Source organism: Polypterus senegalus, chromosome 9, assembly GCF_016835505.1.
Source record: "Polypterus senegalus isolate Bchr_013 chromosome 9, ASM1683550v1, whole genome shotgun sequence".
NCBI lineage: Eukaryota > Metazoa > Chordata > Cladistia > Polypteriformes > Polypteridae > Polypterus > Polypterus senegalus.
The window spans coordinates 32,054,849-32,199,027 of record NC_053162.1 but is presented as its reverse complement, the minus strand read 5'-3'; the positions used below and the strand labels follow the sequence as shown (position 1 = coordinate 32,199,027).

Genomic DNA, 144,179 nt, shown 5'->3' with positions numbered 1-144,179 from the left:
TATTGTAAACATGGAGCTGGACATTTCGACATCCGTGGCAGAGCGACAGGCACTGAGCAGGCTTCTGTCAATAACTCAAAAAATCCACTGCATCCACTGAAAAGGATCATCTCCAGACAGAGGAGCAGCTTCATCGACAGACTGCTGTCACTGTCCTGCTCCACTGACAGATTGAGGAGATCGTTCCTCCCCCCACACTATGTGACTCTTCAATTTCACCCAGGGGAGGGGGGGGGTAAACAATATTATACAAAATTGTCTGTTTGTTATACCTTCATTGTTATGACTCTTTAATATTGTTCTTTATCAGTATGCTGCTGCTGGAGTATGTGAATTTCCCTTTGGGATTAATAAAGTATCTATCGATCTATCTATCTACTGGGAAAGCAGTTTTGAACATTGTCAGTTGTTGCTGTAGGCCCAGGTAAAGTTAAAGAAAATCTGTAAATCCATAAGGTTGTGTTTCAGTCCCCACCTTTGACTCTGTGTTCCCCTGAACAGTTCACTTCAAATTAAAGTTCTCAAATGGTGATTTGCACCATGGTAATTTAAAGTGTCTTTGAATTAAGGCATCAGTTGAATGAATAAATAATAATAATGTAACCCTGCCTTGAACAGCAGCAGATTTTCCATAAATTTTATATAACAGGGTGTTGATAATATGAGGGGTGTTGTTTAAACAATAGAAAAAATATTAAAATGAGTAGAACGTATGTGGAAGTTGTTAAATAACAAGGTGTGGATATTTGAAACTATTCTTTTCGTTCTCTGTAATTTGCTTTTGACATTCCTTGGTGCACACCCACCTTCATTTTTCATTTTCCCTAAATTGATTTTTTTTTTTGGATAACATTTTCATTCCAATCCCTTTTGTATCTTTGTTTTCTCCAGGAATATGTCAAAGGTCTGTGCCATCCTGAATTAGAGGAGACTGAGACGTATCCGAAAGACATGCACTGCATCTTCGATGGTGCAGACAAATTCTTCCTTCATGCAATTCTGCAGGCTAGTAGCGCTGATGTTCTTGTAGTGCAAACAGGCCTGCTACACATTCGTGGAACTGCTGAAGCTGTCATCATGGCAAAGAGCCAAGTTCAGCAAATGGTCAAGCTTTTTCAAGATAGACCATGCCTACCACCAGAGTTGGACATATTGGTTAAAAAAGATTTTAGAAACTTTGTAGAATCTCACTCTGATAAATATGCTATGGAGCTTATGTTGCTGCCCAGCAGCTTGAAGCAGGAACTCCTAACTCTAAGCCAAGGGACCATGCCAACAGAAGCAGTCACACTTGTGGCTGCTCAAGCGGACAGGAGTAAGGCTGGCACCCCTGTAACAGAGCTAACCAACCAAATATTGGACACTGTACTAAGTGACCCTACCCGAGAACGTCCACCATGCAAAAGAAGGTCATCTTCCTGTGAGGAGAGAAGCACTAAGCGTCAGTTTTCTTCAGAGGTATCCAGCCCTTGTACCTCTTTACAGACAGATGGAGATGCCTCAGAGTCTGATGATTCTGTTATGTTTGTGAATAGCAGTGTAACAAAGGAAGTTAGTCCTGAAACAAATTATAAGTGCCTAGTGAACTTTTTCAAAACAATGGGGTACCAGCAGGATATTGTTGTCAAGGTAATTGATGAGATGGGCCAAATGGCAGAACCTCTTGTACTGCTGGACCGTATAGCCCAAGAGAGTCTGAGACAGACTGAATCATGCAGCAAAGCAAAAGAAAGTCTTAATCAAGCTGGGTCAAGTAGGGCTTTCAAAACAAGGGACTCCCCATCCCTGGTAGTGCAAACACAGAGCCCAGAGGATGTGGAGACAGATGGTCCTTTTATTGACTTAACCCAAACAGAACATAACTTTATTGCAAGGGGAAACTCAAAGCAGCACATCACCCAGAATTCTGTGACAGCAACACACCAATTAAGGGGATCGTGCCTAGAACATCCTATAGTTTCCCCTCCACTGCAGGGTGCCCCCACAACTGTAACACATAAGTCTTTCCGCTCATCAATAGAGACAAATGCTTCCCCTGTGACTGGGGACAAACGCTTTAAAGAGTCGCTGAAAACACCTTACAAGCTCATCCTAGAGAACAAACCAGGTAGAGAGGAGCTGAAGCACATCATCATTGATGGGAGCAATGTAGCCATGACGTGAGTACCAAAGTCAATAGCTCTTAAATCTTCTTGCAGTCACAGTATCTGTGTTTCCTCCCTCTGTTTCTTATTAGATGCAGTCTTTTTTGTTAAGGGGATTTCATTAATAGGTAATTGTCTAGAAACAAAATGCTAGAAGTTACTTTTCTGACATTTATGTGTCTCCATGTGTATAGCTGGTGTTCCATGTGTTCTTACCTCTATAATAAAGCTGACAAGGACTTTGAACACACTGTAAAATTTGTTCAAATGATTACTTTTCTACTTTACAGGTATAGTATGAATGACTGCATGATTGTTGAATGCCCACTTTTAAAAAATTTCAGTTTTTAAGCTGTTTTGCAGTTTTGTACAATAGGAACTAGTAATGAGATCTCTTGAAGCCAATCATGTTTCATTTATTTAGCTTAATGGACCATGCAAATAGTATTTAACTTTTGTTTTGTGAAGTGGTTGTAATTGTTTTTCTCTAGTTTTAATTCCTTTGTATCTTTATATAATAACCATCACTGTGGAATAATACTAATGGCTGAAATTTGCCAGAAATATAAGTGTGAGCAGAAAATCACTTGTGTGTATACCATCATGTGAAAAAGTAAGTATGGAAATTGTTGACTTTTTCACCATATTTGAACAGGCAGACAGTGCCTACAGATAAAAATGATACATAGTACTTGAATGTAAACACATCTGATAAATTTTTAATCATTTATTCAACAAAAATATCAGTAGATATAATGGTCTACTGGGGAGAAAGTAAGTACATCCTTGGCCTCAGAAGCAGGTATTGCCCCCATTAGCAGAAATTACTTTTGGTAGGTGATTTGCATAACTACCCACCAGTCTCTGATATCGGCTTGGTGAATTATTTACTACTCCTCCATACAGAATTCCTTCAGTTGCAAAATGTTTGTCAGTTTTCTTGCACATACTCCCTGTTTCAAATCACACCCCACCCATCTTTCCTCCTGGTCCCCACTTCTAATGCAATTTAAATCAGAGCTTTGACTTACATTCCATAACTCTCTGTGTCTTCTTTTTGTATCATTCCTGGGTGGATTTGTTAGTGTGCGTTAAATCATTATGTTGAAAGGTCCTTTTTTGGTTCAACTTCAAATTTCGAACAGAATGCCTAACATTTTCCTCCAGTACACTTTGATATGATGCAGAATTCCTAATTGATGACGACTGCAAGGTGCCTAGGCCCCTAAGGCCACAAATTGACCCCAAACAATAACATTTCAACTACCATTCTTCAGTTAATTCTTTTTCTGAAGTGTTGTCTTTGGTTTGTGCCAAACATGCCCGCTGTTACTGTAGCCAAACAATTCTATCTTTGACTTTATCTGTACAGAGCACATTGTTCCAGAAGGCCTAGGGCCTCATGCATAACGGCGTGCGTAGAATTCACACTATAACATGGGATACAGACAAAAACGGAAATGTGCGTACACACAAAAAAATCCAGTTGCATAAATCTGTGTGAATGCCAACGTCTATTTTCTTCCACTACATAAATCCCGGTCAGAGTGAAAGTAACGCATGTGCACGCGCCTGCTGTCCCACCCCATCTCCTCCTAGAATAAAGCATCTTTGAATATGCAAATCAGTGCAAATAGCCCTTAAGCTCAGCGTTCTGTGAGAAAGCAATGGCAAAAGCAAGGGGGGGAAATAGAAGAATTTCAGCAAATGCCAAGTGGAGGCAAGGAAAAACTTACTATTTATTGGTTTAAACAATGGTATAAACAACAAAAGGAAGTTGATCGAGTGACATTGAACGTCGGAGAAACTGAAGCTGAAGTTCACAAAATCGTACAGTGCCGAAATAAAAAAAAAAAGTTGCCATGAAAAGGCGAGTTATAGCCCACCGTCTGAATGTCATATGAAAGCTTATTAGAGTACAGAGAAAAAAAAATAGGCACACAGTGGGGGGGGAAAGCACAAAATGTTAAATTTAATCTTGAAATTTCCACTTTAATCACGTAGTTTATTTTGTCATTAAAGTAAAACATCATAAACTTCATCTTACAATCGTTTTATTTACTAGTTTCTCAAACCACATCGTAACTAAAGTAGCACCTTAAATGCTTTGTTTTGTATTTGATCTTCTGTGTACACTGCGTGCTTCTTAAACGGGCTTTCTCTTCCTCCAACAGGACACAGAATCCATTAAAAATAATGAGATGTATACATGATATGATTTTTATGATGATAGAAGTTAAAGCATGTTATTAAACGTGGGAACATGGTAGCGTAATGATTGTTCATGCCTCACGCAAAATGCTTGCTGCACCGTGCGCAACCTTCGATGTAATACTTTATTGCAGCAGTACTGTTTTTTTCAAATGTACTAACCCCCAATTCCTATCCTTGCTTTTCTTTCTCCAAATACCCAATTGCCACACAATCAGCTCTGTGATAGGCGTTAAGCCATCTGTAAGATTAGAACACAGATTCTTCAAAACTTTTAAGAAACATTGAAATATGTTCATAGTACATGTTTAATTATTCAATCCATCTATCCTTCCCTTGTTGCACCAGCCCCAGCAAGAGTACAGTGCGAGGCAGGAATAATCTGTGAACGGAGCGCCAGCTTCTCGCTAGCGCTGCAGCACTGTGTTCTCATATGTCTATTAACAATATACTGTAGATTATTTAAATGAAGTTAAAGTTTTATCTGTATAATATAATAAACATATTACTGCATTTCATCTTAAAAATGATATTGTCATCATATGTAAATACGCATTTTATAAAGTGCCGCAGGTTGTGCAATATTATAACTATTGCAAGTTTACAGTGAGGTAATTGTAGTTATAAGTACAAACAGTTTTACAAGGAGCACTTGATGGACTGATTGAGTGCGTTTATAGTTCTTGGGATGAAACGGTTTCTGAACCGCGAGGTCAGTACAGGAAAGGCTCTGATGCATTTGCCGTTTGAGTGCAGTTCAAATAGGCAGAATGGCTGCCGATAATTCTCTTTCCGATCAGTTGCTGTAGATCTGTGATTCCACACTCCGATACAGTGATTTTAATACTCCGAGTGGTGCAGTTAGAGTAATATGGAAAAAGATGATCCAATATGGCAACCCCTAATGGGAGCAGCTGAAAGAAAAAGAAGAAGGTGCAGTGAGAGTAACAACGCTAAAGCAGCTATGGTATTTGTAATACTTTGGCTATTCCGTGGACCATTATATTGTTACAGGTTAATTACAATCAGATGCCTTAAACTATAAAACAATATGCTGTTAGTTTCAGTGTATATGTATATCAAGGATGTGGATCTAAAAAAGAAAGGGAAAACCACACTGAAACAGTAGCACTGCTTTGACGCTGGGTGCCGCCAGTTTGAAAAACCGAGTGGAGAACTTGCATATGTCAGGGTTGGAGCTACCGTGAAAATGTGCGTGGCTTTACACCAAGTTTAGGTTTTATACATCACAATTTGAGCGTGGAAACGTTCATACGGAACAGTTTTGTGCGTACGAACAGTTTAAACTGTTAAACTGGCCCCTGGTCTTTGCCTATATGTTCAATGGCAAACTGTAGTAGAATAATTAATTTCAAATAATTTGGCAACCTTCTTAGATCCCTTGCCAAATTCATAGGCAACCACAATCTTTTTTTCTGAGGACTGTAGAGAGCTCTTTTGATCTTGGCATTGTGACACCACTCAGATTAATTGCAGAGAGAACACCAGACTCTTGATATTTGCAGGTTCCTCCTGCATACTTCCTATGAGAGTCTAATCATTGGCACCTAATGTGGAACAACTTTTATTTAATGTAATGAATTTGTAGTGGTGACAAATCTGCATTTTTTTTTGTTAATGTAGAATATAAGAATACATACATCAGGACAATTTTATGTGCCATTTGTTCAAGTATATCACATTTATCTGCAAGCAATGTTTGCATTAAAGTGTACCATTTGCCTGTTCAGATATGTTATAAAAGTCAAAATTTTCTATGGGAGGTGCTTAATATTTCACATGACTATATCTACAAGGTCATCATTAATCAGCATGTAGGAAGCAGTCAATTATTACTTGTTTATGTTATGTAAAATATGATTGCATAACTAACTGCTTATGAAATGTTTTTAAAACACAGCTTATTCTTATTTTTAAATTTGTGCATTTCATGTATATGATGGAACAGGTCATAATTTAGTTGTTTCAGGATAGTGCAGTTCAGCTGGCCCAGTTGCTTCATAATTAAGCTAAGCCCATTGTTTCATAATTTAAGTTGCTTTTGCCTCTTTATTGCTAGCCTTGAAGTGAAAGAGGACTGCTTGTTCAAACTTGTATATGTTAGTTTGGGCAAAATGAGAGCACAGTGTAAATCATCTAAAATAGATCCAAACTGTTTTTTGATTCCACTTAATGAGATCACATTTCATTTTGTATAAAAATATTCTATATTTGTTGCACCATTATAGGAAAACTAGCAACAAATGTTGAGTTACTACTAAAAACAATTAAAGGTAAATTTGTTGTGTTTTTAATTTTAATAACTTTTTTTTAACAATTTCTTGTCTTCTACTCACGAGTGTTTCCTGAGTGATTAGTTGTGCCAAGATTACCCTACCATGATTGGTAAAGTGTGCTCATTGCTTAAATATTTTGAAAATTATGCTCTTCCATTTTGTCTGTTGTTTTATTTGTACAGTACATCTTAGCTTATTATTCTATTCATTTGAGTTTAGAAAAAGTTAGATTAATACATATCGTTAGTACAATACAATTTAATGTACAGTAATTTTATGCAAAGCTCAGCACTATTAATTGGCTGGCCTTTTCTGTGTTTCATATAAGTATTTTTATTTTTACATCTGAGATTTTCATTTCTACTCAAGTGGCCATATATGGATGCTGTTTGTATTTTATGCAGTCTAGGTATCAGACACAAACCAATTTTCACCATAGTTCATTACAGTCTGGGTTATTCAGCATCTTATGCTTGCCTTCAGACTTTCAATAATGTACATCTCTAATAATCTCATGTGTATGTACTGTTGAGTTGTGTATATATATTTTTTATCGCCATATGACACCCTTCCATTGATGAAGGTTGTTTATGACTTTCTAATCGCCATTTTTGTTCCACTCTACCTCACCACTTTTTATACTTCAGGATTGAATAAAAGTCTTTCCCTATCTACCACAATGAAGTGGCATTTGTTGTTTTCATATATTGAAGGATTCAAATCTAATACACATACACTACCAGTGAAAGGTTTTTCCAGTTTTTATTGAAATGTAACCAGTTCATATCCAGCAAATAACCTTAAGTTGTGCAAAGGTAAGCAGTAAATTGACAGGTTAAAAAAAAAGAAGTTTAGAACTGAAAAGTAATGTCATTTTTAGATTTATATAAAAGTCTTTTTAAGGGAATAATGTGTTAACAAATTACATCTTTTCTACAGCAATGGAAGTCATTTAAGTCTTGAACATTGATGCAAACAATTGAGAGGTGTCCTAACTTTTGTTGATTATATATAAATCAGTGTGGAAAACAAACTGTTGCTACACCATCTGAAGCATTATTTGGACAATATAGCACTGCAGAAAGTAGTATATGACTATTATATTTCTGAGAAATAGGCAATTAACAAAGAAAGGAGCACAGACAGACCATTGTAATCCTTAAAAGTATAGGTCTTTTTTAGCAAAGGTATTACTTCGAGCTTGGAAATTGGAGAAACTTATGAGAGGAACCTATCTGTTAGACCCAGAGACACAACAGAATCAAGTGTTTTGGACTCAACAGCTTACACTATACGCACCTTAAAGAACAATAGTCAAAATAAAGTCTCACTTTTAGTAGAAGAGAGGATTTCAAGCTGCAGGTTTAACAGGTCAAGTGGAAGTAAGAAAACTATTTCTAAAATTGCAAAATACGAAATTGAGACTTGCCTGGGACAGAATTCACCACCCTTCTCAATGTACTGTAACATTTTAAGTATAGTATAAACAAACAATTGTAGATATGGCTACTGCACAGCTGTTAAGCTTAGCTTAAACCAGTTGTCCTGTGGGGCAACTATCACAAAGGCTGATGACTCTAAGAAAGAAAATTTCTCTTCTAATTGTGTGGCTTTGGGTCAGCCAGAGCTGTTCCTCTTAGAATTTCCTCCAGCTTCCATGTTCCTTTTGATTGTTTAGGAAACTGTACTCTTTGAAAGCTTGGCTTTATTTTAATTTCTTTAATGGCAAGACCTCATTTTTAAGGGCAATGACTGTCTGTCTGTCTTCCTTTGTTAGTTGCCTTTTTCTCACCATTATGATAGGAATATCTAGTACAAATAATGCTACAAAGGGTTTAGCAACAAGGTGTGTTTTTATTCAGACACCATGTTTGTAAGTAATCAGCCAAAGTCGGGACATCTGTATTAATTGTTTTCTTCAACTTTCAATGGTTAATTCAGTCACATTGCTTTTGTACAGTTTACGGCCATACCACTCTGAATACGCCCGAACTCGTCTGATCTCGGAAGCTAAGCAGAGTCGGGCTCGGTTAGTACTTGGATGGGAGACCGCCTGTAAATACCGAGTGCTGTAAGCTTGAGGGCGGCACGGTGGCGCAGTGGTAGCGCTGCTGCCTCGCAGTTAGGAGACCTGCGTGGAGTTTGCATGTTCTCCCCGTGTCTGCGTGGGTGTCCTCCGGGCGCTCCGGTTTCCTCCCACAATCCAAAGACATGCAGGTTAGGCGGATTGGCGATTCTGAATTGGCCCTAGTGTGCGCTTGGTGTGTGGGTGTGTTTGTGTGTGTCCTGTGGTGGGTTGGCACCCTGCCCAGGATTGGTTCCTGCCTTGTGCCCTGTGTTGGCTGGGATTGGCTCCAGCAGACCCCCGTGACCCTGTATTCGGATTCAGCGGGTTAGACAATGGATGGATGGATGGATGCTTTTGTACATAACTCTGAAAATTGCAGTTACATCGTTGTCATACAGTCCATCCGAAAAGTATTCATAGTGCATCACTTTTTCCACATGCAGTGTTTCCCAAACTCGGTCCTGGTAAACCCCTGTGGCTGCAGGTTTTTGTTCCAGCCAGATTCTGTTTTTAATTGTGCTCCTGGGCTAATTAAGTTAACTGATATTTCCCAAGTTCTGTGTTTAAGGAACAATATAGAAAGAAAGCTAAGTTTCCTAAAAATATATATATATATATATATATGTTAAAATGTACCAAGTAGTTATATAGGAATAATGTATTTTTTTCTTTTTAACGGTATTTTCATCTTGATTTTCATTCTACTTTTCTAGGTCTTCTAATTGTTTAATTAATCCAATTTTTACTAATTAGTGGATCTGGCTCTAAAGTAGTTGCAGCCTTTGATTATTCAGTGTTGTTTGCCTGGGTGTCTGATCTGCTCGTTTTAAATTGTTATTAATAAGATACAACGAAGGGAGAAAAACTGCACAGAGAAAGGGCAAAGTACTGTATAATGAAATCAACAAAAGAGAGTTAAGCATTATAGCAAAAGCAGAAATATTTCTAAATATCTTATAAATGTAAAAATCATGCTGCTAAGCTTTTCTGAATGTTGAATAAAAGAAAAAAAAAACCCAGCTAATTAAATGAGATCAGTGCTATCAGGTGTTGTCACTGATTAGGAATCTGGTTGGAACAAAAACCTGCAGCCACAGGGGTCCACCAGGACCGAGTTTGGGAAACACTGTGTTACAGCCTTATTCCAAAATAGATTAAATTCATTTTTTCCTCAGAATTCTACACACAACACCCTGTAATGATAACGTGAAAAAAGTTTACTTGAGATTTTTGCAGATTTATTAAAAATAAAAAAACTAAGAAAGCACATGTACATAAGTATTCACAGCCTTTGCCATGAAGCTCAAAATTGAGCTCAGGTGTATCCTGGTTCCCCTGATCAACCTTGAGATGTTTCTGCAGCTTAATTGAAGTCCACCTGTGGTAAATTCAGTTGATTGGGCATGATTTGGAAAGGCACACACCTGTCTATATAAGGTCCCACAGTTGACAGTTCATGTCAGAGCACAAACCAAGCATGAAGTCAAAGGAATTGTCTGTAGACCACCGAGACAGGATTGTCTCGAGGCACAAATCTGGGGAAGGTTACAGAAAAATTCCTGCTGCTTTGAAGGTCCCAATGAGCACAGTGGCCTCCATCATCCGTAAGTGAAAGAAGTTCGAAACCACCAGGACTCTTCCTAGAGCTGGCTGGCCGTCTAAACTGAGCGATCAGGGGAGAAGGGCCTTAGTCAGGGAGGTGACCAAGAACCCGGCGGTCACTCTGTCAGAGCTCCAGAGGTCCTCGGTGAAGAGAGGAGAACCTTCCAGAAGGACAACCATCTCTGCAGCAATCCACCAATCAGGCCTGTATGGTAGAGTGGCCAGACAGAAGCCACTCCTTAATAAAAGGCACATGGCAGCCCGTCTGGAGTTTCCCAAAAGGCACCTGAAGGACTCTCAGACCATGAGAAACAAAATTCTTTGGTCTGATGAGACAAAGATTAAACTCTTTGGTGTGAATGCCAGGCATCACGTTTGGAGGAAACCAGGCACCGCTCATCACCAGGCCAATACCATCCCTACAGTGAAGCATGGTGGTGGCAGCATCATTCTGTGAGGATGTTTTTCAGCGGCAGGAACTGGGAAACTAGTCAGGATAATGGGAAAGATGACTGCAGAAATGTACAGAGACATCCTGGATGAAAACCTGCTCCAGAGCGCTCTTGACCTCAAATTGTCTTTCAGCAGGACAACGACCCTAAGCACACAGCCAAGATATCAAAGGAGAGGCTTCAGGACAACTCTGTGAATGTCCTTGAGTGGCCCAGCCAGAGCCCAGACTTGAATCTGATTGAACATCTCTGGAGAGATCTTAAAATGACTGTGCACCGACGCTTCCCATCCAGTCTGATGGAGCTTGAGAGGTGCTGCAAAGAGGAATGGGCGAAACTGGCCAAGGATAGGTGTGCCAAGCTTGTGGCATCATATTCAAAAAGACTTGAGGCTGTAATTGCTGCCAAAGGTACATCGACAAAGTATTGAGCAAAGGCTGTGAATACTTATGTACATGTGATTTCTCAGTTATTTTATTTTTAATAAATTTGGAAAAAACCTCAAGTAAACTTTTTTCACGTTGTCATTATGGGGTGTTGTGTGTAGAATTCTGAGGAAAAAAATGAATTTAATCCATTTTGGAATAAGACTGTAGCATAACAAAATGTGGAAAAAGTGATGCACTGTGAATACTTTACGAATGTACTGTACATTCCTGCGCGGTGTACCAAATGCACCATATGGAACTTGCAACTGTACATCCACTCATAAAACAGGCTAAGGGCACACTGTACAGAAACCATTGCGACACTGTACTTGTAGTGAATCAAGCTGAGGATAGACTGTGGGTGCTGCCGGTAGGTTCAAGTAAAAGGATATTAGACAAAAATAACCGAGATTGGTGTACAAAATACACCAGCGCTAGTAGATAAGGGTTAACATTGTTTAATTTCTTGAAGGAAAGTATTTTAACTCTTTACACAATTTTATGGTCTGACTGCAGTAATCAATAAATATCAATTTAACAGTTATGGCATTAATTTGTTAATATTATACCATTTCTACTGTGATTGGGAGTGGTATTAATTTCACATTTGTTGGTGCTGTCTCCTTATCAATTCAACACCCTTTGTTTCAATCCCCAACCTATTTTGTGCTTGTTTAGTCTTCATGTTCTGTCTAGTTGTGTATGATAGGTTAATTGGTGACTCTACATTAGCCTTGCGTGCGTGCGTGCGTGCGTGCGTGAATGGGCCCATGTGGTGGACTGACACATTCAGGGCTGGTGCACCTGCATTGGTACCTGCCTTTACCCTGAGTTGGATTAAATGGGTGTGAGAATGGTATGGTCATGTTAGGTAATTAGTTTGTGAATATATCCATCTTAATAAAAGGAGAAGTGTCTGTGTGTTTGTTTGGTTGCTATGATTCAGTTATCCTAAAAAGACAGCACATCATAAACAATTTTAGTAAAAAAAAAAAATGAACTGCATTTGTTTTTCCAAAAGTATGGCATATCACAAACATTAGAATTGCTTTTATGAATCCTATACCAAATGGCATTAATAGAGACGTGCATTGCATGGTGCAGCGCAAATGTTAACGCTGTGGACTGCGCTGATTACTTAGGTTTCAATCCATCTTTGATGGACAGCACAGCTAGTAGTGTATTAACAGTAATAATAGTCTTTAATCATATTGTTTGGAGATAAAATGACTTTAAAATAAAATGAATATTAGATTGTTTCTCAACAGTAACCTTTGACAGTAAGACATGATATTTATTTGCATCATTGCTTGCATACGAGTCGAAGATGGTTTGTGTTGTTCCTCTTTGCATGATTGAGGTATCTTCATGCACTGTGTCGTAAATGCATATAAATGCAACCAAGCTCCTACTAAGATCCAAAGCAACACAGGACTGATGATTGTACATTGTTTATTGTAGTATTTTACATCTGTCTGGTGATTTCTTCCTTTTGCAGACATGGGTTGCACAAATACTTCTCATGCCGTGGTATTGCCATTGCTGTCCAGTATTTTTGGAGATATGGACACAGACATATCACAGTTTTTGTTCCACAATGGAGACTTCGATATGATCCTCTGACTACAGGTAAGCATAGCATTGTATTAGCCAAGGTTGTAAACTTGGTTATTGTCTCACAATTGTAAATAACTGATTGAAGCTGTCTGCCTTTAATAGAGAAGCACTTCCTGCATGAACTGCAAGAAATGGGGGTGCTATCACTCACACCAGCGAGAATGGTCTGTGGAAAGCGAATTGCATCCCATGATGACAGGTAGGATGTATGGGTTTGAGTAACCACTCTTTTAAACGTCATTGACTGCAAGCTATGTGTGTATTTCTTTTTTATTTTGTTTATATTTTTTTAAACAACGTCAGAAAAAAAGCATCTAGCTAATTCATTCCTTTTATGTTGCTATGATTTGGAGTCTGTATTTGCATTTTAAAAAAGTGAAACAAACAAAGAACAGTATTGAGAAATTTTAATTATACTGAACTGCTTCCAAGGGGCTCCCCCTTGTTAAAAAAGTATTATGAAAATGGTGTAAACTTAAAAAATAAACATAGGAAAAACTGGACATGTTTCCTGTCAAGGTGCTTCCTGGTCCTTTTAATAATTGTGCCTGTTAATGTTAACAAGCTAATTAGAAAGTAAATTCCACATAATTCCAATGCACAGTTCAGGTAACTTTTTGCAGTTTAGCCTCATGTTTCATTTGCTATGTAAACCCAGATAACCAGATTCAATTATATTTAAGTAAGTTGCTTACATAATAGTTCTTGTTTATCATTGGTTTAGATTGGTTCCTATGAAAACTCCAATCTTTGCAGGTTTTAATGCAAAGGTATTTATTCTCAGATTCCTACATGATAGTAGTGAGAAGATCCTTCATATAAGGTGCTAGAGACCTCAGGTTTCATGTTCTCTTTCATTCTGTTATGTTGAGCCTTGCTTCCTCCTTAGTTATAGGATGATGTAAAGCTGTTCGTTCTCTTGGGGATGGGAACAAGAATTAAAGGTTCTCCTTTAATTTTATCTACAACATAGAACTATGATGTGATTGTGTATTTTTTCCCACTTATCTATATATATAATTCACTAAGGCAAGACAACCATGGAAAGCGGCGTGGATTCACTAAGCCGGCGACAAGTAAGAAACCTATGGCGCACGCAGGAAGGAGCCATGCCCACCATCTCCAAGACCATTGGATACAACAACAACTCGCAGAGCCACGCCCACCAACTCGGACGCGACAACACAGAAAAACCGCCGTCATTTATATTCACCACTTTGAATTTTCATTCAGCCACTTTGACTGTTCATAGAGGCATGTTTTTCGCGGAGGTGAATCGCAATATGCAGCATGTAAAACGGTTTGCGATTGGTATCCCATGGGATCCTTAAAACGATCCTTTACAACTGAGGTTAAAACACAATGAAGTAAGCAGTCTTTAAAAACCGAGTTTCGGTTACGAAGCACGACCGTGTGCACCATAGCAAACTGTTTTACATGCTACATACAGCAATTCGCATCCGCGACAAACATGCGTCTTCTTAGATGCTCCTGCAGGAACATGAAAGATGTTTCCCTGCCCACCAACACTCCTTTTTCACCGGCCTGCGTCTACCCTCGCTCTCAAGGCATTCACACTGCCTGCCCATGTGCCCGGACGCAAAAACTCACCGACCACCCAGTTAGTCCCTTTCGTCTGTGCTAGGAGTCCACATGCACGTCTGAGCCACGTTGACTTTTCATTATTCTTTTCGGTTTCGACACCCGACCGCGTCCACCATGAAAAACCATGTGAAGGGAACAACAAAGCCCCCCTCGCTACTACCGTGGTCGGGTGTCTTGGTGGATTATATATAGAAAAGCAGCCACAACCGCACAGAGCAATGAAAAGTCTACATGAGTCACAGGTGCATCTGGACTGTGCAAAGACGACAACGACTCAAATGCCGAGTTGGAGGTGGGCACATGAGCAGGCAGTGCATACTGAACGCGAAATTCAGTCACGGACGATTGTGTGTTGGTTCGTTCCGTGTATTGTTACAATGTTGCTTTTCTTGCTGATTTATTACATTACCGATTTTTCAAATGTTAATTTTCTCCCTGTGCTTAAAAATCATTAAAAAATCGGCCTGATTATGCGGCGTATGTTACGCCGCGGGTTGGCTAGTAGTCAATATTTATGTATCCCTCTGAAGAGTTTATTACACATTTTCTGTCTTTACCTGCACAAAACAACGGTAATGGCAATTTTTACAAAACTTGTATGCAGCCAAAGTCTAAACATGCTTTTTTTTCTCTTTCATTACAGGTTTCTGCTACATTTGGCTGAAAAAACTGATGGGATCATAGTAACAAATGACAATCTGCAAGAATTTCAGCATGAGTCTGAATCTTGGAAGAATATTATCAAAAACAGGTGAATTTTTTGTACCAGTACACTGTGGCATCTCTCACTCTATATTTGGAATGACTGCAAAGCTTGAAAGCTGTGTGCTTTGCTCATCTTTTTCTTGGCTCCTATAGCAAGAAGGTGTTAATTTGTACGGAGTGGCACCTTATATATAGACTTTAGTCTGCATTTGCTACTTGAAAAGCAAATGGGTGTTAATTTCTTGTGATCTCTAACTCTCTTTAGACTTTTGCAATACACATTTGTGGAGGACATATTCATGGTACCAGATGACCCTTTGGGAAAGCATGGGCCAAGGCTAGACACATTTCTGTGTAAAGACTCCAGGTATGTCTGTCATGCCTCTGCTCCCTCTTTGGTCATCAAAGGATGCAAAAGCAACTGTATTTGACATCCATAACCTTTTTACCTGCAGCAGTTGCAGAATGGTTTGAAAAATTTGTAAACTCGTGAAAAAACACAGTCTATTAGCTGAATAATTAAAACATTTTTACAGGAAATAATTGCATCAAAGACTTTTCCAGGAGTGCATGGTTCATCAGTGGCTCTCATTGCTCCGAGAAAGTTTTTGTTCACCCATACAGGTAGAATGAATGTTGTTGCTGTTAAAAAATATGTAGTTTTCTCAAATAGTAAAATACCAGGTGATTTGCATATTGATTATAGTAGTTCCTTATTTGTCCATCACAATTTTAGAAAAAATGTAAAGAATGGAACATGTAGAATATTTGGTATAGTCCAATATCACACTGCAGCCTTATAGTCATTACTGCCTAAGTGTGCTCTGGCTTCTAAGTGACACCAAATGGAACAATGTAGTTCCAGAAAATAAATTATCATTTATACAGTATGTATGCTGAAACATACTCTGCCAATAATGAAATGCAGTCACTGCATAAAAAAACAGTTCTTATTCAGTTTGTACAGTCTGTATTTAACTAAGTAAACAGAGTTCTGAGAACTACAAATAAGTTTAAAAGTCTACTTGTGTAATACATTTCTAAAATATATGTTATATAAATAAGGATTCTTAATATTTGTGTGTTTGTTTTTTAGAACTACACAAATGCGTTTAATTCAAGCTAATGTAGATAATTTTGAAAACTTCAGTTTATGAATAAATGAGACAATATATGTAGAGCAGCAAGGTGGCATAGTGGATAGCACTTCTGTGAACATGGCTGTAAGTAAAGGGGCAACCCTGACTTGGACTAAGTGGGATTGAAATTAGTTAGATGTGCAATGCTCACTGTATGGTGTATCCCTGCCCAGTAAGTTTGCTACAGTTGAACACAGAACTGTCTGCTTATATCCTAAATCATAATTCATACTACATCTCCTTATTAAAATTAAAATAACACCCAATTACAATTTGTTTGATATTTTTGCCTTGTAAAACTGTAAATCAATAGTTTCTTTTTGTCAAGCCTTAGCGAAAAAAATTGTATATCCTATCTCATAAAATGCTTATGTAGATTATAAACCAAACAAATAAAAACAAATAAGCATTAGTGTATTTACTTTACTAACAAATCTGTTTAATAAGCATTTTTTAACTTGAAATTTGAATATTAAACATGCATTTTGTTTCGAAGAAAAGTATCTAAACACTGTGCAGTTAGTTAAGATTCCAATCTTTAATTAAACTATCTCCTGCACTCATTCACCTGCTGCTGTGGCAAAGAAAAGCCCCCAAAATAAAGCATGGAATTCGGGGGGCCTTTCAACTTATTTGGACAGGTGGTGGCTGTTGCCTGAGCTGAAAAAGCCTTTTATTTTATTCATTTTATTTAATATAGAGTTTTATCATATAAGTTTCTAATCTGCATGATGTTGTGTTTACTTCTGCATTCCTGGAAGATTTGTCAGTTGTGTAGATACTTAATTTTGAAGACAGCTTGAAATCCTTATTCTAGTATTGTGTTGTGTTGCCAAAATGTTATTCTGTCTTAAAATCTAAAGCACTGAATACCATAAAATAAATAAAGACCATTATTATTAATGCAAATATAAAAATCTACATGTAAAACTGACCTAGTGCTCATTTTAGAACCTGTTGATTCAATATTTATGTCCTTAGAAAATATTTTCAGTACACAAAGACACAATTCAAATGAGACAACGGAGTTGAATGTGGTTAAAGCTGTTTTTTTTTTTTTTTTTACTGCTACTGAAATGAGCATTTTAGTTCATAGGTTTACTCGTGTATATGTTGATGACTTATTTGTTTTGAATTACTCCAGTTACTCTAGTTTTTTTTTTTTCCAAAAAAAAAAAATACATGTATGTAGGAGATTGTCTGGCCGCTGTAGAACATTAGTAAGTCTAGGTATATGCATTATTGTGCCCTAAATGAACTGGTATCCAATGAAGGGCTTATTTCTGTCTTGTACATAGTGCCACCAGGATAGGTTTTGACTTTCCACAGCATTATAATCAAACAAGCATCCTCACTAGTGCATGGATGACTAATTCCAACTTGGAATGAAATCATTGACTTTTTTTTTTTTTTTCAATTTGTAATATCACAAAAATGTTCCAAGCCTCCTTGTATTGATAAAATTGATTCATTATACATTTGAGCAAATTCTTTATGAAAGTTTACTTTTGTACACTAATATATTTAATGTACCTATTCCTTATGCAAGTTTAACTTGCATACAGTGGACAAATAATGTGGATTCCTAAGGTTGACTTAAACAGGGCATTTAGTTCTCTGAGAAACATCAAAACACCTTTTCATATATTCTGCAAATATCTGGAACCGTGCAGGATGAATAGAACTCCATTCTTTTATACACAATCCCATGCCCTTATTCAGGCCCAGCTCCAGAATATCCAAAAACTGAATGGTGGCATTGTTTTCCTTAAAAGATTCCACCGTAGTTAGGATAGAAATGCTTTACTATAGCATGAATCTGATCACTCAGAGTTGTTTTGTATTTATTAACATTGGTCTTGCCCTCTAAGAGAATAAACTTTGCCATTAAAATCCTCTTCATATTATTAAGTAATCCTTCCCTGTAGAAAACAATTATCTGGTAATTTATTTTTGTTTGTTTGCCTATAATGTGGATGTTACACATGTACTTCCCTGCTCCTTAAGAACAAGGTAGAGCACCATATTTCTCCTTTGAGAAAATAAATTTGTAGCTTTAACAAGAGCTTTTTGCACCACAACTTGACCATCAAAATGCTCTTTGTGAACCTGACAAGATTTTTTAATGAAAGTTTCTGTTCCTGCCTTAGATTTTTGTTTTATTTCTTGCATCTTAAATGAATGCACGATCATCACAGTCAAGGACTTTTATTCATTGCTAATATGTGAACTAAGTCGTGGTTTCTTATGAAGACCATATAGTTTAGTTGTATTATCATAACTGAAATGTCTGCTAAATGTGCCAAAATGAATATCACTGACATCACTTCTTCAGTACATGGTTGCAAAATTAAAGAAAAATGATGTATGTGCAGAATTTCTGTACACGGCCTTAACATGGTGGATTGTTAATTGATTGATTACACTAAATTACCCACCTGTCTAAAAGCACATGATTTCCTTCTAATGTGCATCACAGGTTTCTTTCAGCTTCCTTTTCAGTTAAGCATATGTTTCTGTTTAGTAGTTGAAGCAAGAGTCCTGAAAATCATTATGAACTGAACTGAATTTATACATTTTAAGAATAATGCATTCCCAAACTGGACTGGAAAAAATTTGGAATAAACATAGCAAAGGGTCAGTGCCAAAAAGCTGTAATTAAATGTGAGACACTTTTGGGTTGTTTAATTATTAACTGATGTGTGCATGTGTGTGATTAAAAAAGCAACACTATATAGGAATCTTGTGGAGTATCACTTTGCATGTGTTGTTTACCCAAGTTCTTTTTAAAACAAATGGAAATCATATTTGTTCAAAGTTGAAGTGAATGGAAAAAATCATTATTCAAATTTCCCTTTAATTTGCAGTACTTGACATGTTATGAAAAATACTTGTCTGTGTGTATAATACAACTCCTTTAGTCATGCAGTTGTAGTTGCCCATTTGGTAGTCTTTTCAGCACTTAGATAAATTTACTATGTTTTAGAAAGTGACTAGAAACACATCTCTCCTGTGAAAAGTTCACATAGAGAGAAGCAGACATTTTTCAAGAGCGTGTGTAGCAAACTTTTGAAACTTTGCAGTAAGTGATATAATACCACCAAGGACACAAATCCTGGTCTTTTTGTTTTAAGTTTGGAGCTGTACTATTTTCCTGCCATGCCAATGTTTAGGTAAAATTTTTCATTATAATGGTTTATAAAACCATCAAGAAAGAGTGTTAGAAAATGAACTATTTCAAATTAAAAAGCTCATAAACCATAGTGAGGTTTTATTCCCATAAAAATATATTATATAAGCATTTTAAAAAGCTTGCATTACTTTGATCTTTTTCCTTTTGCATCCAAGATGTGCATGTTAGGCTGATTGGCACCTGTAATGCAGCCCTGTCTGGTTCCTGTCTTAATAATAAATGTGGCTGGGTAGACTCTCTGTTCAATTGTAACCCTTAAATGTGATTAACAGCTTTAAAAACCTGATGGGCCTTTTAAAAATTAAAATAATATTATACAGGAGAAGTAAAAAATTGGCTGTTGGTATGTTTCAATGAAAGCAGTTTGAAATATCCACAGAACTGCATTTTGCCATTGACCATGAAATGCACATGAGGACTTTACAAAAACCACCCAATAATCACTGGGTATATGCAGAAAGCATAGCAACAAATTCATGTTTGCATTATACCTTGAACATAAACTAAGTTCTGCTAATCTCTAACTTGGAAGATTTTGAATTGATATTTTTTTTGATACCTTTCCAAAGACATTTTTACAACATTTTATAAAGCACAAATGATTCTTAATGGAGCAGAGAAAATAGAGCACTTGAACAACTCCACATGGGTCATGCTACTAGTCCTATAGTATAGAAAGATGGTGAACTAACATTAATCAGAGAAAAAAAACATACATCAGGCCGTTTACTAGCAAACTGATATTTGACAACTGCCAAAAAAGTTTCTGGTGGATTATGTACTGTTTGCATCCTGTCTTATAAAAAATGTGTCTTAACATTTGGTTGTGTATACAGTGTGTGTGTGTGTGTGTGTATATATATCTATATCTATATATATAAGTTCACGAACATCTTGGTACACGTACAAATTGGTTTACGACCAAAAAGTTTGCCAAACTTTTGCCTTGGTTCACAGCCACACACTCGGTATACAAACAAGCCAGCTTCCCTTTCTGTTTGTACATGTTCAGTCACTCCCTGTGCACTTCCTGTGCAGCGAGCGAGCAAGAGAGAGAGAGAGCGACACACACTCAGGCACGTGAGAGACACACACACACACACAGACGCGAGAGACACACACACACAGGCGCGGGAGAGAGACACACACACACACACACGCACACAGGCAGGCGAGAGAGAAACACACACATTCACGAGAGAGAGGCGCACACACACACACACACACAGTCACGCGCTAGAGAGAGGCACACACACACAGGTGCACGTGCTAGAGAGAGACACACACACACAGACGCTCCAGGCTCGTGAAAGAGAGACACATACACACACAAAAGAAAGAGCAACCGAGCCAGCGAGCGAGAGAGGGAGGGCTGGACGCATAAGGTAGAAAAGGCTTGTTTTTGTTTTCAGTTCTGTTTACATAGCGTGCATTGTGGCAATGTTACTTTTCTTGTTGGTTTATTAAATTATGGATTTTTCAAATGTTCATTTTTTTCCTCTGTGCTTAAAACTCATTTTTAAAAAAAAAAAAGTGTTTTTAGCGGGCGGTTCCTAGCACTATAGTGCGAACTATTGCAGTGTTAGAGTTCTCTGTTGTTCAAGGTTTTCTCAGTGTTACTCAATGTTTTTACATTTAGTTTACTATTACACTGTGCATTCTATGGTGTAGTTAACTATATTTGTGCTTAAAAACTAAAAAATATATATTTACATACAGTTTGTACGGTCTGGAATGGTTTAATTGTATTTACATACAATCCTATGGTGGAAATTGCTCTGGTTCACGACCAAATCAGTTTACGACCAGAGTTTTGGAACGAATTATGGTTGTGAACCGAGGTTCCACTGTGTGTGTGTGTGTGTGTATGTATTCAAAAAATGACATTTTTATTTTGAATGTGCTAGTGACATTTTTTCCCAAATCAGATAAAAGATGGGGGTTCCCCACATAAGACTTTTTGTAGGTGATATCGTAACTATGTGACTCGAGTAATAATGAGATGTATACAAGTTCAGTTTACAAATAAAATGCACAAGGTGTGGCCCATAAAGGGTATCTGAGATTACAGGTTATTAGAAAACAAATGTGTCTTTAGGCTGCTTAAATACAGTTTTCATTAAATATTTTACTAAATGCTTTGTGCCATCTTAAAAACAGCAGTCTGACCACTAAAATGTTCCCCTTTTTGTAAACTTTTTCTCATTACCCTTCTCCAGGTGTAATACCCAGCTGGAGCCTCGAGGCCAGTTTCCATTTCTACCCAGGCAAATTCAGACTCCAGTTCCTTCACAGCACCATGCCAGTTCTGCCTCTGCTCATTACCCCATCCAGAAGTTTCCCCCGGAGAATCCTGGTCCACCAACACGATCTGCCCTTGAGACAAAAGGACTCCGGCAGCAGTTGTATGACATTTTTCCTGAACAAAAGCAGAAGATTGACAGTGTTCTTTCCGCACACCCCTATATGCGGGACTTAAACGCACTTTCTGCTATGGTGCTGGACTAGCAGAATCCCATTTGTTAGTGAACATCTGGAGTGGCCTTGTTTTCTTTAAGGAAGACACTCTGTCATGTTGTTGTTAATCTTGATCACTTGTTAATTTGGATTTACCTAAAGTAATATTTTTTTTTATTTTAATTTATTATTGAAATATTTGCTTATTTGCACCACTGGCTAACTTGCTGTCTGCGGACAGTAGTTCTGTTACTCTAATTTAAGCCCTTAAGGTGGCGAATGTTCCTGCATACCCACTTAAGTTCATCATTGCAGGTGTAAAGTAAAGTGATAAGTAATTACATTAATTGCTCACTGTTTATCTTCTGCTTCACATGGGAAGCAATGTGCCAAACTAAGTGGCATTTTTGGTGACTCTGGGGACAAAACGCAGGTGGTTATCCACCTCTTTGGAAACTAACATCACGTTTGCAGCATAACCAATGTATATTATTCAGAGAAAATTACACACAAGGGTCAATGTTTCTATTTGATTCTTTGATGAGGAGAATAAAACTTTCAGGCTAACATGAACCAAATAACTAGATCTGGCATAGTGCCCTTATATGTTACAGTACATCAGTCATTCCTAAGGTCACTTCCTGGAGACCACTGTGGCCACATTCATCGTCCGTGAGTTATTTGACCACTAATGGATTTCATTGCTTAATAAGCTGGTCTTTCTTCTTCTTTGTCTGCATTGAGAAAAGCACAGCAGTGTGAGATTTACAATTATAATACATTTTTATGTATTGGTGTTTTTGCTATAGCACCTGCCACTTTTTTGTTATTTTTCTATCAATACACCTTTTCTTTTTCCTTAATTACAAAGTACTAATGACAATTAATGACAAGCAGAGCAGACACCAGTGCAACCAACACTGAATGCCGAAAGGCTGCAGCTGCGTCAGTGCAAGACTGCTAGTGTGTTCATTAGTACTGTATATAATGGCCCTCATAAGCAAAACACCTGGAAAAGCACAATGAAGATTATCATGATGATGCTGCAAGTCTTAAAAATGAAGACAAAAAGAAAACCTAAAACTATCTTCATATACTAAACAAAAATGCTTGACATATTCCAATAAAAAATTTAAAAAGCCAGGTTTATAATGTACTGCTTTGAAACCAAATCCTATAAACTGGGAAGTAACTGGGGACAAAAGCCACAGGGGTCCCACTGAATGTTCAAGCAGCCCCCTTTACACCTTTTTTCGGCTCACTGATAACGTCGGCAAACCTGTTATCTTACATGTGATGAACTGCCGTCCTTCCAAGTTGTTACGATGAATGAAATGCAAAGGAAAAGCTGACTACAGTGATTGTGTCACACTTGCTCACCTCAGAGCCATTCTGTCAGAGTGCTGCACTACAGCAGGTATCCTTAACCTCACGGCTCTGTGATTTCACTTTCTTGGTGGCCACTTCTTGGAATGCTGTCACTGCAATTTCCAGCTTCATGTTCAGGTATGTGATTCTTCTTCTTCTTCTGCTGCTGCTGTCGGCTGCTCCAGTTTGTATTTTCAGGACCGTTTATGTAGTCTTTTATTGCTTTCAGGAATTATAAATCACCTTATATTTTTACCCTTTTTATTTATGAGGCTAATCAGTTATGGGTGGATAATAAAAGCTGCCCCTCTCATTTTCTCAATCTTCATTTACTAAAATGCATACACAAAGGGTAAGAGCCTATCCTGTCATCATCTGAAGCTAAGCAGGAAATATCTTAAATGTTATCTGGTAACAAAAGTTCTACGATAAGTCACAAAAACAATTGATATTGAGTATCCATATAGGGCTATGTGTGTGAGATGGTGAGTTAGCATTAGTGTTCAGCTACTCTAATCCACTTTATTTTACTTTAAACAAGTAAAATTGCCTTTTAACCATTCAGACTTATGTTGTAACAGTTCTAATTAAAAATTGACATCTCTTTCTTAGACCTCTTCTAATTGATATTGGAGGGCTTCTATGGGTGTGCAGCCCACTTCGAGACCTGCAATTGCATTTAATTAGAATTAGTACCAAATTCCAGCTACACCATTTTAATTAAGTGAATTTAAGATCTATATGATTGTATTCTTATGGTCACAGTTTTGTGGTAATACCCACTTTCATTTAATCATAAATAATTTATTTTTCGTAATGAATAACAAAACAAACTAAAAATTTTAATAGGCCACAATTGCTTCTACTCTAAAATAATACTGAAAAACCCAGCTTTCAAAAAGGCTTTTTCTTCAACAACACAAGACATGTACATCTTCAAACATTTGTAGAGTAACTCTGTCTACAACATGGTGCTCTTCAAAGTGGTCTCCACCATTGGTGTTGCATTTGCTTTACCATTGAACCCACTTTGGAAAAACTCTTTTCGGCACTCCCCAGTAAAGCATCTGATGGCTTCTTCCACTTCGCCTGTATCATGGAAATGCCATCTCTGAAGGCTTCCCTTCATCTGACTGTGCAAGTGAAAGTCTAAGGGTGCCAGATTGGGCCTGTAAGGCCGATGTGGCACCAATGATCATCCTATGCATTCACGAACCTGTGATGTTGCCGAAGAAGTGTAGAGTTGTGCCAGCAGTTCCAAACACACCCGTTTCTCCCCTTTTCATTGGTCAAGGGTCCTGTCTTGATCTCAAAAAGTGACTCTCATGTGGCTTTACTTTTCCTTTTTATAATGTGCTCCAATGATTCTGGAAGTAAACATTTAGCAATAGTTTTGAAAAAAATAAAGTGTTTTTGCATGTTTTGAGCATACAATTGGATAACTGGAATGTGGATTAAGCATCACAAGTAATGTAAGATTTTTCTTTTATCAATTGTCATTTCCCAGTGACGTTTTTCAGATTCTTTGCCATTGCACAGTATTAGTCACTATTAGCTTTTATTATATCATATTACATAACCTTTTTCTCTTTGTTCTGCATTTCTTGAGCCAACACAACGAAGTTCATGGAGTAAGTAACAGGCAAAAATATTTTTGGGTGGAGTGTGTATATTCTGTTTCAAGTATTTTGGTCCATTGTTCCATCAATATACTGTAGTATTGCAATATTCTTTTAGTGTGACACATTATTATATAAGTGCTGCACTTTTTAATTGTTCCAACCATGGAAATTAGAACATTGGAACAATCTAGATGAGAACAGACCATCCAGCCCAACAAAGCACACCAGTCCTATCCAATTAAGTCCTCCAAAATAACATCAAGTTGAGTTTTGAAGGTCTCTAAAAGGCCTACTGTCTACCACACTACTTGGTAGCTTATTCAAAGTTCTCTGCGTAAAGACAACCTGCCAACATTTATGTGAAATTTACCCTTTATGAGTTTCCAACTGTGTTCTTGATGAACTCATTTTAATATCAGTCTCGATGCACTGGACTAATTCCCTTCATAATTTTAAACACTTCAGTCCCGTCTCCTCTTTTTTTGCTGAATCTGAAAAGTCTAAAATCTTTTAATCTAGAAATAATACCTTTAATTATAAATGTATAATTATATGAAGTCTCCGCTCAGCACTAAAGATGATGTACTGAGATGCATGTTACATACTATAAGTGAACATTCACACATTCTTGCAGTGCAAAGTTCTGAGATTCTTGCAATCCATTTCCACAATTACAAAAAAAAATGTAAGTGATGTATGCATGTAACTTTCATTTAATTTAAGTTAAAATATATTACAATATAATGCAGAATTGAAAATAAAATATATTGTTAAACATAAACAAATGAAATATTGTAACCCAAGCATATTGATTATATTGTACTGTTAGGTCCCTGGCAGTTCTCACCCCTAGTAAACTTTCTCAATTTATATGCTGCTTGTCTATTTGTTCATGGATTTTTTTTTTAAATCTATACTAATAAAAGGCAAAGCCCTCACTCACTCACTCACTCACTCACTCACTCATCACTAAGTCTCCAACTTCCCGTGTAGGTAGAAGGCTGAAATTTGGCAGGCTCATTCCTTACAGCTTACTTACAAAAGTTGGGCAGGTTTCATTTCGAAATTCTACACGTAACGGTCATAACTGGAACATTTTTTGAACAAATACATGTATGGTCATTATAACCAGGAGTATTACGGAAAACAAACTTTGATAATATAATGGCTATGATGTGTGACTGTGTGGCTGAGATGTCTGGGCTTATGGTTGCAGCCAACTCTGAACAGGTTAACCTTAACAAATCATTTTAATCTCCCAGTAATGTTAAAAAATACAATAATTGCTTTTTATTCTTGCCTTTTAACGTTTTTTTTTCCTGAGTGTTGAAGAGGGTGAACCAGTCGAAAGCAGGAGTGTAAGCAGAAAAAAAACAACAGGATTTAAGGAAAGCAGCCAAATAAGCCATGAGATGGAAATGTACTTCTGGGCCAGCATTTACTCAAGCCGCCATGCTAGTGTAGGGAATATGATACCAGCAGGGGGTGGTGTGACACATTTGTTGAAAGGGGTATGGACCTTAGAAAGTGGCAAGGGCAGATGGGCAGTTGACTACAACAAGTCCCTCATGACAGCAAGATGATCCAGTGAAGAATATGTGGAGTCCTATTGCATATAACAAAGAGCAGGCTGTAATGTATGTATGTGTTGACCCCCAAAGGTTACAGAACTACCTAACCTCAAGAGGGACCCCTAGACCTCTATAGGTGTTCCTGCTCACAGAAATAGATCCAAGGATTACCATGAAAGTGACAATAATGTAGGGTTTAATGGCTTCTCTCTGGCAATAGCCCATAGAGTGTAAAGACTATGTGTGAATTGGGGGTAAGCACTTACTGGAAGGACTGGGAGAAGTCAGACCTAAGAGAGAAGGTGAAGGAGTGTTTGGCACTTTGAGTAGGAGAAATGGGTGGGCCATTTCTGGAGGTAGACATGATGTGAGACCAGCAAAGGTAGGCCCAAAGTTCTTCTGTTTTCTTTCTATTTTTTTATTCTTCCTTTTCTTAGTAAATAAATGCATGATGTTTACATATTTTAAGCAGTTTACCATTAGGTCACTCTTTCCTTATTCTGGGTCAAAGAAGGAGCTTTTGAATGGAACAACCCCCTTCTGTTACAGTGTCATGCAAATGAATATACATGTAATTGTTCCATGTCACTGGAAACGTGGTGGAGGGGCACTCTGTGAATGGTGTCCCACGCAGGAATTTGAGAGCAACCAATAGGAAAGCAGAGAAATGAAACGACATGCCAGTAGGAGCAGTGGCAGCCTGAATTCAAGCTGTACTGCAGGGACAAGCAACTCCTGTGACATGAGCCTTTATCTTTTTGTATATTTTAACACTTTCCTCAAGATCTTTATAAAGTTGTCATAATTCTTCCTCCAAAACTAAATAAAGACATGCATTTCCTTTGTATTAAACTCATAGTCATAATCATTAATATGATGTGCTAAAACTTGCCTCCCCAGACTCCAGGAAACCTCATCTCTTAGCAGTTAAAAGCTATTAAGTGACTTGTATGATTGTGATCTGCTCTGTAACTGGAGATCCTCGTTAGGTGAGCTACTAATGTTTCAGCACTGTTAAGTGTTCTCACATCACCATGAAATAGATACAAAGGAAACGGGGACCAGGGCATCAAGATGGGAGGCCTGCATCCATTGAGTAAAGTGGCAGAACCCAACGGTCACAGTGGGACACATCCTGGAATATGCTAGATGAGTAGTCCCCTCTTGCCTCAAATAATTGTGCTGTGTTCTAATGTTAAGGCTTAGTGAGCTTCTACTTCCTTTAATAATGAACTCAACCATTATCCACACATCTCCCCTGTGGCAGTTTTTTTTTTTTTTCTCAAATTTAAATTATCTTAAAAAATTAACTCCATTACATATACAGACGAAAAGTTCTGAATTTCATCTATTTTTTGCGTATTAATGTTTCTGATCAAGTAAACTTAGTGAAATACAAAAGGACAACCTGCGTAAGCACAATGCACCATATTTAAATGAAAGAAAAAAGTTCAACAACATCAACATCCCTCGTGTGAAAAAGTAATTGCCCCCATAAAGTTAATACTTGGTTGTGCCACCTTTAGCAGCAACAACTACAATCAAATGCTTCTGGTAACATGAGATCAGTCTTTGGCATCACCACAGAGAGGCTTCAGGCAAAATGACATCTTTCATTGGCTAACTAAAAAGATTACACTATGCAAGCTTCCATGGCAAATCAGGCCCCTTCTATCTTGCCTGAAGAAGGACCCTGAGTTGCCTTGAAAGCTTGCATATTGCAATCTTTTTAGTTAGTTAGCCAATTAAAGGTGTCATTTTGTTTGATTTGTCACTACATACATAATGGCTAACACTGTACAACACCCTAGTACTGCATCACCGTAGAGAAAGTTTGTCCCACTTTTCTAAGTAATTGTTATAATTCAGCCACATTGGAGGGTTTTTGACTCTAGACATTTCCATTTAAGATCCTGCCACAATATATCAATGGAGCTCAAGTCGGGACTTGCTGTTGTGCTTCAGATTGTTGTCCTGCTGCTTAACCCAATAGCACTTGAGCATCAGAACACAGACTGATGACCAGATATTCTTCTTCAATACTTTCTGATAGAGAGCTAAATTCATAATTTCCTCAGTTATAGCAAGTCATCCCCACACCCTCACATTACCACCACCATGTTTGAATATGGACATGATATTGCCATTCTAGAAAGCTGTGTAAGGGTGAATACTTTTTCATGGTACTGTCAAAGTATTTCTTTTTCATATGGCTTAGAGATGAAAGCAAAGTTTTACAATTTCTTCTCAGTGATTAAAAAACTGAAAAATACTGATTTTACGCAAATGTGTCTTCCTTGATCCAATATCCGATAGATCATGCAGCATCTAGTATTTTATGATAAACTTCTACTTCTGTCATTTTGTTTTACATTCTTCTTTGCAAAACCAATCAAGCTGACTCAGGCTGGATGGTAAATTTAATGAATAGAAATTATCAGTTCATTCCATTCTCCTTTTGATTTAAGTCTGTGGCTTAACTGGGCCACTAAACAAAATATCGGGAGTCATTGCTAGAATCATTGCTTTACTAGAAGATCTTCTCCCAAGTCCCCAATGCTCTCATATATTCCAACAGGTTTTCTCTCTACGTAGCAGAATCTGTTTTGTCTTTTGTCTTCTTCAGTCTCCCAGGCTCTGAAGAAACTATATAGGAAGAGTGATGTTCCCACCAGTATGATTACTGGTAAAGATGGCAATTTCAAGATAATGCGTTCTTACACTTGTACCAAAATGGTTCTTAGAACTGCTGGGAACAAGATCATGGTCTTGATACTTCTACTGCTTGGTCTTAAGAGTCTCCCATATTCCTTCTGGCAGAAAGCTGAGATCAGATATAAGCATTTTCAAACACTTGGTTTGGATTTGCAAATCTAACAAGCAATTTGGAGTTATTAAGCATTGATATAAATGCTGCTGCGCAGTTTCTCCATTCACATGCACTACCAATCCAAAGTTTGGAAACACCCAGAAATGTTAATGGTTTTGATAGATATTGTTACACTATTTTATCAAGATACCGGTAAATTGATATAAAAATATAGCTAAGACGTTACAAGTGAAACTAATAAATATCACTGCTTAAAATGAGTTGTATGACTACAAAACTCCATTTTCAGCAGCCATTTCTTTACTGTCCGAATGGTCAACTCCCTTAGCTTGTCCTTAATTAGTCCGGTATAAATGCTAATTGCTTATTAGAAAAACCTTTGTTAAATGTATTGGCACTGCTGAAACCTGTTGGTTGCAAAGCATCTGCATTCCTAAAGTTCCGTTTTTGTTCATCTCTCTTGAATACTAAGTTTTAAAAGAAACAAAGTTTACATAAGTTCACAGGTATGCCAAATTTCTATGATGGAATTTGTTGTGCTTTGGAGAATTTTAAATTTGAGAATATTTTCTCCTACCCTTCTCATGATTGAGCTTTTTCAGTACCTTACTTGGGACTTGCTCTGAATGCTCCTTTATCTTCCTGATATAGTTCTTTGATAGGAGTTACAATAAACAATACAGATATCAGTGCATTTAAACTGAACATACCCACAAACTTCATTCAAGTATTTCTAAAAACAATTAAATGTCCAAAATAACAATGCAAAAAAATTGACATTTTGAATTGTATGAGAATTTATTAAAAATTTTAAAAACTGGTATCTCACATTGAGGAAGTTTTCCGATTCTTTACTTAGTACTTTGAGCCTTTGGCAATGATTCCAGTTTGGAGTCTTCCTGGCTGTGATGTGATAAGCTTTGCACACCTGGATTTCTGGATTTGCTGGCATTCTTTTCTGGAGATCCCTGTAAGCTCTATCAGGTTGGGCAGAGATATTCGATGGGATTCAACTTTGGGCTTCAGTCTGGCAACTCAAGGATATTTTCAGCACTCATGTGTTGTATTTATTTTGTGCTTTGGGTCATCAGCGTGTTGGAAGGTAAACCTATGACCCAGTCTGAAGTCCAGAGCATTCTGGAGAAGGTTTTCATTAAGGATATCTCTGCATTTTACTTTGCTCAGCTTTCCCTCAACCCTGATTAGTCTCCCAGTCCCCATCCCCATAGCATAATACTGCCACCACTTATGCTTTGCTGTTGTAATGGTATTGAGCGGAGTCTGAGAGTCCAAGCTGGATTCCATGTGTCTTTTATTGATGAGAATCTTCTTTCTGGTCACTCTGTCATAAACTACAGATCAGTGGAGTGTTGCAGTGATGGTTGTCCTTCTGGAAGTTCCCCCCTCTACACTCATGTTCTCCAGAGCTCAGCCAGAGTGACCAGTGGGATCTTGTCCACCTCTATTTCAAAGGTTATTCTCCCACGATTGCTTAGTTTGGCCACGTGGCCAGCTCAAGGAACAGTCATAGTTGTTCCAAACCTCTTCATTTTAAGAATTATGGAGGCCACTGTGATCATGAGAACCTTCAATGCTGTGGTACACAATCCAGTTTCTAAACTCTGCAGCCAATCCTTTCAACCTCAGGGCATTATCTTTGCTCTAATACACATTGTCAACTGTGGGACCACTGATGTGTGTTTTTACTAGTCATCTCCAACCAACTGAATTTAGCACAAATGGACTCCAAACAAGATGTAGAAACATCCATCTATCCATCCATTTTCTAACCCGCTGAATCCGAATACAGGGTCACGGGGGTCTCGCTCATAATAATAGAATAGGATGCACCGGAAACAATTTTCAAGTGTTATAGCATTGGGCCTGAATACTTGTTTCAATGTGATATTTAAGTTTTTTATTCTTAATAAATTAAGAAAAATGTCTAAAGTCCTGTTTTTGCTTTGTTATTATCTGTTATGAAGCTTGATGTGGGGAAAATTAATTTAAATAATTTTAGCATAAGGCTGCACATCAAAAGGGGAAAAAGGTGAAGTGGTCTGAATACTTTCTGAAGGCACTGTAGATATCGGTCAAAGCAAAGGGGATGAATACTGTTGGAAAAAGCCATATATTTTGTATATTAAATTCAGAAAAATTTCTAGAATTTTAGTACCATAATCATATTATAGTTTGTGTAGATTAATGGCAAAAGTTACCAATCTGAGTTACGATTTCACAATGAAGATCAGCAAAATAAGGAAAACGTTGAAGGTTTTTATTTAGTCAAGTTTACACAAGAAATCACAAAATCTGCCTTCTCAGATGTATCCAATAACAGATAGGAATAAAAAAATAAAAACAAATACAGAGAAGACAGGTTCAAACTTACATAGAAATTTTGTAATATTTACATAATTTACATTTTCATCATATGAAAACAGATTTTACGTAAAATGGTAACCTAAACTCTATACTTTCAGAGTGTATTTTTATTAGTTATGATATTGCTATTGGAAAAAGGTGTAAGGCACTGGGAAGAAAGAATTTCTGGAGTGATTTGTGTGCGTTTTTAAATCCTTTCTGATTTACTGAAGATCTATGTGAAATGCATGTCCATCATTAGATAAGATGTTTTCCATTTTTATCAACACTGCTTTCTGTGACACAGTTACCTGTGATAGCACCAATAACTTAACTGTATGTTTGGTAATATGTTGCAGCCTTTTTTTTTTATTCTGATTAGTCAGACCACCAAACCATACAATGAAACTGAAAGCGATGACAGTCTGGATCACACTGGGATAGAAGGACAAAATTAAGTTCTTGTTCACTTTAAATAGTCTGAGTTGATAGAGAAGAAATAAGTGCTGTGTACTTTTAAAGTGTAAGTTTTTTGTTATTAATTTTCCGATTATCTAGGATAGTACCTAAGTATTCGTTTCTTGCTACAATTTTTTACATCTTAACCCAGAACAGTGATACGTAACCATGCAGATTTCTCCCTCTTAAAGTCAAATATTATTTGTTTGACCAAACTTTTTTGACCCAGGTGGGTGATTTATATAGACGTCTCTAAACTAGCCCCATTCAGGTGACCCTCAACTGCATAACACGGTTATAAAATGGACAGATGGAATGCGTTTGAATTTCTATTAAGAAAGGGTCCATAGCAAGTCACATACAATTGTTTCGTAGTACAAAAATTGGCGGAGGACCTTCCAAACAACACAGGGAGCACGCTAAAATAATAAGACTCCCCCTCACGCTTTTGTGCCTCTTATGAGAACACTGGCAAAAAATGAACATCGTGCTTCTTTATGTCTTGTGAGAGAAATACGCCGGGGCGGAGTCGGCGCCGGAGGGGAGGCGCCATCGGGAACAAAGGGGCGGGGCACATCCTGTGAGCAGCTGCCCTTAATCGTTTGTCTGAAAGGTTGCCTGTGCGCGCGAGCGGGAGTGAGCCGGCGCGCGACCAGGTGGATGTGGAGAAGAGCTGCCAAACAAATCCAACAATAGGCCGTCGACGGTGGGGACGCGTGTCCACGGAGGTGAGTCCCGCAGTGAGGAGCGGTTTTAAAGGCGCGGTACGGCGTCGTGTTTTCGTATGGGGCCTCCTCAACGGAGGGCGTCGCGCAACGCCGAAAGGCCTGCACACTGGATGGCCACATCTCTGTCCTGATGGGCTGTGGCCTTTGGCTGGCGCCGCTTCGGCGATTCGGAAGGTTGTGTGTAGTTTTCTTCGTTCTGGATAACATGGCGCATAGCTGGTAGGGCTCTGTGTATTGTTCCGTTTGTACAACGGTTTTGTAAAGGTGGGTTTTCAGACGCAGCCACCTCGTTTTGGTTCCTGTGTGTTTCTGACAACTCAGCCATCTCCCCCTCTTCTCCTTTACGTGGTCATGTAAAGCTCATCCACTTCGTCCTTGCTGGCAGACCTCTCCTCCCCCATCTAAATTGTGTTAGGAGCTTAATCACATTTTTCCAGAAAACTCGCATTGCACTTGCCTTGCCGGTGTCATGTCAAGATCGTTGCCTTTTTTTAAAATTACAGAGTAGTACATAGTGTATTTATTTGACGAGACCACCACTGCAATAGGGAGTATTCAAGCCAAGCAGACATTTCCAGACAAGTTTTATTGCGAACTGCAACTAGTGAAAGTCTGGATAGGCCGCCGGCGACGGGCATCCCGAGTTTGGTTTGAAATGCACAAGCGTCCCCTCACTTACACACTTCTGAGAGGACTTCATGTTCAGGATTTCGAAGCCACCACGATATTGCACATGTCAGCAAAAAAATAAATCCTAAGTGATGAGCGTGTCTTTACTGGCCTTCACGACCGTCTCGATAGGGGAGCTGTCCGTACAAGGCGCAAACGGTGATTTTTTTATTTTATTTTTTGGACGTATACTCACCTTTTAAATTGATGTACATCTTTTCTTGGTATTACAGGCGATCAAGTTGTGTATTTTGCCTTATTACGTTTTATTATAATTATGAGACAAGTTGTTTTTATGGGCCTTGAATATAATGGTATACGAAGTTGTGTTTTCAGGGTTTACTGCAAAGTTTATTTGTGTTGGTTTTATGGGGGTTGGTGTCATAACAATTACTTATGAATGCCTTAAAATTTTTAGTGGGTTTTTATGGTCATTTTTTGGACCATTTTTTGTGTAGGAAATTACACTCTCATGGTAAAGAGTAAACCAATGTGTCTTTAGCAGAAATGATCAGAATGACTTGGGAGTTGTTAGTACCACATTAACTGACCCTGGGGGGTTCACCCCCTAATGGGAGACGTGGGTGTTAAACTGGCACCTTTTCACAAAACTTTGAAACAATGGGGATAGGTAAAAAAAAAAGGCATTTGTAGTTTTTTTTTTTTGCTGTTTCAAGGTCTGCTACTACAAATATTTGATATTCGATTCTAGACCAGTGTTTCCACCCCTCTAAGACCAACTCCCAAAGGGTTAAAGATGACAAATGTGATGCAGCTTTAATCCATCCAAAGACACTCAAGAGGAGAGAGAAGCACTGTTTAGCTTCTGCATCTCTTCAATGAAATTGGAAGTACATTAATTTAATTACCAGATCAAACGTATAAGTAGACTATGAAGTAAGAATATCGCTGTACTCTGTACACGTGACAGCAATGACCCTGTACACCATCTTAAACTAATTTAAGTGTTGTAGATTGAAATGTTATGGGAGAGCTCTGTTCATATTTAAATTAATATTCTTCCTAACTATATTTATATGTACTATTTACCATAGCATATGAAGTTTGAGCGAGAAATGTTTTTAATCTTATGTTCTAGCGAATAAAGTATGTGAAACATTCTGACTGAATGAATGGGACCCAACAGCAATCAATGCTAAATAATGTGGAAAAACATCCATGGGAGGGAAAAAAGAAAAATCTTGCATAAATTGTGTCGCATACCTTGCATGTCCTTTATCCATTCTTATGCTGAAAATGTACAAAATGCATTTATTTTTTGCTAAAATATTAGTAATACGTACTTTTAAACTCGGAGTACAAGTTAAACAGGAAAGGTGCTTTCCAATAAATGTTTTTCACATTTGCCACTGTCCAGCATTAGTTACTATTGTGTCCTGTTCAATCAGAATGTCTGTCATGTACTTTCTCCACTAAAATCTCTTTTCAAGAGATCAATAAATCTTTCTCGGTAGTCAGTACAAGTTATATGAAGTAAATAGCATATAAAACATTACTATTTTATGGGTGGAGTATAACACAAGTGGTTTACAAAATACTTCAGAATGCATCTGTGGAGTTTAGCATGAGGGATATCTGGTATAAAGTGAACTCCACATATTAGCCCTATTAGTGAATTGTTTCCTTTATCCATATGAGTGTATTTGTATGATTCTAGTCTAAAGCAGAAGAGTAGTGTGTATTTCTTTACCAACTCAATCAGCAAGCATGTTCTGATAAGACCGGGGGTCTCCAGCTCACTTGACATTTCCAAGTCTGGAGCTGAAAACCCTTGTGATGCCATATCCACTAGTAGCACCTCTTCTCATGTTTGCATAAACATGTTTGCTTTGCTGCAAGCAGCTTTCCACTGCTGCTGATCGCCACATATCTTGTTGGAAGTGCTGCATAGACTGATGTTGAATTTTATGCAAACAAGTTGCTACCTGTAACACTGTTTTGGTTTGCAAATTAACATTTGACCATGGTGCCTACTAGAAAAAGATGCACATAAGCTGCAAGCTATAAAAGTCAACACTTTATATATTAATCTGTCAATAGTTGGCCTTTTTGGTGTTCTTCACTTGTTCTGACATGTTACGCACAAATCAAGTGTAGTTATTGTATGAAAGATGATGTATCTAACTGATGATGTTGGGATTTTGTTTTTCTGTGAAATCCAGTGTTGCATTTTTTTCTGTAGTACCTTTTATCTTTTAAGTTGTTTCCCTGTAAAATGTCTGATTCAGGAGCATCACTGTAAAGTGAAATGGATTGCCATTAAAGTCCTCTTTGTAGCCATATGGAGAGACCGTGTTTGCAGTCATGTGATTTCCACAATACCCCCACCCCCATCCATCCGTGTTCTGTGTCTGTTATAGCCAAGTTAGCTCTGGAGCCTTAGAAGATGGAGATGTGCTTGCAGAGAGTTAAGGATTAATCAATATTGCATGACAGCAGGTGACAAGTAAGGCTGTAGTCTTGGCCAGTATAAATATTGTGCTGATGCTTGTTTTTATAGGTAGCTTTTTCAGTTTAAGAGCTTTCACATTTAGAATTTGAATGATCATTGCATCATTTTACCAAATAAAGGCACTGGTCTTTGGGAATGTGTGTCGTGATCAAAGTAATTTCAAAGATAATAAAAGCACAAGTTAAAGTCATGGCCTGACCTTTTATAATAGACAGAGTGAAGAGCCATTTGGATTGATGTAATTCTTCTCAATGCAAGGATGCAGGTGGTTACCTTAAGACAGTTCAGACTGAATCTCTAACCTTGTATATTAAGTGTCTTTGTTCTGTGTAAAATATCTTCAGCTAAGTTATAGTCGTATAAATAACCTTTCATTTTCATCTTGCCCATTCATATATTGTAATACTGTTGTTGATCAGTATTGCAGCTGGTTTTCTGGAATTTATTTTGTGACCTATTCAGTTGGTTTTAGGATCACTTTCTCTTCTTTAGTGTTTAATCTTAAATGGATTTGAGAAAGTTGATTATCCATTTTGCAATTGGAGATTGAGTCCGTATGCATCTGTGTACATCATGCAATTATTTCCAAAGGATTCAGTAGCAGTTGTTTACATCTTTTGGAAAAATGTTACCTTTTCTTTAGAAAGTCATTTGCACATTCATGTAAAGAGAATGAAATGTGGCTGCTGAGGTAAGTTTTTTTGTTGAGCTTTGCATTTACTCTGTTTGCTTGACCATGTGACTTCATTAATTCAAGTCATTTGTTGTTCAGCAGGCTGCTTATTCAGTAGTACGATCTGTATGTCCAAATAAAAATAAGCATTCCATTGTCAAACCCTCCTATTCCAATTAAGGTTTGCAGAAGTACAGAGCATGTCCTAATGGCCTTGGATGCAAGGCAGAAATCGGCCCTGAACAGGGCATTAGCCCATCACAGGCTCCTACCACACCAATCAAGTTTGTAGTCTTTGGTGAGTATCAAAAGAGAGTGTGCAAAATCAACACAGACAGTGACTAGGTCTTGGAATTGAGCACATGATGCTGCATCCATTAAGGAGTTGTTCTAACCACTGCACTACCATGGCACTCTATCCGAATAAAAATCTTTATCACCCCATAAAAGTCATAGTGCAGTGGTTAGCTCTTTTGTCTCACAGCTACACTTGTTTTTTGGCTACCTCCTCCACTTCCTATTCTGATTACTGTCTGTGTGAGCTATGTATGTTCTCTTTGGTTTTTCTTATTACACTGAGGCATTGCATCCAGGCTTGCTTTTTGCTGTAGGTCGTCTTATCTGTAAAGGCTGTAACTCGCTGTGACCCTGTATTAATATATACAATATATTTTTATGCTCCTGTTTTAAAGAGTCTAAATCATATTAGCTGTTTTTAGAATAAACTTTTTTTTAGTGCATTTGTGACATCCTTGCAGTTAATATAGTTTAAAGCCGGGGTGCCCAATGCGTCGGTAGTGCAGGTAGATCGCGTTGCATTCAAAAAAAAATTTTTTTTAAACGTTGGTCTATCATATATCCTCCCTATGGCATGTGCCACTTGATTGACATACAGGGTGGCCAGTCTGAGATCTCTTCTAACACACTGGTCATTCTGCACTCACGATCAAATGCGCAAGTTACTGCAAAACACTGGCTGTGATCTAGTTAGCTTTCCAATTTATATCGACTAAAGAAGGGATTTAAAAAAAATTGTTTGGGGAGGCTATGAGCTGGATGTGGAATTGGAATAGGATTTTTTTCTCACAATGTCACAATCGAAGTGCGCTTGTCTGACGTTTGTCTGATCTGTCAATCTATCATTGCTATTCCAAAGAAGGAAAATGTGGAAAGGCACTTTCAAACTGTTCATAAAAACTACAAAACTGACGTCCTTCCAAAAAGCGATCTGAGAGAGAAAAATGGAACTAAAATCGTAGTTAATCGGACAGCCGTCATTTTTCACTCAGCTGAATTCAAAACCTCCTTCACTGCATTATTCGGCTGTACTTATTTATGCCAGTCAGCCTTTTCCCACATGACGATTATTAAATCCAAATACTGTAGTGACCATAAATGTATTGAATTATTGTGCCATACAGGTTATACATAAAATGTATGTTGTCGTACCTTGCTTAAAGTGTACGCGATATGTATAATTAATATATATATATATATATATATATATATATATATATATATATATATATATATATATATATATATATATATATATATATATATATATATATATATATATATATATATATATATATATATTTTTTTTTTTTTTAATGTAGGCAGATCATTTCGACCTGGTCATATTAAAAGTAGCTTGCAAGCCGAAAAAGTGTGGACACCCCTGGTTTAAAGCAAGACTGAAAATGCAAGTGGGTGCCAGTGCACAGTTAGCATTCTCTTTTTGGTTCAGATTTTTATAATTTCATTTTGGATAAAGAGCCATTTTAATTTACTTCTCTGAGACTATTATGTTTAATTTAGGCATTTGTTGTAGTAAAAAAAGTGAATTGGATCCTCAATGTTTTTACTTTGGAAAATCTCTCAATGTCTGATGCTCTATATTGAATGTAATTGGTGGTGAGTAGGAGATAGTATGTTGGATTTACCTGTTACAGTGAAATGCAGGAGGATATATTGTAACTCTGGTGCTCAGGAATTTTGCAGTGTTTGTGCCTTTTACCCTTGGAGGCATGAGAAAAAGGACAGTTTGATGTGGGCTGTAATAGACATGTATTGATGCATCATCCTTTCTTCATAGTACATGTGTGTGTTAAAATAACGCTTAATGCTTTTCTACCCTTGAAGTCTCGTCTGGAGGTCACCCCTCTGAATAAGCACTGACTGCTTCTTTGTTGCTAAATTTTTTCACCTTTGTTATTTGATAATGTGCATTTTTACCCAAGATTTTAGTCAATGTATCTATTCTATAACCAGTAAATGTATGGAATTTATGATGTTGGTAGTAGTCAAGTGCACATGGTCATCGTAACGAAGTTGCAGCATATAGCATAAAGCTGTGCAACAAGCAGATAATAGATGTGGACATCCTCCATAACTACTTTATATTTTAAGATTGATACAGATTTATGGGCTTATAACCATATTGCTACTGTACATTTTGACATGCAAGCATGTGTGCCATTTCCACTATCTCCATCACTTAGCAGACTTTAGATATTTTGGTATTTATCATCACTAGTTTTTACACATGGTTAAGCGTATGTTACTTAGTCTAGAAAAATCTTGAAATGATCTTGGTAAAGAAAAGCAAGGAAGATGGAGTGTTTACCCAAGATATTGACTAAGTAATTTTCTGCTGAAATTTGGTTTAATTCAATAAGAGGCAGACATACATACATGCATGTATATGTGCGCATATACTGTGTGTGTGTGTTTTATATATATATATATATATATATATATATATATATATATAAAACACACACACAAAGCATCAGCATAGATGTATACATAGAAGCATGTCGGCGTGCAAGTTACTTATTCATTTTTGTATTGTTCTTTTGCATTAGAAGTGTATACCTGTCCAGTATTACAGCCTTCTTTCCACAGCTGCTGCTACAGCTAGTTTACTTTTATGCTTGTGTTGAAGTGCTTCTAATATTGAGCCACACTCAATGCTGCACCCTGTTTTAACTTCAGTCAAAATCCTTGGTGTTCATTGTTTGTTTAAAATTTTTTAGTACAGTACATACAAACTATTGACTGGTGGTCTCTGAGTGGTTTTTGCGAATGTCACACATTTTAGTATTGTGACTAATTCTAAAATTAAGGCTGCATGTGCAAAATTAAAAAAAAAAAAAACACTGTCCTACAGGTCCAACCTAGCAGACCTCTGTGAACACCAATAGGATTTTAGCTGCAGTGCTAGTTAATGTTGTTTTCAGTGCAGGTTGTCAGCTCATGACGGCAATGAGGAGAAATGGATAAACAAAAAAAAAATCACAGCTAGCAAGAACCCAGGAAAAAAGATGTTGAGAAAGTTTTGAAGTAAAATTTCAAAATATTTGGGGGACACTTGATTACTAAATGTAATGTCTGCCTGTAGGATTGTCTCAAAAATGTGCACAGGAAGCATCAGAAGGCATTTAGCAATTAAGTTGTTTTCCCTGGGAGTGGTCACCTGAAATGATTTCTTTCTGTTGATGTGTTATTGGTAGCATAATTACCTTAATTTTTAATACAGCGAAATGGCAAAGACGGAATAAATATTAACAAAATTAGTTGGGAACTTAAAATTTTTTTTTACACCATTCTGATTCAGGTGTTCAGATGCAGTTCATGTTCAAGTTACAAAGTTCTGTACTGTATTACATTTAGTACCACAAATTAAAGTGCTCTAAATCTGGTCTGAAAATACTGATTGCATGCAGGGCTTGAAATCCATTTTTGAAATTTAGGGTGGTTTTGGTGGTTGCGATTCCCCCTTAAATTTTGCACAAGATGGGATGTCAGACTCCGTCAGTAAATGAAAGTAAGGAGAAGAGGGTGGAGTGTCAAAACCCACTATTTTAAAAACTCGTTTGATAGTAATATATAAGGCATTTTTTAATGCCACAAAGTGTTTTGTGATGTGTGTTAGTTTATGAAGTTGAGTGGGTACAATTATCAGCCACTATTTCAAGTATTTTATTTCTACATTTTTAACTTTGCATAACTTGTTCAATTTTGCATACAGAAATTCCCATTTATATTTACCCAAAAAGTCAGACATGCAGAAATGTCCAAAGAAATTAAAATATACTGAGAAAAATAAGTAATTGTTTATTTTTGACCCATACTGCACTGTTCTCCTGTCAGACTATACTTTTTCTGCAGCTTTAAGCTGTCTGCAAATGGCTATAAGTATGATTGGTATCAATGTAAGAAATTGGAGATACTTGCTTGAAATATTCTTAGCAGGTGGCATAGTACCACACACTGATTAGTATCACCACTTTACAGATCCAGCATACTCCGTTCAAATCCAGTACTTGATTGTCTGTGTGGAGTTTGCATGATCACCACTTGTCTGTTTTTGTTTTTCTGTGTACACCAGTTTTCCTCTGACATTCTCAAAGTCTTGCAGGTTTGGTTAAACAGTCCCTGAATGTGTGTGAGTGGACCCTGCAATGGGCTGGTTTCCTGTCCAGGCCTTTTTCCTGTATTGTGTTCTGTGCTGCCTGTATAGGTTTTTAACTCTCTATTGTTTCTCTGATTTGGAGTAAGCTGTTTTGAGAATGGCTGACTTTTTAAAGCTAGTTTGACAGTGAACATCTTTGCTCTGAGATTAACCATGAACTGCAGCCAATACCAAAGAACATTTGTAAAGGACCATAAAAGAATGTAAACGTGAATTGTGGTATATCACAGTGAAAGGCATCCTACAAAGTCCTCATTTTTGTTCAGAGATGTTCTTTTCAGAGTTGGAGAGGTGGCAGACTTTGACATACTACTCTTTTCCTTGAACGTTATCCTTGAGCATTGTTTCTTTTGTGTGTGTGTGTCACTGATTTTACTTTTCAGATTTAAAGGCAGTCAGTCCCACATAACTTTTAAAGGAATGATGATTACAAGTATGTGTCATGATGCGGCCACACATTTCAGTTTGTCCAAATAAAAAACCAAAAGGATGAAACATTGCAAATTAATTCGCTAAACAATAAGTCCACTTCTTGTGCTTTTTATTGATTTGAACACAAGACTATACTTTGGCTTGTTTTTAGCCTTCAATTTAACAAAGTTTAGTTAAGTTTCTTTTAAGGCGCGTCTTTAAAAAAAAAAAATACATCCTGTGCTGGCCATGTTGTCTTCTCCTGTGGAGCACTTGCGCAGCTCTAAGCAGATTGTCAAATTCCACAGCTGCACACTCTGTGTATGCAACACATACACCCTGTGCATGTGAACTTAACAAAACAAACAATGAAAAAAATACTTCTAAGTAACAAATAAGGCACAATTAAATGTGATTTTAAAAAAAGTTATATTCTTGCCACAAGCAACATAATTTGCTTACCAAATATTTGTACATAAAATCAATTTTGGGGATTAATATATTTGTGTGGAAAATGCACAATTCTGCTTTGAATTTCAAGCCCTGCTCTAAAACCGTGAGTTAGTTCTGTGTCGCATAAGTGAAGAAATCACAGTTGAGCTGCCCTACAAATGTAGCCTTAGACTGGTATGAGTTCTTTGGACTATATAGTTGACAGATGGTCTCAAGTGTGGCATGTGTCACATAGTTGTTGCAGTTTAGCTAGTGAATTTCTTTGAAAAGTTACTTCCATTTCATCCTTTGAATGCTTGATTGGACTGAGTTCTGGTGACTGACGAGACCTCTTAGTTAAGCTAAATTTACTTGTGTTCATTGGATACTTCCAGGGCTTTCCTGGCATTTTGATATGATGGAGTATTCTACTAAGACATATTTCAGATGACTGTACTACAACCATGAAAATATTCACCTTATTTCAAATATTGTTAAAAGACTTAACTGCATGCCCTGCCCATAGCAAAATATTAAATGTGTCTTGAAAACATGTCCCAAACCATTGCAGTGCCTCAGACTGTCTGAATTGATGACGCCTACTAGAATGAGTAGATGTTTACTCATATCTGGATCCTAGGAGGGGGATCTGGAATTCATCAGACCATGCAGTGTTTTACTTTCGGTGTTGCAGTACTGTCTGTGTTCTCTGGCACACTCTTAACTGTGCTTCTTGCTAGCAGCTTTGAATCTCATTTGGGTTGTTGACTGCCACACCTCAGTATATAACAAAACAAGGTGTACATTCAGCATCACTGTTATACTTGGCTGTTAGTTATATGACTGAACTTGTTTTGGGTGGACCCATATGTGATCCTTCTTCAATATAGGATCTGAAAATACTTGCAGGGTTTCTTTTTCACATATACTCGTAGGTGGGTTTGGAACACTACCATGTCCAAATTAAATCTTTTAGCATTACCTGCATTAACCCCCTAACGCACCCACATCCCACACTCATTCGTATGGTGTGTACCTGTAGGCTTTAAGTAACATTTTAAATAGAAGGCAGTTTAATGCAGTTGTAAGAAAAAGGATTAACATTTAACCAAAAAGGGAAAAAAAATGTAAAATGGGTAACGATTAACACTGTTGACATCCTGTATTTTTGAAAGAACATCAACATTTCTAATTCTTTGCACCTAGCATTATTATGGCAAAGTTTGTTTTTCTGAGCTCATATGCTTGGAAATAACACCAAAGAAGTAATTTTGCGCTTGATACTTGTATAATGTTTTTGGAGTAAAGGTGATTGGTGATGCTTGTGTATTTCCTTCTTTCTCAGAACATTGAGGATTCCATTCCTTTTAAGGCATTAATGTTTTATATACTTTGGGTTATAGACTGTTTATAGTTTACACCATTAAACTGAATATGAAGAGTAATGTTCAAATTGTGCTTGTGATGTCAAAAGAATATGCAGTATTATTTCCCAAACAAGAAAGTGTAACTTTGTTTAGCTGTTGTCCTTGTCAATCTAGGTATCCACCCTGTTTTTACAAAAAAGAAAACCTGAAATATCATAAAGCCACACTTTTAATTCTGCCTATTGTTTTGTTTTCCTTTTACTGTTTTTTAGGATATAGGTGTAGCATAAAGGCTCCTGGTATGAAAATGTTTCTTTAAATATAGCCAGTGCAAAACAATCCAGACTATATAGTAAACTGCATTCAAATTGCACTCCGCTTGAAAAGATTAATATAGATTTATTTCTTTGTCAGTTCCAACTGAACTTGCACATATCACTTTGTATATCTTGTATCTTAGGTATTTAACACTTGCCCAGTTAAGCATTTGCTGGCTTCCTTTTTGCAATTGTGTACATGTGTATATCATGCTTGCTGTGAGACTGGTATACTTGTATCATTTTTGCTTATGCGCATGTTTGTAGACTTGTGTGTTAAGTGCTGGCTTAGAAATGTAAACATTCACCAAGCAGAGTGATATGCTGTTAAGTTTGTAGGCTGCAGAACAACTAACAACTTGCTTACCCCTGATGTGAAGTATTCTTTTACATGAAACACATATCTTGGATTTTGCCCAGCCACCTTTGATATTTTTATTTAGTCATTCACAAGAGCTTTTATAGCTGACTAAAGTCATTAAATAATTTGCTTTACCACCATTTTCCCATATGGCCTGTCTGCCATAGATCCTCGGATGCAGCCTGAAACGCCATATTCAGTTAAACATGTGATGTGCCCCTGCCATTCCAAACTCCTTTGTCTGGTTTCAAACAAGGAGAGGGGGCTTTGCTGAGGGCTGGAGGTGGGACTGTAACCCGACTCTTCTGCAGAGAGTGCCACTCCATTTTGTGGCTTGTACTTTTTCCCCAGTAATTCTGACACCAGTGTGCTTTCTGCTTGCTTGTTTGCTCTATTCATTCATAAGTTAAATTTGTGAGTAAAGTAGTTTTGAGAATGCATTGGAGTGTAGTTGTAAACAACTGTGGTTGATTGAACTGTTGGTCATTACTCTTGAATGAAAATAGAAAAATGCTGTGCTTTCAAGAAACACTTAACAAACTTTTATGGTTTTATTTAATGTGCAAAGTATCAGCTTTTTTTAAAGTTAATTCCCCACATAGGTAAAGTACAGCAAAAGCAGTGTTCTGTTTGTTTATATAAAATCGCCAACTCTCTTGAAATACTTTAAATCTTTGGGATGAGTTTATTTATGGACCAGTAGAGGATATCTTGAATTAAGTGTTTGTAGTAGTGTTGCCTTTCCTCATCTTCATACTCAGCAGAGAGAAAAATGTGTTTGCTTAGTGTGTGTCTCTGTGTGTGAGCTTGTTAATGGGCTATTGCCCCTTCAGAGTTGTCTTGCCTAGCAGCCTATGCTGAGATTGAAGAAAGTTCATCTTGTATGGCACCTTCGAGGTCATGGCCTGCTAGAGGTCATTTTGTAGGGCTCTGGCAGTACTCATCCTGTTCCTCGTTGCCCAAAGGAGCAGATACCGGTACTGCTGATGGGTTATAGACCACCTACGGCCCAGTCCAGCTCTTTTAGAGTAACAGCCTATCTCCTGGAATCTCCTCCATGCCCTTGAGACTGTGCTGGGAGACAGACACCGCAAACATTCTGGCAATGGCATGTATTGACATTCCACCTTGGAGAAGTTGGACAACCTTGTGCAACTTCTGTAGGGTCCAGGTATCTCCTCATGGTACCAGTAGGAACACTGACCGTAGCCAAATGCAAAACTACTGAAAAAACAGATAAGGAGGGAAAAATGTCAGTAGCCTCCACCTGTTAAACCATTCCTGTTTTGGGGGTCGTCTTATTGTTGCCCCTCTAGCGCACCTGTTCTTAATTTCATTAACACTAAAGCAGCTGAAACTGATTAACAACCCTTTCTGGGATGTTGATCTGGTCAGTTAAGTAGAAGTTTCATTGACTTGATGCTATACTTGGATTAAAAAGGGTTCCTTTAAATTTTTTTGAGCAGTATATTTCTGAACATCTGAATCTGGACATCATATTATCAGAATATGAAATTTACTGGTATTTGATACATTAACATTATCCTTAAAACCAACAATGACAGAGATCTTGGACTTGGTTATGTTTGTGGTTCTGAAAAAAAATAGGCAAATGCTTGAAAAAAATTAAACTTTATCACGTGGTGCACACTCAGTAAAAACATTTTGCAAATGGTCATACAGTACAATAACCAGGGGCTATTCTGTCAAGATTGTCTCAAATATAAATTAAGTTTATTGGTATAGTTGTGCTAAATTGAGGTGATACTCTTTTTGAACACTGGGCTAGTGCATAATCAAGATTCAGTAGACTTCTGTAATGTAGCTGTGTTTTATATATGTGACAAGAATCACTATTTTACACATTTGCAAAAGTCAAAATCCTTTTGTTAAAGTGACAATTGTTAATGTTTTCCATATGCCTTATGTTAGCATCATACGTTGGCCACTGTAACTAGTTGATCTACAGGGTGGTCCAGTTCTAATTATGCAGATCCAGATCGTCTGGATGACTTTGATTTATGCGGGGACGATTCCAGTTCGACGTAAAGACGATTCTTCATGTTGTCAGTTCGCACGCTTCTTGATGGTCCGGGATTTTTTGGGTGATTTTCTATGTAATAAACTTAAGTTATAGCATGATGAAAATTGCATAATTAGATCTGGACCACCCTATATATGCACAGTTACAAAAAAAAGAGAGCAGTATAGCATTCAAGGTTGGACAGTGAGAGGAATGCAGATATTGTCAAGACTCGGCTGCCATCTGAACATTTCAGATCCCCCTGGCTTAAGTGGCCTGATATTAATCGCATGGGTGTCATCTGTTCTGTTATCACATCTCTTGCACTTTAAAAATTGGTTTTACCTTGTATCAAGTTGGTAGTGGTTTAGTGAATTTGTATGTACTAGCTATGACAGCTGTCTGAAGTTTATATCCTGACCTGTGTGGGTTTTTTTTTTTTTTTTTAATATAATCAATCACCTTGTGGAAAGAAACTTGAATAGTGTGTAGATCTAGCACATATGAAAGGTGTAAAAAGTACTAATTTAAACCAAATTAATCATCCTAACTCTATAATCTGCAATCATTTATAAACAGTACTATTGAATATTTCTTGCAGTGTTTGTTTTGGTTTTCTTAATTTTTCAACATAATTGAGTTCAGCTAGTCGTCTTCAACACCTCTATCCTGAAATATAATACCTTGGCACAGTAAATGTCTAGTTTTGGTCAGTTATCCCTAAGTTAATATCTTTAAATACTATGTTGGCATTACCTTCCCATCTACCTGATTATCCTTTCCTTCAGATTTAAGATTTCATAAATATTACCTGTAAATGTCAATTTATTAATCCAAGTTGTTATGCCTAAGGTGGTAAATGTTTTTTATCACAATAGTACTTTGAGCGAGAATTTTTTTTTTATTATCTTCAAGTTTAAACAGACATTAAAAGATCAGATGTAACATTCGTGTTTTAAAGCAAAAGAAAACTTGTCATCTCTTTTTTTCTTGCTTAAGAGGATCTGGATCAAAAATGCCAACCTGTGACAACTCTTGATTAATGGAAATAGACTTGTTAAATAATCTAACAGATACTTGACAAATATGTTTGCATCAGAATTAGCCATGTAATTTTTCCTTATTATAATATTTGCACTTTGCTTCATAGTAAACTGCTAAAAGGTGTATTTATTCATGTATTTTCTGTTAAATTAGTTTTTGCTGTATTCTTTCCTTCAAAGTTATTCATTTTGATTTATTTTGTTGCTTTATTAGTGTTTGCATGCTGTATACTGGGGGCTTTTAAGTTCTCAAGTGTATTCCTGAGAAGCTGCAGGTTTTTGTCCCAACAGAGTTCAGTCAGCCAGTCATTTTTAGTTTTAAATTGATCATATTTAATTTGGTGATGTTCTGCTCGTATTTTGCATTTAGAAAAGTGTAGTGTGAGCTTCACATAAGAAATGAAGCCTTTTTTGCCAAAGCTCTAATTGTTAAGTAATGTTATTTTCTTTTTCTTCTCCCCCAACCCCCGGCAAATGGCAGTGAACACTGATAGGCAGCAGTGACTTTGTGTTCTTATTAGCAGATAATGACTTAAAGAACCGATCACTGAACAGCAAGCTATAAAGAGAGAATGAATCCCTAACACAAACTTCTGTTAGTCGTTTAGCATAACCATTTTGGAACTTCTGGAGTAACACAACAAAAAATAGAAATTGGGAAATGGCATCTTAATGATGGAAGAGTCAAATCAAGAAATTTGATTATTAGGATGAAAACCTGTAGCCACAGCAAGGCCCCGAGACTAAAGTTCAAAACCCTGCTATAAACAAATGAAAGTATCAGAAAGGTCTGCCTGCATTGCCAATAAATTCATTAATAATTGTTTATTTTACTTAGAATATTGCAGGTTAGGTGGATTGGCGATTCTAAATTGGCCCTAGTGTGTGCTTGGTGTGTGGGTGTTTGTGTGTGTCCTGCGGTGGGTTGGCACCTTGCCTGGGATTGTTTCCTGCCTTGTGCCCTGTGTTGGCTGAGATTGGCTCCAGCAGACCCCCATGACCCCGTGTTCGGATTCAGCGGGTTGGGAAATGTATGGATGGATATTGCCTGTATAGCCCTGAACTGTACACTGGAATTAATTCCCTAGGCTCTTTCATGCAGTGCTGATGCTGCTATTGTGTCTACATAGTTTAATCTCTGGTTTCATTACAAGTTACAATAGCTAGGTGGAGGTATAAAATATTCCCCGGGCAATTAATTTTTTTTTTTTTTTTAAGGTCAGTCAACATATTGAATTAAGTAGGCTTGGGGAGGCAGACAGGGAGGAAGCTATGCTTTTGTTCACTCCATGTCTTCTCTGCCAGAGTTATGAAAAATCATGTGTGCCATTAGTGCACACCCCTTATTCATAAAATTGAAATTCTAGGTGGTGTTCTGTGGATGGATGAGCTAATAAGTAAATTACAAATCTGTTGGGTGAAAAAGTTTTAGAAATTCTCCATTAGCCTATCCTCCTACGTTGTACCTTATTGGTTTTCCAGTCTGGGTTCATGCATACTTTCATATTCTCACTAGGAGCATGAGAACATAATAGAGTTATGAATCTTTCACGGTACAACGAATATTTGGCAATACGTTTTAAAAATCACTAATGTCTGCAGTAGTACGAAGCAACTGAAAAACTGGTCTAGAGGAAAAACATAATCAACAGAGACATGTTAATGGTGCTACTAATTGACTGGTCTAGCAAGTATGGAATAGCTTGTGAAAAAGTGACATTTTTACTGTTTCCATTATGTCAGCTTTTCAGTTTCCAACCAGTTTCTATACCTGAATCACCAGAGGCAGAAATTATGCAGCAGAAACCATCTGTAGGTACAATATCAGTGACTGGGCAAATAAATTTCTGTCACCTGGGCTGCACTTTACAGTGGACAGTCTGCCTCTGAGTGTGTCTTTCAACCTGAAAGAAACACTAAGAGGAAACCTATGAGAAGACAGTGAAAACATGCAAATTGAACACGCACTGCACCCCATCCACAAATCGACCCAGAAGCCAGTCGCTATGAGTTGGCAGTGCTACTTGCTGTGCCACTATGCTGACCGAATCAGTTAGCTACACTTGTTTTTGAGAAGTATCTGTTCAGTTCTTCAGTATCATAACCTTTTTCACTTTAAGAAGCACTTTGCTCGTCATCACTTTGTGTTATCATTTTTGAATTGTTGAGGTACTTTTCACTCCCTCATTGTAAAGCAGAATGAATACATTTTGGTGTGAATTTTCATTCTTTTTTTTTTTTTCTTTTCATTCCTTCTCTTCTACAGAAATGAATCGCCAGACTGCCACAGCCCTCCCTTCGGGCACGTCAAAGTGTGCACCATCTCAGAAAGTGCCTGCCCTCACTGGCACCACTGCTTGCAACAATGACTTGGCCAGCTTATTTGAATGCCCCGTTTGTTTTGACTACGTGCTTCCACCAATTCTCCAGTGTCAGAGCGGCCACCTGGTTTGCAGCAACTGCCGCCCAAAACTCACATGCTGCCCAACGTGTCGTGGTCCACTTGGCTCCATTCGGAACTTGGCAATGGAGAAGGTTGCAAATTCTGTACTGTTTCCTTGCAAATATGCCTCATCTGGTTGTGAGATCACGTTGCCACACACTGAAAAAGCGGACCATGAGGAGCTCTGTGAGTTCAGGCCCTACTCTTGCCCTTGTCCTGGTGCCTCATGCAAATGGCAGGGCTCCCTGGACGCTGTCATGCCACATTTGATGCATCAACACAAGTCCATCACTACGCTTCAAGGTGAAGACATAGTCTTCCTCGCCACAGACATTAATCTTCCAGGAGCAGTTGACTGGGTTATGATGCAGTCGTGCTTTGGATTCCATTTCATGCTGGTTTTGGAGAAACAAGAGAAGTATGATGGTCACCAGCAGTTCTTTGCTATTGTACAGCTCATAGGAACACGTAAGCAGGCTGAAAACTTTGCCTATCGGTTAGAGCTGAATGGTCACCGTCGGCGCCTCACTTGGGAGGCAACTCCAAGGTCAATCCATGAGGGTATTTCCACCGCAATCATGAACAGTGACTGCCTAGTCTTCGATACAAGCATTGCACAACTTTTTGCGGAGAATGGCAATTTGGGGATCAATGTGACCATCTCCATGTGCTGAAGGAGGTGCCCTTGTGGTCTGGCTTAACTCCAAGGTTTGACCTGCATGTGGAAACTCGGATGTATAGAAACCACTGAAAACCTTTAGCTGCAACACAATACTTGTACTAATATCTAGAGACATTTAGGAAAAAAAATGACCGCGTGTTTGTAGGATTGTGTGACTGTCTGTCCTTTTTGATGAGTGAATGTCAGCAGTTCTGTTCCCCTACATTCAGATGTTCATTTGTCACCACGTGCTGCTGTTTTTGTTCGTTTTTTTTGTATTTTTCTGTCTGTTACTATTTTTATTTTTATGTTTATTTTCCATTAAATAAATTTGACTGAATCTTTATTTTCTTCCTCTGTGTAGTTTTGCTTATTTGTTTGCAAATATGTTTAATAACTGGGAAAGAGAGCTTCTCAGAACCCTGGATAATGTAGATACATGGCATTGTAGAAAGTATTTGGTTGTGACCGAGTGTACAATTTGAAACCTAAAATTATTCCAAGAAATACGGCACTGGTCACACTTTTTACTTTGCATTGGGCATGATAAGGGCTTTGTGACAGGAAAAAAGTAAAAAATTTGTCGGATTGGAGTAATTCATTAAACACAAGTTCAGTTTTAGCAGCAAAGTGGCTTTTAAGCAAATCTTCTGCTTAAAGGAATACTACACACACAAAAAAAAAGCATGTTTTTATATGCTACCTAGTCCATATAGTTTACAGAGATGGCCAAGAAAAAAATGTAATCTCTTGCTTTCTTGGAACAAAGGACTTCAGAATGAAGAATAAGATAAAATAAAGAATTGAAGATTTAATTTTTGACCAATGAATGAGGGGAAGGTGTAGGGGTAGGTCTTTTATTTTTCTATTCATTATGTAAAGCACTTTGAGCTACATTTTTTGTATGAAAATGTGCTATATAAATAAATGTTGTTGTTCGCTTCAAAAAGTGGCTCTCATGTTTCTGAGTTTGTCATTTGCTTTGTTTAATCCAGAAGTAACTTTTAAAATTATTTTGGCAAAAGAGCATGCATTTTATGTTTTGAACATAGACTGCTTAAGAAACATGGATTGTGTAACATGAGTAGCGTGAGATTTTTTTTTTCCTTCTTTCCATGGACATTTTCACACTGTTGGATATTGTCAATGTAAATTTATTTATATAACGCATTTAAACAACATAGGAATGCTGTGGCCAAAGTGCTTTACAATATTAGAATAAAAAACATACAAATGACATAACATAAATAGAAATAAAATATATGAACTTCAATAAAATTAATATTAATATAATGTTATAATCATAATGAGGAAGACTGAAGGTCACGGAATGCCAGTAAATAGAAATGAGTCTTTAATCTCGTTATGAACAGTTCAATTGTAGATGGCTCCTTTATGTGACGAGGTAGAATTCCACAGGCAAGGAGTAGCAGCTGCAAAAGCCCTGTCTGCCCCCCTTAGTTTTACACTTGGGTACGAGAAGAGACAACTGACCAGAAGATCTAAGCACTCTGGATGGTTGGTGTAAAACACACAATTTGGATAAATAGGCAGGAGCAAGCCCATGTAAAGATTTAAAAACAAGCAACAAGATTTTAAAATCGACTCAAACACTGACAGCCAGCCAGTGTAAAGAAGCTAAAACTGGAGAAACGGAGTCAGACTTTCTTACCCCAACCAGAAAGTGAGTAGCAGCATTCTGGACCAACTGTAACCTGCGTATCAGGGATTTGCTAATCCCAGAATACAGCGAGTTGCAGTAATCAAGGCAAGAAAAGATAAAAGCATGAGTAGCTTTCTCAAGATCACTAGAGGATAAAGGCTTGATCTTACCTAATAGACAAAGCTGGAAAAAGCAACTCTTGACTACAGAATTAACTTGTTTCTCAAAAGAGAGGTTACTGTCACCTAGATTGTGGACTTGAGGTTTGCAAAAGACAGAGGAAGAGCCGAGAAGTCCAAGACCAAATAGGGCTTCAGCTGATGGACCCACTATAAGCACCTCTGTTTTTGTTTTGATTCAGATCAAGAAAATTATTAGCCATCCAGGATCTTCGTTCAGAAGGACAGTTGTGCAGTTGATTTATTACAGAGTTGCAGACGGGAATATAAACCTACGTATCGTCAGCATAGCAGTGAAAACAAATGTTAAATTTCCTAAAAATAGCTCCAATATGGTGAAGGTATATAGAGAATAAAATAGGACCCTAAATGGATCCCTGAGGAAACACCATATTTAAGAGGAGCAGTAGACAAAAAAGAGGAATTTAAAGTCACTGAAAAGTGTCTACCAGTTAAAAGCAGCCCCTTTAAGCCCAACAAGATGTTCAAGCCGCAACAGCAATATCTCATGGTCAGTTGTCCAGCACTGGCCACCATAGAGTCCTGTACTTTGAGAAATGTTATGATGTCTTTTTGCCATGAAAACACGAGACATCAAAATAAAAAAGAAAACAGTCATTTTTGGGCCCGTGTATTATTCCTTTAGGCTGATGTCACATTTATGCAAGTTCTAGTCATTGGGTTTGTGAGTTGCCAACTACAGATTTTGATGTTGTTGCCAGACCACATAAGTTTACGCCACAGAATATCACTGCATGTGTCATATTTAGCAACCACATGCCAACCTTCCAGTACATTGACCACATCGCTGTTTTGTGACAGCCAATAGCATTCTGCCTGATTGAGCCAGTGTTATGTGGAGGGTTGACCGGTATGGGGAATTTAGCCACAATCTCTGCCATTTTTTTCCCTCCAATTCAATTGTGGTATGTTAATTTCTTATTTTTTTTAATAGAGACATCAGACAGACCAGCTTCTTTTCCATTTGTGAAGTCCAAACTTCCTGCATTCCTTAATTTTCATTGTTGCATTGCATCTGTTGTACTTCCAGATTAGCATTCATTTCTTGCCCTTCTCATGCACACAGTCTGCCCCATGACTAAAGACAGAATGAAACCTGAGTGAGTTGAAGGCCATTTGGACTGTGTCACCTACATGTCACACTAGATGACTGCCTCCAGTGCATCATGATTACACAAGTGAAGGTTATGATTGAAAATCATTGGAAAAGTTGCATAATGTGACATGGCCTCATGTTACTGTATGTAGTCCTATAAAATTCTTGGGGTAGTTCAAAAATTAACTGCTCCTCGATCTAATGTACAAGTGACTGCTGTCTTAAATCTCTGGAGGAGACCACTCCTTGGCCTGTTTTATTTTTATATGTGATAATCAGAGTATACATTTCTGTATTATACCCCGTGGGGCCTGTAGGGGTCTTAGTATGGTTTTGCTGTAACTCGTTTCCCAAGTACGTAGATAACACAGAGGAGCTGATACTTGGCATTCATTATGTGCCTAGCTTTTCCTAATAACTGAATTAATCCAACAGCCACTGAAGTAAATGAAATACGTAGTCAGACGTGGGACAGCACAAACCTCACAGTAGAGCACAGATGCTGCGTAAGACGTTATGAGATGTCTCCAATCAGATCTGGAACTCGCACTCACAAAGAAACACCCCCAAAACCCTGAAGAAACTGGCATCTTTCAGTTTGCACTTTCTGAACCAATGGCTGAGTGATTTCTTAATTATGGAAACTGATTCTGCATCCTTTTAGTAAAGATTAAAGGGTAAATGTATGTTGATCTCTATTTTTCTATTTCTTATATTACACACTGTAAATGTTCCCATGCATTGCTGGTCTTTCTGTGGCTTTGAGTTAAATATATTTGATTCTGTTATTCTGTCATGCTTCAGTCCATTTATGAATATAAAATAAGGTTTTGAAAGTTTTTAATGGCATATATGTGCTTTTTCATGTCTGTCTAATATGTGCAAAATTCATTTTGTAGCATTACTCAATATACTAAATCTATTAGACCTGTTCATGAGGGAGTCTAAGTTAGAATGCTCTTCCCCGTCTCTTCATCTTAGTTTTGATCTGCTTTTAGCCTGCAGCTCTGAGGGACACTGACGCTGTGCCAAATCTGAAAGTTAGTCTTGTTGTTATAAATATGTACTAAAACCAGATCAGCGCAGGCTCACCCCAAGCTCGTAGCACACTGCAAGTGACCCACATAGTGTGAGAAATACTGAGGCAAGTCTGAAGAGGGAAGGTGGCCTCTGTTCTGTATCCATTATTGAAAGGCCTAGTAAGTTCTTGAACACTATGAACAAAGTACAGAAAGAAACAGATTTGCACTTCATGGTCTTCCTCTTCTGACTCTCTCTCATTTATTTCTAAAACATTTTATTAACACAGACACTTCATGATGTACACTTGTCATTGTAAATGGGAGCAGGTTTGGTAGAAAGCAGTTGGCTTCTTTATTTGGATTTCAATATTAACTGGTGGCAGGTTAAGAAAACGGGACACCATTAAATTCTGAACACAGTTGTTTAAATCTAAAATGGGAAACTGAGAGTTCTGAACTGAAACAAATGAGGTAACTAGAATTAAGTCAAAAAACCTACTGCTTTAGAAGCAAACAAATTGGTTCAAATTAAGAAACTGGTTGAATGAAAACCTGCATCCACTGTGGCCGGTTTTCATCAAATACATCATTGGGACCAGGGACATTATGGGGCACTTGTTTTTAAGGTTCTATGGGCATGGATTGAATGTTCTTGTTTTCCAACCTGCAGCCTCCTTGGCATTGTTTACCCCCAGAATACTTAACATTTTCTTGTTAAAAAAAGTAATGTTTAACAGAATCATGTAGGTACCAAAATGTTTAGGAAAAGCATGTGGAGTGTCCATGGCTGTACTGATGCAGATTCAGTACCCATCCTTTGTGTAATATTTTGTGAGTTGCCACCAATGCAGTCAGGGCAGTAAAAATGTTTGTTTTTGTGCACCTTTCTTACATTTTTTGTAGCTTGGATGATCAATGTGCCTCCATGTGGTGTTTGTAGGCTGCCACAGCACAAGACTTAGTGACTTCCACATTTCCCTTGACACAAACACTTAGAGTACGAACGTCGTGCTTGTCCTTGTGCCTAATAACAATTATTTTGCCTTTTTGTTGGGCAGCTGCTGTTGTATCACGGTGAAACTTCACACAACTGAATTCATTGGACATATCATGACCGTTTGGTTGTACAATGCTGTATTATGCATCAGTTTCTGTTTTCATGTCAAAGTCTGATGACCAGTTCACACTGTCATCACTAACACTCAATTTGAGCAATGGTTCAGTTTGTTTGTTTTAAAACTGCCTTTACAACTTTGTGATTGTGTTTTTTGTTGGACGCCACACCCCATTCATGAATAATGATGAGTTACCATAGAAATGAATCTTGAATGGTTGACAACACAGTGTTACTTTATTCATTAGATGGTGGTTGAATGCTGTCCTGAGAATTACTCAGGCATAATGTTGTAAAGCGGATCATTACACGTCACTCTGACTCAGGCTTGACCGTATTTACATAGCATTCAGACTCGGGGTTAATGGCAAGAAGGTTAATACAAGAGTCATGGGACACATTGAGGAAATCAAACCACCAGAAGATGGCACTTGAAGTCCTAACTTGCGCAGACTGTACAGAGATTGTTTTGGCAGGCTGCTGGGCATTATAAAAAGAGGATAATTTCTGCTTTGAACTCTTAATCACAGAATTTCTTGACAGTGTACAATTAGCAGTAGGTGCATTACTGTCTTTTTTTTTTTTTTTTTTAAATACACTTCCTTTCACTGTCTAGCCAGAGTCTGTAATGCCCTTTTCATCTTCACTTTTTCATTGTCATATCTTAGTTGCTCCACTTAAAAAAACAAAACAAAAAGTGTATTTTATTTATATACACAGTGGAACCTCGGTTTCCAAGCATAATTTGTTCCGGAAACGTGCTTGCAGTCCAAAGCACTCATATATCAAAGTGAATTTCCTCATAAGAAATAATGGAAACTCAGATTATTCGTTCCACAACCCAAAACTATTCATATAAAAATGATTAATACAAAATATAATGTAAAAATACTTAAAACAAATTAACTTGCATTTTACCTTTGAAAAGAATCATGGCTGGTGTGAGTGAGTTTCTAAACTCTTGTGGGATTCCACCCAACGGGACAACACACGGAAGAGAGTCCCAAAGCAATCGCAGTCTCCCAGCGCCATAGCAGAGACACACACACACCCGCGCACGCAAGAACCATCAGCTCAGTTGTGATCACATGACGCTCAGCAGACAAAGCATATCCATACTATTCGTATTGGAAGACGTCGCTCGTTTATCAAGTCAAAATTTATTACAAATTTTAGCTCGTCTTGCAAAACACTCGTAAACCAAGTCACTCGCAAACCGAGGTTCCACTATATATATATATACACACATACACACACACATTATACAGTATATATAAAAATACTAGCTCTGTTAGCCCGTGCTGCAAAAAGCCTGGGATCCTAGAAATTGCTAAAACCGTCAGAAAAAAAAATGAAATGTAGAGATGTCAGGTAATTGAAAGAAACTCTTAAAATTGTATATCCAGTTAACCAAACCCGGGGGTGGGTGAACAGGGGGCAGAGCAACCCAGTATAAATATATAAATAAAAAAATAATACACTGGCACCAAAGGACTGGGCTCTGCCTGCTCCCATTGGCAGTATGATTGGTGTGCAAGACATTTTGTGTACGATTACCAGTCAATCAGAGTAAGCCAAGTACCTTGTCAGGCTCATCGCTTCTGATCAGACAATAGTTTGGGACTGTAAATTCAGTTGTAAATGTTACATTCCAAAAAAGAACATCTAGGAGTTGAGACAGTAGACATTTGATCTGAGATAACCTAAACTGAGGATATGTTCATCTGGTAGCTACTAGAGAGCAAATATGCAGCATCATCCAGTGAAATTAAACTCCACCAGACGCATCTACCATCCCAAAACTGAAGCACCTGACCAGAGTGGGCCTTCTTTTGTGCATTTGCCTGTATCAAACATGTAGTAGTGCATCATGTTCAAGTATTCTTCTCCTTGTTTGATGATGGGAGTTTTTTCATAGAGCTGTGTTTGGTAAATAAGCCAAGTAACTGTTAAAAATGCACTGATCCACAAATACAACTGTTGACCCTCCATGCTCTCCCCAAACCGGAAAAGATGATTTTGCTTGGAAGTTTGCAGAGTGAAATGCAACCAAACAAACAGGAAATTGAAACAAAGTAACAACTCATCCTCTGATTTGGAACAAAGCAAATGAGTGAGAAAACGCCTTATTGAGTGCCTGGTGGAGACCAACGTCTTTTAAGGTGTCCCAATAGCCTGTTGCTTTCCACGCGGGAGAAATGAGGAGGACTCACTGGAACTTAGCACACCTAATAGATTTCTATTTCAGTCTGCTTCATAAAATTAGCCAAAAATGGACCAAACCATTCAGTAAGAAACGGAAGAAGCAAAGCTCCAATGTATCTGTGAACTTTATTACATAATTACAAGTCAACAAAATCATCTCCATCAAAAGTGAGGTTTTCCATTTGTAATGGACAAACCTGAGCCTGTGCCTCTAATCAAGTTAGAATGATTACTTCTGATATTTCACATGAAACTTGCTGCTAAAAATGCTTGACTGAATATTCCTAGAGCAGCCGCTCTTTCTCGTTTCCTACTTTCCAGCATCCATGCAAGAAGGATTTTCCTTTTTCTGGATACTCACTGCTATGCAGCATGTGTAACGGCAGCCGTTACTGATGGATCACACCAGAACAAAGAGCTACATTTAGAAAAGTAGCTTGCAAAATGGCAGTTATTAACCCAGTTGGTGGCCACTGCATCCTAAGAATGTTCACAGCTTGCTGTTCACGAGGTCATGGCTCCTTATCCTTGGAAATCCGCCATCGAACGCAGCATTGAGCACATCATCCAGGCAGCTGGAGGTGACAAATTTCAAATCTGCCCGCACATGGGCTGGGATCTCCTCCAAGTCCTTCTCGTTTCTTTTAGGGATGATAACTTGTTTTATTCCTGCTCTGTGGGCTGCAAGCACCTTGTCTTTAATTCCTCCCACCTTTGAGGGGTGAAAAAAAAAAAAAAAAAGAAATATATTGAATTTACTATTATTGCTTATTTTATCCAAGGTGACTTACAACATTTTAGATACAATTGCTTGCAAATTTTTTGTTTTTCCAACTGGAGCACAAGCAGGCAACATGATTTGCTCAGGGTCACACAGAGCCAGTAGAGGGATTTGAACACACAATCTATGGCCTTGACATCCAAAGCCTCAAGCAGTACAACACACTGCCCACAAGTTACTACAAGTAAATGTGAAATCCACCACCAAACAACGTCCCACTACTTCACTGCAAGGGCACCAAATGAGGGACTTGCTGTCACCTCATATCTTTATAGATGATAGAAAGCCTCAATCCAATCTTTGGTTCAAATCTCTTAAGTGGCTACATGTAACTTAAAATAAGACCAACAACGTATGGGCTTCATGGAGTATTTATTTATTTATTTATTTATTTTTACGTTTTTTAGGGGGCACAAAGGTGCAGTGGTTAGTATGTGTGCCTCACAGATCCAGCACCCTGGCTGTTATTTGTGTGCATGTTCTCCCCATGTCTGCTGTTACTTTTCCTCCAACAACCCAAAGATATGCCTGTTAAGATTTAACGCCGGTCCCACACTAATTCCACATGGGTGGGTTTTTGTGTGTTGCATATCATGGACTGGTGCCCCATAGTTGCTTTTGCAATTAGCTTTGACTTCCCATGACCAGGAATTGGATTAAGAAAGCCTGGGAATATTTTTCTCCCTATAAAAATTCAAATCGGCTTAAAGTAGACAAATAACACCAAGTACTGTGCCTTAAACTCCTTATACTCATGTAGTAATGCCCACCTACCACCAGATGTCATGCATTCTCCAATCATCTTAAAATATGCAAATATAACAAGAAGTTTGGAAGAGGATTTGTGCCAAAATTCAATGCAATCCGACACGTTAAGTAAAGTGCAGTGCAACACGGGTGCACGTGGTGCATTTCATTTGGGCCAGGATTTTTCAAGTCATAATTAAAAACATATCAACCAAAGAAGGTTAAAACTGACAAATTTCAAACATAAGCATGTGGGATATTCCATCCATCCATTTTCCAACCCACTGAATCCAAACACTGGGTCACGGGGGTCTGCTGGAGCCAATCCCAGCCAACACAGGGCACAAGGCAGGAACCAATCCTGGGCAGGGGGTGCCAACCCACCACAGGACACACACAAACACACCCACACACCAAGCACACACTAGGGCCAATTTAGAATCGCCAATCCACCTAACCAGCATGTCTTTGGACTGTGGGAGGAAACATGTGGGATATTGTTTTAGAGTATTTCATGGTCACTGATTATTTTGGACTGCGGTGGGCTGGCGCCCTGCCCGGGGTTTATTCCTGCCTTGTTCCCTGTGTTGGCTGGGATTGGCTCCAGCAGACCCCTGTGACCCTGTAGTTAGGATATAGCAGGTTGGATAATGGATGGATGGATGATTATTTTGGATTTTTGATCCTTTATTAGCCCTCGATAGACTTCTATAAGCAACTGAAAAACAGCACATTTATATTACAATCGAGAATATTTAGACTTTAAACTTTTAAATTGGAACACAAATTACAATATTTCAAATAAATGACACAACATTCTTGGTTATTATGTACTTCTACCTCATTCCATAAATCATTACATTTCTTATGAACATCGGGCGGTAAGGTGGCTTACACTAATTCAGACTGTTTTTAATGTTAAATAGGCAACAGATGCCAACTGATGCATCTCAGTTTGGTGTTCCATTACAAAAATATACAAAGACTACCGAGACTAGGGTATCCATATATGTTTTACATTGAGGCTTTTCAAAAGAATAAGGGATTGAAGTTGAAAAGATAACAAATGTAGAGTGACCCTAAAATGATGATGTCACATCCCAGACGGACAGGGAGGTTAGTGAATGAATTATCCAGGAGCAAAGGCTAATTAAATAATTGTGCCCTGTAAACATGACGGCTGGAGGAAAAAGTCCCCCAAATTATTTATAAGTAGTAATTTCAGATAATATTATTGTCACTATGATACTAAAACTCCACTTTAACCATCCCATACTATCCAGTGTTTTTTTGTTTTTAATTTTAACACTTCTCCTTCCTTTCCCACACTCACATTCTCATTACTTTAGCACTCGCATCATATAATGGCCCACTTCTACTATCCATGGGGCCTACTGTCTCAAGAAGCTACGCTATTACTTCATGTAATAAGCGTTCACACCCCTTGTACCCTCTGGCTCCTCTGCGATACCAATCTCCTGCAGAACCTCCGTTATGTTGCTGCGTCTGTAATTCCGTCAACTCCTCCTTCATCAGTTCCTCGAAATGTGCGGCGACAAGCTCTTTGATGGCTTGTATTTTGAAATTTGGCTCATAACTCAGGGCAAAAAAAATCGACCTAGTGACGGCTCGTATCCCAAAAAACTCGTACGTTGGGGCACTTGCATCTCAAGGTACAACTAGGGAATCCATTCCCGGACGGGTTTATCCATTCCCGGGAATTCGGCAATCCCAGGTGCCCGGGGATGACACAGAGCATGGGCATCTCACATGTGAACGATTTTAGAACGACCAACACTTATTTTTTAATAAAACTACTGCAATATGTGGATACCAATAAAAGACTAACCTTATCTACAAGCAGTTCATGCTGCCATATAAGTGCATGTATCTAGTTAGTTGCGGTAAGAAGAGCGTAGAAAGCACAACGTGTCGAGCGTGCGGTCGTCCAGACGAGAGAGTACATTCGTGCAGAGTAAGCCAGCTGCTGAGAAAGCACGCTCTGCCTCCACTGAAGTAGGCGGCACAGTCATCAGATACTGGTACACTTGTTCTAAACAACGCCCGCGCTTGCCGTTGCTCTGAAACACCGCCATTTCAGCTGTTACTGATGCATCCAGTTTCTTGTCATCATTCTGTGATGGCAAGTTTCTTGGCACAGATAAAGCGGATGCAACAGACTGACGCATTGCAATTTCAAGTTGCTGTTCAAAGCTGTTGTCTGACAGACGTCCCGGCATTCGTGAGCTGCAGAGTGCGGACTCCTCCCAGTCCACTGAGCCAGGAGACTGACTGCTGCTGGTCTGTTGTTGACTGAATTAATGAGCAACACACTACACCGTGGGCCAAAAAACCATGCCACTTAATTATTTTCAACTATAACTCTGTTATTTCTTGATTGATTTTTACACGCTATATATGCGAGCTTGGCCATTCCCGGTTTCCCGGGAATTACAGCAGTTTCATTCCCGGGAATGAAAAATGTCCGGGAATCCCGGGCTCCCAATTACCAGGATTCCCAAGGTACCACTGTATTTTTAAAAATGTCTGTTTAAACAAATAACCTAATTTCTGTCAAGGAGGGCAAAAAACAAATCAATTCCTAAACTTACTGATGTCTTCCCACTGTGACCCACAAGTCAAAATGTACAGAAAAAAAAGAATCCACCAAGTTTATATTTACTTCTGGCCGTCTCACTGAGGGAGGGAGCATCAGATCACTTTGCTTGAGAACTTGAGAACTGAGGAAACACTCAGGTGGACTTCCGGTTTTGTCCTCCTGTCTTTAGCACAGGTCATTCCAAAACAACTCAGTCCAGAAGATGTTACTAACCAGTGTGCCGTTAAGTGTTCAATGAAGCCATAAAACCCTACAGTGTGTCTTCATTGTGATCTTCAAGCAGCTTGGTCAGAAAAAGGTTATTCAAATATTGCTGTGTTTCGTCATTGCCCCGTTTTCTTTTTGTGAATCATACCGCTCACCCAAAGCTACCCCAACATACACAGGGCATACGGTTTCAAGAAGCTACACTACTACTACATGTAGTAAGCGTTCGCACCCCTTGTGCCCCCAAAAAGATGTACTTACAGGAAGTACCAGGCCACGTAGAGTTATCTCCCCAGTCATTGCTACATCTGATCTCACCAAACGACCGCTGAACAGTGAAGCCAGGCATGTCACAATTGTGACCCCTGCTGAAGGGCCATCTTTGGTTACTGCACCAGCAGGAAAGTGGAGATGGATATCAGTGTTGTCAAGGAGGTCAAAACCACCTGAAGCTGCAAGAGAAGTTGAGTCGGTCATTTCTTCACTTCAACTTTGTGATCATTACCCTTAATTAAGGGTCATAACCAGTGGTAGACTAGATCATCATCTAGACAATTAAAAAGCATACCTTGACCTGAAAAATCTCAATCCTGATTGGCAAAGACAACATCAATACAGAACATGTTTGAGGTAGTGCCTGCCATCAGAGGTGCATTTAGAAAAAACTTCTTAACTAATTGTTGCTTCTTACCGTTGGTCAGTTGGTAAGCTTTAGCATTGCTCCGCAACCAGCTAATGGCCAAATGGGCTGACTCCTTCATAACATCACCCAGCTGTCCTGTCAGTGTTAACTGACCTTCTCCTTCCATTCGACTTGCTTCTACAAACATTATTTCCCCACCAAGAGGTGTCCAGGCTAGTCCAACAGCAACACCAGGCTGGTTCAGTCGCTCAGACATCTGTAGAATTTTCCCAGTGAACGGGCATTAAAACAATGAAGTGAAAAGGAGTCCCCATAATCACAAAAATGTAGACATGTCTGTGACCTGCTTTACTTTTATACACATGTAAATAATACCAGTATACGTTCCTAAACCGCCGATCCCCGTGACGGCTCCACACTCCCTTGACACTTATGGGAGCTGAAACCATCAGTAGTCATAGACCAAGATGAGCCAGGCAAATGAGGACACACATATTCAGCATGGGGTTGGTGCAAAAGTGGCGAAAAAACAAAACAGTGTTCAAAAAGTGCAGTGAGTTAGTCCTTCCATATAAATAAATACATAAAACCAGTAATAAATATGTGAATGTTAAAAAGTCCTAATAAATAAATCCAGTAAAACAAGGTTAAAATCCAGAGACAGTTCTTTCAGAAATACAAGCCCCAATGCTTCCTTCTATAACCTGGCATCAGCTTGCTTATCTTATCCAGACCTTCAAGCCAGAGCAGCCACCCACCAACAAATGCAGTCAACCAGAAATTCCTGGCTCGGGTCCCCTTTGCCAGTCCTTTGGCCTCATTGAGGCAGGAGGCCGAGACACTCACAACGTATTCTGCCCCCTGTCCCTTGGCGTCTGAGGGAGACACCACTTAAGAGGCCGCTCCTACTCCCCAGCATTGCTCAACAGGAGTGCCCAAGGCTTCTCTCCAGGAGAATCACATCCAACCACTTGCCTCCATTCCTCTTTAGTGCTGGCTCTCCCAATCCTCTCTTTTATGTTCTCTTTCTTTTTCAATCTGTCTGTCTTTCAGTTCTGTCTCGTTCCCTTGTTCTCCTTCCTCTCTGCCGTGCAGGCTCCTTTATTTGGCCTGATTGTGTGCAGATGTGACCGTCTGCCCACTCCAAAGTGTGAATGAGGCGCCTGACTGATCAACTCACATTTTGGATGCGCGATCAGCCAAGCAAGGCAATCAACCCCAGAGTGGTGCCATCAAGCACACACCTGCATGATCATGCAGAACATGATTATTTATTTAAAAACCTGCACTGTCCCACAGACCTCTTATCACAACCCTCCCCAAACAAACCAGTATGAACTCAAACTTTTCACAATCTGTCATCTCATGGTGGGTCAACTCACCTCCATTTCAAAAATTGGCGGGCCCAGAATGTCCCGAACAGCTTGTTTGTCTATCACAAAGGGCATCTCAGGTGGTAGTACTAGGTCATGATCTGTTGAAACACATCAATTGTGGTTAAAGAAGTCCTTAACAGCCTCCATCACTCAGTCAGGTCTCCATGAGCTCAATGAGCCCCACATACAGATGAAAGGAGGTAATCCTGACAAGCTGCCTTAATAATCCACACTAAGAACCAAAATGAAGCTGCACTAGCAGGACCAAGGGCAAGAACTCAAACACAGCTGCAGTGCCACAATGGCCAAACAAAATGCCCCATCCAGTTTTCACATCTACTCTCCGAGACATTCACACATTCTTCAGGTACTGACACAAACTTTCACATTATATTGATAATGCCCTGAGGTGTGTGTGTGTATATTATATATATATATATATTCACACACACAGTGATCCCTCACTATATCACGCTTCGACTTTAGCGGCTTCACTCTATCGCGATTTTTTTCTCATACACGTTTACGTCACTACGCATGTGCTTTCTGAGAACTTTTACCTAAGCCCTACGATGGCTCCTAAACGTGCTGCTTTTTCTAAGCCTTATGACAATAAAACGAAGTGCCGGAGGAAGATCCTTACTATCCAGGAGAAGGTGAAACTCTTGGATATGATTAAAGATGGCAATACCCTACAAAAGCCTCCTCACGCATATGAAAAGACAGCGCCAGCAACTGCCTGTCAAGATGTTCTTCAGCCGCACACCCAGACACACACTGCCTACTCCTAGTACTTCTTCACTGAAGACAACAACACACCTGCTGAAGATACTGCACCACGTGAAGACTCTCCTACTGAGGTCGTGCCTTCATAGGTTAGTGGTTGTGTGCAATTAAATGTACAGTACAATAATCTACTATAGAAAAGCGTTCGGGATTGTCCTTCCATCCCGTGAGTGCAAAGTGTAGCGGTATTCCGCTTATCACAGACTTACTACTTGCGGCTTGAGGTACGAAGCGACGCGATGTGAGCAGAGTTCTGGTGCTCCCATCATTCCCTTGCTTTTGTGCGATCGCTGGAAAAATAGACAAAATTATGTCTCTGGAAATAATTAATGTTGATGGAGTACAAATGCCTCACCGTGTAGTAAATATCAGGGGAGATGGTGCTTGCTTATTTTCATCTATAGCTTATTTAGTGCATGAAACTCTGTCTTTAGCGGTACAGATTCGGGCTGACATTGTACGACTTTGGACAGGCACTTGAGGGGATAAAAAACTTAGGTTTTCGGGAGATGTTATGAATGGGCACTTTGATGTTCTCATTCTCTACACTTACATGCCTGATGTACACATGGAGCGCACAAAAATTGAGGATAAAAGTAGGTCGCCTTAAAAGGCGAGTGCGTCTAGTAATATGATATTTGTAACGTCTAATATGTCTTATTTTCTCTTATTTTGTCTAATATATTGGGTAATACGAGTGTAATGGTGACTAAAGGGTGTTATTTCATGTCTAGAGGGTTCTAATAATGTTAAAAAACGTATTTAGAAGGTCGTAAACAGGTTTTCTATACTCTAACTGCGAAAATATTCGATTTATAAATAAAGAATCCTACTTCGCGAAAATTCATTTATCACGGTAGAGTCTGGAACCGATTAACCGTGATAAACGAGGGTTCACTGTATATGTATATATATATATATATATATGTATATATATATATATATATATATATATATATATATATATATATATATATATATATATATATATATATATATATATATATATATATATATATATATATATATATATATATATATATATATACACATATACATACACGCATACATACACACCCACATACAAACACATACATTCTGCAAAAATGAAATCTAAGCAAGTGAAAAGTATTTTTATCATGACATTAAATTTTGTTTTCCTTATTGTAAGAATTATTGACTTATCAAAAAAATGTGTATTTACGATTATTTAGCTTACTTTTAAGAAATCTTGTCAAGTAAATTTTGCTTACTCCTTTGGCAGATTTTTTTTTTGCTAAATAAAACCAAAACAACTCCCATTTAAAGTTTTGTGTCTACTTTATGCATATGCATTTTTTGCAGTACATATGAATGTACACAATCACATTGCAAGGGCACCTAGAGAACAGACACACATATGCAGACACAAAGTCAAGTATAGACAAACAACAAAAAAGGGTAAAACTGCTATACACAGAATGAAAATGTGCAGAGTGGCACGGTGGCACAGTAGTAGCGCTGCTGCCTCGCAGTAAGGACACCAGGGTTCGCTGCCCGGGTCCTCTTTGCGTGGAGTTTGCATGTTCTCCCCGTGTCTGCGTGGGTTTCCTCCCACAGTCCAAAGACATGCAGGTTAGGTGCACTGGCGAGTCTAAATTATCCCTAGTGTGCGCTTGTTGTGTAGGTGTGTGTGTGCCCTGCCCGGGATTTGTTCCTGCCTTGTGCCCTGTGTTGGCTGGGATTGGCTCTGTGTCCCTGTGTTAGGATATAGCGGGTTGGACAATGACTGAAATGTGCATCTATATGCTGTCAGACACCTTGTGATTATATGATATATACAGTTTATTGTGGAGTGATACACACACATACTCGCTGCCAGGACCAATTGTTTACTTGGCCTACACATCAAACATGTACACACTTCCCCTTCTATAAAGGTACACCCTGGTAGATTATATGCAGGTACTCTGTGTGTGTGTGTGTGTGTGTGTGTGTATATATATATATATATACACATACACACACATACAGTGGGTACGGAAAGTATTCAGACCCCTTTAAATTTTTCACTCTTTGTTATATTGCAGCCATTTGCTAAAATCATTTAATCTCATCAGACCAGAGAATCTTATTTCTCACCATCTCAGAGTCCTTTAGGTGTCTTTTAGCAAACTCCATGCAGGCTGTCATGTGTCTTGCCTCTCCTCAGTGTGTGGAGACAACACTGCTCATCACTTGTCCAATACAGTCCCCACAGTGAAGCATGGCGGTGGCAGCATCATGCTGTGGGGGTGTTTTTCAGCTGCAGGGACAGGACGACTGGTTGCAATCAAGGGAAAGATGAATTCGGCCAAGTACAGAGATATCCTGGACAAAAACCTTCTCCAGAGTGCTAAGGACCTCAGACTGGGCCGAAGGTTTACCTTCCAACAAGACAATGACCCTAATCACACAGCTAAAATAACGAAGGAGTGGCTTCACAACAACTCTGTGACTGTTCTTGAATGGCCCAGCCACATCCCTGACTTAAACTCAATTGAGCATCTCTGGAGAGACCTAAAAATGGCTGTCCACCAACGTTTACCATCCAACCTGACAGAACTGGAGAGGATCTGCAAGCAGGAATGGCAGAGGATCCCCAAATCCAGGTGTGAAAAACTTGTTGCATCTTTCCCAAGACGACTCTGGCTGTATTAGCTCAAAAGGGTGCTTCTACTAAATACTGAGCAAAGGGTCTGTATTTCAAAAAATCTTTTTTTTTGTCTGTCAATATGGGGTGCTGTGTGTACATTAATGAGGGAAAAAATTAATTGAAATGATTTTAGCAAATGGCTGCAATATAACAAAGACTGAAAAATTGAAGGGGGTCTGAATATTTTCCGTACCCACTGTGTGTGTGTGTGTATGTATATATATATGTATATATGTATATATATATATATATATATATATATATATATATATATATATATATATATATATATATATATATATATATATATATATATATATATATATATATATATATATATATATATATATATATATATATATATATATATATATATATATATATATATATATATATATATATATATATGTATATATATATATGTATATGTATATATATATATATATGTATATATATATGTATATATATATATATGTATATATATATATATATATATATATATATATATATATATATATATATATATATATATATATATATATATATATATATATATATATATATATATATGTATATTATATAAATATATACACACACACACACACACACAGTACAGCCAGCTGACAATCTCCATTGGAGCTGCATTTGCTAAAGTAAAATGCTTCAATGTAAAACAGTTGAACCCAGAAGCAGCAGTTTGATTAAAAACTGGAAAAGGAAATCAGCTCGATGAGTTCTGCATCCCCATTACATCGACTGAATACCATTAGGGAGCCACTAACAGGGTTCACTATGGAAAAGGTGAATAACTCAGCGTGGTTCATACTGTACATGGTGACCTTAAGAGGCTTGTACTGCCCCAACCTACTTCTAATCTACTGCTCTGCTTTCCACCTTATACCTACAAGTAGCACCCTGCAAGGGTTTCTGGGTAGTGCCTCAGATTATGGGCCAAAGACTCAGAGGTTGGACTTCATTTACAATATCAGTTACAAAATATGTTTCAGTGTCTACAAACCACTAACAACTGTAAGTGAATTAAGTGTAGCAGGAAAAAAGTAATGTCATGTAGCAGAATCATTAGGGTTAGCACCAGGTCATGAAAGGAGCCGGTGCTGATCATGGAAGAGGGGGTGTCAAGCAGACGGCACTGACCTGCAAGCACTTCAGAGATGATTCTCTGCTCCTCAAGCCAAACATTCTGAGTGTGTGGCTAACAGGAATTCTCCCTAAGGATCCTGGCTTGGGCCGTACCACAGAGTTGGGGAAAGTAAGGCCAGATGGTATTGCCTCTGAGCGCCAAGTAAGGCGTGAGGTGGAGCTGGTGGTGTGAATGTCTAGGCAGTGAACAAGGCAGATGACAGAGTGAAAAGCCACATGGGAGGAGCTGCCAGTGGTGACGCATGTCAGGAATGTTGTCGGGCAGCCAAGGAAGAAAACAGCAGATGACATTAGCACGACACCCATCCGACTAGCAGCTCTCCTGGGATTGTTACAATACTTATCCATATTCCTTCTACAACCCAGTTTCTAAAAATTCTTTGTAAAATGTAAATAAAAACTAGAGTGCGACGATTTGTAAATAATGTAAGCCCATATTTCACTGAAAACAGAACAAACGCAATATCAAATATTAAAACTGATAAATTTTACTGTTTTATGAGAAATATATGCTCGTTTTGGATTTGATGCCAGCAACACATCTCAAAAATGTTGGGATGGGACAACAAGAACTGGAAAAGTTGTGAAATGCTTTAGAAAAAAAAAAAAAAAAGACATCTGGTGGAACACCTTAGAACAGATGAGGATAATTGGCAGCGCGTCACATGATTGGGTATAAAAAGAGCGTCCCGGGGACTAAAGATGGGAAGAGTTCACCACTCTGTGAAAGACAAATAGTGCAGCAATTTAAGAATTATGTTCAATGTAAAATTGCAAAGAAATTGGACATTTCATCATCTACGGTACATAATATCATTAAAAGATTCATAGATCCGGAAGAATCTGTACGCATGGGACGAGGCAGAAAACCAGTACTGGATGGCCATGATTTTCTGACTTTCTTGGGGCTCTACATTAACAACCGACACAATTCTGTAGTGGAAATCATCACATGAGCTCAGGAACACATCCAAAAAACATTGTCTGTAAGCACAGTTTGTGGCTGCATCCACAAATCCAAGTCAAAACTCTGCCATGCAAAGAAGAAACCATCAATAGACGAGGCCTGAGCTCATTTAAGGTCAACTGAGAAGTGCAAACCTGAATCAAAAGTGAAATCCTTTTTTGGACACCGCATTCTCTGGGCTAAACAGGAGCGGGACCGTCCGGCTTGCTATCAGCACTCAGTTTATAATCCAGCATCCATGGTGGTATGCGGTTGACTTAGTACACGTGGCATGGGTAGCTTGAACACTTGGGAAAGCACCATTATACGAGGGGTTTTGGAGCATCGCATGCTGCCATTCAGACGACGTCTTTTTCAAGGGGTGCCTTACCTGTTTCAGCAGGACAGTACCAAACCACATTCTGCACATATTACCACAGCATGGCTCTATACTAAAAGTGACCTGGTTACTAAATAGCTTGTCTGCAGTCCAGACCTGCAACCCATTGAAAACATTTGGTGCATTAGGAAATGAAAAATAAGAGAAAGGAGACCCCGAACTGAGCATCTGTAATCCTACGTCAGTCAAGAATGGGACAACATTTCAATCTGATCGCTACAGCAATTGGGTCTCCTCCGTTCCCACATGTTGACAGAGTGTTGTTAAAAACACAGCGTTAAACATGCCATGGTCTCAGCTTTTTGAAACATGTTACTGGCATCAAATTCAAAATGAGCATTCAAACAGACAGACACATTCCACCACACACACAATGCACGTATGAACATTGCAACACACCACCTGGCACATACCTGACGAATCATCAGCCGGTGTCTTTGCTGCCTTCTGTCCCTCAGCCACTTTCACTGCAACAGCCCGGCAGATTGCACCAAACTTCCTTTCTAGTGTGCGTACCCCTGCCTCACGTGTGTACCTGTTGAGAGCAATGTTGCACTGCCGTCACTCTCCACTACTCAGTGGCAGCAGGTGCCACGTCAAGCACAAAGGAAGGGTCACCTACCTACTGATGATCTCAGTGGTGGCTTCTTGGGGAATTTGGACCTGCAGTGGGCTCAGGCCATGCTGTTCTAGCTGCTTAGGTATTAAGTGTCGATGGGCAATCTCCATCTTCTCTTCTGGAGTGTAGCCTTTGGATGAGGTGGAAGAGACACAAAGTGAACCAGACTGTAGGCAAATTTCAAATTCAGCAGGTGACACAAATACACACACACACACACAGCCTGACTACATTGTGTCACATGTTTCACCTGGCACTTGGATGACCTCCATTCTGTCCAATAAAGCTGGTGGGATTGTAGCTGTAGTATTTGCTGTAGCAATAAACAGCACTTGGGATAGGTCAAATGCCACATTCAGGTAGTGGTCAGTAAAACTGTGGTTTTGTTCTGGGTCCAGAACCTCAAAAAAAAAAAAAGAAACTTTAACACCAGTACCCACCTTGGTTTTAAGTGAACATTTCAGTATTGAAAAACTGGGTTCAAGTGGGATGTGGCCTCATTACAGACCAGGGCCTGAGCCCTTACCCACATTGTAGTCATCTCCATCACTAGCCCACCTCCAGCAAAGCTGCAGAAGGGTCCCCTTGAAGACTTTTCCCAAGTTTGTCCACCTCATCCAGAAGAAAAACTGGGTTGTTGACTCCCACAGTCTTCAAACCATTTATAATCCGGCCAGGCATGCTGCCCACATAGGTGCGCCTGCAAACACATGACCAACAAATGTAGTCAAAGAGCTCAACTTTGGCGATTAACAAACTAGTCCACTTACAGTATGAAGTCTAAATGAACCGAATCTATGACCACCTGCCATCGTGAAACGGAGCAATTACTACCACCAGACTACAGTATGTTTAGTAAAGAAAGGCAGTCATTCAGGGGCAAATAAAATCTATTTAAATATTATTTAACACGTTTCAGTCGTAAAGGGGCATATGGATACATTCTGGATAAGTAAAATAAAATTATTAAAACATACTTTCTATTGCTCCCTTTGTGCAAAATCTAACAAATAATTTATTTTATAAGGTTTCTTCCTGTAGTATTCACCATCCCATGGTGCTATGCCAGTACAGATATTTACTACAAACACTGACAAGTACTTCCAACAATAGGAATTCAGGCAGATTAAGTGATTTGCTCCGGGACACACAGTTAGCAGTGCCAACCTTGAGATTTGAAGCGGTTTGTTTGAATGGACTGACGGCAGGCAATAAGCTAAATTCACTGTCCCATGGCGTAATGAGGGGTGGTCCATCCCAGGCGGCATTACTGGCCAAAGGGCTCAGTGCAATTTGTGTATAAGCAGCACGGTTCGGAAAAATAACACTCATGAATGAGAAAAGTAAAATTCTCTGATTTTTATCTACAAATGCTTCAAAAATAAATTTTCAGACTGTCCTTCTGTGACGGCATCAGACACAGCAGTTGAAATTTATGAGGCAAAAACAAACAAACAAATATACCGATAATAATTTCTAGGAAGATAACTAATTTACAATTTATAATTTCATTTTTTTATCAATCTGAAAGTGTTCTTGTTCTGCGCAGAAAACATCCCCACCTATCACTTGTGCGCTACACTGGTTCTGGTTGTTATATTAAACTAATAATCAGAACACGGCTTATCAGTGCGTCCATACTATATTCTTGTCTAGTTGATGCTTATAATTATTGCTGTTTCTCTATATATGAATAAACCCAATCAAAATGTACCTTAATTTTTCTCTATACGTCATTTTAGTTTTCCATTAAAATAGGGTAACATATTGAGATATGCTGGAGGGCGGCAGATTGAAGTACCACCCCACCCCAAGCCTCACGAACTCCAGCTACCCCACTGTCACCGTCACTGTCCTTAAACCACTGTGGGGCTTTCCTAGCTTTGTAGCCTGCCCATTTAAAGATGGCTTCACTGCTGCTGTGCATTCATGTGCAGATATCCAGTGGCACTGAAAAGGTGCGCTAATATCAAAGAACACAAGACACATGCATACATTCTACTATCTGCTTAATCCAATGCAGGGATGTGGAGGGTCAGAGTCTATCACAGCACTTGGCACAAAATGAGAAGCATCCATGGGCAGGGCACCATTCTCATATGAATTCAATGACAAATCATCAATTAACCTAACATGCCTGTGCTTGGGCATGTCATAGAAAATTTACAGTACTATATAGTAGGTCTGGGCGGTATACTGGTACTGAAAAAGTAGCGAAAACCCAACTTTTAAAACAGTACCATACCAGCATTAATCCAATTTCCATACTGAAGGTAAATGGAGTTGTCGTGATGAACAACAGAGCGTGATGCAACCAAGAGGTCCCCTCGCAACTCCCATTACTTCCAGTGTCTGCTGTTTGTATTTCTTAACCACTGCAGCAACATCTTCTTATTTTCTCCTTAAGAGAAATGACGAGTGGTCCCGGGCCTGGTCATTTAGTATCATCTCTTACTAACGTTACAAACACACAATGAAGGACGCCTTCTTGTACGTCTTTTTTTATCATCACTGCTGTAGCCAAGCTGTTAGCCGTAGCCGTAGCTGTAGCCAAGCTGGATGTACTCATGTGATGTTCCTCTGCTCAAGTTCTATCAGCCTCCTTCTGTCCCTTAGAAAAGTGGAGTGCTAAAGGCAGAATGTTCTCCAAGTTCACAGTACAGCTAGGGTGTACCTAATGGATGCCTGTAGGCACTGACCCCTGAAACCACCCTTAGCCTGAAGGCTACCACTGTATTAAAACAGCCAAGATGTAAAGCTCTGCCTGCCCTGCTCGACTTTTTTGCATGCATAACCGTTCATCTGCGGTGGGCTGGCGCCCTTCCCGGAGTTTGTTTCCTGCCTTGCGCCCTGTGTTGGCTGGGATTTGCTCCAGCAGACCCCGTGATCCTATAGTTAGGATATAATGGATGGATGGAAAACCGTTCATTAAGCACTGAATCCTGATGAAGTGCCTACAAACATTAGATAAACCAGTTTATCAGCCACCAAATATGCAGCAACAAACTGTTTCCCGTCATGGTGCCAAACATTTGGAGTTACACATTGTAAAATTCGGCAGCATCATTTAGCAGCCTTTCTGGAACACATGCCAGCTAACTCTGGTGCTGCTGTTTTTGATAAGAGACACCATAAAATACCACCAGATTCATAGCTAGAAGACCACAGCACAGTCTGAAATAACCACTGAGAACATTTAACCTTACGATCTGAGCAAGTTACAACTTTATACTAAGCATTTCTGTGCCTTTAAAGACAACTAAAAACGTTGTCAAATAACGTGCAGCTTAACTCCCGTAATAAACTGCAGTCACACGCCAACTCACAGCTCCATTTGGTTGTGTGTTGGTCACAAAGTGTACAGGTCATTGCGATTGAGGCTGTGTAGGCCTTGTGTGGCTCACCGGTACGCATACTTTAACTGTATTACAGACCAAAACGTACAAAGCGATCTTCAAACCTCGGTGGCTGCATGCTAGGTCTGTCTAAGGGAAGGCAGAGCTGGCTGAATGAATAAGAATTGGTCACGTGGAGCTTTGCCAATCTAAACAAACTTTACAGGGCCCTCCGAGAGTCAGAATGCATTATTATTATTCCAGAAGGTCAAGTAATAACAAAAAAAGTGTTACTACGTACAAAGTGTTTCAGTCTCCTTGACCGAATTAAAAACTGTGTACTGTCTGCACAGATTGAAAATTGAAAAAGATAAGCCAGATAAATGAGCTGTGACTTCAAAAACCTGCTGCATGGCACAACCAATCAGTGCCCCGAAGTCTGTAACTCCGTGTGTGCAATGAGATATTTATTATATACAGTATAGTCATGGACATCAGGCAGGGCTGGCATTCCAGCCAGGACGGTTCAAGGTTCCTTACTTAAGGCTGGGAGACCAGTTTAACAGAAGGACAGGGGGAGACTAATCACAGGTGACGATACAACAGGGTGGCAGTCTCCCTGGGCTATGGGCAGGGTGGGAATTGCAGTCCCGTAAGACAGCCCTATTGTGGTCCATGGGTGCTGCCAGGGGGAGCCGCAGGAACAGACCATCCCCACTTTAAAGAACTTCCACCTGACCCGGAAACGCTTCAATGTGGAGTCTCGGAAGTATTCCCGTGGTCCGGCATAAAAGAAGCCGAGTCTCCTGTATGGGCAGTCAGAGTCGGGAGGAGAGCGGATGAGACAAGAAAATTTGCATTAAATCGAAGAAGATATGAAGATTGTGTATTATTCTATTGTGGAAAAGATTTGGAGGTACTGTAAAATAAAAAATGACCTTCAGTTTAAACACAGGACTGTGTTGTGTGGTAGAGTTTGGGGTACTGCTACGCCCCCTACTGGTCACAATATATTTCACTTATTGCTAGTTTATGACCATTTGTTGGTGGCAATCTCAGTACAGGAAGGAAGACAACCAAGAGACTGCTACTTCTGGAGCTCCACCATTGCTTCTCTCACTACAGAGTGTTTCATTCAATGGCTGCCAGTGCTGCACAAGTATATGATAAACTAAGACTGTGCCTTTGTGGCCTGTAGTGGCTGGTTCTGGCAATTTCTAGAACATTATTGCGCTATTGCTTTCCAAAGGCCCTCAACCCCCAAGTATGAATGGCCTCAACAAGGTCTACCATAAATCATTAAATGACCGTACTTCCATCGTTTTTGGACACAAGCAGAAAAGTCCTGTGATTTTTGACCAAAAGAATAAGTTGTCACCTGTTTAGCCAACAGAGAAATTAGTCCAGCAAATTAAATCCAATCAATTGCAGTAACTGCTGCAGATTCAGTAAAACAGAGGGTGGAAGAAAGAGGACATACCTATGACCTCGAATGTCAGATTGGTCACAAACTCCACCAAGAGCAATTCTGTGGAACTCTCTGCCAAGGGTCTTGGCAATGGACCGTCCAACACTGGTCTTTCCCACTCCTGGTGGGCCCACAAAGCACAAGATTGGCCCTTTCAGCTTGTTTTTCAGCTGCCGTACCGCCAGGTACTCAAGAACGCGCTTCTTCAGCTTATCTAAGGCATAGTGGTCATTGTCCAGCAAGACGCGAGCCGAACTGATGTCCAGGCAATCTGAGAAACAGAGAAGATAAGAGTGGACTGAAGGTAGGCATACACTTCTCCATTTTGAATGGCTTAAAATTAATCACATTGTACTGTATATACTATTGAATAGTAAAAGAGAGCTGTTAGATTCTGAAGACTTCATCTAAAAGCTCTCTTTGTTTTTTAAGTTGTAGCATAATAAAGATATCCACTTCAGGGGATTAACCCTAAAAGCCACCCCCTAGTGACATATCCTGCCTTGTTTGTTCTCAGCCCTCCTAAACTGTAATATACACATTGATTCGGAGTGTACAGGTTCATGGCTATCTGCCCATAAGGGAATGCTGGGAAATACCTAGATAGGAAGAAGAACAGAGTAACCCCCCCCCCTTTCCCAAGAAGTGAATATGCGTTACAGAGACCGTCAACCTGCTTCACTTTACATCATCCAACCTTTGCTGCTTCTGTCCCAAGGTAACTCAACCATCAGCTCCAGGTAGTTTCTGGTCAGAGCAAACTCTGGCATGGACTGGGGCATCTTCCTCAGTCTGCAAAAATACCATAAGAACATTTTTTGTGAGTAAGGCACTTCTTGTTTAACCGTCACATTGTCAGCTCCACCATAAACGCAGGATCCCACCCCATCCATTCATACACTAACGTGTTTAGTACCACTGAGTGTGTTCGTGTGTGCACAATGTAAAAGCTACTGTATGGAATAAAAGATGTTATATTGATGACAGCCAGTAAGACTGTTCTTTGACATCAGTTAATTTTGCCAGCGCACAGCAGAAGTGACCACCTATCTAGTACCAGACGGAACATTTCTTCTCCAAATTTTTCAAGGCATAAATTCATCAAAGTTGGAAAGATTCCTTGGAGATTTTGATTCATGCTGACATTACAGCATCACACAGTTCCTACAGACTCGCGTTCATACTGTAAAACGTTCAGCTCCACCCTATACCACATATACTGTGCTGGACTGAGATGTCACGGTCATGTTCATGGAATAAACTTAAGATGACGTGTGCTTTGTGTTAAGACACATTATCTTGCTAAAAGTATCCATTTGGAAAAGGGTATCGCTGTGGCCATAAAAGTAATGAAAGTGGCTTTCAAATGACAAAAACATGCATTAAGTGCCTAATGTGCGCTGAAAAAATAATTCCTGAATACTGACACAGGGCATAATGGATTGCTGTTTATGCCCCGTTCTGAACATACCATCTGAATGTCACAGCAAAATTCAAGATCCGTCACATCAGGTTTGGTGATCATGTGGCCAGTGTAGCCTCATCTTCCTGTTCTTAGTCAAGAGAAAAGAACTTGGCATTGTGTTCTGCATCCACAGCCCATCACCACATGGTCTTAGGGCTGTGCGTTCAGAGACACGCCATCAGCACACCACTTTGTAAAGTGTCATTATCTACTAACTTAAAGAGTCTCATTTACAAGCTGTTTTCTCCCACAAAACTAGGACTAACTGGATGCTTTTTCTTATATTCTGTAAGTGCCTTGAGCACAGGAAAGGCACTATATAAATATAATGTATTATTATTATTATTATTATTGCAAAATTCCCAGTAAATTCTAGAGACTGTAATGTACAAAATTCCAAACCACCCAATCCATCACCCACAATAATAACATTGGCAAAGTTGTTTAGATTGTGCATCTTGAATATTCTAAAGCAGGGGTCCTCAATCACGGTCCTGGAGGGCCGCAGTGGCTGCAGGTTTTTCCTCCAACTAGTTTCCTAATTAGAAAGCAGTCCATGCAGATAATGAAACTTGGCATTGAAGTGTTTGGCTTGTTAATGCTTGCATTCATCCGAGAGCAATTTGAATTGCACGGTGGAGTTGCCTTCTGTGAGAACTTTATCCAAGTGCTTTGTGGATCAGAATAGGTTTAAACTTAATGGGCCTTCCAATTCTCCTCTCATTCATTTCTAAACATTTTTATCACAAATACTTCATGGTAAGCATGTGAGCTGGAGAACTGCTGGTTTATTGGTTATCTGCATCTCATTATTAACTAATGTCTGATTAACAATTGAAACTTAAATGCAGCTGCTAAAATCTAAAATAAACAAAAAGGGTTCTGAATGGTAACAGGCAAGAGAACTAAGATTAAGCCCAAATAATGTATTGCTTTAGTAATAAATAATTAAAAAATTGGTTAAAGTGAAAACCTGCAGCAACTGCAAACCTCCAGGACTGTAATTGAGGACCTCGAATCTACAAAATAACTAAAATTTGTATTTGATGAATGAAAGCACTAACAAGGCACGGAGTTAAACACCAACTATCATTATCAGCAAGGACCGAGTTCTAATTAGGACATGACTGGAATGAAAGCCCGTAGGACCGGGATTGAGGACCACTGTTCTAAAGTTTGTTTGAAGAGCTGCTAAACTTTTTTTGATGACATCATTACGTAACACACTGTATACTGTTGGTTTAATTAAAAGATTCATGTAATGAAGTGGCCATTTAACAGTATTGTACCTTTTCACTTCCTTCAAACAGACTTTCAGCGCCTGCTCTGGCATGTGGACACTTCTGATTTTCTTTTCAAGCAGGGCAATGTCATTGCCGTCTTCCTCGCCCTCCTCCACAGAATCATCCAAAGAAAATTGCTTGAAAGGGTGTTGTCCACCCTTGCGCACAGGAAGGACCGCCACGACCTGATCAAAGGGGCAGAAAAGGTAGATGTGATTAATTATTACAACTGTCAGGACAAGAGAGATTTTGCTACTTTGCCATATTTGAGAGGTATGATTACAGAGTGCCTTGGAAAACAATTCAGTCTGTGGAGCAGTTCTCTAATTTTACTAAATAACACATCTTTGACTGAGGTTTTGTTCTCTGTGATATTCTTATTTCAAAGCACTGAAAGTTAAAATGAGTTTAATGTGACATTGTGTTATGCTAGGAAGAAACAGTGGGGGGAGAAAAAAAGAAATCTGCTGCTTGCCCAGGTGTTCAATCCCTACACTTTAATATTTTGCAAAACCACCTTTTGCAGCAATACCAGCTTTTCATCGTTTGGGGTTAAATATGTTCCATGTTCTCACTTCTCCAGACTCCAGGTTGTTCAGGTTAGATAAATGGCTTCTGTGCACCACAATTATCAAATATAGCCACAGATTGTCAGTTGGATTGAGATCATTGACGACCTTTTGTCCTAGAGTTACTCCAAGTTAACTGTGGCCTTGTGTTTAGGATCATGCCAAGTCTTTTTAACTGTCCACTTTATCCTGCCTTTGCACTTCAGTTTCACTTGAAGTGTTTTTCCTCTTCTACTCCTTACCCAACTGTTACAATATGTTTGTTATTATATGAAGTTTAATGTTACTATCTCTGTGCACACTGTTATGGATTCATTCATACAGGCAGACCAAGTATGGTACACAGGGGCTCAGCATTTAGAATTGACAGCTAAGCATACAGTAGGGCTAGATAGCCAAAGACAACTGGAGGATTGTATAGTCAGCCTAAAAGACAGAATAGTATACTTCTGTCCTCTGTCAGCACAAAATCTTCTTTCCTTGTTTGGAGACCAGAGAAAGAGCCTGCACGTGGAGCAGAGAGTATATAAGGATGGACATACTGCCAATACACTTTGAAGCCTATAGATGGATGATGTCATTCGTCCGGAAAAACCTTTCAGCGCAGTGACGAAAATGGCAGACTCTATAGATCAAGATCATACCTTGATATTGTCTTGCTATGGCTTCCTTTCGTCTGTTATACCACGTAAATCGTCAATAAAGAAAGCTAAGTATATATCTCTGATGTGATTTGTAACCGCCGGAATCACTATGGGAGGGATATATTGTCTTGCTAGCCTACCCGTAATATCATATCTCTATCTTTTCGGTTACTTAACATGCTGCAATTTAAAAGAACTTACTCCAACAAGGGAGCTTTTGCTTCTAAAGGAAACACCAACTTGCAGAATATACAGAAGGAAGACCTCTACTAGCTTAAACTCGTACCTTCTTCTGCTCTTCATGACGAGGCTTCCTGGTTTTCTGGATGAGTTTCAGTCCTTCAATTTGTCGGATCAAGAGTGGAATTGTCATCTTGAATCGTTCCTCCAGTTCCACTGCATCCAGAATCTACCAAAGCAAAAATATGGTAAATACAACTAAAAGACAGCAGAAATTAACTGGCCAGATCGAGACCACCACGGTGCCCCACCTGTAACTTCTCCTTATTGGTTGTGCGGATCATTGAGGTCAGGATGTCTGGCAAGGTCTCCACTGGCATGCTGTCCAGGAGGCGGCGCAGTTTGGCAACTACTGGGACAGACATGTCCAGCATCCCCACAAGCTAGGAGGAGGAGAGCACTGTATCAGCCATGTGCCACTGATGAGCAAAAGGTGTCCTTCCAGCCAAACACTCACCTGTGCAGCGTATTTAAGAAGCTCCTCCGACAGTTGTCCCAGCTCTCCCTTCAGTGGTGCCTGGCCAGTGTACTGCTCCAGCTGATCCAGCTGCTCCACTTCTGCCACCACAAAAGGACGCTCCTTCACTACCGTCACAGTACGGAAACGGCAAAGTCCTGTGACCAGCAGAGTAAAGTGCGACTTTGGCCAGTTGCTGCCAACAACCTGCACGGCAATGCCTGCTGTGCCAGTCCTACATTAGACAAGACAGCAAAGTCGAGACTGAGTTAGCTGTCCATTTGCAAGGAGAGGCAAACTCAGGACCTCGGTAATGAATATTCTGACCTCCACAAACAGCTTCGTGGGGTTCACTAATCAAAGCCAAACATTCACTACCATTCAACACCCACCCAGAGGGTGCTCACTGCTTTCAAATGAGTCTTAAATCCATGGCTACTATTTAGCACCCTACCCTGTTAATGTTTGGGTTTAAAGGCTGTAGCAACTCCGTTATGTAATAAATAATACACAAAAAAAAAAAACACAAGTTAAAACATTGTGTAACATTACACAAAAGACAAAATTAAAAAAGAAGCTATATTTTTATCAAAAGGCCAGAAAAAAAAGATAGTTGAATCAAATTAGTAGATGTGAAAATGGAACTTTTAACTCAACATTAGTTCTCATTTCACATTTGCCAGAAGATACCAGCTTGATCCGCTAGCCTTTTGGAATAATATTCTGTGGACAATCAGTCAAAAGCAGGCCTCCTGTATTTGGATGACGCAGGTCAAGCCATGTCTGGAGGAAAACGAATACATCGTTCAACAGGAAAAACATCAGGTGCTAGTGTGATGGTGTGAGGAGGGTTTGCCATTATTGATGGAACTATGAATTCTGCAGACATTCATTCCCCTTAAGAATACTCTGGTAGTCTGTTGTGACTTGAAGCTGAAGCAAAATTAGGTTATGTAGCAGGATAATGACCTAAAAAACAAAAGCAAGAATACAACTAAATGGCTTTGAGGAACAAAACTACATTTCTGGAATGGCCTACTCAAAGTCCTCATTTGAACCCAGTAGAGATGTTGAAACGAGGAGTTCATGCTCACAGATCTACCAGGGTGTCCGCCTTAAGGCAGTTCTGCAAACAAGAGTGGGTTAAAATTCCACAACACTGTTGTAAAATCAAATTATGGGATGCCTTTCCTGCAGATTATTGCTGGGAAAGGTGCTGCAATCACATATGGAAACTATGGGGACAATTATTTTTCACAAGAATGATTGGGGTGTTGGATAATTTTGTTCCTCAAGTAAAGAAATAATGACTTAAAAACGGAATTTTGTGTTCACTCAGGTTCCCTTTCTCTAATATTGCATTCTGTCTACAGTCTGAGGCCATGCACACTGTAAAATATGCAAATTCATAGGATATTAGGAAGGGAGCATATCCTGTTTTACTGCACCTGTATTCCCACCATCCAAGTATTCGCTCCTGACCTCCAGTCTGTCGCTCTGCCCTCAATCACTCCTGCAGTGTCTCACATCATTGTACACTCGCACCTCTCATGCACACATTGCTGCCGCCACATGATGCCGACGTGTAACACGACTATTATAATCGATATCCGCATTGATCCTTAGCATCAACTGTAGTAGCACCATTTCACGTTAAGCAATTTTGTAATCAGACAGAGGCTCTCATATTTAAATCATTCAAGAGGTGTGACTCAGTGTTGCCACACAGCTTCAAATTATGGACTGTCACCTTCTACCAGTATCCATTTAAGAGTTCTCCTACATTCGTAAATGAGCGTGCCCTATGGTGATTTAACGCCACATGCAGGATTGCAGCGTCTCGTTTGGCCTGCTGTCAGCGAGTGTGTCCTTCAGCAGACCTGGCGTCCAGCGAAGGCTTGGTTTCTGCCTTGACCCCGATGCAGCGGAGTCAGATTTCGACTCTGTAGGACACTGAAATCGATTGTGTGAATTTTGAAAATGGAGGCAAATTTAATCAGGTGGGCTGCACGCAATCTTTTCATGTTACAAATCCCATCCAGTGTTTTACTTTTATAAGACGTGTACAAAGGATGCGTGGGTATTGTGAATCGTGATTTTTGCTTGCTTTCATTTATATAAGCCAATCTTTAGTGAAACGATGAACATAATTACAAAAAAGTCCAATAGGTCCACAGATAATCAAAATTATTGAAAAAACGTTCTATGGAATAACAAAGAGGTCTATGCAGATCGATAGCATTTGTCCAGATAATAAAGAATTGAAAAACATTTTGTTTTTTAGGGTTTACTCAGACTTCCAAGTTTTCTTCCAGGTGATCAAAAATCCTGGAGGACTTTGTTTTAGCTGTAATAATGCAGAGTATATTTTCCTCTTCTACATCTGTTTACTGCTATACAGTAAACTCTTCTCTTCCACAAAAACCGCTGGTTATCCTTTCACAGCACCACTGTAGTTAATTAACACTTCCATTCCTGCCTGGACTCCACCCCTTACTCCCAATGTGCAGTTCCTATTGGTTCTTTCCCATCACTATTCCTGCTGCAGGCATCTTAAGATTTGCTCCATTAGACTGACAGATGCACTCGGACTATCAGACCCAAGAAACAACTGGTGTGGACAAACAATGAATCTAATGATTCCTAGGACTACTGTTAGACTTATTAAGCCCAACTTATTTTGATGATCATATCCAGTTGAAATTAACACAGAATGAGTTGCTTCTCATGAAGGCTCAAACTGACTAACAGGTTGAAATTAAGGACTTAAAGTGTAACATTTTTACAATACAGACAACACCTGGCTGGATTAGAATGAGAAATTATTGTGCGTTAAGGGTAAATATCATACACATCAGTGTATTTCTGGCTTCACAAAATATGTGCAGATAAATCAAACAAGACGTGCAATATAAATACGGCAAACATTTATTTACAAGAAAAATGGCAACTGCAGTATGGTCCTCGACCCAAACTGAGTAACCTTGATCTATATTTAGAAAACACTGCACGTGCGTTTAGGTGACCTGGTCAGAAGGTACAAAGTTAACAGTAGCAAGAAAACAATCTTTGGTCAAATGCAATACCATCAGCTCACTCAGACAGAGGCGAGAATGGATTAACCACTAAACAAGAGTATGGTACGCGGAAGAAACTCGTCTTTCTAACAAGGTGGTCCAAAAGCAAAGTTGTGGAAAGCTTTAAGCAATGCCAAGGAGACACCTACACAGGTAGGCTTTTAAACACCGATGAAGATCAGCAGTACAGGCCAGTTCTGAGGTTGGGAAGATCATTCTGGGGGTGAAATGTAAAAAATGTAAAAAAAGAGCAAACATTCTTTGACTGCCTGGAGAGAAGAAGCACAGTAAGGAGTATGACCTTTATATGTGTATCGGGTGTTTGCTCTCTTAGCAAGTCAGTTTACCTGTCTAAGCTACAGATGTCAGAAAAAAAAAAAAAAAGTGAAGTATTTGTGTAACTGGTGAAGCACCCTGGGAAGGCGTTCACCGTAGTAAGGTGTGCTTCAGAAGAGGGGGAATCATGGAGGAAAAGCCATGGGGTAGGCAGTGTGGCCAAGTTGTGAAGGCATGACTCTTTAAACTACAAGGCGACAAGTTCAGAGCCAGAAGTAGGAAAATACTTGATCTGCTGCTGCTCCAGTTTATTTATATACATCTCTTTAATTTATTTAGATGTTCTTCTTTTTAACCCTGCATAGGCTGAGTTCATGGCCAAGCAAGTGTCTGTTAGCGGCATTTTGGATTTCTAGCTATAAAGATGCAAACTGTATCACAGACCTTCTCTTTATATATATATATATATATATATATATATATATATATATATATATATATAAGGTGAGACACAAAAAAGGACTGAGCTTGGGGCTTTCCTGGTAAACCGTCTGGAGGTCAGCTGGACATGGATCATAGAACGATATCCCCTCCTACACGCCCTCTCAAACCGCCAACCGGCTCGGTACATCCTGTAAATAGCCCAGCAAGTATTTACACAATAATCGCTACACGAGTCGCCACGATAATGTCGGATAAAAAAAAAAAAATATCTGACAGCAAATCAACATCAAATTTCTCATGATTTTTTTCCATAAAGCAGTTCTTGACTGACAAAAACTTTCCTGTCCTCAATCATCCTCCCTATTCGCCTGATTTAGCTCCTTGTGATTTTTACTTGTTCCTGAAAATCAAAAGTGACCTGAAGGGAACACCTTTTTCGTCAATGGATGAAGTGAAGACAGAAGTAGTAAGCCTGTTGAAGAGCCTCAAGCAAGACGACTTCCAGAACTGTTTCAATCAATGGAAGAAACGTATGTAGAGGTGTAGAGATTGGGATGGAAGTATATAGAAGGTGACAAAGTTTAGAATGCTGGAATTCATCTTCATCCATTATCCAACCCGCTATATAAATCTAATATCCATAATGGGAGAAGACGAGTCACGTCACTTAAAACAGTTTTTTACTCCTAAGCTTTCAGCCCCTACCAGGTGTCATCCTGATGATTAGACATACAGGAATCAAAGGCAGTATACAGCAAATGAAGAAGGTGAGGGTAGGTGAGGGTAGGTGGAGGGGTTCAGAGGGTGTTGGTCATGTCTTGTGAATTGTTGAGTGATAAATGCCATCTTCAGAGTGTTATCTATAGTCACCTCACCAGTAGAGGGTAACACCGAGCCACCAAACCCCAGGCACACAAGACCCAACACAACTCCAGGTTCAATAACTGGACGTTTAGTCCACACAGCTATAATGGTATGATAAGACACAGTTTAAACAGACTTAAAAGCGCTCTCTTTCTCTTCTTCTTTTCCTCCTCTCCAGTGAGTGTCACCCACTGCCTCCCACCTGACTAAGTGAGATATGGCAGTGGGCTCCTTCTAACCTGGACCTGGGAGTACTTCCGGTGGCAAGTCATGGCTTGTTGGAAGCACTTCCAGATCATACAGAAACCAGGGAGGTCCTCCTCGGGCAGCACCCTCTATCGTTACCCAAGGACTCCACTGGGCTGTGCATCCAGACTCCATTTCCTATGCAGTCCTGCAAATGTCCAAACTGGGACTACTTATGAGGAAAACCACCAGCTATTAATTTGGGGGATGATCTGCTCTTGGCTGCCAGCTCTTATCAGTCCATCCTTTCTTCTAGCAACCCAGCCAGGGTGAGAATTATAAGGGCAAGAAATCCTGCACTTACTGTACAGTATAGACACTCACAATCTTCTAACAGAGAGTAACTATATGGAACTACATAAGAAGGGGCAGAGCAGGCTCTTCTTCCTTAGGACCATGCGTTCCTTTAATGTGTGTACTGACATCCTTTAAAAGTTCTACAACTCTGTAATGGCCAGGGTGATTTTCTACACTACAGTGGTGTGCTGGGCTGGCAACATCACTTCAGGAGAGGCCACCGCAACAACAAGCTGATGAAGCAGACAGGCTCTGTTATGGAGCTGATGGAGGTAGCAGCAGAGGAGGAAATGAAGATAAAACTGAGCGCCATTCTGAACAACGCTGCACATCTTCCATGTCCAAAACTGCTAAGGGGGCTCTTCCATACCTACAACAATATGCCTTTATGATGCCACATTGTGCCTGCGCTTTTTATCTTTAACCAAGGCAAACGTTTTGAGAAAGGAGTTGTTGTTTGTTATAATATAATATTACTCACATATGTATGAATTTATTGAGCCTCTGTAGACAAGTAAAGCGCTCTCTATCTCTCTCTTTATATAAATAATCCTATCATACCAGTCATCGGGTTTTTCGGTTACAAGGCAAGGTCAGATTGCAGAAGAACGCTGTTACTTTATAAAAGCAAGAGCCTGAACATGAGGTTAACTGGAGTAGTGACTATTGTCAAATTTAAACTGGTCCAGTATGACAGTGTGATTTTGCCCCGCAGTGGACGGAAGCACATTCTAGGTCAGCTGCGTCGTTTTGGGGGCTTCCGACGTTTTAGCCCCTGATCGCAAGCGTCCAGCCCCCTAACTCGTCCACATGGACTTTGGCTTCTATCCTCTGATCTTCGACAGTCCAGGCCTTCTTTCTCCGTCGACTGCGCAAAAACTCCACAGGGGGTTTCTACCCAACACATATTCTGGAGTTAACTGTATTACCAGTGCAGCTAATCCTCTAGTAAGTGGTGTAGATAGCGACGCACCTGTTCCAGGGCTACCTCCCATCTTTCCTCCTACAACTCCTAATTTCATGAGTGGGTTAAAAAATGGATGTACTGACGGAATAAGGATTCTAGAGATCTTGTGGACGTTTAACGGGTCTAAATCAACCAACGGACGTGTCCAGAACAGGAAGCGAGACACCCGAGGACATAAGAAAGTTCTCGACGCGATATGAAGGCAATTCCAATGAAAAGAGAGAAGCTGGTGCCCGGTGAATTTATGCAACTTTTATTCACGCCTTGCTTATGCTTTAGTACTTGTTAACAGACGTAACGGTTCTCACTATCCTGCCTGCATTCACACCTGCACATCTGCTACATCTCAGACTGGTATTACGACTTTCAACGACACCTCCACCGAGTCCTCGCTTACCACCATCCCACCAAGCGCGCTCCTCCTGCAGCAGCTACCTGTGTAAAGTGGGCAGCTCATCCTCTTCACTGTCAGGGTCTCGAGTGTTCGGCAGGACTCCGATTATTGTGCTCTTCAGCGAGGTTCCCCGTAATAAGCGTGCTTTCACAAGCTTCATGTTTCGCGGAGAGTCCACGGTTATCCGCATGCTTGACCCTGGCAGAAGCACACTTTCGTGTGTCAAAAGTAGAGGTAAGCGACCTGGGATCTGGATGCCTGTGTCAGACGACATTCTTCCAGTTCGGACCTGTCACTACAACACCAGTGACACAGTTTTGTACCAGAGGGCGCGTACACAGTTCAACCGGAAGGACGAGTCGGAAGACTGCGGCGAGAATTGGACTACAAATACGGTAGGCGAGGAAGGACAAACTGTTTACTAAGGACTACAATTATGGCAGGTGACAAAAGACGGTCCTGACGACCAAGATTATAAACTCGGCAGAAGAAAATGGACAAGGCGGACCTTCAAGTATGTATGGCAGGTCAACGAGGGAATTGTTATAAAAGTCGGATTAAATGGTATGTGAAAAGTGAAATCATATTTGCATTAAATGTAGAAACAGGAGTATAATAATATAAACACACCAATTATTATTATACTTATTATTCATATTTAACACTAGTATTACTAATAATAATAATTATAATAAGCACACTTATTATTTTTTATTATTATATGCAGATTTAAAAGATTATGCATTTATGTTTTGAAAAAATGTACTTAACATTAATACAGGAAATAGTGACTCCTCCTTCTTCGCCAAAAGAGCAGGAAGGGATCACACAGAATGAAAGGTATTCTTCTTCAGTAACTACATAACAGCTTACTTATGCCATTTTTACTCTAAAAACCGGAACCAGCATGAGGCTGACACCCTTGTTCTAGGGGATTTTCCATTACCAGCCAGAATTATAAAGGAAACATCTCTTGTAACGTGATGATATTAAATGTAGGCAACATATATTTTTGTAGCTCCTGTTATTCCATCCTGTCTATCCCATCAGCAGCTGTGTTGACAGCAAGATGGGATCCAACCCATACATACACATAGTAGATATGAAGAAAGTTACTGGATGCTAACACTGTAGTTCTTTTGCTTCCTTTTCACTTGTTTTTGTTAATGTTTTTTTCCTAGATACTCAAAACTCCACTTTCTTTCAGCTTCTAAGATAGATAGATATGAAAGGCACTATATGATAGATAGATAAATTGCTTATTAAACAGGGTTATCTGAGAACAAAAGACCCCTCAACCCTTTTACATTTCCCTTTATCTGTTCTCTTTTACAACGGACACTCCACACCACGATACTTGAGCTGGTGTGCCACCCAAATATCATAACTGCCTACATCTCGCAATTAAACAGCCATCAGAAGAACGGGCTCCTTAACCACCCCACACACATACAACAATGCTGGCCTTCATATTCCAGTTGATAGAGAAAGTCTTTGACGAGTCTGCATGAAGTCCTGCCAAAACGTGACAGAATCTTGATGTCCCCTCAAGGAGCTTGGGCCATTGCTATTATGGCCTCTTTTTAAACACACAATGCATTTGATTGTTTTCAGTACAAAGAGAACACAATTCACTGTACTGGTAAGCACACAAGCCAGGATCACGTGCTCCAGATTAAGAAACGTGTGACTCCATCCTGGGAGAAAAGCAACAACAATAACATTTATTTCTATAACTCGTTTTCACGCAAAAGAGTATGGCTCAAAGTGATTTAAAATAGTAAGACAAAAATGACAATTGCAGTGGAAATCAACATCTTAATTAAAGAAAGAAACTTATCCTCTAACAGGACAAATCCGTAATCATGTAGGAGAAAAGCTTTTCATTGCATCTTTTAATTACTCCTCGGCAAGGAGCATTCTTTAAACCTGTCTGTTACAGCATCGTCAGAATGATCAGAGAAACAAATGATAAGAGGTTCATTTTATAAACTATTGAATTTAAATACCGTGTCAATCAATACATACATTTTACTCTGGTTGGTTCACTGGTTTACACCTAAATGATCAATATAAAATAAAAGTCTTATTCTTGTTATATCTTTTGGGTTGATCCACTGCCCTTGAAGTTTCTGTGTATTTAACAACTAACTGTCCAATCTTGTTGTCCACAGGACAGCTGCTGATCTCTTAGTCATCTTTCAATACATTTTGTTGTCCACTTGATCTTTATCTGGTTTCTTAATGTGCCTGAACAGGTTTCTGACATTTATTATTATTATTATGTTATTTCTTTAAGATGAATGCTACTGTATATTTTAATATGGAAAGCATATGAAAACACTTTATCCTAATTGACTATGTTACCCCTAAGTCTAATGTTTCTTCTATGCAATTACAAACAAATAAATTATACAACATGGTAGAATCCTAATGGAATTGAATGTAATATAAATTCTAGGCAGTTCCTAACTCTCTGATGGTTATAATAGCAAACATCAATGTCCAGCTTGATAATATATGCTGTGATCAGTTGCAAGGTTATAAATAAATGGGAGGAAAAACTGTCTTTGGCAATTTCAACATGGCTAAACACCACCCATGATGAGGCAAAATGACAAACTCCAGACAAAAGCTCTGCTCTAATCCCTTGCAAAAGAATTAAATTGCTGTCCACATTTATTCAGAAGAAAATGGTGTATGTACCTATGGTCTCAGATGAGATTCCACCATGGCCGCTGCAAAACGCTGAGAGTGCTGATGACAATCTTGTCGTCTCCACACGCGACCAGCTGTCTGATGGGAAGTGCAGTCTCCATGTTGGTGCTGTTTTTTAAGTCACCCCTCTTCCCGATATGACATATTGCCTTGTTACAGATAGGGGGCACCACTGAGCCCCAAACCCTGGAAACAACTGACAGATTGACACAGGTTCAAAACAGAGTCTTTTATTATAAAATACCTCACAAAAGGTTTCTCCCACGTTACATAAGCACAAGTAGTCACAATATTCTTCTTTCTTTTCTCCTTCTGTCTTTTCTCTTTCCATTCAGCTCCCTCTAGATAGTGTTGCCTTCCTTCCTCCCAACTCTGATTCACCAGAGGAGGCTGGATGGCTTCCTTTTATGTCAGACCCAGGAGTATTTCTGGTGCCAGGGCATAGCTCCAAGGAAACACTTCCAGGTCAGGTGGAAGTCCTGAAAAGCAGGGATCATAAATCCCTGGAGTTCCCCCTCGCTCCTCCCATGGGACCCAGCAGGGTTGATTCTTGGCACTACAACTGCTATCATGCCCTGCAGGGTTCCACATGATCACTGTAGTTCTGGGATGCTGCCATCTAGTGGATCAGGGGTAAGACTATAAAAAATTAGAAGCATTCTCTCACTGCTCCCTTACCTTGACCATGTGTTTGGTTAAGGGTCCAGTACTCATCCTGACTTGGATGCCAGATAATCCTGGTTGGCACTTACAGCATATATTTTAAGATGCATTAACATCAAGGCAGGTGCAAATTTTTATGAAAATCGGTTCAATGGTTTTTAAATAATTATCGAACAAACAAATAGACATTCAAATTATTTACAATTTAATTTATATAGATGAAGAGTCTTATTCAAATCAGTCCTAAACGGCACAGGAAACCAATTTAATGATGCTAGTGCCAGGGAAATGCACTGAGATGCTCAGAAATGAGTTTACCGTTCTGGCTGCTGCAACAAGCCACTGATAATATATACATTTTCTTATATATTCTTCTATATTTTCTTGGAAGTCCAGGAAGGAGTGTCTTACAAAAATCTACTCAGTGAAAACAAAAGCATGTGTTACTTTTTTGGCATCTTTCAGTGATATGAAAGATTGGACTAATTGTGTTTCTTAAAAGAAAAACAAAGTAGCCTTCATAACGTGGTTAATGCCACTGACAGACTGAGGAGACCCCACACTATGCGACTCTTCAATTCCACCTGGGGGAGGTAAACGTTAACATTATACAAAGTTATTGTCTGTTGTACCTTCATTGTTATCACTCTTTAATTTAATATTGTTTTTTATCAGTATGCTGCTGCTGGAGTATGTGAATTTCCCCTTGGGATTAATAACGTATCTATCTATCTATCTATCATATAGTAGCTTATAGATCTATCTATCTATCTATCTATCTAATGTCTAATTTAAAATTAACCTCTGAATCCACAGTGATTGCTTACTGCTGACTTTTTTTGCAAGGCGAGATGATTAGTATTTTTCCTATTGAGTGACCAGAAGTTAAGAACGTAGTGAAAAAGTGTAGAGGCACCTAAATAATTATCACAAAGTAGGCCAGGACCTTTGCTATCCAGTCCAGAAGAACCTCAACACTTCACCCTGGCAAGGCGCAATGTGGGGGAATACGGTCTTAACAGTTCAAAATATACAGGAATATCCTAAAATAAATTAAAAATGCCCCACAAAAGGAGGGATAACCATAAACCCCTGGCTTGTAAAGAACAAGGCAACAAAAATCTATATTCAAGGAGGATTTGTTAAAAAAAGATACTAAAGAAAAAAATAAAAAGTACGCAAAATGGATTTGCCTGAAAGGCGAGCCGCAGTGCTAATCCAGAAATCAAATACCAAAGACAGGTGCAAAATGCAGAAATCCAGTAAAGAAATAAAAAGGAAAACTTCACTTCCACAGAAGTCTGAAAAGGACATACAATGAACCTCCAAGGAACTCACTTCTACCAACCCATCTTAGTGGCAAAGAAATAGTGGTCCCGCCTCCTGGGGAATCCAACCAGAAAATGCAAGCAACATATTGGAGCATAATTACACACATAGAAAGTAAATAATGAAGGAACAGAATGAAATTAACAGAAAATACATAATTAAGCAAATAATAAGTGGATAAAACATTAACAGATATGACTGAAGCCACTCTGTCTCTCAGAAAAGAGTAGACTCCTCTCTCCATGTGAGAGGGCAGCAACTGCCCTTAGTGGTGGAGTTCAAGTATCTCAGAGTCTTGTGCAAAAGCAATGGAAAGTGGGAACCTGAGAACGATAAGCAGATTGGAGCAGCAGAAGCAGTTCTCTGAGTGTTGTAACAGTCCACAGTGGTGAAATGAGAGCTCAGTCTTTTTAGTTTACTGGTCAATCTGCATCACTGTCTTCACATATGGTCATGAGCTGTGGGAAATGACCGAAAGAAAGAGATCAAGAGTGCAAGCGGCAGAAATGAAACTCCTTGCAGGGTGGCTGGGCTGAGCCGTGATAGGGTGAGCAGCTCCGTGATTCTGGAGAGCCTAAGAGTAGAGTTTCTGCTTCTCCAGATCGAGACAAGTCAGCTGAAATGGTGCAGCACATGTCATAAGAACTTCTTAGAATTGCTTGGGTTATATCCCATTGAGCAGAGACCCTGAGGGCAGACCCAGAACATACTAGAGGGCTTATATCTCTTAGCTGGCTTGGGAACATGTAGGAAATACTCAGGAAAAGCTGGGGACAGGGAAGTGTGGGCTGTTTTTATAGAAATTAAAACTATGAGTAATGAAAGTATTGATTAAATTAAAAATGAAATCAATAGCTAGCTTCAGCATGTAAGAGTGTAATCAATAGCCTCAGGCAGTGTAAGAGTTAAATATTAAAGGCTAATGCCCGTACCATTTCTCTAAGGTAATCTGGAAGTCCACTGGTATTTAAAAAAGTGAGGTTTAGGAATGAGCCAGGTAAACAAGAGATAGACACTCCTGTGGCCAGAAGGCAGCAATATATTTCTTTGTTCATAAGATAATGATGGAAACGTAATTATGAGGTGCGATCCAAAAGTTCCCGGAATGCATTTATTTAAAAGCATACACACCAAATAACAATTAATGGTGAACAGTTCCTTCAAAATAGTCACCCGCTGAGTTGATACACCAAACCCAGCGAGATTTCAACCTTTTGAAGCACCTCTGGAAGTCATTTTTTGTCAGTGTGTTCAAGATGTCGTTTGTTGCCTCTTGGATCTCCTCCACCGTCTCAAATCTGCGTCCCTTGAGCCTCATCTTCATCTTAGGAAATAAAAAAAAATCAGACGGCACTAAATCAGGGGAGTACGGAGGGTGGGGAATGGCAGTAAACTTTGTAGAAGCCAAAAATTCATGCACAATCAGAGATGTGTGAGCTGGTGCACTGTCGTGATGCAAAAGAAATGACTTGTCAGCCCACATCTGAGGATGTGTTCAGCGAATTCGATTTCGCAAACGCCTTAGAACATCCCTGTAGAATGCTCCATTCACCGTCTGTCCTTGTGGCACAAATTCCTTGTGGATAACACCCTTCACATCAAAGAAGCAAATGAGCATTGACTTGGTGTTGCTGTGAACTTGTCGAGCTTTTTTGGGTCTTTCAAATTACTTATTTTCACAAACAACCCTTCACAGACACAACCAAAGTTTAAACGAGAACTGCGACTTGAAAAACAACTGCGCTGACGTTATAACGTGTGATAACAGCTCTCAAGGATTGATATGACCAAACCCTTCTGGCTGCATCATAAATGCATTCCGGGAACTTTTGGATCGCACCTCGTATGTCCATTGGGAGATTATTTGTGCCATTAAGCTCAAAAAAGAGATGGAAAATGATTATCGTTGTGGCAAACCATAACAGGAGCAGCTGAAAGAAGAAGCACTAGAAAAAACTGCTAGAATTTAAAAGTCAGAAGGTAAGTAAGTAGAAGATGGGGTCGCTCCTTTGGCCAGGTGACTGACATGCCTTTTGGGTCAAGGTAAATGGTGGCTGCTAATAGGGCAATTATATCCATTGGAAACTTATCACTGTATATTAGAAAATATTGGTAACTAAGCAAAAACACAGGAACCTAGGAATCAGATAATGATGAGAAAAATATACAGTGTGGTAATCTTATGATAAGAAATTGTAATAAAACGAGGTACTGTCGAACTAACAGTGCTCACTTTATTGAACTGAGACTGCTTTTGTGCATCTTTGCAATAAAGTCTATTCTGCCTGCCAATCCCGGGACTCTGAGCGTTTACTCTGAAATTCATGGGAGTCCATTCTCCACAACAGGGTCATCACAACCTTTAGCAGGTAAAGCTGTTAGGAGAATGAGATGAGGTGGGAGAGATGACAGAAACCCATTATTGAAGTAGTAGGGTGTTGTGCCATGTTAGCCATGATGGATGCAGTGAGAAGTCAAGCAAAATGACGCGTCTTATTAGCTAACTAAACAGATTACAATGTGCAAGCTTTCAAGGCAGCTGAGGCCCCTTCTTCAGGTGGGATGTAATCAAATTGGCTGCCACTGCATGTTCCTGTCTGTTCAGTTTGCCAATAAAAGGTGTCATTTTGCTTGAATCCTCACTGGTCAGTGGCCAAAAAAGACAGAGAAACTAAATTTAAACATAAGCTATGGGAGGAGCTTTGGCTAAAACTGAACACCTGTGATCCTCCTCCTTTTTTTACTGCTGCCAATAATTAGAATTTCTGTGTTCCTCATTTAGCAAATTACTGCTCATCCAATCAAGACGAGTAGTCAGAGGTAGGGAGCATCAAAGTCTTCTGGCATTTAAAACTTGGAATCACCCTGAAGTTTTTATGTTTTTGATAAGAGTTGTTTTAATCAAGGTACCATGAAATTTATTTAAATATATAGCCAAGACGTTACTAGTGTTGTAAATGGCTATTACTAATAGAACTGAGGGATTAACAATATATTCTTTGCATATGACTGCAGTGTCCCATTTTCAGCAGCCATTACTCCAGTGTACTAATGGTAAACTCCCTTAGCTAATGATGTTTAAATATTAATTGGTTATTAGAGAAACGTTGTAATTGCATTAGAACCACTGAAACATAGTATTCTGTTCAATAAGGCAAGTAAATTGTCTTTCTTTAAGTTGTAAGAATTGCTAAAGTTCATTTCTGGAATAAAAATATGTAAAATGGAAAAGCTTTCTCAAGAAACGTAGCAGTCTATTGTTTAGTGAGGGTGAGCCCTTATCCACAAAGTCTTCTGTGCTCAGAATTCCTCGCTAATTCCAACTTAAAACTTATTAAACCTAAGAGACATTTAAGAACAAGGTATGACACACACACTTCAGCAGCCATGCCACCTGCACTTCAGAACAGGTCAGCCACCCAAAGCTAAGCACATTTAGGACCAGCCAGTACTTGGATGGGAGACCAACCAGGAAGAAAGCTTGGGCTGCTGCTGGAAGAGACATTTGTGGGGGCTTACTCTGTGGTCTGAATGTGGCTCCCAAAGCTGCAGTGCAGTGACGGGGACACTGTGTTGTAAAAATGGCACCGTCCTTCACATGAGATGTAAAGCCATGGTCCTGACTCTCTGTGGTCATTAAAGGTCTCTGGGCATCCTTCGTAAAGAGAAGGGGGTATCCCAATGTCCTGGCTAAATTTTCCACTATCGCCTGGTCATTTTGGTCCCCTAATTATTTCTTGTCTCCGATTTGCTAACTACAGTATCTCTCACCCCTTCACCACCTAACAGCCCATGTGTGCTGGGCATACTGGCACAAAAACGCAGGAGGATGCTGCACATTAGTGGCGGCTAAAGTGGCTCCCCACTCATCATATAAAGCACTTTGAGTTCTGAGAAATTGCTATATTTTTTTTGTAGTAAGGACAGCAAACAAAGCAAGAAATCAGAACTAAAGAAAGGAAACTTTCTGATTAAGCAGAAGTGGCCTATTTAATAAACAAGTGCCAAAAAAAGCCTCACACAATCAGAAAGAGCCTTGTTTGTCAAACTGCCCTTGCAATAACCAAAGTCGTGCTTGGTGAGAAGTTTCTTGCCAACTTGAAAAAATATCCCCCTTTGATTGTTAAGATTGTGTGACATATTGATGACTTGGCACAAGATATTAAAGATCAGTTGGCTACACACATCTTCCATCCATCTATCCATTATCCAACCCACTATATCCTAACTACAGGGTCACAGGGGTCTGCTGGAGCCAATCACAGCCAACACAGGGTGCAAGGCAGGAAACAAACCCCGGGCAGGGCGCCAGCCCACCGCAGGGCACACACACACACACACACCAAGCACACACACACTAGTGACAATTTTGGATCGCCGGTTCACCTAACCTGCATGTCTTTGGACTGTGGGAGGAAACCCACGCAAATATGGGGAGAACATGCAAACTCCACCTGGGAAGTGAACCCAAGTCTCCTTACTGTGAGGCAGCAGCGCTACCCACTGCGCCACCATGCCACCCTGCACACATCTTGTTGCATGAAAAATTGGCACACCAATTGGATAAAGGACAGATAGAAGTGGGTCTGCTCAGCTACAAGTACTTATGAAATATTACTTTGATCAATTTCGATTCTCACAGTTGTTAAAAAACGCATAATGGTGGGAATGCCTGTTATGACCTTCATGTTACAAGGGGAGCAGTCAACACATCTGGCATAATACTGTAGTATCTGGAGATTGTGAGAAGTGCTGGTATGAACAAAAAAGTGACGATACGCTGAAGAGTATAGAATTTTACTCACCATTTTATGAAAATAAATTATTAAACGTAAGAATAAGAATCGAATGACTAAATGGTTAATTAAATGATGTTTTAAGCTTAGACACGTGAGGCTTTTTCCTCATCTTGGAGGAGCCACCAACATAATTGCTAAGGTTAAAATAAAGTAAATAAGTAATGAACACCCCCTTAAAAAGTGAGGACACAGTAATGAGAAAGCCCAAAGTCCACCATTAATGAAACAATGTTTAGAATAACGGAAGAATCATCACGTATACAAAGTTACTGCTGGCTGTGGTTGATTAGTTAAGATGATAGAATTCTGCATATTAACAGTCAGATGACATGATGTGTTAGATAAGGTAATCTCTTACATATACTGTATTTCTCTTCTGGTTCGTCCTGCTTCCACTTCAAAACCGGTCCCACCCACACGCAGCCGACATGGCATTTCTTGATTCCTATTCGTCGTCTTCCATGTCATGCACTATACTGACCTGCTGAGCGTAATACATCTAACAAGTACTCGAGGTGCTGCCACGACGGTAAAGCAGCTTTACCACCTTTGCGGGAGCCTCCTGTGTCTTTACAACAGCTTCTTACACAGCAAACAGCAAAAGCTAAAAATTATCGTCAACACACTTGAGAATACAACTCTTCTCTAGCGTTTGCTTCCATGGGTGCATAGATAACTCAACCTCCTAGCCACGGACCATACTGTTTTAAAATACACGGGCAAATTTATCACCAAATCTCTCCACTATATGCTAACACTTCTACCTCTCCAGGATATGGACAGTTGTACGTTTTTGACACAGCGCAAGCATCTGCAGTACGCTTACCAAATAAAGCAAACTCTGCATGCAGCGAAAATGTACTTCTCCAGCTAGATTCCATGCTGAGAACCATCAACCCCTTCGCTAAATCATACAAACACGTGCATGAAATCGCTCAGTCCAATCCAACAGCATCTGTACGAATGAAGGAAAACCCTAGGCAGGATCTACTACGATACAACGCCCCGATATGTCACACCGATGTTGCAGCGATTTTCGTCGGAGAAGATGGCAAACCGCCTGCCGAAAGGGACATTAACATCTGTCCCATAAGCAACTCCTGTAAACAGATTTCCACGCTCAATATGAATTGCGATCCTATGGTTTACCCACTTTTATTCCCTGACGAAGACATTGGCTGGCACAAAGATTTACAACATGTTCCCGATAAAGAGAACCGCCAAGTGAATAAGGCTTACTCAATGCCAATTTAACACGTACAGATTAGCAAAGAGGAATACATTTAGTATTTTGCACTCCAGCGGCAAACTATTCCAACAGTACGTCGTAGATGCGTATGTTAAAACAGAGGGCGCCCGTCTCAACTATCTCAGATTACATCAACAAGATCTGCGCGTGGAACAACACAAAGGACTGTCAGACGCACTGCAAGCAAACGCTGAAAATAACAACGTGCATGTATGCAAAATGATCATACAGTATTACCATCCACATTTCCAGGTTACAAGTCCAAGATACATGCAACAAAACTATCAGGACGCCATGGCCATAGTACGTAACTTCGGAAAGCCTGATTTATTTATCACTTCACATGTAATCCTGCTTGGCCGGAAATTCTACATGCACACTGCGTCTTTCAAGAAGTATTTTTTCTTCTTGATTTCTGAATTCCTTTCTCACCATTTTCTGTTCCTATTCTTACACCTCCGTATGCTACGGCGGGCGTCGGCTCGTAATAATAGAAAAGTATAAAAGAAAATGAATTGTCTAATTATCTGTTCAGATTCCTTTGCTGCCCTACACAATATTAAAACTGGTAATTCTGCATCAAGGCCAGACTTGCTACTGGAAGTAATTCAAGCACTATATTGGTTACAGAATATTGGTTTATATGTTTTTATGGTTCCCAGCACAAAATAATATTTGATGATTTGGCAAAAAAACTCACTAAACATCCTTTTATTGAATTAGAAGTAACATTCAGTAAATCAGAAATTAAAGGTCTGATGAGACTGAAAAGGACGTGTGACACTAGCAGTAAAGGAAGGCATGTGTAAAGAGTAAAGTGTGGAAAAGGGGGTAAAACGAGAAGAAATTCTATTAAGACCCCTCGAGACTAGGCCACTAGATTACACATAACAGATACACACAATTCAATACCGGGCAGCATCAGTTTGGAGTGTGTAGATCATGTAATCGGTTAGAGACGGCAGAGCAGGTATTATTAGGGTGTGTGGCATATAAATTACAACGAGTTCAACATTTTAAAAAGCTGGAAATGTTTAAATTGACATTAGAACAATTGTTAAGGTATGGAGAGGAGTGTAAATTGACTCATAGATCCTTATTGTTTTTGAAAAACTGTAAGGTTATTTGAGAGCATTTAATTGGAAAATATAAGCATTTTGAGTCGACGTGGGTTTTTTGTACCCTTTCTGCATCCCACTCCAGTAACGTTCTTGGCGGTAATGTTGCCAACCGCCATTAAACAAAAGAAGAAGCGTGAAGACAGACATTTGTGCATATCTATGTGCAAATAAAGAATTGTTCTGCATTCTCATCTGGTCTCTGTGAATGACTTCTTTGTAAAATGGGGGAAAGCTTTTTCCATAAAAAGAGCAGAATGAAATGGAGTTCAAATACTGCTGGGTACCAGCGGAGTTCAAATACTTGCTGGTATGCAAGAAAAGTTTCAAATATTCCAAAGAGCTAAATGTAGAAGTGCCAGTACGGAGTAATGGTGAGTACTGGCCCACTTCAACCCCCAATCTGAGAGTCACCCCAAGTCAAGTCAATAACGTCTCAGCATCTCCATCCTCATCAGACTCAGTCAGTGACCCCTGTATAACCCTCAGACCCATCACCTCAATTCCCAAGTTGTCATTGACCCTACCGTGACTATCATCTCTCCCTTTGGTTTAACTTCTGACCCTTGTGTGGCACAGAGTGATAACACTTATCTTTGCCAGTGTATTCGGTGACCCCCTAGTTAAATCACGTAAAGTTCCAAACTGAAGTCTGATGTCCCCTCCTGTTTGTACACTGAATACCCCGCTTGAAAGACTCATCACTTGACACTGTTCTGCCATTTTCTCTTGCATGACATTCTGTACAGATGCCCTCTTCTTTTACTGCTTTACGTTTATAAATTTGAGCTCTACAGGTCTTCACTGACCAGCTGACATGGACCATGATGAGCCCCATAACAGCACACAGCCATGGAGATGCACCTGCTTACAAACAGTAAAGCAGCAGTGAGTTGTGTGCTGTCCGCATAGCAGCCAGGTGTGTAAACCATCACAGACGTCTGCTGAAATTCTAGTAATGAGTCAGGGAAGGTGCCCTGTACTCAAGAACAGTAAACACTACAAAAAATGCAGAGTGGAAACATAGCAGAGAACAGTGCATGAAGATGGCACATAGGAGTACTTTTGACAAGGAGAGAAGACAACACACTCCTATTTATAGATTTATGAAAAGAAATGTTCAAATCATAAGAGTACGGTACAAGACATGGCAAGGTCACACCACGAGTCAGAGGTGGGCACTCAGTTTTCAATTGTACAGTCAGACATCTTTGCCAATGGATCACACCATCATGCAGCTGAAAGAAAGGGGCATTGCAGTGTGTACGTGGCACACGTGAAAGGTTGTCAGATTGGAGGGCCCAGGACAGACTTATACTGTGGATCAGGGGTCCCAAACTCTGGTCCTGGAGGGCTGTAGTGGCTGCAGGTTTTCATTCTAACAATTTTTCTTAATCAGTGACCTGTTTTTGCTGCTAATTAACTTCTTTTGAATTAATTGGAATTGACTTGTTTTTTAAGATTTGTTCCCCTGAATTCCTTCATTTCTTTCCTTAAACGGCACACAAACAGAAACGAAATGTGAAGTGACAGAAGATCAACAAAGTCAGGGCCTCAAACTCCAACCAATTTCACTCCAACCATCTACTTAATTAGGCGCCGATTCTTTTTGTTAATTAAACCCGTTCTTTAATTCCATGGCCTGTTGCTGCTCTCATTGTGCAATAGCAGAAATTTCTGAAATTGTGGATTTTCTCTTTTCTTTGAGCTCCGTTAAAATTCTGTAGGGACCTTCACTTTTTTTTATTTTCATATATTGTGTGATGGTCACAGTTTTCTGGTCCTGTTTTGGCTCATTTTGTACCTCGTTATTGTTTGGGTGCTAATTAAGGAAACAAGAAAAAAGTCTTCAAGTGCAAGTCAATTAAAATGAATTCAAAAGAAGTTAATTAGCAGCAAAAACAGGTCACTAATAAAGAAAAATTATTAGAATGAAAACCTGCAGCCACTGCGGCCCTCCAGGACCGGATCTGGGCACCCCTGCTGTGGACTGCCAAAGAGAGGGTGGGCAGCCAGTTTGCCAAGGTCTGCAGGACTTTGATGGCTATAACTGTAGAACCCCAGAGGTTTATTTGCTCTGCTGACTGGAATTTCTGTTTCCTTTTCCTCCGTTGTCTGTTGTCCTGGTTTAACAGTGAATGGACAGACAATGCTGGGCTAAATCTAAGTTAATCAGGTTCGGACTGCTTTGTTTTCCTGCCTGTTTAAACAAATTCGAGTACTTTATATGTAATCATCATGCCATTAAAAATCTGTGTCTGAATTTTACTTGAGGACTTGTCACAGCACTCTACAAAACAAACTGAATTCAACTGAATGAGGAGCAGTGCAAAATAGAGTGCAGCGAGGAGGGAAGATGTCAGACATGCCTCCATGTGTTAGCTGACTCTTCTCAAAAGCCAACACTGTTCTACATTTGACAATGTCACACCCTAAGTCAGTCATGGGAAAGGTGCCACATAAATAAAATGTATTACTATTATTATTATACTGTAGTCCACACATTCACTGGCAGGCTACATTATTTTGCAGGGTATAGAACTGAAGGCAGCCATGAAACTTACTCAGTATTCAGTAAGTCTCTGGGGTATGTGTGTTCAATAAGCTTTGCATTCATAGCCATATCCTTCTTATGAAATATTACTTTTTCATATTCAATATTGTCAGGCTCCTGTCAATCATGGAGAATCCACTGAGCAGGATCATCTCCAGACAGAGGAGCAGCTTCACGACAGACTGCTGTCATCGTCCTGCTCCACTGACAGACTGAGGAGACCCCACACTACGCGACTCTTCAATTCCACATTCGGGATAAGCGTTAACATTATACAAAGTTATTGTCTGTTGTACCTTCATTGTTATCACTCTTTAATTTAATATTGTTCTTTATCAGTATGCTGCTGCCGGAGTATGTGAATTTCCCTTTGGGATTAATAAAGTATCTATCTATAGGGTGGTCCAGACCGAATTATGCAATTTTCATTACGCTATAACTTATTAAGTTTATTACATAGAAAATCACCCGAAAAATCCCAGACCATCGAGAAGTGTGCAAACTGACGACATGAAGAATCGTCTTCGCGCCGAACTGGAATCGTCCCCACATAAATCAAAGTCATCCAGACGATCTGGATCTGCATAATTAGATCTGGACCACCCTGTATCTATCTATTTGTACTTATTGTAATGTAATTTATTTATCACACCTTTTTGCTTGCTGTATTCACTATTGCACTTCATTAGCCTTTGATAAAGTATTTCTTAAACTCCATGTTTCCAGAGGTTCCTATCAAAATTGATGGATGACACTCATAGTTATACACTGATTGGTTTATTGTATTTAAACAATATTACCTTAATGTTACAAAATGTTTTCCCACACAATGACACTGGACTCCAGCCATGCTGGAACAACACAACTGCTGACCCACTGAAACGGGGGACTTTTGAATTGTGGCCCTCTGTAATCTTCCACCCTTCAAACTTCTGCACGATCTGACAGCACCAGGAGAAGACAACAGCCTGGGCATTGAAAAGATGTTAGCTAACAGACAAACAGACAGTAAGATAGAGAGGGAGGCTTCCGCAACAACAGCCATCTTGCCAAATTATAATTGAGTTTTTCGAGACATAATTAGAATGTGGCTTGTAGGTGGAATGATTTCCATCCATCCATCCATCTATCCATTATCCAACCCGCTATATCCTAACTACAGGGTCACGGGGGTCTGCTGGAGCCAATCCCAGCCAACACAGGGCGCCAGGCAGGAAACAAACCCCGGGCAGGGCGCCAGCCCACTGCAAAGGTGGAATGATTTGTTCAAGCTAAATATAAAATTATTCTTTGTATCCCAATTGTTTTTTGTTGTGGTTACGTTGCTGCCTTTGTGAATATGAAGACGTACTGCAAGTGCAACAATACTTTTACAGGGAACCTGATCAATTGCAGAGCTTTGGCTACTGCAGGGTATATATGGCACTGTGGAGCAAAAATAATGTGTTCCACTACAATACAGAGTCAAGAAGATGTACGCGGTATTGTAGAGTCAAGAAGATGTGGTGTACAGTAATATAGAAGCAAGGGGTAATTTGTAAAGTGGCATACGGTCAAAGAGACATTCTGTTCTGTAGTGTTAGTAAACTGCTGAACACTGATATCATATTGCACAGTGATGGCAGCACACAGTAGAGAGAGGGGGTAATGTGGAGCACATTTGGGTAAAGGTCCCACATAAGAGCACAGGTGACATGTAGCACACAAATAGCAATGCACAGTAGAGTGTTGCATGCTGCTTACTAATGGCAGAACAGGAATGGCAGTGCAGAGTGAAGTAAAAACGGCACACAGGAGTGCACAATAGTATGTAGTCAGCATACGGTGAAAGGAAAGAGGTGTGCCACACAGGGCTGGCAGGTGGAGCTACTACACTGGAAAGTAGGCAACATGGAGAACGGTGAAGTAAGTGTACAGTGTGGTGTAGGCAGTGTACTGTACAGCAATGCCAGACTATAATATGGCCAAAGTGGTGGTGGTGCAAAGTGGAGTGAAAACAGAGCTGTACAATAGTATGTAGCTAGCATACAGTGAGGCAAAGGTGGTGTGCCACATAGTGATGGCAAGTGGAGGCAGGACACAGTAGAATATGCAACGTGTAACACACAGTGCAGTGAAGGCAGTGTGACGTAAAGCAATGACAGAACAGAATATGGTAGTGGCAGTTAAGAGTAAAAGGTGGACACTGGTGAAGGTGACTTGTAGCACAATAGAAGCACTACACTGTGGCATGAAGTCAGGAAACTGTGTTGCACAATATTGTCAGAGAACAAGCAGGTTCAGCAGGGGGGTATGGTATAGTAGTGGCAGCTCACAACAACTAAGTGAAGGCAGCACACTGGGTGGGTGACACACAGCACCTTACTAGCACTAAGCAGTTAGTAGTGGTCATGTGCCGTCAAGGTTAGGTGGTAGTGACACAGAGAAATGGACTAAAACATGGCACACAGAAGACAGATGTTGGGTGAATGACTGCATTACAGGTAAGTAGGTCACGTGCAACACAGAACAAAGGGCTGCTGACATGTAGCACCAAAGAAGAGTAAAGATTTGGCAGCATGCAGGAGGGTGGGTGGTATGTAACACGGTGATGGGGCACACAGGAGTGCATGAAGTGTGTAGTACTGTGATGGCAGCATATGTGAGTGCTCGTGATGTGTAGCACAGTGACGGCAGCATATGGAAATGCTGGCACAGTGGCTCTGACTGAAGATAACATGCAATACATTGGATGAGGCACCCCAAAGTGGGTTACAAGTAATGTTTCTACCAGGTCAGCACTCAGCAGGCACCACCACAGAACCTAAGGTACTTTACCAGGCACTTAAGTCTGTGCTTTGCTTTCGTTTTCTCTTTCGGTTGATACATGGGAAGAGCTTCTCCATGACTCTGAGGCAGTTATCCAGGAGTGCTTTAGGTGTCACCTTTTTCCAGGCTGCAGGATATGGGTCCATCACATTTGTATAAATCTGATAAATCTTTTCAGGCCATTCATCTTCCTGGAAGAGAGGAGGGGAATGACGGTGGTCAGCGAGTTCAGTACACGCTCTGCTCTGCACTAGCCAGGAGGCACAGCCGCCTCACCTTGGGCTGAGGGAAGAGCTGCTCAACGAGACCCAGGAGGTGTTCAAGCTGCTGGACATATGACCAGGATGGATGCTTCTGAGGCAGCACCTGCAGGATCTTCTTGAGGACCTCTTTGTTGATGTAGAGCCAGAGCTCCTGGAGAGAAGCCTCTGTGACACCTTTGTGTAACTGCAGTGAAGAGAGTGAGACTGGCATAATAAGACTTGGATGGTGCCACATTGATGGAATTGTTAAGACTGCTGGGGAAGTGCAGTCATCTTCAAGAACACTTACCAGCAATCTGGTCACATTGGTCACCCGGAAGACTTCCTCATAATGCACAGGTACCGTGTAGGAAATTGGGAAGTTATGCTTCTGTTTTAAGATATAATACACACATATTATACTCAAAAGACAACCTCCTGGTGAAATGTAACTAAGGTAATCTCTGGGTATATAATGACAGAGGCAAACAGAGCAAGAATAATAGAGGGAGAGCCTGCTGTTGAGTAAGAGGCTCCATCATGGATAGTAGCCACACTGGCAATTGGGCTGAGAGAGAACTCATGTGTTACAGAAGCACAGAAGGCTATTCTATCACAAGAAGGCCTCAAGTTCAAGTCCCACTTCCACCACCCTGTGGAAGATGAGCAGCATTGCCATGAGTAAATTCCTGAGCAAAGATACACACTATGATATGTCACTGTATGTGACAATGACATCCCATAAAATGTTAATTCATTTTACAAGTAAGATGTTGCAGTCTACAAGATTTGACTGCAGTGACCTCAAGTTGAAGTCCAGTGAGTGAATTATATGGTGAACCTTGATGTAGAAATACTGCCCTCCCTGAAACGAGTTCTAGCATGAAGAATCTTGTGCTCACCTAAGACGTGGCCCAGCACGCTGAATGGTTAAGGTGAATCAGGTCCGCCCATGGCCATTCTTGACATCTCAGAAGGTAGTGCACACTTACCAGATATTGCAGTCTGTGTGAGAAGTTCAGGTGTGCTTCCAGTGGACGGAGGGCACTGCAAAATTTGGGAGCAGTGGACAGTCCAAGTGAGATCTGAAGGACAGCTGAGGAGAAACAAGCCAAATGTTCCTGGCTTTCTAACTAGCAAGTAAAATGACATTAGAATTCCTCCCATGTCTCCTACCCTGACTTGGGGATGGAGGAATTGTGGCATGAAGGCTTTGAAACACAGACATGAAGGACCACTCACCGGTCACCAGAAGAAGAGACCAGGAGGCATCCATGACAGCAAGGTTGAGACACAGGAAAGCTTGCTATCCAACTGCAAGAGAGTACAAGAAGCCTTTAGGGCTGACAATCAGTTCAAAGTGAACAACACCTCAAAGAAGACGTCATAAACAGTTTGACACAACCTCGGCGAAGTTCAGGAGGCCAAGTGGTTAAGCGACAGAGGACAGGATTTAATGAAGCACACTGAAGGACACACAACACGTTAACAGATAGACATTCAGGTGAATTAGTACACTTAGTTAGCACTTTAATAATTATTTACTTTTTTAGCTTTGAAATACTTTTGTAACATTCAACAATAAGAGAGCAATTACATGTATTAGTATGGTTAAGGTGCACAGTTATGGGGGATCCCAACAGTGTCTGCATCTTTACAAACAGCTTCTAACATAAATGTAAATACAAAATTTGGTTTAAATAGCACCAAGAACACAATGCATTTCAACACACCCTTGATACAATCACAAAGGCAGGCATACACAGAGTTCCCTGCGCACACCCATGTACACGTACACCCACAAAAGATCCACTATACAAAACGCAATGTTTAATGTGCAAAACTCTGCACCTCTACAAACCACATTGTAAGGAAGCACAGCTACACACACACACACACAATGCAGACATTCTGTAACTATACTAACACGTAATGTTTGAAAAGTCACAATTGTATGCTAACATATTGTCACACGCACAAGCCTGGGTGGTACTTTATCGGTTTGGGTCCAATTTTTCATGGAGGGTAAAACAGTGAGACACCATCCTTAACATGGCTTCCGTTTTCCTTAGAATGGACATGAAACTCCCAGAAGATAAGTGATGTTACTTCAGGTGAAAGTGCTGTAAGCCCTGACCCTTCTGGTCTGCCCAAAACCGCACCACTGGAAGTCATCATTCTTTGTTGGAACTGCTTAAGAAGAGGATGGAGCTCTGACTCCAAGACATATTCAACAAACACTCTATGGAACAAAGACTAATTGTCCATTATTTAGCTTTTTTCTCAATCCAGGACAATAAATGGGGTGTCTAGATGTAGTCCAGACTAAAGAAATTAAATATTTCCCAGCCAATCCTAGTTCAATTTTACAAAGCGTTAATTGAAGGTGTAATAAAATAATTGGTTGTGCTCTTCCATCTGTGGCAGACCTGTATACATCTCGTGTTACTAACCATGTCAAGAGGATCACCACGGACTCATCTCCAGACAGAGGAGCAGCTTCAGTGACAGACTTTTGTCACCGTCCTGCTCCACTGACAGACTGAGGAGATCATTCCTCCCCCACACTATGCGACTCTTCAATTCCACCCAGGGGGGTAAACGTCAACATTATTTAAAGTTATTGTCTGTTTTACCTGCATTGTTATCACTATTTAATTTAATATTGTTTCTTTGTATCAGTATACTGCTGCTGGAGTATGTGAATTTCCCCTTGGGATTAATAAAGTATCTATCTATCAGCTCACCCAGCTCATCACTTATTCCAGAAACTCCCTTCTGGTAAACACTTCAGGTCAATCTATACTAATAAAAGGCAAAGCCCTCACTCACTCACTCACTGACTCACTGACTCATCACTAATTCTCCAACTTCCCGTGTAGGTAGAAGGCTGAAATTTGGCAGGCTCATTCCTTACAGCTTACTTACAAAAGTTAAGCAGGTTTCATTTAGAAATTCTACACGTAACGGTCATACCGGTCGATAATGGTCGATAACGTCCGCCATGTTGAATTTTCTTATTTATGGCCCCATCTTCACGAAATTTGGTAGGCGGCTTCCCTGCGCTAACCAAAACCGATGTACGTACTTATTTCGGTGGTATGACGCCATTGTTGGCCGCCATATTGAATTTTCCAACGTCACCAATTTTCAAACTTCCCGTGTAGGTAGAAGGCTGACCCCATCTTCACGAAATTTGGTAGGTGGCTTCCCGGCGCTAGCCAAAACCGATGTACGTACTTATTTCGGTGGTATGACGCCATTGTCGGCCGCCATATTGAATTTTCCACACGTCACTAATTCTCCAACTTCCTGTGTAGGTAGAAGGCTGAAATTTGGCAGGCCCATTCCTTACAGCTTACTTAAAAAAGTTAAGCAGGTTTCATTTCGAAATTCTACGTGTAACGGTCATAACGGTTGACAACGTCCGCCATATTGAACTTTCTTATTCATGGCCCTATCTTCACGAAATTTGGTAGGCGGCTTCCCTGCGCTAACCGAAACCAATGTACATACTTATTTCGGTGGTATGACGCCACTGTCAGCCGCCATATTGAACTTTTCAACGTCACTAATTCTCCAACTTCCCGTGTAGGTAGAAGGCTGAAATTTGGCAGGCTCATTCCTTACAGCTTACTTACAACAATTAAGCAGGTTTTATTTCGAAATTGTCCACGTAACGGTCATAACGGTCAACAACGTCCGCCATGTTGAACTTTCTTATTTACGGCCCCATCTTCACGAAATTTGGTACGTGGCTTCGCTTCCCTTAGCTAACCGAAACCAATGTACGTGCTTATTTCGGTGGTATGACGCCACTGTCAGCCGCCATATTGAATTTTCCAACATCACTAATTCTCCAACTTCCCGTATAGGTAGAAGGCTGAAATTTGCAAGGCTCATTCCTTACAGCTTACTTACAAAAGTTAAGCAGGTTTCATTTCGAAATTCTACGCGTAATGGTCATAACGGTCAACAACGTCCGCCATGTTGAACTTTCTTATTTATGGCCCCATCTTCTCGAAATTTGGTAGGCGGCTTCCCTCCACTAACTGAAACCAATGTACGTACTTATTTCGGTAGTATGATGCCACTGTCGGATGCCATATTAAACTTTTCAACAGTCTTTGTTACTTATGGGCCCATCTTCAAGAAATTCTTTCGATCAAAGAACTGTCACTTACCGAGTGGTTTCCATGCCCGGAGATACCACCTACCTTTTCCATTCTCTTTGTTACATATTGCACGGCCATATCAGGCTCACTCTTGATATCTGGAGGAACACTCTGTCTTATGTATTGAATGACTGGGACAGGTTCAAGGTGTGGACTGATGACGGTACAGGAGATAATTATACTACACAGGAGCACTAGAAGAGTGAAATGCTTAAGCCCTTCACCTATGGTTCTGCATGTGAGTTGATGGCTGCCGCTGAATTGTTCGGTTGTTGCTTTCAAGTGTACCGAAATGGCCAAATATTTTACACCTTTCGACAACCGCCAATGCCTCTTAAACATCTTAGATTCACAGGTGACGATTTCAGTAGTGGACACTTTGATGTTTATGAATGTTTAAACTCTCAAAAGCTGGATGTGATTTTATCGATAAAACCGGTTGTGTGCTTACAACGCTTGACAGATGCCAAATGTCACTTCAACACAACAAATCCTGCAAATACTGTCGTAATTGAAACAAACCATGGATCTCAAACCGATTATGACAGCAGCAATCCAAGCTGTGAGATTTGAGACAAGATTACTGTTCACATGGCCAACTGTAAATTGCATACTCAAGAGTAAGCTCAGCGCACAGCTTGGTCATGTTACAACCGGACGGCCGAACTGACAACATGGTATACAAAGAGATCCTTAACAAATAATTATTGGCATATTGTCCCACAGTTTAAAAAGGTTTAATTTTCTTCCTAATAAAAATTTGAATGCAGTACTTCGCCGCTGCGAAGCACGGGTATTTTGCTAGTTAAAACTAAAACTAACAGACACCTCAGCCATGGCCCTCTCAGACCAGTAACTTGCTAGACAAATGCAATGCAGAAATGATTACATACACACACAAGGACTGACACACACACTACATACACTCGCTATACAAATACAGCATCCATTGATTAATTTTTGTAGTGTTTTTCTAGTTACTCAAAGCTCTTTGCATTGACAGTGCAGAACCACTTCAGCCACCACCAATGTGCAGAATCCACCTGGACGACGTGACAGCAGCCATTCTTGCGCCAGTACGCTCACCACACATTAGCCATTAGATGGTGAAGGTGTGAGAGATAGTTAGCCCAATTAGAGACAGAGGATGATTAGGGAGCCAGAATAGAAATTTAGTCAGGAGATCAGGAAATATACTACTCTTTTAAAAAGATGCCCAGGGAGAGTCAGGACTTTGATTTTACACCTAAAATTGTAACGTGGCGTTAATTTGTAGAGTGCAATGTCCTACTCACTGCACTGGGGCATTGGGATCCACATTCAGACCACAGGATAAGCGCGCCCTGCTGGCCTCACCAACACTTGTCCCAGCAGCAACCCAAGTTTTTCTTAGATGGTCTCCCATCCTAGAAGCATAAGTAAACAATCAAGCACAAACAAGCAGTGTCCAGTGAAAACACAACGGGATACAAGTACAAACTCCACGTCTACTTACTGCATTAAACCCTAACTGCCCAGAAGCCTCAAAATACAGAAATAAACACAATTAACCCAGAAGCCACTCATTCAAGGCAACACCAGGATCACTAAGGTGACTAAACGTCCAGCACCTTAACATACAGTGACTACCTGACAATTCTAAAACTAATATTACATATACTGTCCATCCATCCATCCATCCTCTTCCGCTTATCCGAGGTTGGGTCGCGGGGGTAGCAGCTTAAAGCAGAGACGCCCAGACTTCCCTCTCCCCGGCCACTTTTTCCAGCTCTTCCGGGAGAATCCCAAGGCATCCCCAGGCCAGCCGGGAGACATAGTCCCTCCAGCGTGTCCTGGGTCTTCCCCGGGGCCTCCTCCCGGTTGGACGTGCCCGGAACACCTCACCAGGGAGGCGTCCAGGAGGCATTCTGATCAGATGCCCAAACCACCTCATCTGACTCCTCTTGATGCGGAGGAGCAGCGGCTCTACTCTGAGCCCCTCCCGGATGACTGACCTTCTGACCCTATCTTTAAGGGAAAGCCCAGACACCCTGCGGAGGAAACTCATTTCAGCCGCTTGTATTCGCGATCTCGTTCTTTCGGTCACTACCCATAGTTCATGACCATAGGTGAGGATGGAACGTAGATCGACTGGTAAATTGAGAGTTTGCCTTACGGCTCAGCTCTTTTTTCACCACAAAAGACCGATGCAGAGCCCGCATCACTGCGGACGCCGCACCGATCCGCCTGTCAATCTCACGATCCATTCTTCCCTCACTCGTGAACAAGACCCCGAGATACTTAAACTCCTCCACTTGGGACAGGATCTCGCCCCCAACCCTGAGAGGGCACTCCACCCTTTTCCGGCTGAGGAAAATATACTGTGTGTTATATATATATACATATATATATATATTTGTGCAACCACTGCTGAAAAAAACGGGTCTGGACCACTCTGTTATGTCTGACTTTAGGCCTATTTACAAACTACCTTTTTTGTCCAAACTCTTGAAAAAAGTCATCTATGCCCAACTGAAGTCCTTTCTGGACAAACATGCAATTCTGGAAGTGTTCCAGTCTGGGTTTAAAACTCACCACAGCACTGAGTCCTCTCTGTTAAGGGTTTTTTAATGATATTCTTTTAACAGTTGTCTCTGGTGACTGTGTACTACTTATGCTTTTGAATTTAACAGCATCCTTTGACACGATAGACCATGAGATCCTCATCTCCAGGCTGGAGCAGTGGGAGGGCATCACAGGTTCAGCTCTCCAATGGTTTAGGTCCTATCTCTCAGATAGAAGTTTTTGTGTCAGTATTGATGATTTTACTTCCACCTCTGTTGCCCTCCCCTGGGGGGTACCACAGGGCTCCATCCTTGGACCTCTTCTGTTCTCCTTATACCTTCTGCCACTCGGCGCTATTTTTAGGAAACACGGTATTTCTTTTCATCTTTATGCAGATGATTGTCAGGTTTATTTCCCTCTGAAGCACCAAGGCCTATGTTCTGTCCAGCCCCTGCTTGACTGTCTTATTGACATAAGGAGTTGGATGGCATTAAATTTTCTTAATTGTAATGAGAACAAAACAGAAGTCATGCTATTTAGATCCAATAGCACTAGCGGGACCCCCGGCATCGACCTTTCCATTGTGGCTCAATTTGAGAAAACCACAATCACAAATTTAGGTGTGAAAATGGATCCAACTTTGAAACTTGATAGCCATGTGAACGCAGTGGTAAAATCTTGCTTTTTCCAGCTGAGGCGGCTGTCAAAAATCAAGCCTGTCTTGTCTAAGCGCAACCTTGAAACGCCGATCCATGCTTTTATAACCATCTAGATTACTGCAATGCGCTTCTTTTTGGAATTAGTCAGACCTCCATTGCTCGCCTACAGCTGGTACAAAATGCAGCTGCTCGATTTTTAACTGGCACGAGAAAGCATGAGCATGTTACCCCAATTTTGGCTTCCCTTCACTGGCTTCCAATTCGCTTTCAAATTCATTTTGAGATCCTTGTATATGTTTTTAAATCCTTTAATGGTTGTGCCCTTCTTTATCTGTCGGAACTGCTGCACCCTTATGTACCGTCTCGTTCTCTCAGGTCAGCAGACCATATGCTTTTATGTGTTCCCAAGGCACGATGCAAACTCCGAGGTGAACAAGCCTTTTCAGTTGCAGCCCCAAAACTCTGGAACAATTTGACATTGCACGTTAGGCAGGCTCCTTCGCTAGCTGCATTTAAATCATTTTTAAAAACACATGGCTTTTAACGGAGTATGGGATGTTGGCTAACTGTATATTTTTTTTTTATTAAGAATCTCTTCAGTTCTTATGTGCTTATTTGTTTATGTGTTTCTGTTTCATTTACCCTTTGGTTTTGTGTGTCTGATATGCTGGGTTTTTATTGTACAGCACTTTGGTCAGCCTTGGCGTTGTTTTTAAAGTGCTTTATCAATAAATAAAATAAATAATATATTAATACAAATTCTTCCTGGCGGCATGGTGGCGCAGTGGTAGCACTGCTGCCTCGCAGTTAGGAGACCTGGGTTCTGCGTGGAGTTTGCAACCTCCGGGTGCTCCGGTTTCCTCCCACAGTCCAAAGACATGCAGGTTAGGTGCTTTGGCGATCCTAAAATTGTGCTTGGTGTGCGAGGGTGTGCCCTGTGGTGGGCTGGCGCCCTGCCAGGGGTTTGTTTCCTGCCTTGCGCCCTGTGTTGGCTGGGATTGGCTCCAGCAGACCCCCATGACCCTGTAGTTAGGATATAGCGGGTTGGATAATGGATGGATGGAAATACATCCTGTCTGCTATCACCATTGGATGTGTAGTGACTTTATCAAACTAAATAAGGAAAAAAGAGAAATCTAAGTGTATTACAAATAAACTTGAACCTTTAGTATTAAAATGCTGGGGAGCTGTCAAAAAAGGCCTTGTGTGATTTTGGACTATACCAGAAATATACATTATTGTTATATTAAAAGTCTGGACTGGCCTAAACTTTAAATTGCACAGTAACCAGATTACTTAGACTGCATTTTTTTCACATTGTAAATGTCAGAGCACTTGTCAGTCAGTCGGTCATTATCCAACCCGCTAAATCCTAACACAGGGTCATGGGGGTCTGCTGGAGCCAATCTCAGCCAATACAGGGCGCAAGGCAGGGCGCCTTGCCCACCGCAGGCTTTTCATATCTATCTATCTATGATATATTATCATACCTATTATTATATCAATTATATTATACTATGCCGCAGGGCACACGCACAGACACACCCACACACCAAGCGCACACTAGGCACAATTTAGGATTGGCAATGCACCTAACCTGCATGTCTTTGGACTGTGGGAGGAAACCCACGCAGACATGGGGAGAACATGCAAACTCCACGCAGGGGGGACCCGGGAAGTGAACCCGGGTCTCCGTACTGTGAGGCAGCAGCGCTACCACTGCACCACCGTGCTGTCCCAGAGCACTTGTAGCATTGTAAAATGCTGGGAAATTAATTCACACTTTTGTTTTCAGTCAACTAGACTACTGTAATGTACTCCTAACAGGACTACGCAAGAAAGGCATCAATTGGTAGCAGTTAGTGCAGAATGCAGCACCAAGAATCTTAACTAGGAAAAAAAAAAATTGAACAAATCTCTTCAGTTTTAGTACCATTTACCCTAAACACCTGTGTCCCTTAAAAGAAACTTTAAAATACTACTAATGGTGTATAAAGCTTAAAATAATCTTTGCTCCTTTGTATAGTTTGGAGTGCCAGTCCCCCTACACACCAAGTCCTAACCGTTAGATCTGCTAATAGGAGTCTGCTTATTATTCCAAAAGCTAAGCATAAAATAAATGGCAAGGCGGCCTTTTGCTGTTACGTACCAACAATCTGGAATACTTTACTAATAGACATACACCAGGCTAACACTGAGGAACAATTTAATTTGGATTTTTTGTGAGTGCATTTTAGCTGTACTCATAAAACACAACACATGCAGAGAGTTATCATATTATTCATGGACTTGCAATCACTATACTTCTCTGCTTTTATCTGCTTTCTTTTCTGTGCAGTTTTGCCCCCCAACCACCTGATCAAAGCACAGTGCAGCCACCTGTGATGCTTCAAATAAAGGTGGGTGCCCCAGCTGTCCATGTGATCTACTTTGTGGGACCCTCTGAGACAGAGCCTGGAACCAATGAGGAATGACTAAAGAACAGTCATGTTATAGCAGAATGCCTAATTGTAGATGGATGTTTTTTTGGGCTTGAAACCCCTGCAGATGTCTTGTAAAGCACTTTGAGCTACAGGTATATATACAGTGCATCCAGAAAGTATTCACAGCGCATCACTTTTTCCACATTGTGTTATGTTACACAGCCTTATTCCAAAATGGATTAAATTCATTTTTTTTCCTCAAAATTCTACACACAACACCCCATAATGACAGCGTGAAAAAAGTTTACTTGAGGTTTTTGCAAATTTATTAAAAATAAAAAAATTGAGAAAGCACATGTACATAAGTATTCACAGCCTTTGCCATGAAGCTCAAAATTGAGCTCAGGTGTATCCTGTTTCCCCTGATCATCTTTAAGATGTTTCAGCAGCTTAATTGAAGTCCACCTGTGGTAAATTCAGTTGATTGGACATGATTTGGAAAGGCACACACCTGTCTATATAAGGTCCCACAGTTGACAGTTCATGTCAGAGCACAAACCAAGCATTAAGTCAAAGGAATTGTCTGTAGACCTCCGAGACAGGATTGTCTTCAGGAACAAATCTGGGGAAGGTTACAGAAAAATTTCTGCTGCTCTGAAGGTCCCAATGAGCACAGTGGCCTCCATCACCCGTAAGTGGAAGAAGTTCGAAACCACCAGGACTCTTTCCTAGAGCTGGCCGGCCATCTAAACTGAGCGATCTGGGGAGAAGGGCCTTAGTCAGGGAGGTGACCAAGAACCCGATGGTCACTCTGTCATAGCTCCAGGGGTCCTCTGTGGAGAGAGGAGAACCTTCCAGAAGGACAACCATCTCTGCAGCAATCCACCAATCAGGCCTGTATGGTAGAGTGGCCAGATGGAAGCCACTCCTTTGTAAAAGGCACATGGCAGCCCGCCTGGAGTTTGCCAAAAGGCACCTGAAGGACTCTCAGACCATGAGAAACAAAATTCTCTGGTCTGATGAGACAAAGATTGAACTCTTTGGTGTGAATGCCAGGCGTCACATTTGGAAGAAACCATGCACCGCTCATCACCAGGCCAATACCATCCCTACAGTGAAGCATGATGGTGGCAGCATCATGCTGTGGGGATGGAACTGGGAGACTAGTCAGGATAAAGGGAAAGATGACTGCAGCATCCTAACAACCTGGATGAAAACCTGCTTCAGAGCGCTCTTGACCTCAGACTGGGGCGACGGTTCATCTTTCAGCAGGACAACGATCCTAAGCACAAAGCCAAGATATCAAAGGAGTGGCTTCAGGACAACTCTGTGAATGTCCTTGAGTGGCCCAGCCACAGCCCAGACTTGAATCTGATTGAACATCTCTGGAGAGATCTTAAAATGACTGTGCACCGACGCTTCCCATCCAACCTGATGGAGCTTGAGAGGTGCTGCAAAGAGGAATGGGCAAAACTGGCCAAGGATAGGTGTGCCAAGCTTGTGCCATCATATTCAAAAAGACTTGAGGGTGGAATTGCTGCCAAAGGTGCATAGACAAAGTATTGAGCAAAGGCTGTGAATACTTATGTACATGTGCTTTCTCAGTTTTTTTATTTTTAATAAATTTGCAAAAACCTCAAGTAAACATTTTTCACGTTGTCATTATGGGGTGTTGTGTGTAGAATTCTGAGGAAAAAAATGAATTTAATCCATTTTGGAATAAGGCTGTAACATAACAAAATGTGGAAAAAGTGATGCGCTGTGAATACTTTCTGGATGCAGTATATGTATGAAAATATGCTATAGAAATAAATATTGTTGCTATTGTTGTTGCTATGACATTATAAACTGAAAAAAGACATTCCAAGAAAGTAAAACTACTCACTGTTCTGATGCCTGCACCATAAAAAAGCCCCTAAATGAACTATTTACAGGCTGGATGCCAACCTCACCCCATCCATCATTCCAAGGCATTCACTTTGAGCCATTTGAAAGTTTGCTATGGAATAATTAAGTTCAGTTTGGAAGTTATATGGCTCATGTGGTAAACACAGCCTGCCCAATATGATGATGTACTTTCCCTACAATAGTGGGGTGTTTTAATGGGATTTGAACAACTTAAAGATGTGATGCTTACTCCAACAGCACAGACCCCTAGCCTTAAACTTTAGATCAACTGGTCTGTAGAAATATGTTGTCAGAAGACACTCATCCAGGGAATTCACACATCTATGCTTAACTCATACTGAGCCAGCTAAAAGTTACCAAACAAAATAATAAAAAAGGAAAGACAATTCAAAATGATCATCTGCTAAACCATAGGATTACTCCCCAATACCAGTGTGCTCCACCAGAGGGCAATGAAACCCTACATGCTGGCTACTCCTTCCTTAATTGCCATAATCTCAAGAAAAAACAAAGAGAGAGAAGACATGTAAACATCCAGTCATAATAAAATAAATAATTGCCCTACAAACAGCTGACTCTGTGTCCTGCAAATCCACATTTTCCATTTTTTTTTATAATTTGAACAACCTGAAGATATGATGGTTACTCCAACAACACACCCTTTAAATGTTTGATCTACAGGTCTGTATAAAGTATGTTGCCAGAAGACAAGGTGCCAGTCCAGGGCATATAGGGCATACCTAGAAATGAAGCCTGCTAGAAAAGTAACAACCTAGGCCAGGGTGCTAATTCATCCATCCATCCGTCTAGTTTACAATTCACTCATTTTCAGGGCCATGGGGTGACATAACCTTTACTAGCAGCATTGAGTGTATGACAGGAGCCACATCTAAAAATGACGGTGGTTCATTGCATGGCACCCTCACTCACAAATCTCAACTACAGTATACTCATATTGGGCCTATTTAGAGTTGCCAATTCACTTAACCTGCATGGGCACCGTTCCACACATCAATACTACTCAAGACAGGCCAGTTAGGAATCTCCAATGAATTAAAAATGAAATCCACTCAACCATTAATTCACATTTGGTACTCTCCTCTTACAGTACAGTGCAGAGTCTATGCCAGCAGGTTCATGTGCAAAGAAGGATACAGTCTAGGATCACGCTTATCACAAGGCAGGCACACCAGCAAAAACACCAACACTAATCCAAACCAGGCCAATTTACGGGCTCCAAACAAATAGACACCATGTTTTCAAGATGTGGGAGAAAACTGTTGTACTCAACAAAAGTGGGCCAAACAAATTAAATCTATTAAACACACACAGGGCCTAAAGCTGACAGAAATAAGTGCATCTGCCCTAAATGGTATGCCAATTCACTGCAATTTCATGCATCTATGCATTATTCAGATCTTCTTAAACCAATTTAGGGAACATTAGAAATGACAAGAATAAGCAATTGAGCCCAACAAAGCTCACCAACCCTGCACACATAATTTCTCTAAAATACAGTAATTTATTCCATGTGTCTCTTGTTCTCCATGTAAAGAAAACCTTTGGAATGTTTGTGTGAAATTTACCCTTAAGAATTTTCCAAACCATGACCCTATGTTCTTATTGACTCATTTTACAGTCATAGCTGGAATCCACTGTACTGATTCCTTCCATGATTTTAAACATTTTGATCATGCCACCTCTTAATCTTTGCTTAAATTAAAAATGTTCTGCTCCTTCATTCATAACTCTTTGCCCCAAAATCAGCCCAGCTGCTCTTCTCTGGACGTTCTCTAGATCTGCTGTGTCAGACACCAAAACTGCACACAGTACTCCAGGGGAGGCCCCACCAGTGCATTATAAGGCTTAAGCATAACCGCTCTTCACTTGTACTTCAAACACCAGGGGGTGCTATATAACCTACCATTCTGTTAGCCTTCTTAATGGCTTCTGAACACTGTGTAGATGTATGCAGTGACTAATCCATTATTATTCCTGGGGTACTTTCAATTTCCAGACCTTCCATTGTGAATTCAACCTATACAGTGCATCTGGAAAGTATTCACAGCGCATCACTTTTTCCACATTTTGTTATGTTACAGCCTTATTCCAAAATGGATGAAATTCATTTTTTCCTCAGAATTACACACACAACACCCCATAATGACGTGAAAAAAGTTTTCTTGAGGTTTTTGCAAATTTATTAAAAATAAAAAAAAACTGAGAAAGCACATGTACATAAGTATTCACAGCCTTTGCTCAATACTTTGTCGATGCACCTTTGGCAGCAATTCCAGTCTCAAGTCTTTTTTGAATATGATGCCACAAGCTTGGTACACCTATCCTTGGCCAGTTTTGCCCATTCCTCTTTGCAGCACCTCTCAAGCTCCATCAGGTTGGATGGGAAGCGTCGGTGCACAGTCATTTTAAGATCTCTCCAGAGATGTTCAATCAAATTCAAGTCTGGGCTGTGGCTGGGCCACTCAAGGACTTTCACAGAGTTGTCCTGAAGCCTCTCCTTTGATATCTTGGCTGTGTGCTTAGGATCGTTGTCCTGCTGAAAGATGAACCGTCGCCCCAGTCTGAGGTCAAGAGTGCTCTGGAGCAGGTTTTCATCCAGGATGTCTCTGTACATTGCTGCAGTCATCATTCCCTTTCTCCTGACTAGTCTCCCAGTTCCATCCCCACAGCATGATGCTGCCACCACCATGCTTCACTGTAGGGATGGCAATGGCCTGGTGATGAGTGTTGCCTGGTTTCCTCCAAACGTGACGCCTGGCATTCACACCAAAGAGTTCAATCTTTGTCTCATCAGACCAGTTTCTCATGGTCTGAGAGTCCTTCAGGTGCCTTTTGGCAAACTCCAGGCGGGCTGCCATGTGCCTTTTACTAAGGAGTGGCTTCCGTCTGGCCACTCTACCATACAGGCCTGATTGGTGGATTGCTGCAGAGACGGTTGTCCTTCTGAAAGGTTCTCCTCTCTTCACAGAGGACCTCTGGAGCTCTGACAGAGTGACCATCGGGTTCTTGGTCACCTCCCTGACTAAGGCCCTTCTCCCCTGATCGCTCAGTTTAGATGGCCAGCCAGCTCTAGGAAGAGTTCTGGTGGTTTCGAACTTCTTCCACTTACGGATGATGGAGGCCACTGTGCTCATTGGGACCTTCAGAGCAGCAGAAATTTTTCTGTAACCTTCCCCAGATTTGTGCCTCGAGGCAATCCTGTCTCGGAGGTCTACAGACAATTCCTTTGACTTAATGCTTGGTTTGTGCTCTGACATGAACTGTCAACTGTGGGACCTTATATAGACAGGTATGTGCCTTTCCAAATCATGTCCAATCAACTGAATTTACCACAGGTGGACTTCAATTAAGCTGCACAAATATCTCAAGGATGATCAGGGGAAACAGGATACACCTGAGCTCAATTTTGAGCTTCATGGCGAAGGCTGTGAATACTTATGTATGTGTGCTTTCTCAATTTTTTATTTTTAATAAATTTGCGAAATTTCAAGTAAAATTTTTTCACGTTGTCATTATGGGGTGTTGTGTATAGAATTCTGAGGAAAAAAAATGAATTTAATCCATTTTGGAGTAAGGCTGTAACATAAGAAAATGTGGAAAAAGTGATGCGCTGTGAATACTTTCCGGATGCACTGTAAATTTCATTACAAATTGGCCAATTCTGGGCAATAAAAGGAAAAGAAAAAAGTGCCAACAGGCAGCGCAGATTTGTTCAGTACAAATGACATAGAAAATATTTAAAAAATTATAAAATCATGTAAAATTATTCATATTCAGCACCTGGTTTTAATTATGCTCTTTTTTATCAGAAAAAAACAAAACCAAATAGTAAACTGTGTTGTGTAGTGTAGCAAGCTTCCACTAACATTAAACTCATATTATATCCAGTATCCAGTTCTGCCTCATTGTGACAGAAAAACTTAACTCCATAGTAGCTCTTTAATCATACTCTAATTACAAAAATTGAAACTAATATATATATAAAAATAAAATAGAAATTTCTTTGTAAAATAAAAACTAAATTAAAATAAAAAATGCACGATGAAGGAAAACTAAAACTAAACTGAATTTCCAAGTAAGGTCAGAAAAAATATAGAAATGAAAACTAATATAAAAAAGCAAAACTATAATAACCTTGGCTAGGTCAACCCATGACAACAAGGTTGACCCTGAGCTAAATATACCACATGTCGAATCATCACCGGCACATTGTGAACAACGTGCCTTACTGCTTTATACAGGCTGGCTGGGATCGCATTTCCCCATATGCGACAAGAAACCTGTTCAAGAGTAGAAAGGTTCAAGCCACTGAGCAAAGTAAATCACTGACTATCTTCTCTTCGGAGCTTCACCACAGTAGAACCTCTCAATCCAAAGCAGTCCACAAAACATTGGATCAAGAGATGGCTAAAGACTGACCATAGCCCTCCCAATGAAGCTCTACTTATACCTCAAGAGCATCTACCCAATGGAACATCCCTCTCCAGGAAAGACTGGGTCGCACTTAACTGAGCTAGGTCAAAGGTAGGCAAAACAAGGGCCAACCTATTTAGATGGGGCCTCACAACAAGCGCTGAATGTCCCTGTGGTGAGCCCACCCAAACAATGACCACATTCTCCGTGAATGTTCCCGAGGCCCTACATGCACTGATGAAGATGCTAATGACGCCACTCTTACCTGGATATGGCAGTGGTGTGATAAGATACGATGATGATTATGTCCTCATAGAAGTCTAGCAAAATGACACTTTTTATTGGCTAACTAAAAAGATTACAATAAGCAAGCTTTGAGGCAACTAAGGACCCTTCTTCAGGCAAGGTGTAATTTGTAATTGTAATTGATTACAAACTGCATGAAGATGGGGGCTGAGCTGCCTCGAAATCTTGCATATTGCAATCTTTTTAGTTGGCCAATAAATGGTGTCATTTTGCTTGACTTCTCATTACATCTATAATGGTTAACACGGGACAAAAGCCTAGTATCATAGAAGTCTAAAAGATTTTGTTCTTGTGCTCTATTTGTAAAGTTAACCCAGTCAATGTTTGGGTAATCACTGTGCACTATGCAAGATCAAACCTCTGATGTGATGCCAGTCCTTTACCAGACACACTGGTGTACACACATTTATGTGCTCTCACCAGGCAAATTCTGAGTCACAAATTAACATAAGTGAGAAATAATTAATGACTAGAAATAAATACATCACCTGAGGTCTGTCAGACTAACTCTATACATACTACAGAACTAAATATTGTGAGCAGTTGGGCTGTGCTTTCACTTTTCAAAACTGATCCAATTACAGAAAAAAAAGACACACACCTTCAGACAGAGAACTGCTTCACAAATGAGGAGCATCAGTGATTGTATACGTGGTTACCTACCAGGTAACGCTTGTGGTTGGTCTGCAAGCCGGCAAACATCTGCCACGGTGCCCTCTTTCAGTTGCGAGAAGCAGATCATAGAATGTTGCCTTGTGGTTAACCACCCATACAATCAGATAGTAAATCAGAATACGAATGCCATGTATCTGTAATTACCCAGATCTACATGCTGTCAAATAAACGAACCACACGCCGTGGCGCAACGTAAAGAGGCTTCACCTCTGCCGCTGAAATCCGAGGTTCGATTCCTGAGAGGGGGTACAGTGAGTGTGTACGCCTGATGAGCCCAGAATTAGGGCGAAACACGTGTCGCATACTCTTTGCATTATTTGACAGTAAAACTTTGCAATATATATATATGTATGTGTGTGTGTGTGAGGATAGGTCTGTGATGGACTGGTTCCCTACCTTGGACCTGCGACTGCAGGGGCAGGCATCTGAACTAGATAAGCTGGTTAGAAAATGGGTAGTGGATAATAAGGTTAAAAAACAGAGATAAGAGAAGCACACAATGCAGGAGGTGAACACTTGTAGAAGGTCAAAGTATTTCAAGTTCAAGGCTGTGGTTATACAAGAAGATAGGTGGCTGTTCTTCTGTTCATAACCAATGGGGAAATTTTACATCAACATTTAACAAGATTAGTAAAAGATTTCTGAAAACTGTATCCTTACCTGATTGGTGGACTTTGAAACAAAATGATTCCTACCCTACTCTCACACTCCATTATAAAGTCAGGCAGGTACTATGTAAACCAAAGCTCTCCAAAGAGATTAACAGGCCATTCCTACTGGTTGTGCCTGCAAAGCAAGGCTTTCTTCTCAACTTGAGAAAAACAAGAATAAACATGGGAGATCTCACGATGACACTGAGCTGTTTTTTTGAAGTACAATTCAGAATAAAAGAAAATAAACAAATAAAATCCAAATGTATCATTTTCCTAATGCTTTACTCTCTTCATTTTGTTTTTTTTTTCTCCCAAAGGCATTAGGAGTTGGATTTTTCTGCTTGAATAAGGCTGTGATTTTCAAACAACATAATTGATGATTGTGACACACAAGCCTTTTGGTACACAAGTTTCCACCCACATCCCAGAGTAAAACAACCAACCAACCAACCATTTTCTAACCCGCTGAAGCCGAATACAGGGTCACGGGGGTCTGCTGGAGCCAATCCCAGCCAATACAGGGCACAAGGCAGGAACCAATCCTGGGCAGGGTGCCAACCCACCACAGGACACACACAAACACACCCACACACCAAGCACACACTAGGGCCAATTTAGAATCGCCAATCCACCTAACCTGCATGTCTTTGGACTGTGGGAGGAAACCGGAGCGCCCGGAGGAAACCCACGCAGACACGGGGAGAACATGCAAACTCCACGCAGGGAGGACCCGGAAGCGAACCCGGGTCTCCTAACTGCTGAGGCAGCAGCGCTACCACTGCGCCACCGTGCCGCCCAGAGTAAAACAGATTAAGCAAATAAAATCAATTCAAACAATTAGCCTTCAGATTCAGAGCTGCAGGAGTCAGAACTGAGGTATCAAAGAAACAAATGCAAGTTAGTTTCATGCATCTGGATGGGATGCCAGCTCATCACTGCCCCATCACACTTAGAATGAAACACATGCCACAATATGACAGCAGACATCAGAAAAACTTCTCAAATCTGCCTGACTTATTCAGGATCGCATACCAGCAGCATGATCTCAGGGTAGGAACCAACCCTGGACAGGACAGCAGTGCATCACAGACAATCTTGTGCAGACAGCCATGCTTCTACACCCATTTGTCATTTCTTGGGAATTTGGGTGGGACGTACCCACAGTAAAGTCCCAGAGAGAAAATGAGAATGTGCAAACCCCATACATATGGCAACTGGGTAAGTGAGGCAGCAACACATGCCACTAAAACCCTGAATAGCATCAGAGGACAGAGGTGCCAAGAAAAACAGGTAATAGTAGTTTAATTTTATTATGAAAGAATGTAATCTGCAAAAACAAGCTGGACAGAAAAAAGCATTTAAAAAAACAAGTGTAATGAGGTGTAAAGTCCAAAATGCAAAGTAATGTGTAATGGAAGGATTTTTCTAAAGAGAGGGTGGGATCAAGAGAGCAGATGGGCGTTGGTCGCTCAGCGCAAAAACCAGCTTCAAGAAGGAAAAGTACTGGGAATATGGCCAGAGGGTTATGCTGACTTGTTTTTCACTTCGAGGGGCTTTTACTGTATTTTTGTGTGCCTCCTGGTACCAGACGCCGTCTCCGTCAGGATAAAGGGGCATGCTGACTTGTTTTTCACTTCAAGGGGTTTCACTACGCAATTCTTATTTTTTGTGTGCCTTTTGGTACCAGGTGTCGTCATCATCAGGACCAAGTGCAAAACAACACCGCGTCCCGTGGAAAGGTGTGTGTGCTGAAACTAATCACTTCTGTATACACTGCTTACACGTAAGCCGCTTTGGGCAAGGACGCTCAATTAGTATATAAGGGAAGGTTTCGCCCTCAGTTTCTTTGGAGGCTCAACCGTGGGGACAGCGCGCACCGCCCGGTAATGAAAGGCAAAATGGGTTGGTCCTTTGACAAGACTGACAAGCGGGCCCCCTCAGTCTACTCGTCTGGGATGATGGCTCTATGTCTTTTTATATGTCTGTAAGTATTGTTTTGTTTTGTATGTCTGCATTATATGTGTTTGATTATTATAGTTGATTAAGTAAATAAAATAGAAGTATTGGACCTCTTCTCTCTGATTCTTTGCCTACTTATGTTCTAATCCCTTGAACCATTTTCCCGCAACAAAACATTTTGGCGTCACGAACAGGATTTTGGGGAATCTGGTAAAATATTGAACTATTGAGTGAGGCAAAAAGAAATCAGAGATGTTTAAGAAGAAGAATAAAGACCCTGAGGCAGCTCCTTTACCTCTTCCCGGTTGGGAGGAAACGGTGTGGGAATACTGCGCTAGAGAATTGAGACATGGGGGGGATTAGCACAATATTGGCAAAGTTTAGGCCCCCCAACACCAGTGAATGTACGAGCTGCGCTTAAGAAATGTCAAGTGTCTGCAAAAGAACCCATAACGGGCTTGCAGACGCGGGGGTGGGTTTTACTAACGGCAGTTAGATGTCTGGACAGCTTGGTAGACGAAAAAGGGAGATTAAGAAAATGCAAATGGACTTGACGGATGCGTTAGGGCGAGCCTCGATGGCCGAATCCAAGGTAGCTGTATTATTGCCGCGGGTACAGCGGGCCGAGGGGATGACGGATGAGGCAGCCTTATGCATAGCCAAGATAAATACCTGGCTAAAAATTTGAGAGCAGCTAGCAGTACACGTAGCAATGTATAAAGAGAATGCCATATAGATTAAGCAACGATCGCTCAGTGTTAAAGTGTGTGGTGGCGCAGTAGTTAGCACTTATGCCATGATTCGAGTTTATTTGTGATTTATGTTGAAGCTTACATGTTGTTTGTTTTGAGTTAATATTCTCAATGACAGTTTAGTCTTTTTGACGAGAGTGCCGTCTTGCTGTAGTATCGAACCGCGTGATTTCTTGATAGTTGGATTTGCCCTAATTGGTGCAGGAATGGATCGCCACGGAAGCAATTCCTCGTTGTCGCCGAGTTATTTCGCCAATGGAGTCTCCTTGATCTAGAAACCAGCGCCGTTTCGAGCTGAGTAGAATCGCGTTAGAGTTAACATCCGCTAACGCCATGAGAGGCTGTTTTATATTATAGTCTGATAAGTAAAGCAGCCTTCAGAAAAATGTAGGAGGATAGCACCAAAAAGAATAACAAGCGTTGAGAAGAATATAATGCGCGAAAAAGAAAAAGTGCACTGTATTTAACATCAAAGGTACCTGGCGCTCGCTAATGTCTGTGTATATGAATATGTCTGTGCTGAACTTATTCAATGTGTGTGCCTGTATACTATGTGTATGCCTGAACATTAATTGTTCTGTGTGTGTGTGTAAATATGTTTGTGCTAAAAATGTGTGAGCATGCCTGTTATTTGTTCTGTGGGTGCGTACGTGTGTTTGGGAGTAAGAAAGCAAAAACATGGGGACTTCTGGGTAATGTAGTTCAACTATGATTTGCTGAAGCTGCCGTGTGCATATAAACTTCCAGAGCTCTGAGTAAATATGGGTTAAAATAAATGTGAGTATGAGTAACATTTGATAAAATGAAAAATGCAATCACTTTTAATAATAAGTGATAATAAGTGACAAAACTGAGGTAAAGTTGAATGTGTTAAAACAATGGTTTGGGTGATTTTGTGTATGTTATATAGTGTATTAGAGGGATCCCTATGTGTGTATGTTAAATAGGTTTCAGTGTGCTTAAAAGAATGTGTAAAAATATGTGGTGTTGTTTGCAAGAATTAAATAATTGATATTATTGTGAATGTAAATGTTGAAATTAAAAGAGCTCTTAATTCTAAATTAAAAAAAAGATTTGAACAGGTGGTGTAAAAAGGTCTCCAGATTAAGCATATTATATGAGCACCCCTTTTATTTGAGTACTGGCCAGACTCTGATAAAAGGGAGGATTTTAATTAAAATGAGTAAATTTCGATTGAAGGAGACATTCTTTTAGCAAAATGAAGCAGGTTATTGGTAATACTCCTTTCAAAGCCTATGTTGATTAGTGCTGCTTAGAAAACAAAATTTACTGTATATTGGAGAGGCAGAGTACAAGGAAAGCTGTTATAATGTGAGGGTTACTTGTATGTGGTAATGAAGGTAAGTGTAAGTGACAATATGGTGTGCATTTGTTTGGTGATGGTCAAATGCGACAATTGGTATGAAGAATGGCATGTGGCAGTATAAAAACAGCCAATGCCAAACTGTAAGTGAAAGAAAGGGAATAAGGAGGGTTAACTAAGAGGAAAACAGACTGTGCTCTTTGGAGTCAACATTCTGAAAGACGTGTAATAAAACATCTGGAAGATAACAATGAAAGAATGTGCAAGATCAACTGTCTTTGACAGAAGGTTATGGGGAAAAGAAAATCAGTGTATATAATTGAAGTAGATTTGAAGTATTTTCTTAGTTTACCTGATAAACAAGTGGGTTCTTCATTCTAAATATGGGTAGAAATGTGCAAATTTCTTAGAGGGCTTTATAGTAAATAAAGACACATTTTGCATTATAGGGCATTTTGATATATTGATTTCTTTCCTCATTTCCTTTGTGTGTAATATTGACATGTTTGTGTGAAATACAGTGGAATACTGGTATCACAACAAAACTAATGGAAGGCTCACTTTTATACATGTATAGAAACTTTAAAAATGAACACCTTGTGTAAAAAGAAAAATGTTTTTAGGACTTTGCATAACTGAACAATGGTTTGTGATTAGATACATGGGGGAAGAAATAAGAATTTACCCGTCTAGATTGTGGATTTCTTTCTTGACTCTATGTTTAATTTTGTTTACATTTTGAAACCAGTTTAAATCTTGGAACAAATGCAGATAATTTGAATATTATGTCAATATTATTGGGACCAATTTTTGTAATGATTTTTTATTGAGTACTTTTCCTTTTGTAATACATTGATTGACTTTATTTTAATGACTTGGGACATGTTTTTTTTAATTGAGTGGAAATTGCAACCGCAGCCAAACTGGAAACAGCTATAAAGGAGGACTTGAACTTTGTGCTTATCAATCTAAATTTTTACTCTGACTGTTTAAAGACAAATTGACTTAGACAAGCACAGACTGGATTGAACTGACCGTTTGTTTCACTGCTAGCAATATTTTTAATAGGGGTACCCCCAACGAAACAGATCTGACATCTTATGACATATTGTTTTTTGGATCCATAAGTAGCTACCGATGAAGAATTAATATGCTGACTATTTAAATGAGCGTTTTTAAGTCTTTACATCTGCAGGTGAAAGCTGTTTTTTCCTAGTGCATCGTAGATGACAGCATTTGAAGTTGAACCAGAGATTGGGCTGTGATAAAGGTCTGCAGATAAACTAATTATCTGACTCCAAGGAGAACCCAGCCATACCAAAGAGGGAATCAAGTCATGAATCAGGCCATCGATCAGCTGACTACTGGACAACACACTTTGATTCTAGTTCCAGGCATCATGGATACCTGCTGCCAAGAGCTCAACTATGCTGGTGATGTTTGAGCCCAAAAGATCATCGTGGATTCCGAATCATAGATGACATCTGCCTACTTGGGTCCTTTTTGCTTGGGATGTTGGACCCCAACACCTGGTTTGGTCCTTATTAGAGAAAAAAATCTGTCACACTTTTACTCTGCAGGGCTCAATGTTCTTGCTGGAGCCTGCTTTGACTAATGGCAACATCTTTTGGGTTAAAAGTATTTGAACTGTGAAAGATATAGAAGGGAAAGCTAATTATTTGTAGACAAAGTACAATATAGGGATTCCTAAATAATATGTATTTAATGAATGTTTGTATTAATGGGAATACTATATAATTTGTACTTTTAGATAAATGTTTTGATATGCCTTCTGATATTTTGTATGAGATAAGTCACCTTTAAGGACCAATGATTTGGTTATTTGTAAAGTTAATCAGAATTGAATCTAATCTAACATAAGGGATCTATTAGAGATTGTTAAGTGATTGTCATTGAAGGGACAATGCACTATTACTAGTCAGGGTCAGTCCAGTTTAGATATTCTAGGTTATTGATTGTAGTGTTATAGCAAATAATGTAGAGCTTTACATTTAGGTACATTTAATTAATTGAAAAGAATAATAGTAAGCATATGGGATGACACACATGACTAGTATTTTGGGGATAAGGGACACATACTATAGGTCAGGACATCTATAGCTTTTAGAAGAGGATAAAACAGTTTAGGCTAGCATGTTGATGGTGATACAGGTCAAATGATTAACACCATGGCTTGATGAGTATATATGTTATGGAAATCAGTGAAATGAAGTAATAATTTGGCCCATAGGAGATGGAGTGTCCTATACATACAGTGGTGAGTGTGAGGTCCGTGAATTAAAAAGCCCAAATGAAGTTTGAAGATCTCTGAAGATATGAATAAGCTTGGGTATAACCCTTGAAATTGAAATTGAAATGAATGTGACCTCAAAAATGACCCAGTGATTTGCATTTTGGAAGGTAGTGCTGACATCTTCCGAAGGGAGGATTGACACCTACTGTCCACAAGATGGCTGAATTAATGTGATAAAGGTGGCTCAAGGTTGAGACCACAGCTGGGTGTATATTTGGGCAATTTTATGAATGAGTGTGTTAAGATGTGAGCATGGTGAGGTGTGTAAGGACTTATCTCCGATTATCATTGTGCACAGCGGTGGCAACCTAAAACTGAGAACTTTTGAGTTATTTAAGATAAATATTTATGCCATCTGTATCATCACCAATAATATTAATTAGTATTAGCTTTATTTGAACCTGGGTATCATGGGGTTCATGTTAGTGAAGCAGAAATTACTCTCTTAATAGTATGCGTTGTTGCTTGTTACTAGTTTCCTAATTAGTTATTACTAGAGTTGCTGTCAAACAGGTGTGCACCCAATTTCTTGAACTATGGACACCTTCAGTTAAAGATTCTTATTCTTTTCTTGATGACAATGTGGATGATGAAATACCAAATCAGAAGAACCTCCTTGGGTGAAGTGCTAGTAACCGCTCCCCAGGGAGGTGACCCTCTAGGGCGCAAAGTACCTGGGTTGAAGAAAAATTGTAATTTCACTGGAAAAATATTTCTCCAAGCGAAGAAAAAGCATTTATTATGGACAATTGTGTTATTATTATTGCTTTAATGACTATATTTAACTGTTATGTATTTTGTGCTTTACGAAAAATTGCAATCAGAACAAGAAGGGCAAGAGCGCTGGGTTTGCGCTGAGCGAGGGCCGAATGTAATGGAAGGATTTTTCTAAAGAGAGGGATCAAGAGAGCAGATGGGCGTTGGTCGCTCAGCGCAAAAACCAGCTTCAAGAAGGAAAAGTACTGGGAATATGGCCAGAGGGTTATGCTGACTTGTTTTTCACTTGTTTTTCACTTCGAGGGGCTTTTACTGTATTTTTGTGTGCCTCCTGGTACCAGACGCCGTCTCCGTCAGGATAAAGGGGCATGCTGACTTGTTTTTCACTTCAAGGGGTTTCACTACGCAATTCTTATTTTTGTGTGCCTCCTGGTACCAGGTGTCGTCATCATCTGGACCAAGTGCAAAACAACACCGCGTCCCGTGGAAAGGTGTGTGTGCTGAAACTAATCACTTCTGTATACACTGCTTACACGTAAGCCGCTTTGGGCAAGGACGCTCAATTAGTATATAAGGGAAGGTTTCACCCTCAGTTTCTTTGGAGGCTCAACCGTGGGGACAGCGCGCACCGCCCAGTAATGAAAGGCAAAATGGGTTGGTCCTTTGACAAGACTGACAAGCGGGCCCCCTCAGTCTACTGGTCTGGGATGATGGCTCTATGTCTTTTTATATGTCTGTAAGTATTGTTTTGTTTTGTATGTCTGCATTATATGTGTTTGATTATTATAGTTGATTAAGTAAATAAAATAGAAGTATTGGACCTCTTCTCTCTGATTCTTTGCCTACTTATGTTCTAATCCCTTGAACCATTTTCCCGCAACAAAACATAATGGTAAAAAAGCAAAAAGGAGCCAAAAATGTCTGAAAGAGAATAAAAAAGTGAAATCAACAACAAAGTAAAATCACCTAAGGGCTGACAGTCACAGCAGCGCCTAAGTACAACAGAATAGCCAAGAACTGTAGTCAGGCCTTCTTGATTATGTGCCTTGCCGCTCCCCTCATGTGACTTCACCAGGGAGGGGCTGGGGTGGGGTCAACAGCCAATCCTACCACTCACAATACACACTTAAATGCAAATATGCATGACTGGTTACCTTGGGCCAGTTTGCAAAGCGCCAATCATCATGGCAGCTTGCTTTTAGGTTGTGAGTGAAAGCAAGATCAGATAATTTAAGATAGTCAAAATATTTACTTTTCAAACCTGATCTGTAAGGAGTCACAGCCTAAGCTGGAATACACGTGTAAGGCATGATACTGTACTGGATGAAATATTAGTTCATCACATAATGTGATAACACTCAACGATCCATTTTCTGAGATAGACTTTATTATTATATAGTACTAGCCATGTGCGCCCAACTACGGTGCGCGTGTTAAAGTTGTCTGTGAAGGGCTCCCTGTTTAAACGCGGCTGCCAGTCGTGAACTGGGCCGTTCGCACAGCATTATGATTTTTTTATAAGGGAAACAAAATTACAAAAGAAAACCCTTGGATATTGATTCGATAGGAACTGCCTACTCGGAATCACTGTCCGAATCGTAATTATGTGGCGGTGTAGGTGGTGTAGGATCATTTCTGCTTCTGTCCGTTCACAGTCCGTCTCGTTTTCACGATGCTATCGTTTTCTCTCACGATCTCTTCTCAACCTTTCTCCAATCTTGCAGGTTGCTTTGTGGCAATCCAAAGAGTAAGGCAATATATACAGAGCAATGGTTATAAAAGGGGGGCACATAGGTATCCAGGCTCTTTAAAGCATAAATAGGGATCACTTCACTGACATGTGAGCAAGCCACGGTACAACTGTGAGACGCGCAGCACTCGCCGGCTACAACTTAACAATAATAATTTCCGGAACGTGCTGTTACGTTGTCATTTATTTTACCCACTGTCTTTCATTCATATGTTACGTAGGCACATAGCTTTTATCTTCAGCAATCTCATTCTCTAACCAGGCCTCAGGAGCTAACCAGCATAACACTGTCCACCACCCCTTTCATTATTCCGGCACATTGTTGAAATCCGTGAGTAACAACAACGTACTAAACTGGAAGGTGGTCTACGCTTGCGTGGAATTCGTGGACAAACAAAGATCAAGATGTAAATGAAGATCGCTTTAGTTAATTTAAAGCACAACAATTTGTTTAGTTTGAATGTCTGTGTTTTGAGGTGTGACTGGCGTACTACAGTCTTCAGTAGTATAAGCCTGGAGGAGATTCTTAATGCAATGCCTATGTTTTAGCTGTCTCTCTACTGCCATCTAGTGCTTCTTCTAATTCATTCGCGGACAAACAAAGATCAAGATCCAAATGAAATTATATATAGAGATCAGGCCTTCCTGTAAGAAATGCTCACACACACATACTGAATACCATAAACAAGGACCAGTGTAATCTGTACAAGTTTACTTTGAACATTTGCTGCTCTTTGATGGGTACTTCATATTGTCATGATCTGTCTGAAGTTTATTGTTAATTTGTTGTACTTTTTCAATATAATTAACATTATTTTACCACCCTGGTTTTGTTATGGTTTAAGTGCATAATTACAGTGAAGAGATTGTGAGGCACCCTAAAGGTTCCACAAGCCAGGCCACCCTTTCCCAGCCTGCCTAGTACCAACTCTACAAGAAGGCTTTGGCCTAATAAGATCCAAAATGAGGATCTGCCTTTCAAACTTTCAAACAATCTCTTTAAACTGCACAGAATACAAAAAAAATGTCTAGGAAGCCACAAAGTAACTTTTACAAAGGCAATTATTTATTTGGAGATAACAAAAAAACATAAAAATGGCTAAAAGACCAAAAATGCAAATATGAGTCATCCAAAAAGGCAGTCCTAGGTGAGCATGGCCCATTATGCATTGCAAATTAGCAAAGTCATCCAAGAACCAGAAAATTCAATTTTTACAATTATACACTCAATAGGACTTCAAATGAACCAGTAAAGTATCCGTGCTCAGCTTCAGGAGATTAAGTCTGTCCTTCAGCAGGGAAATCAGGGTACCCTCGCCTCTAGGTCCCCACCCACAAAGTACAAGGAACATAGCAGAAAAATTCATTAGACATAGTAGTAAATAATAAGAAACTTTAAATGAACAAACTCAAGCTGTAATATAACAAGTTGCCATTACATGACTCGTATAACTTTATGATTTTGATTCAAGTTTTTGTCTCATCCTTTTGATCTGATTCAAGGCTTTTGTGTCATGTCTCCCTGCTCTATCTGGCTGCATCTTTAGGTTTTATAAGTAACCTCCTGGTTTAATTGCTCTCATAATCCTCCTCAGACACCATGAAGGTCTGTAACAGTCACGCAACATGCAATGTCATATTTCCCAATGTATTTAATTGTTTTGTATTTTCCAAATAGAAGAAGCTGACCAGGAGAAGAAATATCCAAAAATGCCAGTTCAGTACTGAGAATCAGTCCCATCTTACAAACCTAAACACTAATCTAGGAATCAAAGTGAAAGCTGTAAAAGGATCTAAAACACTAGATAAGAACACAAAAAGCAACAAGCAGAGATTTTTTTAAAACTACCCACAAACTCGGATGACCATTTCGATGAAACATCAGCTCCATGTACCTCTAAGAGTTGTTTCATAGCATAACATTTGCTTATTAAAAAAGATGGCATCTCTAATGAAAAAACTGATGCCAAAATTAGATTCTATGACCTCAAAAACCTATATTTAAGTAAATAATGGCATAAACACAGCTCCAATGGATAAGTAATAAATTTAAAATGAACACAGGAAGGTGGGACATGTTCCCCGGGTATCTTAACTTTTGAAACAACAAATTGCCTTGCGATTCTTTTTCTCGTTAGGAAATTAAAACTTATAGTTTGTGTTTACAAGCTTCTGGCTTTGAAATTTTGAGATTGCTTAAATCTTTGGTCACTGACACTTCTGATTTTGAACCCAGGTCAGCTTTTCCGACTGTCCTTTTGGTTTTGCACCAAGGAACCTCTTCTGTCCTTATCCTTAAATATTGTTGACCTATACACCTGCCATTTTCTTCATCTGCCAATACACACTGCAGCCATCGGCTGTTGAAAGATCTGCGGTGATCACCTTCCCATGACAGCCACACAGCTCAGTAATTTCACCGCACTGAGACTGGCTTATCTTCAGAATCCATATTAGAACCGTCTTTATTTGTTAGTAATGTCCAGAACAGGAATATGATTGGTGGCTTTCATGTCAACAAGCCTGTTTGCCCTCATCAGCACTATCAGCTATGGGTGGTTGGATTACATTCACAGTCATCAGCCAACTCAGAATGCCAGGCTGCTGGCAGTGATCCCAATCTGGAGAGAGTGTAATTTGAGATTTTTGAGTTACATTCTAAAATACATGACTGTGGTAAATGCTTTTCATTTCTACATGAAACTTAACACAGATGCTAATTGTAAATAAAAATGATGGTGAGACAGGGAGGACAGCAACAATAGACAATGAGTTGCAATGTTCTATAGAAGATGAAGAAGAAGAAGAAATACAAACTGTGGACTGACTGAATATTGCAGCTGACCTCTTATTGCCTATTTGGCTCATTGTTAAATACTGAGCACTTAATCAATAAACCTGAAGCATTATATTAAAATCTGTCCACTTTGCATGCTCTGGATTTGACCACTTAATGGGCATGCCAACCACCTAGTGCACTCAAGGTTCATCATCATGAATGCAGCACAGCTCAAGTAGAACAAGTCACTGTGGACTAAGGACACCCTTGCAGTTAGAGGCCTTACTGGTCACTCAAGTCAAAGAAATCTTCTTTTTGCTTGGCTGGCCAAAGATTACACCCTGCATTCCCAATGAGAAGGCTTGTAATGGAACCTGGTAACACAGAATAACCACTTAGCGTAATCAGGACCAGTGCTGTACAGCAATGAAGTAAAAATACTTTGTTACACTACCTGAGTATGTTTTGAGAATATTTCTACTTTGCTGAAGTATTACATTTTCTGCCTACCTTCAGTTTTACTTCACTACATTTTCAAACACAAATGGCTACTTTTACTGTGATGTATTTTGCTAGACACATTCGTTACTACAATATTAAATCCGAAAACAAAAGGGATATGGAAATACGCACAATGCTTTGCTCAGACAATTACCTAAAATAAAGACTTGCATCACTTTTCATATGTGACACAAACACATGGTCATCTGTGCAGTTATTCTAAGTACATGGGCATCCTCACTGCATCCTACAGAATGGGGTAGGGCTGGACGTTGGTGACGTGCAATTCCAGCAGATGCTGCTGCATTAAGACAATGTCCTCATTACAACCTGCCGTCACTGCAAGATGTACTTGTGCATTCACATGCTATATTTTGCTCACTTTGTCATATTTGTTTGTCACGTCTTCTCACATTGTCCTGGGCATCAAAGCTCCAAAATGGGTCATGAAACAGCTAGAAAAGCCCAACTAAAACCAAAGGGCCCATTTTTTCAATGTAAAAAGAAAAGTGATAAGTCTAGTTAGAGTGTTCTATTAAACATTATTTAAATAAGGGCAATGACTTTATTATAGGTTTGTTTTGATGACTAATGCTTTTATTAAACTAAGTCTGCCAATGTTGATGTAGTTCAGTGTCGTTTAATCAAAAGTGGAGGTCATTTTTGGGGCCAGGGAATGCTTACTAATATTTTCCATTTAAATTAATTGTAATTAGACTATGAAATTCACTTTGCAAAGGGTTTTTTTTGGAATTAATTAACCCCTTACTAAATGGGGAAAGGCTGCACACCTCACCTTGCATTTACCCCACTTATGATATACAATAAGTAGGATGTCCACACACTGTGAATGTCACAGATACCAGGCTGTCACTTTAGTGACTGTAATATGGCTCACATGCAAAGAGAAGGTAGCCTGAATTACTGTATATGATGTTGGAAAGAACTTTTTTGACTATATATATAAAACAGAGAGGTCATACTTTACTTGTACTTTTGATAACTAAGTACATGTAATATCAGAAACTTTAAAACTTCTAATCCTGTAGCTTTCTGATGGGCAACTGGGTAAAAGAAGAGATACCTTACTGTAAAGTGACTCAAGCATAGCCATTGGGTAATTTACACAACACTGGTTAGGACCAATCATCACAAACTAACTAAGCCTTCAGTGTGTTCTACGTTTGTCATTAAAAACTGAATTTCCAGAGTAGCCCAGGCTTTTAATTTACAATCGATAAGTTTGGATCTGGGCTAATGATTACAAACCGAACATTTATTCAAGTCTACACGACATCCAGCAAGAATCACCTGTAACCCAAAGACAAGCAAATGGTGCCACCCAATGCTAGGAAAAAGCAGAAAATGCTGTATGTTTGTAAACATTACACTCCCTCAAGCCTTTGCAAAAATCAGAAACAAAGAAAAAAAAGGAAGTTATTTAAAGGTTTCATTTCAGTATCGTGCAGGAATGCAGGCTGACCACCTGAAAAACCTGAAGCCACTTGCTTAGCCTTGTCTTGTGATATGATATGGTAAGGATGTTTATTGAAGGTGCTGAAAGCTTATGGCACAGCAATGATAAACATAACAATTGAGCAGTTCCGCCGCCATGGGTTATTGCGCATTTGCAAATCGAAATTTCATCATGTTTACAGAGGCGTTCATAACACTATGCCACTTTTTCGCCTGGAATTTCTGACCAAAGGCCATTTTAGATTGGCCAAATATGCTGCCAAATAGCTGACAGCCTACAGTGTGTTAAAACTGCTCATTGGTGCAAAACTGTAAGGTGCAATACAGGAGTCAACGTTTATGAAAACAAGTGTGTATCTTCAATTATAATTATTGCAATTAACATGACAGAAATTCCTGACAAGGGAAACATGCCTATTAGAATGTGCTACTTTTGAGTTTTTGAATGAATGAATCTTATACGATACAAAGGAATATCCACCTTTTACGCGTTTTAATGCTGCAAAGTAAAGTAATAAAGTAATAATAGTAATTTTGGATATTGCAGCACAGATCAACAGACCTGACTATTAATTTACGTAATGGTAATTCGGAACCCATCATTGATGGTATGTCATGCTGTTAACGGGAATCAGCAGTCGGATGCAATAAAAACAAGCCGTTAGCGCGAATGGTCAAAAATAAAAAGTGATTTCAGACTTACGCATACTCTTGACATTTAGCTTTTAGAACAAAAACAGTATTTATCTGGCATAGCCCCTGCTGGGCGGAGGCCCTAGTAAATACCAGCAACCCCACCGAAATTTAGATGTAATCTCCCGAGCAGGCCCCGCTGGTTGGATGCGTTTCTACGAGGACTTTGCAGCACACGCACACATACACACCCACGTGGCTCGCCGCTACGCACTTTACTTGGCTGCGCGGTTTTCTTCCACCTGTTTCAAGCTGCCACGCACTTTCGGTCACTTTCTAAAAACGCCGATCGCTGAGCGATGCTTGCCCATTCGACCCCACTCCTCCCACGATGTCCGATTCTACAATCTCGAGCATAAACCCAGCAGCTAATTAGAAGCGCACGTCCATCTATTGACAGTACTCGTTTTCTTTTCCCCGACATCCCACTCACCGTGCGGCTACCCCGAGCCTCTCGCTTTTTCTCGATGTCTGCTCAGGAGTTTCACTTTCGAGAGACGGCGAGTGCGCACACGAAAGCCTTTCTAGATTTGGGGGAGTAGATAGCTGTGCATAATGCCGAGTCTTAAGGTGCAGCTGGAAATGCGCAGTAGTTCGCGAGTTTGGGGTCTAGATGTCTTAGTGATTGGTATATACTGCGAACCACCCAGAAAGAGTGTAGGAAGCGTCAGTGTACTTACCGTCGGACATGCCGGGACGATGTTTTGCGCTTCTGTCTCGTTAATTAAATTCCACAATAAAAAATCATATTGAAACATGCCCAATCTAAGCAATCTTGACAGTAATCCTACAGGGCGAAAACATCGGGGTGTCGAGTAACAAGAAAGACGGCCGACATCCTCTTGTGAGTTGTTTCAGCATCGTTACTGTGAATCTCTTAAAAGGTTCAGTCATCGACAATGACTCAGTGTTTCACACAGCCCAAGAGTCATTACCCATCTTCGTCCAAATTGTGGAAATATGAAAAAAAAATGCAATTGAATTTTCCCTTTTACGGAACTTTTAGGAAAATCCTCATAATATTCCAGAGCGACTTCAAATGGGTGCGGCCTGAATGTCCTCCACAAGCGAAATGCGTTACCTTATTATTATTCCAGAAACCTTGACTTAAATTTCCACTCCAGTTCTCCAGCATGTTACTGTGACAACCTGAAGCAATGACTTCTTAACGCCACTGAGGTCAACAACTTATTCAGAAGGCTGCTTCCAGTGGTTGTTTCCAATCAGCTACACTATTGTTTCTGTAATGACACACTTTATTGTGTTGTGTGGATCCTTGTAGAACCATTGCTTCAAAAACAACCATTTTTTCTGGAAATAGTTCTATGCATATGAAATTGGTTCTTTGAAAAAAGTTCTTAGTACTTGAGGTGGTAAGAAGTTAAGCAAAATGACACTTTTTATTGGCTAACTAGAAAGATTACAATATGCAAGCTTTCGAGGCAATTCAGGCCCCTGCTTCAGGCTCAACTTCTTATCACATCCATAATGGCTAACACAGAACAACATCCTAGTATTTAGTACTTGAGGAAAACAGATATCCTTAATGTATAGTAGACAACTGACAGACCATGCAGCAAGAGTTCTTTCAAAATCAGGAACCCATTGGTATTTCACAAAATTGTTACCATCTATTCATGGTTATTTGTGGAACTTGTTACAGATGTAAACAAACAATGGGTCTTTCTAAAGTCTTCACATTTGGTACTTGAAATGTTTTGGTACAAAAATGGTTCCCTTATTGTCATTACCCTGAAGGACCACTTAGTGACCTTTATTTTCTAGAGTGTACTTATTCACACAACTTGTGCAAACTAGTTACATATTTAATGTTAACAGAAACACAAAATATTCTGCAGTGTGTGTATTAAGTTGCATCGTTAAAATTGATCCAGTAGTTGGAAAAAAAAATCAATATTCCACATTTTCAATCATCATAGGTACAAGTAAGTTACATTATGTTGAGCCACATTCATCTTCACTGTTTTGTGACAAGAGAGCAAAGATAGTGCAAACAAATTAGTATGGTGGTATTATCTCACAGGCTTATGATATGGAACAATACTTCAGACAAAATTAAATAAGCAGGCAAGTAAATAAAAGTACAGTGACATGTAACAATAAAAAATAACACGAAATGTGAGTATAATTACTAGTAAAGCTGTCACAAATATTTATTTTTGTTGCTTATTTCTTTATGTATTTATTTATTTCTTCCTTTATGTCAGCGACTCCTTTCAAAGCATGAAATAAGCCGGGAAATGAAAACTATCATTTTCACATGTCTAAGTTGAAAGGGTGAGCTCTAGCACTTTGCTTGACTTGGGAAACCTGTGCCATATACACTTGCTCAAAGTTGTATCCGATGCATACAGTCACAAGTGCAAGAAAAAGCTGCCCAAAGTTAGTGAGAAAAACGTCTACTTTAATTCAAGAAACACAGAATTCATCATTAATAGCCTGCATCTGAAATGTCTGCTATAAATGGGGCATTTGATGGCTAAACGTTTACGTCCAATCCAGCAACAATTCATCAATCAAAACACAATACTTGCTAAAGGCCATCCTATCAATCTTTTTCATTTCAGGGCCGGTTTCAATTTGTTTGCAGTTATCACTTAAATAAATAAATGAAATGAATTAAATAAACATTAAAGCAACAAAAAGTAAAAGCATTTTCTGACACATTCAATTATTTATAGGCATATTTCATGTTATTTCTCACCGTCACATTTCACAGTATTTTTATTTGTTTGCATATTTATTTATTTAATTTTTTTCAAAATACTCTTCCATGGGCAGCACGGTGGCGCAGTGGTAGCGCTGCTGCCTCGCAGTTAGAAGACCTGGGTTCGCTTCCCGGGTCCTCCTTGCGTGGAGTTTGCATGTTCTCCCCGTGTCTGCGTGGGTTTCCTCCCACGGTCCAAAGACACGCAGGTTAGGTGGATTGGCGATTCTAAAATTGGCCCTGGTGTTTGTGTGTGTCCTGCGGTGGGTTGGCACCCTGCCTGGGATTGGTTCCTGCCTTGTGCCCTGTGTTGGCTGGGATTAGCTCCAACAGACCCCTGTAACCCTATGTTTGGATTCAGCAGGTTGGAAAATGGATGGATGGATACTCTTCCATTTGCAAAAGTCCAAAATGACTTACATTCATTTGGGCAGTCTGGAAAAACAATGCTGTGCCCTTAGAGCAGCATGTAATGCATTGTTTGACAGAGAAAACAATGGATGTTTAAGAGTAACAGTATGCAGATGAATTGTTTTATGCATTTTCAGAGCAGAAGTGACTCTACTCCATTGGGCCCTTCAGAAAGGCCCTTATTCTGCAATTGCCACATCCTGAGTATGTTGTTAATCTGCATCCAGCCCTGGAAGCAGGTCCTCCAACTTGCAGGGAAAACTTGGGGGTTAGTGGCAGGATTGGCACCCCAGCCACCATAAAAAACCTCACACAGTTTCAGTGTGGTGCTGAGGTATCACCCGCTGCACTTGGATCCCAATCCAGTTGGTTCGTTGTGTGGTGGGTGTGTCAATGTGCTATCAGCGCATGCTTCCTTCCTATACATTCATCACTCACTGTGCATGGGGCCTGCGATTGAAGGACCAATGGGGAGGAGCGGATCCATTCAACGGTGTTACTGTTGTTTCATATATCATCATATTGTCGTCATTGACTGTCGCTTGTGATAATTTTACATTAAGAAGCAAAGAGATATCTTCAAGTCAACACAAGTCAGGAGCACAGAAAAGAAAAAAAATGAAAGGACGAAGAAGCAGCTTGCACTACACTTGCAATGTTTTTACATTTACTTAGCAGATACTTTTACCCAAAGCAACTTACAATAGAGGTAAACAATTGAGTGACATTATGACAGGGCCTGGTAGTTCAGCAAGTGTAACAGAACAGGTAACAAAAGTTGATTGCCACAAGTGAAAAATGTTATAACTAATAATTTACAATCATAGATTATAATCGATAAAGCAATTAAACTTAACTAACAAATTAACCAAAAATATTAAAGGTCACAGAGCATAGTTTTGTTTTTTTTTCTTTGATCAATTAGACAGATGGCTTTTCAGTTGCTTCTTGAATACATTAAGGGAGTCATCAGTTCGGATAGAGGTGGACAGCTAGTTCCATCAACTGGGAATTACACAGGAGAGAAGTCTGCATTGAGGCAGCATCACCAGACGCTATTCACTGGCAGACATGAGTGGGTGAGAAGGACTATGGCACCTCACCAGTGTCTCCATATACACAGGTGCTGATCCACTGACTACTCTGTAGGCAAGTATCAGGGATTTGAACTTAATGCATATACTGCTATAGGGGATCAATGTAGTGACCAGAAGAGAGGAGTGACATGTGCCTGTCTCAGCTGGTTAAATACAAGACAGGCCACTCCATTGGACCATCTACAGTGGCTTGACAGCACATACAGGAGCCCCTGCCAGAAGCGAGTTGCAGTAGTCCAGATGCGACAAGACCAGAGCCTGGACCAAAAGTTGTGCTGCACACTCTGTCAGATAAAGTCTGATCTTGTGGGTGTTGTACGGCATGAACCTGCATTAATGAAACAGTAGTTTAGATTTTCAAATTTGTCAAACTTCCAGTAAACTAGCTAATCTTACATCAATTGCTACTACACTAAAGCCAGCAGTTTACTGGAGTAACAGTTGCAATACGTGTAAAACGTTTTAATATTGCATGTTTAACAGAAATCATGTGATGTTACAGTACCTAGCTGACACATGGTTGAGGATTATTTATTACCGCAATATAGACCTCAGGACCTACACTGGACCTAATGTTGTTAAAGGCTGATAACACTAGTCGACATATGAAGTGCCCAGAGCGTTGTTGCATTGAGGACACTATTATAAATTTCAGATAAATTTCAATTGTTGGTTAATTTTATTGGTAGCTAACAGACTGAGTCCATGCCTTATTGCTATCTGCTGTCATTGGAAAGACAAAATGAAGTTAGGTGTGGGTGATATATTCACATATTTATTTTTTAAATATATAGATTATCAGCTTCATTTGGACACTGTTTTTATTGCATTAAATAAATGTATTAATCACATTCAGTAGTAGTATTGATAGCTTTTATTATTATTATTACTACTAGTTGTATTAGTAGTAGTTATTTTTATTATCATTAGTAGCAGTGTTTTTATTGTTTGTACTTGTAGTTGGTATTAGCATTTATTATTATTATTATAGTAGTAGTAGTAGTAGTAGAGTTTGCGAATAAGTGTGAAGCAGCTGTGATGAGAATGTCCTTTCTGAGTGGAAGGTGAGTTACAGCCTCAAATAGAGGAGTTTATGTACTTTGGGATCTTGTTCAAGAGTGAAGGGAAAAGTTATGATGAGATCAACAAACAGATAGGGATGGTAAGCACAGTTATGCAGTCGATATACCAATCGGTAGTGGTGAAGAAGGAGCTGAGTCAGAAGGGGAAGTTCTCGATTTAGCAGTCAATCTGTGTTCCTATCCTCACCTATGGTCATGAGCTTTGGGTAACGACTGAAAGAAGGAGAAGGCTCTACCTTAGAGATAGCCATCTGTGATAGGTGGAGTAGAGCCACTGACCCTACACATCGAGAGGAACCTACTGAGGTGGTTGGGCAATCTGATAAGAATGTTGCCCCCTTGACCTGCTTTTGAATAAGTGGTTGAAAATGATTGAATTATTATTATAGTAGTAGTAGTATTTATCATTATTATTAGAAGTAGTAGTAGAACAAGATGCCGAGGACAGAAAGATATGGAAGAAGATGATCTGCTGTGGCAACCCCTAACGGGAGCAGCCGAAAGAAGTAGTAGTAATAGTATTTATTATTAGTAATATTAGTAACATTCATTATTATTAGTAGTAATAGAAGTACTTTTAAGGTGTAGTAATAGTGGTACAAAAATTAAAATTGTTTTTGTTGTTATATATCATGTCACAAGCAATACTGTTAGCTGGATCTTTGTTATTATTATTCATTTATATATGAAACAAATCAAAGTGTTTAAGTTTGTTCTGTGTGCTTCTTTGATTATTTATTGATATATTTATTGTTCAAATTACGGCTGTAATAAAAACCACTAATGTAGTGGATTCAAGAAGGAGTAGCTGGGGGATGCTGGGGACCCAAGAAGAAGATTCTCCTTAAGAACCCAGTTTAGCCAGTGGCGGCTCTACACATGTTACTGATGTTCGAGAAAAATTCTAACGTTCGGGACTGATTAACTGGCGCTAAATGTAAACGGGATGATTGGCTCTGTTCCTCGCTTTCTGCCACAAGAAGAATCGCTCGCGCAGAAAAGGAGACACGTCGACTTTTGATGTTTATTTTATTCTTTCCCCTTTTCAGCTCACGGTGCGTTTATTTCTTTGATTTTTATAACGAGTTTTTTTTTAATAACGTGACGAGTGTGTCACGTTATTAAGGCAGGCTAAAGCATGCATCTGTTTGGCCGTCTTTTAAAAAAGCCGACTTTCTTAGTTTGCGTGAAGCTGACCTGCGGTCTTCTCCGTGTTGTCGTTTTTAAACAGCCACGCAGTCTCGTGCACACAACTGACAAAAACTAAAACATAAAGAATAACTGTAATTACTATAGTTACAATGACCGCATTGTCACAATTATCAAGTTAAAAGTTTAGCTGGGATTTACCTCTAGCTCTCTAATGCATAAAACAAGCTCACGATTCCGTTCGTATGCCTCACACACCGAGTGAAGTATGCGGTTGTTGTATATCCTTTTGTCCCGCACGTTTCAATTATCATCCCGTTAACGATTTTATAATCTTCGCAGTTAAATCGTTTACTGTACTCTGCGAGGGCGGGTCTCCAGCACTTTCTCTCTGCCTTCATTTAAATACAGATGCGCAAAGCTGTTTGGGCGGGATGGAACTGTTCTCGAATCTTCTCCATTCATAAGGCGGAAGTCGAAGTCAAAGTCACTGCAGTTCAAGTCCAGTTGCTGTCATTTTTGATTTTATTGAGGTGAGTTGAAGGCATCGCTGCAAGGCAGATACTTTTGTTAAATTGCGTTCGCCCAGGGTGAAACCGACTGGCAAAGCTGGCATACTCTGATGTCTAATGAATGTGATTTACTGGGATGTTTAATTGGCACTGTAAAGGGTTAAATGCCACCAGGATGTTCCAGTGGCATTTGACCTTTCACAGTGCCCTTTAAAAAACACAGTTAATCCCATTCATTAGATATGGAGGTGTGCCGACTTTGCCAGTCAATTTCGCCCAGGTACCTGCATTGGGCCTGGAAAAACACAACTGTGACTTTTCAAAAACGGCATCAGTATTGTTTCAAAACTGTGAAAATTAGAGTGGTCTAACACCATTTAACTTTTTACAGTACCATTTAAACATCACAGTGTATCCCATTCCATAGATATGATTAGATATGGGAGAATGCAATATTTTCTAGTCAATTTAACTCAGGTACCCACATTGGGCTGGGCAAAACTCAACTGCATTTGTATTTTCTCAAAACTGTGAAAATTAGGGTGGCCTTTAACCCTTTACAGTGCCCAATATACATCACAGAAAATCACATTCTTTAGACACTGGAATATGCCAACTTTGCCAGTCAATTTGACCAAGGTACCCATGTTGCTCTGGGCAATGCTCAACTGCATTTTAAAAAAAGTCATCTGTCTTGTCACAAAACTGGGAAATTGATGCTGCTTCAACATGATGTAACTCGTGCATGTTTAAGATGAGGAATATCAATTTTTTCAACAAATGGATCAATTTTAATGATGCAAATTAATACATATTTGGAAGAATATTTTATCATTTTGTTAATGCTGAGTATGGTTTCCATGTGGTTGAATAAGTAGCTGACTGGAAGCGAATAAGTACCTAACTTCACCCTCACATGGACTTAGCACTCTGCTCAAAGCTGGTGGTCTGCTGGAGTCATCTGTGGCCAGACCTGCTACTTCCTTCATCAGCCTGTCCTCTAAGCTGATCAGGTCTTGTGTGGCTCCGCACATGTCCAGTGGCTTCACCTCTGTAACCACTCATACACGATTACAGGCTAACCTCGCTCCACTCTCCTGTCACACTTTACCCCAGCTGTCCACAAGTCAATAAAACGTCAGGGTCCAAACTTGAGACTGGTCAGCAGCCACGCACCCA

The 144,179-nt window shown here is 39.8% G+C and overlaps 4 protein-coding genes and 1 non-coding gene across 12 annotated transcripts in view; 3 read left to right on the top strand and 2 right to left on the bottom strand.

Annotated features, from left to right (window-relative positions):
* Positions 1 to 22,700, top strand: part of n4bp1 (nedd4 binding protein 1) — a 33,497-nt gene extending 10,797 nt beyond the window's left edge. The window contains exons 2-7 of one of the 2 annotated variants that reach the window (XM_039762858.1): positions 892 to 2,159; positions 12,701 to 12,831; positions 12,922 to 13,018; positions 15,068 to 15,175; positions 15,395 to 15,496; positions 21,681 to 22,700. In XM_039762858.1, the coding sequence (XP_039618792.1) occupies positions 892 to 2,159; positions 12,701 to 12,831; positions 12,922 to 13,018; positions 15,068 to 15,175; positions 15,395 to 15,496; positions 21,681 to 21,969 (1,995 nt within the window). In that variant the 3' untranslated portion in view covers positions 21,970 to 22,700. The remainder of the gene's footprint in view (positions 1 to 891; positions 2,160 to 12,700; positions 12,832 to 12,921; positions 13,019 to 15,067; positions 15,176 to 15,394; positions 15,497 to 21,680) is intronic. The other variant, XM_039762859.1, reaches the window with a different exon arrangement.
* LOC120536103 lies at positions 8,612 to 8,730 on the top strand. Its single transcript, XR_005635013.1, has one exon. It is a non-coding gene; the product is annotated as a 5S ribosomal RNA (ribosomal RNA).
* Positions 22,701 to 32,701: 10,001 nt separating the features above from the next.
* siah1 (siah E3 ubiquitin protein ligase 1) lies at positions 32,702 to 50,559 on the top strand. Of its 2 annotated transcripts, none has more exons than XM_039762856.1 (2): positions 32,702 to 32,860; positions 49,376 to 50,559. In XM_039762856.1, exon 2 carries the CDS (start codon positions 49,378 to 49,380, stop codon positions 50,224 to 50,226), a length of 849 nt encoding a protein of 282 aa, XP_039618790.1. In that variant the 5' UTR covers positions 32,702 to 32,860; positions 49,376 to 49,377; the 3' UTR covers positions 50,227 to 50,559. The 2 variants fall into 2 exon arrangements, with proteins under 2 accessions (XP_039618790.1, XP_039618791.1); XM_039762857.1 differs by lacking the exon at positions 32,702 to 32,860 and adding an exon at positions 32,929 to 33,079.
* Positions 50,560 to 57,620: 7,061 nt separating this feature from the next.
* Positions 57,621 to 87,043, bottom strand: lonp2 (lon peptidase 2, peroxisomal). Its single transcript, XM_039762855.1, has 15 exons — positions 86,541 to 87,043; positions 79,935 to 80,169; positions 79,729 to 79,860; positions 79,524 to 79,646; positions 78,031 to 78,209; positions 75,974 to 76,068; positions 75,289 to 75,547; positions 71,032 to 71,173; positions 70,724 to 70,874; positions 70,477 to 70,603; positions 70,268 to 70,389; positions 63,894 to 63,985; positions 62,560 to 62,767; positions 62,130 to 62,320; positions 57,621 to 58,225 (listed from the first exon to the last, which is right to left on the bottom strand). The coding sequence occupies exons 1-15, from the start codon at positions 86,771 to 86,773 to the stop codon at positions 58,004 to 58,006; spliced, it is 2,511 nt and encodes an 836-aa protein (XP_039618789.1). The 5' UTR covers positions 86,774 to 87,043; the 3' UTR covers positions 57,621 to 58,003.
* Positions 87,044 to 92,412: 5,369 nt separating this feature from the next.
* Positions 92,413 to 142,824, bottom strand: il34 (interleukin 34). Of its 6 annotated transcripts, XM_039762854.1 has the most exons (7): positions 136,455 to 136,600; positions 105,222 to 105,293; positions 104,972 to 105,075; positions 104,290 to 104,370; positions 104,014 to 104,184; positions 103,747 to 103,928; positions 92,413 to 92,533 (listed from the first exon to the last, which is right to left on the bottom strand). In XM_039762854.1, coding segments are annotated over exons 2-7 (573 nt in total). In that variant the 5' UTR covers positions 105,256 to 105,293; positions 136,455 to 136,600; the 3' UTR covers positions 92,413 to 92,532. The 6 variants fall into 6 exon arrangements, with proteins under 6 accessions (XP_039618788.1, XP_039618786.1, XP_039618783.1 ...); XM_039762852.1 differs by lacking the exons at positions 92,413 to 92,533; positions 136,455 to 136,600 and adding an exon at positions 142,690 to 142,824 and having other exon boundaries at positions 102,105 to 103,928; XM_039762849.1 differs by lacking the exons at positions 92,413 to 92,533; positions 136,455 to 136,600 and adding an exon at positions 136,702 to 137,156 and having other exon boundaries at positions 102,105 to 103,928.
* Positions 142,825 to 144,179: the final 1,355 nt, after the last annotated feature.

Coding starts and splice junctions, on each gene's coding strand:
- siah1 (XM_039762856.1), top strand. CDS start 49,378: ATGAATCGCCAGACTGCCACAGCCCTCCCTTCGGGCACGTCAAAGTGT.
- lonp2 (XM_039762855.1), bottom strand. CDS start 86,773: ATGTCGTCTGACACAGGCATCCAGATCCCAGGTCGCTTACCTCTACTT. Junction 79,861..79,934: donor TTCTTAAATACGCTGCACAG/GTGAGTGTTTGG, acceptor TCCTCCTCCTAG/CTTGTGGGGATGCTGGACAT. Junction 63,986..70,267: donor ACCGGCTGATGATTCGTCAG/GTATGTGCCAGG, acceptor GTGTTTCAACAG/ATCATGACCTAGTACTACCA.
- il34 (XM_039762852.1), bottom strand. CDS start 105,255: ATGGATGCCTCCTGGTCTCTTCTTCTGGTGACCG. Junction 105,076..105,221: donor GTCTCTTCTTCTGGTGACCG/GTGAGTGGTCCT, acceptor GTTTCTCCTCAG/CTGTCCTTCAGATCTCACTT. Junction 104,185..104,289: donor CCAATGTGACCAGATTGCTG/GTAAGTGTTCTT, acceptor TCTTCACTGCAG/TTACACAAAGGTGTCACAGA.